The 144,179-nt window shown below is 39.8% G+C and overlaps 2 protein-coding genes and 1 pseudogene across 4 annotated transcripts; 1 reads left to right on the forward strand and 2 right to left on the reverse strand.

The window, feature by feature from the left end:
• The first annotated feature begins 20,861 nt into the window (after nucleotides 1–20,861).
• On the forward strand, nucleotides 20,862–104,393 carry EEIG2 (EEIG family member 2). 2 transcript variants are annotated; one of them, XM_059135802.1, is made up of 11 exons: nucleotides 20,862–21,185; nucleotides 56,950–57,070; nucleotides 67,506–67,535; nucleotides 72,801–72,917; nucleotides 77,181–77,227; nucleotides 87,860–87,963; nucleotides 92,135–92,230; nucleotides 92,373–92,562; nucleotides 92,659–92,786; nucleotides 93,566–93,635; nucleotides 100,587–104,393. In XM_059135802.1, the coding sequence occupies exons 1-11, from the start codon at nucleotides 21,046–21,048 to the stop codon at nucleotides 100,627–100,629; spliced, it is 1,086 nt and encodes a 361-aa protein (XP_058991785.1). In that variant the 5' UTR covers nucleotides 20,862–21,045; the 3' UTR covers nucleotides 100,630–104,393. The 2 variants fall into 2 exon arrangements, with proteins under 2 accessions (XP_058991785.1, XP_058991786.1); XM_059135803.1 differs by lacking the exon at nucleotides 72,801–72,917.
• On the reverse strand, nucleotides 64,694–65,694 carry LOC131809138 (glyceraldehyde-3-phosphate dehydrogenase-like; annotated as a pseudogene).
• Nucleotides 104,394–107,742: 3,349 nt separating the features above from the next.
• On the reverse strand, nucleotides 107,743–120,247 carry HENMT1 (HEN methyltransferase 1). Of its 2 annotated transcripts, none has more exons than XM_059137849.1 (7): nucleotides 119,927–120,247; nucleotides 117,529–117,657; nucleotides 115,536–115,648; nucleotides 114,774–114,908; nucleotides 112,538–112,717; nucleotides 111,703–111,877; nucleotides 107,743–110,847 (listed from the first exon to the last, which is right to left on the reverse strand). In XM_059137849.1, the coding sequence occupies exons 2-7, from the start codon at nucleotides 117,637–117,639 to the stop codon at nucleotides 110,413–110,415; spliced, it is 1,149 nt and encodes a 382-aa protein (XP_058993832.1). In that variant the 5' UTR covers nucleotides 117,640–117,657; nucleotides 119,927–120,247; the 3' UTR covers nucleotides 107,743–110,412. The 2 variants fall into 2 exon arrangements, with proteins under 2 accessions (XP_058993832.1, XP_058993831.1); XM_059137848.1 differs by having other exon boundaries at nucleotides 119,781–120,171.
• Nucleotides 120,248–144,179: the final 23,932 nt, after the last annotated feature.

Consider the following 144,179-nt stretch of genomic DNA (forward strand, 5'->3'; position numbering starts at 1 on the left):
TTTTGGGCCTCTGAATGATCACATGCAAGAAAGCCCACCTGCCTATCAGGGGCATTTGCATTGTACTATGACCCTGACAAGAAACAAATCTATTGTGTAAAGCCATTGCAGTTTGGAGGCTTATCTGGGTAACTGGCATTCCCATAATCAGTGATCCCTCCCATATACACTGAGCCATCCCACAGGAAGACAGATCTATATATACAATAGTAAGAAACTCCTAAAAGCTATCAAGAAGAGTCCCGTTCTTAAACACGAGCAACTCAAGATCTCAAATGAGAAACCAAGCAGCATAAAAGGAAGACGGAGATAAATAGTACATGCACTAATCTTAGGGAAAGAGTAGAGATTATTAAAAGAGAAAAATTAGCTTTAAATTTTTTTAATTAGCATTATCAGAGAAATTTGAAAAGATATTGCTTCCACAAAGTTCAAACAGGATGCTCCCACATCTCATCCTAAACTTCCCAACACATACCAAAATAAAAATCCAAAAGAAGACTTCTTAGAAGTTAAAATGTATAATTGCTGAAAATTTTAAAAATCAGTGGAAGAGTTACAAAAACAAAGTCTAGAACCACTCCTAAGACATAAAGCAAAAAATAAAATGAGAGAAAACTGAAGAGAAAAGATAAAACAAATCCCAAAGATGCAATACCCAGCAAATATAAGATCCAAAAGATAAAACAGAGAAGAAAAAAATAGTCTTTAAAACATATTTATGTTTATATATATTTATATATTATATATCAAATTGTTATTATTTTATTTTTTCCTAGAAGCAATGGGTGATTAATTCTCATACAGTAAATTAAAGGAGGTTTTCAGTCACTAAATGAATGAGTAATGTAAAGATTGTATACCAATATACTCAGAAAAATCTCAGTTAAGCTGAGCAGCTTGGATTTGGACCCAAATGGTAGAAAAAGATATACAAGTGGAAAAGTTACATAAATTCAGTTAATTCAAATATATGGTTTATTGGAAACCCTGATAGCATTTTCAAAGTGACTTACAGATTTTATTTTAATAAGACATAGTGGAGAGGAAATGGTTTAAAAAGATGTCATCAACATCTTATTTACTAAGCATTGCTCTTCATTTTAAAGGAAATGATACAATTTCAAATCAGAACTTCCTTCTTAAGAAGTGGTATGAGGACATGACATTGATTCAACATGCAATTTTCAGCAAAAATAAAATTTGCGCAACTCACTTGGAAACAACATGCCTGTGGAATTTATCATGTGAGTCAATGTAATTCTTCCCAGGTCACAAATGTTATAGTGAAGAACAAAACATAGTGAAAAATTAAATAAATCTGTCAAGTTTATAGTTACCTTGATTTTTTAAACATTCATAAATAAAATAAGACTTTCCAAACAAATTCATTCACTAATCATGATCACACTAGATTTCATTCTAATTAATCAAAAATGGTTAAACATTTGCATACCAAGAGTCTTTCACATAGTGAATTCTATTTTGTTAAGGAAAAAAAAAAGAAAACAAGTAGTCCTTAATTTTTTTTAGCTCTCCATAGTATATGTCATCTAAAATTAAAGTTTTCCATATATATGTGAAAACTTCCATAAAGTTTGACATATGTATATGTCATTCCTTAACTCTGGAGGAAGTGTATATATATATATATATATATACACACACATACACACACGTATATATATATTTATACACATACACAGGAAGATATGTACATATACAGGAGGATATATATATATATATATATATATATATATATATATATCTCCTATATACATATGCAGGAGGCTATAGATATTTTCCAGAGGACGTATACATATACTGAAGGATATATATATATATATATATATATCCTCCAGAGTTAAGGAATGACATAAGTATTCCTAGTAAAGGAGATAAATGAATGCCAAGCAAAATGAATAAAAAAATCATCTAGACATAACATCACAATTTTAAAACCAAATATTAAGAGATTTTTTTAGTTAAATTTTTTTAATTGTGGAAAAAACACATAACATGAGATCTACTTTTTTAACAAATATTTTTTAAAATATTTTATTTAGTTATTCAACAGAAAGAGACATAGTAAGAGAGGCAACACAAGCAAGGGGAGTGGGAGGGGGAGAAGCATACCCTTTGCTGAGCATGAGTCCGACATGGGGCTCGATCCCAGGACCCTGGGATCATAGCCTGAGCCGAAGGCAGGTGCTTAATGACTGAGCCACCCAGGTGCCCTTCTAGCAAATTTTTTTTTCTTAGCAAATTTTTAAATGTATAATAGACTATAGTCTTGTTAACTATAGGCACAATGTTGTTCAGCAGATCTCTAGAATTTATTCTCTAGAATTTATTCATCTTGCATAATTGGAACTTTATACCCAATACTCAATTCCCAACTTTTCCCTCCTTCCAGCTCTGGTAACCACCATTCTCCCTGCTTCTATGAATCTGACTACTTTAGATACCATGCAGTGTCTGACCTTCTGGCTTACTTTCATTAGCATAATGTCCTCAACATTCACCCATGTTAACACATGTGTCAGGATTTCCTTTTTTCTTATGGTTGAATAATGTTCCATTGTCCTTTTTTTGGTTTTGTTTTTTAAGTTTTTTTTTAATCCATTCATCCATCAGTGGACATTTAGGTTGTTTCCACTTCTTGGCTATTGTGGATGATGCTGCAGTGAAAATGAGAAGAGAAAATCTTTTAAAGCCTTTAGAGAAGAAGAGCAAAAAAGGCCACTTATTGAGGAACAACAGTAAACTAATATCAAACTGCTTGTCAATAATTATCGTACCAGAAGATAGTGGAACCAAACCTTCACAATTCTGAGGACAATAAAATGTTTGAATACAGAATTCTGTGCTCTTCTAAACTATGTCAACATGAAGGCATACTAAAAACATGTTCAGATTTACAAGTACTCAGAAATTTCATCTCCCATCTGCGTTTTCGGATGAAAATTTGTTGTTTTTCTAAAAATTATTTGTTTGTTTGTTTATTTCAGATAGAGAAACCAGGAGTGAAGCAAGTAAGCAAGAGAGCAGGAGTGGGGAGCAGCAAGGGGTAGAGGGAGAGAGAGAAGCAGGCTCTCCACTGAGCAGGAAGCCCAATAAAGAGCTCGATCCCAGGACCTCAGGATCATGACCTGAGCTGAAGCAGATGCTTAATTGACTGAGCCACCCAGGTGCCCCCCAAATTTGTCCAATATATTCTAGAGACATGGGGTGGAAACAAACAAAGAGAGAGGTATGGAATATAAAAAAGCTGAAACTAACCCGGGTGCCTAATGCAAAATAATTCCAGGGTAAGGCTGTGCATAGTGTTTACAATCTAAATCAGAAGAGGACTGATCAGTGGGCCTCAAATGGAATTTGAGTGCAATTTTCCTCAAGAAGAAAAATGAAATATAGCCTGTGCAAAAGATATAATGATTATGGAAATGGATAGTATCAGTAATATGATAAAGAAAATGTGTTGTTTTTTTTTTCAACAAGATACAAGAAAAGACAATTGGAAATTCCAGGCTACCCTGGAAATAATAAAAATCTTTTCAAACACTTCATTTATTTAATTGACAAAGCACAAGCAGAGGGAGCAGTAGAGGGAGAGGAAGAAGCAGGCTCCCCACTGAACAGGGAACCTAATGTGGTACTCAATCCCAGGACCCTGGGATCCCGAACTGAGCTGAAGGCAGACACTTAACTGACTGAGCCACCAGGCATCCCGAAAATTACTTTTTAAAAATTTATGATAGGAGCACCTGGCTGGCTCAGTCAGTTAAACATCTCACTCTTGATTTCAGCCCAGGTCATGATTTCAGGGTTGTGAGTCTGAGCTCTACATCCAGCTCTGTGCTGTATAACATGGAGTCTGCAGGGAACAACCTGCTTCTTCTCACTCTCAAGGGCCCTGGAGGACACAGAATCTTCTTCCGCAGTGCTGTTAAGAACTGGGAGGAAAGTTCTGATAATGAGGGGCTATGCTTATCTACAAAAGGTTCTACAAAACACAAAGCCTGGGATAAAAGTCCTTAGCCACTTACTCATTGGTTAGGTCTGGCATCTGATAGCAATGTTCTTCTAGCTGCTAGCGAGGCTGGAGAAGTTGATAAAGACACTATCAGCAAGACCTCAGGCAGAAGAGAAATTCTGGTTCTCAACACAGATCTTGTCACCACAGGGCAGAGAAGAACACAGTATCAGTTAATACCAAAGAACAAAAGTTTCCTTTATGCAATTTGGAATTGCACAGATACACTGTGGAGACAGTGTATCTCTAGGACTGGAAAGCCATTACCTTGCTTATAAAGATCAACTTACCTACAGCAAAGGTAAGGTGACAAATCATTAAAGTCACTTAAACCAGTAAGTGCTAAAATTTTATCTGTGCATTGGTGTGTGAGCTTTTGAAAAAAAAATCGAAAACTATATTGCATCCCCCATTGGATAAGTTTATTATGTAATTTATTGAGTTTATCAAACATAGAACAATTAAATTTTCGAGGACAGCTATCAAAGAGAACAATGCTAGTTTTAGAATTGTTAATATTATGCCATTTTTTCTGACAACATTTATTTTACAAAGATTGGTTGCCCGTTGAGGTCATTCTTGGTTCTTGGAAGAAAAACCATATTATCACACAATTACCTATCTGCCCTGCTCCATTTTCTAAAGTGATGGGGCAAGGGTCAGAAGGTGATTTTGTTTTAGAGCATTTTCAATTTCAGAAAAACTACTGTGGTGTCCAAATCTTTCAATGCTATTAAAATGCAAACTTTAAAAGCATCAGCAACCAGGAATCTTAATGAAGACTGTATGCAATGCTTGTCCTTTTCAATCTCAATAATCGCAATTCCATGCAAATGTTCAAGCTAGAAACCTGGGAGTAATTCTTGTCCTTTCCCTCTACCTTATTCTCCATATTCAATCATCCCCTACACATTCCTATTGACTATAATTTTAAAATATATCATGGGGCACCTGAGTGGCTCAGTTGGTCATGGATCTGCCTTCAGGGTCCTGGGATCAAGCTCAGAGTCGGGCTCCCTGCTCAGAGGGGAGTTTGTTCCTCCCTCTCCTTCTGCACCCCCCCCCCCAGCTTGTGCTTTCTTTCTCTCACTCTCTCTAATAAATAAATAAAATCCTTAAAAAAAAATAAAATATATCATAAACTTTCATGTCTCTAATATCTGTCATTTGGGCTGCTACAACAATAATTCTTAAAGTAAAAAAAAAAAAAAAAAATACATCATGATAGTTACTTCAGGTCAGGCAGTCCTCTAAACACTTAAATGTTTGTTCATTTATTCCTCTCAGCAACACCGTAAGGTGTTCAGGTACCTCAACACTTAAAGATGGGGAAAATGATGCACAGAGGAGTTCAGTGAATTGCCTGAAGTCACACAACTAAGGAGGTGGAGAAGCCAGAAATTACCTCCTAACTCACCCACTGCATTCACACCTGTCAGCCTATATAGTCTGATAGCCACGAAGCAGCTAGTGTGATTATTTAAAACAAGTAAACTTTACGCAGGACCAGAAACTCTCCTAAGGTGAGAACAGAAAACAGCTTTCTTCTTTTCTTCCCAAAAGCTTGATCAAATCAGCTCGGCAGAAAGGTTCTTTCCTAATGCCTAGGGAAATTCCCTTGACTATTCTGGTACGTTCAGTTAATCAAAATTCTTCTTATTAGTCACAACGTAGTCTCAGTTCAGTAATAAAAATGCCCAGTCTGGTGTCTGAGTTAAAAGTCTGAATTGGGTTGCCCTTTATGCTTCCTCCTACTACCCACCCAAACTTCTCCCGCTGGAGGCCTTTGCAAGCAAGGATCAGCAAACCTTCATTCTCTCCAACAACCTTTGGTCAGCCAGGGGTGGAGGGGACCTAGAAGGGAGAGATAAGAGGTAGGTCTTTGACAGGCACAATTGTAATCTAGCTCTGGTATACTCTGGCTGTGGCCGGTGTTTAAAGTTGACTCCTGCTCTCAGGGGTTGGTTTTATGAGCATCTTGGATATCCTGCTGTGAATTCCCCTGACTATAGCTTCCTTGAAGTAGGCAAAACCTATATCTGAACTGGACACTTATGCAGAAAGCTCAGTCTCAGCCTCACCTTCTGCCTCTGATGGGTCAACTGTAGCCTCTTTTGGTTAAGGTAGTCTGGTTTAGGCAGAAGGTCTCTTGGACATGATCCCGTTTTAAGTAACCCAACACATATTCCCACCAAGGATTTCATACCTTTAAGATGCCAATGAAGAGATTATAGTTACTTTCCAAACGCAGTTCTTTATTCTGATGCCATTAAACTGTTTTCTGTGTTCCACGGAATCATGGGCTACAAGTCAAACTCTCCTCTTGTCCACTTAAAGCCTTCCTCAGTAAGACTGAGGTGAAGTGAAACACTTGTCCCACTGATTTCCTATGAGTGTTGGGAAGACTCACAATGCACTGAAAAATTTTTCTGTGGGTAGCTTCTAAATCTCATCTAACTTCTCAGTCCCTTAAGTTTTATCCCCCTAAGACAGGCAGGGGAGTAAGACCCACAGAACTGGTTTTTAGCCCTTTCTCTGTAATTCTGCCATGAATGATCAGACTCCACACTTCACTTTGCAATGTGGAGGTCCTTGAAGGTCAGCAGAATCAGTTAGTCAGCAAGAGTCCTGGTTTAACATCCTGTTAGAAACACTAAAATATCATGTATTTCCATTGCTATTAAGATTAAATGCTAACTCTTTAATATGTTCTATGGTGTGCTGCATGCTCTTTCTTCTACCATTCTTTGTCTTCTCATTTCGCAGCTCTCAGTTTAAATCTTATCTCATTATTACAAAGGACTTTCCTGAAATTGCTCCCCACCTTGACTCCATTAATCTCACTCATACATCTTGTTTTATTTTATAACATTTTTTCACAAATTATATAATTGCATGTTTACTAGTTTCGTCGTATTGCTAGAGACTGCTTAACTATTTACCAAAGCATTCCCATTTTCCTCCTAGGTATACAACTGGACTACATTTCCCAGCCTCCCTTGCAGTTAGGAGCCACCCCGTGACTAAGTTCTAGCTAATGGCATATAGGCAGAAAATGGAAAATAGGCAGACCACTTCCATAAAGCCTTCCAAGTTTGACTCAATTACAGCTGTGGACCTCATTTAGGAAACCCTGGTATAAGGGGACTCTACCACTTACCGACTGTATAAACTTGAGAGTTGCATATCTCCATCTGTAGAACAAAAGAATAATATCTACCTTGGAATGGTGAGATTTGAACAAATGAGTACATGAAGGTGCTTAGACTAGAACAATGCCTACTACATAGTAAATGTTCAATGTGTGCTGATATCATTACTGTTATTATAGAATAGTAATACCAGCAAATATATGGAATAAGAGAAATACAGATTTGCACAGTTTAAATTGATATGTAGAAGAAACACTTTTCACTAATAAAGGAATTTAAAAATCATAACCAGTAAACATGTGTTAGGATTAACAAAGTAGGGCTTGGCTACAGGAGAGGTAAGAAATAGTGGATAAATTTAGAATTATAGTCTGAGAAACCTCTGCCAATTAAAGATCAATCAGAGCTTAAAGTAAAGGAATTCTGAAAATATAGCATAGAATCCGGATTTCACTAACAACAAAAGAATCAACTTATACACAACTTTTCAGGAACCATCTACAGTGTTAAGTCAAAGCACATCTGTATTCTTCAATACAAAATGTGACTCTAATCAACAAGGACAGATAGGATCCCTTTCTTCGTGCCCTTGCCTCTTCTGTACCACATAACCACAATATCCCCATTTTACTAATAGCTATCTGGGAGGCAGCAACCTCCCTCTTGCTCTAACCCCAGCTTATCACATTAGTACAAGGCCCCCACAAAGATTTCCACAAATGAACATGTGTGATTAACTAAAATACATGTTCAGAAATCAAGTCCGCACTTATTTTTTTTTATCATCACATTACTATTTTGCATTCTTTTGCTGATGGTAAAACCATCAGGATGAGATTATGCTACAATCTTCTTTGGCCAAACTGATTTGCCAAGCATGTAGCAGTGTTCTTGTTCCCACAAAGTGACCTCCCATCTTTTCTTAGCTAGGATTCTGAAGCATGCCAAACAGAGGAAATGATACTGGGTGTCTCGGAGTACCTTCAGTCTTGGCCTTCCTCTCCCTCAAACAATAACAAAAATAGCTTTTTATAAAGATAGCTCTTAAGATTCGAAGGAGAATTTAAGACGTGTGATGTTAAATATGGCATTAAAGGTATCAGAATAAATAGTAGGCCTTCTGCATAGTCCTACTATAATTCTTTTTACATTGAAAATTAAAAATCACAGATATGGAGGAAGGTCATGCTTAGAACATTTTGTGTTATAAATGGACTCACTTTAACAGATCATCCCTAACCACCTAGTTAGTAAGTACTCTAGTAAAACAATGATTAAACCCTAAAAAAAACAACAACACTTTTTTTTCTTAACCAATTCTACTGAAACCTGAATATTCTTTCTTAGAAAAATTATATATAAAAATTATGATCTCCAACTGGGAAATTATATTTGATTGCATTAGTCATAATAATGACAGTACCTGTCTCTGGGCTATTTATTTGAACTATATTAACCACAACAGATTTAATCTAGAAAGCCCCTGAGTTTAAGAATTTAAAGAACATGTAAGCTAAAAGCTTTAATCAAGCCCATCCATGGATGGGCATTTTCCTTGTTGTTGTTAAAGATAAAGATCTTTTGTGCTATTTTAAGTATCTCCTTTGTTAAAGATTTTGAATGCAGTAAAAAAAAATCTATATACCTCAGACACTTGGCTAACTAAGAAGGTCAGGTTAAGGTTACAAGAGGCATTTGTCCAATTTATCAGTCTGAGAACATAAATCTACTTAAATAATGAAGGAGACAACATTGAATATAAATAACCTGGACACTCATTATTATCACAGAGCAAAATTCAAGATGTCTCCTAGTGCAATTCCCATTTTCATCACTGGCTTCAGTTCAATCTTCAATTGAATATATATATTTCCAGAATATCATATAAATATATTTCTTCCTCACAAGAACATATTTGCTGTATCAATCTTAATCTGTTTCTCCTCCTGCATTACCTAAATTAGCTTGAAGTACCACCATCCTCTCGTCATAGAGACTTAAAATATTGGAGTCATTTTTTTTTATTTGCTCCCTTTATTCCATCATCATATGCAATAGGTTTCTGGAATCTACTGATTCTAGTTTTACAATAACCTCTCCTGAGTTCTCTCTCTCTAATGTCCCTGCTAATATCCCAATTTAGAGCCTATGGTCTCCCTGATATAGTAACTAGCTTTCTGACTGGCCCCTCTATTAGCCTCTCCGTAACCCAATGTATAATCTTAAATACTCCTGTCACGGCAATGTTCTTAACGAACGTCTCTGATTTTTCATTCTGTTGCTCAAACACTGCACAATCTACAAAATAAAGTCTAGACTACCCAGTCTAGCATTTAAAACCAGGTTCTGGCCACAATCTACGATTCCAGCCTGGTTTTCCTCTACTTCTTTTCACAGCTATTTTTTCCCTTTTTCCACTCTGACTCTTCTCCCTAACCTCATACTTTTCTGCCTGTCTGCCCTGACTCAAGACAGAAGGGGCCTTTCCTTCCTTCTCTGCATTGATAGAACCTACGCTTCCTTAAAGGCTCAAGGTCTAGCTCAATGCCACATCCTCCACAAAACATTCTCTTAATGTCTCATCTGGAACTAATTGCTTCCTCCCCTGAAGTACTCTGGTAGTTATGTAAATACCTCTTTCTCAGGTTTCTTCTGTTTTATTTTCCCTACCCGCAACTCCTTTAGAAGATTCAGCACTTGGGGGCACCGGAATGGCTCAGGCAGTCAGGCATCTGACTCTTGATTTTGGCTCTGGTTGTGATCTCAGTGTTGTCTGGTAGTGCCTTGCCTGGGGTTTGCACACAGTGGGGTGGGGATGGGGGCGTGTGTCTGCTTAAGATTCTCTCTCTCCCTCTGCCCCTCCCCCCACTCTCTCTCTCTCTTTCTCTCTCTAAAATAAATAAATAAATGTTAAAAGAAAAAGAAGATTGAACAATTACTGGCTTTTGTCCCCCTCTATTGAATAATTGCATACTAGTTAAATAAATAAATGGGTACAAATCCAATAAGAGACATTTAAATCAAGTAAAAGTTTTATATAAAGAAGACAATCTAATGGATAGAAAAATATTGGAGTTAATACTGTAGCTAGATAGCAATAAAAAGAGAAAAGAACATCGAAAAGGAATGAATATTTATATTTAGATAACAATACAAAATAATCTTTCTTTTTCTTCCAGATTTTATTTAAATTCAAGTTAGTTAACATATTATAGTATAGCATTAGTTTTGGGAGTAGAATTTAATGATTCTTTACTTACATATAACACCCACCCAGGGTTATATGTTACAGGCCACCAAGTGCCCTCCTTAATAGCCATTACCCATTTAACCCATCTCCCACCCACTTCCCTCTCCAGCAACACTGTTTATTCTCTGTAGTCAAGAGTTTTTTATGGTTCGCCTCCCTCTCTGTTTTTCCCTCATTTTATTTTTCCTTTACTTCCCCTATATTCATTTGTTTTGTTTCTTTAATTCCACATATGAGTGAAATCATATAGTATTTGTCTTTCTCTGATTTATTTCACTTGGCATAACATATTCTAGCTCCATTCACGTAGTTACAAATGGCAAAACTTCATTCTTTTTGTTGGCTAAGTAATATTCTACTATATATACCCCATCTTTATCCATTCATCAGTCAATGGACATTTGGGCTCTTTCCATAGTTTAGCTATTGTTGATAGTGCTTCTATGAACATTGGGCACATGAACCCTTCAAATCAATATTTTTGTATCTTTGGGATAAATACGCAGTAGGGCAATTCCTGGGTCATGGGGCAGCTCTATTTTTAATTTTTTGATGAACCCACATAATGTTTTCTGGAGTGGTTGTACCAGTTTGCATTCCCACCAATAGTATAAGAGGGTTCTCCTTTCTCCACATCTTCACCAACATCTATTGTTTCCTGTGTTGTTAATTTTAGCCATTCTGATGGGTATAAGGTGGTACCTCATTGTGATTTTGATTTGTATTTCCCTGATGATGAATGATGTTGAGGATTTTTTCATGTGTCTGTTCCCCATAAAATAATATCTTCAAAGGAATATCTCCTCATAGTATTTATTCTGACATATTCTATTGCAAAACTTATGAGTAGTTTTTCATGGACAAACATGCCTATGTCTTTCATTTTCACCTTTTTTATTAGGAATACTAATGAATGTTGCTGGTTTATCTCCAAGTAGTTGAAGTAACATCTGAAACACTATCAACTAAAAATATGACCTGAGAGGTGATTTGAGGTCACTGTTGATATGTTGTTAAATTCATTTTTTTCATACATATCTAGCAGAGTGCTTGTACAAAAGAAACACTCCTAAATAGTGAATGAATGAATCTACAAAATAAGAGTGCTGATAGTATTCATTAGCTACTATCTCTGAATGATAATGCTGTAGTTAGAAATCAAGCCAAGAATGAGCAGGACAGAAAATAGGTGCTCAGTAAATATTTGTTGAGTTTAATTCACATAATTTTAGAACTAGAGTGGATCTTAGAGTTGATTTACCTTCTGGTAATTACTTTCTCTTCTGTGCTTTTTGCCTATGTTTATTGAAGCACATGTATTAGCAAGTATTTATTTAGATTTTCTCTATGTTAACTCTTTGAATGCAAAGACATTGTGATGACTCTCATGTAGCCTGATGCTTGGCATGTTGTAGGTACTCAAATGTTTTGTGAGTGAGAGTAAGACTAGAATTCTGCTGTCCAGTATGGTAGCCATTACCATATGTAGCTATTTAAATTAATTAGAATGAAATGCAATTTAAAATTCAATTATTTAATCATACAAGCCACATATGAAGTATTCGATAGCCACATATGGCTAGTGACTACCATACTGAACAGAGCAGAGACTATTTCCATGTAGAAAGTTCAATTGGACAGTGCTGGTCTAGACTATTTCACTCATTTTGCAGAACAAAAGGAGCTCAGGGAAGGTGTCACCATTCAGAATCAAATCAGCAAAAGCAGAACTGGAATTAAAACCTGGAACTTCTTTTTTTTTAATTGAAAAAAAATTTTTTTAATAAACATATAATGTATTAGCCCCAAGGGTACAGGTCTGTGTAAAACCTGGAACTTCTAAATCAATTTCCATCATTGTTATATCATAACTGATTCATTTCAGAGCCCAAATTGAATGTTAGCCCTAACTTAGAGCTGGTGATATTATGGAAGGCATGATGGTCTTTGTCTTATGGTTGTCATAGAATATATTTTATTTTTCTATGGCAATTTATAAATTTACTTGTTTTTATAAACAGGAAAAATATAACAGATAAAAAAAAAGTGCTTAGAAGCTCTGTACCTCTGCTGTAAAAGTACAAAATAATGCTAATTTTAAAAATGTTTTCCAGGGGCACCTGGGTGGCTCAGTCCTTAAGCATCTGCCTTTGGCTCAGGTCATGATCCTGGAGTCCTGAGATGGAGTCCCGCATCAGGCTCCCTGCTCAGTGGTAAGTCTGCTTCTCCCTCTGACCCTCACCCACTTGCGTTGTCTCTCTCTCTCTCTCTCTCTCTCTCAAATAAATAAATAAAATATTTCAAATAGAAAATGTTTTCTAGATGACTAGCTAAACAAAATGTTATTGTATCCTGGCCTTCTACCAATTTACTTAGAAAATGCATAGAATAGGTTTTGATATGATGGTTGCTTTTTTAGTTTGGTTTCTTTAAAGCATTTCTCTTTGGTTTACTAAATTGAAAAAAATTTGGATCAAAATCAACAAATTAATATGGTTTGCTCAGATTTAGGATTCAAGTTTGGTTTGGTGTGAATTCTTAGATTTTCTCAGGTTTGTTTGTTGTTGTTTTTTGTTTTTGTTTTTGTTTTTGTTTTGAGAGCATCAGTAATTTCTGAAATGCTCTTAGAGATAGAGTCTTATTTTCTACAACTTCCATACTATATTTACTTTTGAAATTATTATTTACTATTGTCTGGAAAGAGAAATCTAGTTCTGCCTGATATGGATAATTATAAAGAGATGAAGAAGTAATCATTGCCATAGCTACCTTAATATTAGATTTTGAAGGAAACAAGAGAAGAAAGGACCAAATCAGGGTTTAAGGCATCCCCAAAAGCTATCCGTCTAGGGCATTTAGGCCATGACACTTGCTCAGCGAAAGAACCCATCTTAGTCCACTGTAGTTATGTCCCAACTGGAAAGAAGTTGACTAAATGTTGTGGTTTCAGATAGAAAAGTGTACAATTCAGTGTGTGTTTTTAAGAGCCACAAAGGTCATCTTCCATCTTTCTATAGAAATTTGAAAAAGGTAGAAAGAACGTGATGAAAGAAATCAAGTTTTAGAGTTAATAGAGGCACCTCAGAAAGTAATCTAACTACTTCTTTCTTTGAAAACCTTTCTTTCATTAGGGAAACCAGTATTTAAGACAACTACATATCAGTACTTAGGTATCAGTGATGTCCCTATTTAACTGCAGGACCGAAGAAGAGGGTGTGATTTTACTACCATACTTACTTTGATATGAAATTATAAAGCTTTTGCTTGACTAGGAATGGTATTCAAACTCTTATATCATTCTCTTATAATCATTCCTTAATAACCTCAGTTTGGTTTTGGGCAATAGAAAATTAAGGCAAGAATTTGATTTAACATTTTTAAAATATGTACTTTTTCTTAACAATGCAATATTACAGTATTTCCCTCAAATGAACAATGTATAAGGAAAAAAATGTTATGGACTCCCAAAGTTAATTTAAATTATTATAATTACAATGTTTCCTAAATCTATGTTAAACATAAAATTAGAAATCCTATAAACCAACATGAATTTATCAATTAAATATAACATAATTACCTAAACATATGTTTCAAGTTAGTGACAATAGTTGAATGTTCATTTATTCAGCAAACATTTATTTGAGGATCTACTCTGTTCTAGCCACAGAGTTATGTAATTCTAGCTAGCACAATAAGTACATCCCAAGTTTCAGTGGCTTTAAAAATTAAATGCTTAAGCAATAAGCCACTCACAGAATGACAGGTATTACATGATTCCATTCATATAAGGTTCCGAGAGTAGTCATATTCACAGAGACGGAAAATAGAATGGTGGTGTCCAGGGGCTGGGGGTAGGGGAAATCAAAAGTTATGATTTAATACATAAAAAGTGTTAGTTGGGATGATAAAAAAGTCCTATAGATGGATGATGGTGATGGTTGCACAACAATGTGAATATACTTTGTACACTTTGTGCACACTTATCAATGGTTAAATGGTTAAGTTCTATATTTATTTTACCATAATCTTTAAAAGTAATTTTTAAAAAATCATGCCCACAAAGTTAATGCTAATTTCTCAGTCACCACGCAGACCAATATTCTGGTTAGGGGTTTGGGAGAATGAATGAGGTGCTCTTTTATAAGCTGCTGACAGAAAGACCCAAGCTGGTGAAGGCTTTCTTGTCTTTAGCACCCGGCTTGTAAGGCCAAATTGACATCAACATCCAGACATTCAATGAGGAAAGAATGAAAGAATTACATGCATGAGGTTTTTATGGACCAGGCCTGGAAGTTACACACATTCAGTTGGCTGGAACTCAATCATGCCAAAGAGACTGGAAAATATAATCTGCATACTCAGGAAGAAGAGAAAACATGTTTGGTGATGACCTAGCACTCTACAACATAGTCCATCCATTTGGTCATCAAATATCTATTTCACCTGGGGCGCCTGGCTGGCTCAGTCAGAAGGGCATGAAAGTCTTTTTTTTTTTTTTTTTTTTTTTTTAATTTAATTGAGAGAGAGAGAGGTGGGAGGAGCAGAGGGTGAAGAGCAAGAAGACTCTACACTGAGCCTCAGGTCAGGACCTGAGCCAAAATCTAGAGTCGGATGCTTAACCGACCAAGCCATCCAGACACCCCAGAAGTGCATGAGACTCTAGATCTCAGAGTAATGAGTCTGACACACACACACACACACACACACACACACACACACACACACACATTTTCTCCTTCTTCTGAAATGGTATGCTCACTCTCTCTGCAAGGGAAATAACCTAATATCTGACTCAGTCACTTCATCAAGTTGAAAGTACAGGATCTCCAGGTAACTACACATGCTTCTCCATCAGATCTGGATACAACTCTGTATTATCTTGTGATCTGGTGATTCTCAAACAGGGGTGACTTTGTCCCCTAGGGAATATTAGGCAAGGTCTAGAGACATTTTTTATTGTCACAACTGGGAAGGAGAGGGCACCTAGGGGGTAGAGGCCAGGGATGCTGCTAAACATTGTACAATGCACAGGACGGCCTCCCACAACAAAAATTGTCTGGTTCAATGTGTCGGTAGTGCCAAGGGTGAGAAACTCACTGTGACCTATAACCTCATAAGAGATCTTCCCACCACACCTAATATATAATTATGGAACTAATGTATTGCAGCAAATACTTGCAGGGGGGAAGGAAGAGAAAAAGAAACATTGGCCCACTGCAAAGATGCAATTCTGTCTAGAGGCATCCTGAGGGCCCTGAACTGGCAGTGGGGGAGGGTCCCAAGCTAAACCTTGCTTCTACATTCTGCAATACTGTTCTCTGTGGTCACTGGCTCTACCCTCTGAAAGCTTTTCCTCTAATCCCATATGTGAAGTAGGTGTGGGGAAACATGAATTTGTTGTAAATAGTACAGCTTTTAATACAGGCAAATTGTTTCTTTAGCCATACGGTTCCTCAAGATCTGAAAGCTTTCTGATCTATTTGCATCCGATCAGTTCCCTAGGCCTGTAACACTAAAGTTCTTTCCTAGAGACAATTCTCAATCTTAATTTATTTCTTGCTATGCTTCTCCCTCTCTCAGAGGGCTAGCGACTTAAATGTGAAGTCTACACACTCAATCTAACCTTTGCCGCATGGCATGTTGCTCAAAAGCTCTTTCAATCCTTTCCTATTCTTTGAAGTATAGAGCAGTTTTTCCAATCCCTTGAGGCTCCAAGTTTTTGTACATTCTGTATTCCTTTTCATTTATGCTTGCATATCTGCTTATTATTGCATGAGCTCATCTCATTTTTCTAGTATCTTGCTAAATGTAGCCAGTAAATTTAACCTACTAACGTTTCACTTTCCAACCTCTTCTAGAGCTATGGGCTTTGTAGTCACCTTATTTGCCTTCTCAAATACTGCACGAAAATTTTTTACCAAATGTCTTGCCATGGGTTTCCATTTTCCAGCTCCTAATAATAGTTTTCTTGCTGTCTATTGCTTGCCTAATTTTGGATTTACATGACAACACCCTATTCTGTAACAATTTCTGTATTAAGGCAATGCTAGCTATTAAGGCAAACATACTTCAAAAAGTCACAGTAAAATTTGTTTCTTGCCCACAGTCACTTAGGGACCCAGGCTTCTAAAGGCTTTGTCATCTTCAACAAGTAACTTCAAAAGTTCCCCTTGACACTGAATTCCAACCAGCAGAGACCAGAAGAGGAAAAGGATCATGGGTAGGAGGTTTCTGTGAGCCAGGCCTGGAATTGGTGCCATTATTTCTTCTCACATTCCATGGGCCAATAGAATTTAAGTAAAAGTAGAGTTTGCATCTTTCAGGAGTGTTTTTGAAGGGAGGGAATATACCTCTCTTCCTTCCAGCTTCTTGCTGGCTGGAAATGAGAAATTGTGCTGAAGTCAAGCAGCCATCTTAGACCGCATGGTGAAAAGCATATGTTAAGGATGATGGAAAAACAGAGCTGAGATCCCTGAGAACCATGGAGCTCTCCTACTAGCTTTGGACTGTTTACCTCCTGATTTTGATTAAGAGAGAAATGAGCTTCTGACATATTTAAGACACTGTCTATTGAGTTTTATTTGTAGCTTAACCTAACTTTAACTTACATAATTATTCTCTAATTGTTTGGTACGGTTACTTTTTCTTTTGCCTACTCCTTTTAGTTGAAGACCTTTAATACTTGCTTCTCATAGCAGAAGAGACTACAAAACTACCAAACCTCTGACACAAGTAGTCTTAGCTCATGTCTACCATCTTTATTGTTTTACCTCAGAGGTAATACACTTAGGATTGATCCATAAATTCAGAACACTTCAAGCAGCATTTATTGAATACCCACTAATGCCAGGTACTGGGTGAGGTCATCCTCTATGGGCTGCATCTCCCAGGTCCCTTTGCCCTCTGGCTTCGGAACATGGGAGGTACCAGCAGGAGATCAGCAGGCAGAAAGTGAGAGAGGTCAGGATATTTATCCTCCCTCCTTTCAGCTCCCAACAGACTGTGTGGTCCTCACCCAGTCCTCAGTAGAGTCCTTTCATTTAACTTTCCTCATTTAAACACTTTGAGTATGATGTCTGTTTTTCGCTTGGGCTTTAATTCATACAAGTTATTTCATAATCAAACCATGGATCAAAAAGAGAGTACTAGACTCCCTTCCTCCAGCTGGAGCTCTTTATAAAATGCAAATCAGACCCCTTCACATTCCTCTGTGTTAAAACTTCAATGGTTGACTAATACATCCCTGTCACAACACCCCACTGTAAGTTGCAGCCAGACTGAACAACTTTCAGTTCCTCCTGCAACGTGGTCTCTCTTCTTTGAGTCTTTGCACATGAAGTACTTTCTTCCTGGAAACTGCTCCCTACCCCCAACTCTCATTATTCAGACATCAGTGCAAATGTCCATAACATTTTTTATTTTCCACAAACCTACTTATCCTAGTTAGAGGCTATTATGTGCTCCCAAGGCAGCCTCTATTCACCATCATATACAGATAGTACTCAGTGTTATATTGCACTGCCACTGCCTGCATATTTGTGTCCTCCATTAGACTGTGAAGATATTGAACAGGGACTGCAGCTCAGATCTCTAGGACCTATTAAGGTGCTTGGTACATAACAGGTTCTCAATAAATCTTAGATAGTACCTAAATGTTATTGAAAAAGCTTGAACCCTCCTCCGTTAGCCACTGCCCTGTCTCTTTTCATTCACTGACAAAAATCATAAAAGATAGTTTTTAGTGACCCACTCTTCATGACTACCTTCCATTTATTTCCCAGACCATTTTAATCTTACTTTGCCACCATTTTTTATAGGGACTTCTCTTGCCAATAATACCAAGGACCTCCTTGCTCTTCAATTTAATAGATTTTTTAAAAAGATTTTATTTATTTATTTGACAGACAGAGATCACAAGTAGGCAGAGAGGCAGGCAGAGAGAAAGAGGAGGAAGGAGGCTCCCTGCCGAGCAGAGAGCCTGTGCGGGGCTCGATGCGGGGCTCCACGGGGGCTAGATGCGGGCCTAGATGCGGGGCTAAATGCGGGGCTCGATCCCAGGACTCTGGGATCATGACCTGAGCCGAAGGCAGGGGCTTTAACCCACTGAGCCACCCAGGCGCCCCTAATAGATTCTTTTCAGTCCAAATCCTCTAGGAATGCTCTGCAGCACTTCTGGAAACTCCTTCTGTTGTCTGGGGATCATGGATCTGTCTCTCTCTCTCATTGATTTGTTTGCATATCTATGCTATTCATTTATAAGTCCCCATATGTCTTCTTCATTTCTATCTCTAGCCCCAAGCATAGTAGTATAGTACCTAGCACATAGTAGGTCTTAATGACTATGAATGTTAAATGATTAAAACTCTTGGTTTTCAGGTAATCGCTCTTCCTCCTCCCCTCCTCCCTTCCTTCTTTCTTCTTTCTTCTTCTTATTTTTTCCATCTCTCTTTCTTGATCTCTTCCATCTCTGATTGTTCTCAGGCCCCTCAGACTTCTCTTCTTCCATCTACCCATTAAATATTCTTCAGAATATTTTATTCACCTTTGGGGGCTTCAGCCTTCAGGAAATACTCTAATTTCCTCATGTTTTCAATTTCAACCTTTCACCTGAGCTAAGGCTGCCCTTCTCTCCCTGGATATCTCATAGGCAGTTCAAATAATGCTTCCATTTCCAACCTGCCCTCCTTCTGCTTCCCAAAGTCAGCCAATGGAATTAACATGCATCTCTATGTCCAAGTTACAAACCCCAAAGTTTCCTTAACTCTTCTAACTGCCTTTTGTCTCCTGTCCTCCTGGGCAGCCAGTTTTATCCACCACCAAATCCCCAGGCCCAACTCCTAAACCTGCCTCTGGGTCTTCTTTTTTTTTCTTGCACCTAGAACATCCCAGGCAAATCCTACACATTCTTTGAAATTCAGAACACAGGTTAATTTTGCCTAATTGCTTCCTCTTCTAAGTTCTAGATAAATTGCTTACTTATTCAGAACAAACACAACTTGATGTGAGATTTAGTTTTTAATGAATGATTTACATATGTCTCTCACTAGATGGTAAAATTCTTGAAGGCAGGTTTTTTTTTTTATTAAATTTATTTATTTAAAAAAATTTTTTTTTTATAAACATGTATTTTTATCCCCAGGGGTACAGGTCTGTGAATCACCAGGTTTACACACTTCACAGCACTCACCAAAGCACATACCCTCCCCAATGTCCATAACCCCACCCCCCCTTCTCCCAACCCCCCTCCCCCCAGCAACCCTCAGTTTGTTTTGTGAGATTAAGAGTCACTTATGGTTTGTCTCCCTCCCAATCCCATCTTGTTTCATTGATTTGAAGGCAGGTTTTTGTCTTCGTTTTTTTTGATCACCTTCGTCACTGGTGTAGCCAGTGACTGACATTCTAGGGGATTAAAAAGTATTTTTTATGAATGAAGGGATTAATAATTGAGTGAACTGGGAAGGAGAATCTCTGCAGTTACAGGCTTTCAGAGATTAGTGGCAATCTTGAGTTAAAAGGGCAATACTCAGTCTGAAAAAACTAACTTTATGTAACCAAGTGGGCAACATATATTGTAACAACATACGCAAGCCTATGGAAGGAAGGTAATTGCTCTGCATCTTAGAGAGACTTTATTTTCAGGCTTTTCAGTTCTCCGTTATGGACAGCCCTATTTTAAAAGGTAAGGTATCGTTTTTTACCTCTCCTGTACTCTTTTATCCCAGGGGACAGGAATTAAAATATAAATAAGAGAAAATGCCTAAAGCAGTGCAGTGCCTGACCACCTGGAAGACCCTCAACACATTTTAATCCCTTTCCTTTTAACTACCTCGTCCTCATTTTATATTAGAAGCCTTGTGAATTTAGAGTATCTAAACCATATTTTAGTTTAAGATTTCAATTTGACGAAAACAACGTCGTGGAGATTCTGATTAGCCCTATTAACCCATGACTCTCAAACCCAAGAGGAAAAAAAAAAAATCTCGAGGGGGAGGGGAAACAGGAGGCGGAGCAAAAACTGAAACCAGGCCGAGAGGAAGCTGTAGAAGGAAGCTCCTTTTTGGTTGGGTTTGTCTTTTTTTAACCCCAGAGAGGCGTGACGCTCTAACTGCCGTCGTGGGTCAGTTTCCCGGCGAAGCGCCCGCCCGCCCCGAATTTCCTCGCCCGCCCTCTCGCTTCCGCCCCGCGGTGCGCTGCTGGGCGCCGCCACTGGGGGCGCCTTGGGCCCCGTGGCTCTGAGGCGGCGGCGGCGGCAGCGGCGGTCTTCCAGTCTTCGCCTTTCCCAGCTCTCAGACGGGCGGCGGCGGCGACCAGCTGCACACCGAAAGGGCACCCACAGCCCAGGCGAGCTGCAGCACGACCGCTCCCCGCGGGCGGGCAGGGTCCGCGCCGCCGCGCTCCGGCCAGGGCTGCCGCGAGAGGCGGCGGCGGCGGCCCCTGCCCCGGCTCCGGCCGGCCCGCGGCGCCCTCCGGCCGCGCCCCCGCGCGCAGCTCGCGGCCCCGGCCATGGGGCTGCGCGGGCTCGGGGCTCCGGTGAGCTGAGGCGGCGGCGCCGGCCCGCGCGCCCCTTGGGGCCGCCCCCGCATCCCGCTCGCCGGCGTCTGGCGCTCATGATGATGAAGAAGAAGAAGTTTAAGTTTAAGGTGGACTTCGAGCTGGAAGAGCTCTCCTCGGTGCCCTTCGTCAATGGGGTCCTCTTCTGCAAGATGCGGCTGCTGGACGGCGGCAGCTTCACCGCAGAGTCCCCCAGGTAACGCGCCCTCCGCGCCCCGCGAGCCGCTGCGCCCGCCCCGCAGGGGTTTCTTCGATGGGCAGCTTGTTCCTTGGCCCATTTGCTCTCTTCTCTTTCTCTAGAGCTTCTCTTTCTCTAGAGACCGGTCTGAAATCAGGAGTTCATTGATCTGCACAAAGTGCTTCGCAAATGGGTCCATCTCGGCTGGGCTTGGCTCCTGGTCTCCTGATTCCAGATGGTTCCTGGTATCTGCGCTTCCCTCCTCAGTGCTCTAGGAATGGGAGCCACGGCCAGAAGGGAGAGGATACTTCTGGTTTCTCTTAAGACATCTTCATATTTGCGAAATGTAAAATGGGACTCGAATTGTTGTTAAAAACAAAACCAAAAAGAACCCAAACTGCTTGAGTTTCAAGAGCCCTGGCCCTGGACAGAAACATGTGCTTAGCCTAACTCCTTTTCTCTTGGTGCTTACTCGGGGTCTCAGAAGCCCAGGATGCAACCACGGTAGGCCCGATCAGGCTTGACTTGAGTCAAGTGTTCCCTGGCGGAGGAGACACCAGTTTGTGCCTCATAGGAGCGCTGCGTCTCCAGTTACGCGCTAACACTCACTGAATTACCAGTCTTGAGGTTGCCACTAGTGGCTCTCAGTGTGAAGGACTTAGAACCAGAAGGAGAGCCCAGACCTGCCCTCATTTTGAAATGAGGCCCTGGGCACTCTCCGGGAGAGTCATTGGCAGGTTACAGAATGAAGCCAAGGGTGATAGTGTTCCTTGAGTCACTTAAGGTCTGTTTGGCAGGTTGACAGATTTACCCTTAAGTTAGTTTTCCTTAAGAAAATAGGAGATTTATGGAATTTTTTAAAAAATGAATTTTAAAGTTCCTGAGATCAAGGGAAGAGATGGACAGTTAATGCTTATTTTGCCTAAATTTACGACTCATAGACTTTATTTTTATCCTAGAAATATTCTTTCTTTTTACCTGTCATCCCTATTAGTGTAAACCCAGAAGGTCAATGGGTTGTGAAATTGGGGTCAGAAAATTGTCTGCGGTGGCAACGCTGAAGCCTATAGATGCCAGAAAATGTAAATGGCTAGTTAGCCAAAGCAAAGGATATATAAAGCGTTATCAACTCTCAGAATTAAAAAAACAGTTACCCGAGGATACTTTTTAAGATTAAACTGTGCTGCCAAATCTTTTGTGGTTATCCAGCTAATTAATTGCACTACAATCATAACACAGCGGTGAGAGAGACCAGTGTAACTTAAAATGGTACAGCAAATATTGTACCAGCTTCTCAAGTGTGGAAAAGCCAAAACCAATTCTTGAATGTCCTGTGGGTGCAAATGACTGTCTTACCCTGGGTCTTACCCTTTTCTTTCCGGGTCCCACCTGGCCACTTCGGGCTGTTAGACCAGCTCTTTTGGGTCAGTGGTGACACCTGGTGGTCAGGGTACTCTCTCGCTTACCTCTTTCTCCCTCAGATTATTGATTTGGCTTGCTACTCACAAATCAAGTTATTCCAGTATTGCACACAGCCATTTATTAAGCAAATACGTGTAGGTTGGGTCCTTTAAGTATATTATCTTATTTCATGCTGATAGCTAACCTGTAAGGTAGGGATTCCCATTTCGTGGATGAATAAACTGAGACTCAGAAGGCTCAACTTAACCAAGGCCTGCAGATCTGGTAAGTAAAATGTCAGAATCTTGATACAGGTCTGCCTGATTTCAAACAGATTGATGCCAGATGAAGGAGAAAATTATGTGTTGTGCTGAATAAGGAGATTCCTAATAGTTTTAATAAGCAAAGGGTGTAATTTGATTTCTAATTTGCAGGAGTTGGAAAAAACAGAGTTTTCTGGGTTCAATTTACCCCTTTCTCTTCCAACAAAAATGTGGTCTTAATAAAAATCAGTAAGGTTAAGAATAATGCTCTATATAGCCAAACAAACAAAAATCCCTACAGTTTGGAAGGAAATGACTCATAATAAAGAATCTGTGCCTTGTTAGTTAGAGGTAATTGGTGTAAATAAAGCTAAGAGCAAGGATTTAGAATGAGGCCAATCTGAACCTGAATCCCAACTCCGTGATAAACTTGGGTGGGTTGCTCAGCCTCTAAATTTCCATCTATATAATAAAAACCATCACTGGCATATAGGGTTGCTTTGAGGAATTTTAGGAAGATGATGTACTGAAAACAGCTCTCACAGTGCACTAGCACCCAGTCAACATTTTTTAAAAAGATCTATTTGTCAGAGAGAGAGAGAGTTCACAAGAGTACACACAAGCAGGTTGAGTGTCAGGCAGAGGGAGAGGCAGGCTCAGTGCAAAGCAAGGAGCCCAGTGTGGGACTTGATGCGATGACCCTGGGACCATGACCTGAGTTGAAAGCAGACACTTAACCGACTGAGTCATCCAGGTGCCTACATCTAATCAACATTTGAAGAGAAGACAAAGAGCTTGCCCAAGAGGGTTTGCTTCCTTTAAGATATTGATACTTAATTCCTTTATTCTGACAACTATAAGAGTGTTGGTTTGAAAAATATCTCATTTTTACAAGAAAAAAAAATTGAAACACCTAAGGATGTGAATTATTTTTAAATTGCATAACTTAATTCTTGGATGCCAGTCTAGGCATTGCATCTCTGATTAAATGCTAGATTTTAATTAAAAAAAAAAAAAAAGGGGGCACCCAGGGGGCTCAGTCGGTTTTGTCCCATTCTTGATTTCTGCTCAAGTCATGATCTCAGTGTCCTGAGATCAAGCCCCGATCTGTCTCCATGCTCACTGTAGATTCTTCTTGTCCTCGCACTTTGCTCTTCCCTCTCTAAAATAAATAAATTAATTAAATCTTAAATCTTTACGATAAAAAAACTTATTGCCAACCCACCCCCCAAAAAACACTTTATATGCCTCTTATAACTCCCTTAAAAATATGAAATTAACTACATAGAAAAGGGTTAACATAGCAGGCCCAAGACTACTTTTCTTAGAAAGACCTGCTTACAGTGTGTTTGCTGGCATCTGAGAACCAGTTCCCTACACTGATGTAAAACTTTTTTGAGTGTCTCCCTGTGCCTCGACTACAAACAATGTGAATTTTGGTCTCTGCAGGGGGAGAGTGTCTGTACGACCAGCCCCCCAAATAACCTTCCTTTGGTAGACAATATGTGTTCCTGTAATTCGATGCTGGAGAAACTGAGTTCTGGGTGACTCTATTAGGAGAGGACTCTTAGAAGCTCCTACTTGGATTCCCATGACTTTGGTCCATGGACCTTTTAGGAGGCTTTACTGATTCTGCTTTGTATCATTTCACTATCATAAATCTTAGCCATGGGGCTCCTGGCTGGCTAAGTTGGTGGAGCATGCAACTCTTGATCTCGGGGTTGTGAGTTTGAGCCCCATGTAGAGATTATTAAAAAAAAAAAAAATCTTAGACACGAATACGACTATATGCCAAGTCCCATGAGTCTTCCTAATGGACCCCTCAACCTGGGGATGGTCTTGGGGATCACTGATACATGAATGTATGTAAAATAATAATTCATTTTTTAGAAAAAAGGCTTAGAGGTACATTGTAAATTATAGGTATATTTGACTTTATACAGAAACTAAAGAGGCAGATCATTCATTGTTCAGCACATGTTAAATGAACATTTACCAGGTTTCAAGCTGTGTGGCAGGGATTCTGAGAAGCATAACAAATATAAAGGCCCCATAAGGGAATTAGCTCTACTTAATGAAATTAGATCATAGATATATAATTACTTGACAGTAGGAGATAATATGATTTAGTGCCTAATCAATGGGTCAGTTTGTGAGTGGTGTTGAAATTCTACAGGTAAAGAATTTGTTTGCAGCTGTAATGGTTATGGAAAACCACAGTAGCTTTTCAGCTGAGCAGGCTGGGAGGATGAATTTGCATTAACAGGGAAGTGAGGGTGAGAGGTCAGCTTGAACGGGTCATCAGTAGGAGCTGGTGATAGAGCAGCCTGATTGCAGAGAGAGTTCACATTGAACAGAAGGAGAAGATAAGGACTTTGAATACCATTATAGTTTGCTTTCCACTGCTCATAGGATAAAAGTCCTTTTGAGAGTCTTGCACAAAGTTGTCTTATGATTAAAGTAGCTGATTGATTTTTGTCAGATTCAAGAGTGGATAGACTAGGTGGGGAGACAAATAAGGAGTCTGTTAAAATAACCCAGGCAGGGGCTAATACGAACCTGAGTTTGGAGGTTTTTCATCTAAGTGTCTGATAAAATAATAACGCTATGACAAATGCCTTGACGCCATGCCAGAGTAAGGAAGTCAAGAAGAGTCTTTGTTTTTTTTTCTGTCTTGTTGAGGTGTATCACAGTATACGTGAGGCTTATTTGTTGATAATAAATTGTGGAGAGGATAGAGGAGGTAGGTTGTGCGTTGGACACAGTACATTGAGGTGACAGTGAGCCTAATTAGCAGTTGGAGACATAGTTATTGTGGGTTTCTTAGATTCTGGTCTATTGTAAGTAAGCCTGCTTACTGAACTTTTCATCTAGAATTTCCTTAACTGTTTTGCCTTTTTAAAGATTAGCAGTGAAAATTAATTTTTAGAATTTTAGAAGTTTCTGCTGGAAAAGTGTGTTTAGTGAACAGGTTAGAAAAAATACACAAAGACTAGAAAGTGTTTATTTGTCATAAATGTTATTAAAATTGTCAGGTTTTGCATACCATAGTTAATAAAACATTCAGATAATACATTATATGATAATAGTAATCTAATCAACTGAAACCAAATTGTTGCCTAATAATTTTTGAAACTTTCAAAAAGATAGAAAATGACACTATTTAAGTCTTTTAAGTGCATGCTTCCTTTGTAAAAGCATTTAAATCTCTTGAGGTGTGTTAAGACTGTCAGAACAGGTTTCATTTCTGTCTGCTTTAGTAACAGAATAAGGAAGAAAAGTTTCCTGTATTTTTAGGATTCCCAAGTTGGCCTTATTTTGTTCATCTTTTTTTGTACTCATAGCTAAATACTTTCCAAAGTTTCACATGAGCTGGTGGCAAAAAACCATGTGAATTCAGGGAGCGTCCAGGAAGCTAATGAGCACATCTGTGTATTAGATCTTTTACTTTGTAAACAAGCTGAAGAGATTTCTTCTCTTTGGCCAGAATATGTCTTCATGTTTTCAAGATTTTAGTTCATGCACATTTTGTTCTATTATTTTGCACATCCAGTTCTCTGAACACCATTCGTTGAAGAGTGTCCTTTTCCCACTTCATATGTCCTTATCCCATTTTCTTGCCTCCTTTGTCCTATATTAATTGAGCATACATACAAGGGTTTACTTCTGGGCTCTCTATTCTTTTTCACTGATGTATGAGTGTGTTTTTGTGTCCATGTCATAGTGTTTGGATTACCATAGCTTTTTGGATAGTTTGAAATCAGGTGGTATGATACTTTTGGCTTTGTTCTTTTTCAATATTATTGTTTTGGCTATTTGGGGTCTTCTGTGATTCCATACAAATTTTAGGATTATTTGTTTCAGTTCTGTGACAGAGGTCTTTGGAAGTTTAATAGGGATTGCACTGAATAGTAGATTGCTTTCGATAGTAGAGACATTTAAACAATATTAATTCTTCCAGTCCATGAGCCCAGAATTCTTTCCATTTTTTAAATGTCATCTTCAATTTCTTTTATCAGTGTCTTATATTTTTCAGTGTATAGGTCTCTCACCTTCTTGGTTACATTTAATCCTAGGCATTTTATTCTTTTTATACAATTATAAATGCGATTTTTTTCCTGATTTCTCTTTCTGCTACTTAATTATTGGCGTATAGAAATGCAACCGATTTGGGGCCATCTATGTGGCTCAATTAAGCGTCTGCCTTTGGCTTAGGTCGTGATCCCGTGGTCCTGGGATGGAGCCCCACATGGGGCTCCCTGCTCAGTGGGGAGTCTGCTTCTCCCTCTCCCTCTCTGCTCCCCCTGCTTGTGTTCAGTCTCTCTTTCACTCATTCTCTCTTAAAACAAAACAAAACAAAAAACCTTATATAAAAATCTGTTGCATTTTTTTTTTAAATTAATTTTGCATCCTGCAGTTTTACTGAATTCATTTACTAGTTCTAACAGTTTTTTGGTAGTCTTTAGGTTTTCTATTTATAGTATCATGTTGTCTTTAAATAGTGACAGTTTCCCTTCATTTTCAAATCGTTTGTCTTTTATTTCTTTCTTTCTTTTTTTTGCCTAATTACTGTGGTGAGGCCTTCCAATGCTGTCAAGGCTGTGTTGAATAAAAATGAGGATGGTGGGCATCATTGTCTTGTTCCTTAGATGAAAAGCTTTTAGATTTTCACTGGTGATGGGTACCTGTGTAGCTAAGTAGATTGTTGGACTCATGATTTCAGCCCAATTCATGATCTCAGGGTCATGAGATTGAGCAACACATCAGGCTCTGCATTAGGCATGGAGCCTGCTTGAGATTCTCTCTCTACCTCTCCTGCTGCCCCTCCTACCCTAAAAAAATTAGATTTTTTCACTGTTGAGTATGTTATTAGCTATGCTTTTGTCATTTATGGCCTTTTATTATGTTGAGGTACATTCCCTTTATAGTCAGTTTGTTGAGAGTTTTTATCTTAAGTAGATGCGGAATTTTATCAAATGCTTTTTCTGCTTCTATTGAGCTCATTACATGTTTTCTATCTTTCATTTTGTTGATGTGGTATATTATGTTGATTGATTTGCAGATGTTGAAACATCCTTGAATCCCTGAAATAAACCCCATATGATCTTAGTATATGATCTTTTTAATATATTGTTGAACTCGGTTTGCTAATATTTTGTGAGCATTTTTGCACCTGTGTTCACCAGGGCTATTGGCCTGTAATTCTCTCTTTCTCATTCTCTCTCTTTTTTTTTTTTAATGATGTCATAGTCTCAGTTTGATATCAGGGTAATGCTGGCCTCATAAAATTAGTTTAGAAGCTTTCCCTTTCCAGTTTTGTTTTGTTTTGTTTTGTTCTTGAAGAGTTTGAGAAAGACAGGTATTAATCTTTGAATTTTTAGTGGAATTTACCAGTGAAGCCATCTGGTCCTGGACTCTTGTTTATTGGGAGGTTTTGATTATTGATTCAGTTTCCTTACTAGTAATCAGTCTGTTCAGTTTCTATTTCCTCATGATTTAGGCTTGGAAGATTGTAAATTTCCAGAAGTTTATCCATTTCTTCTGTCTTTACAATTTGTTGGCATATAATTGTTCATAGTATCCTATTATGATCCTTTCTGTTTTGGTGATATAAGTTGTAACTTCTCCCCTTTAATTTTTTTTTTTTTTTTTTTTTTTTTAGAGGGATGTTGAGGAGGGGCAGAGGAAGGGGAAAGAGAGAATCTTTTTTTTAATTAATTAATTAATTAATTTTTATTTTTTATAGACATATATTTTTATCCCCAGGGCTACAGGTCTGTGAATCGCCAGGTTTACACACTTCACAGCACTCACCTTAGCACATACCCTCCCCATTGTCCATAACTCCACCGCCCTTCTCCCAACTCCCCTCCCCCCAGCAACACTCAGTTTGTTTTGTGAGATTGAGTCACTTATGATTTGTCTCCCTCCCAATCCCATGTTGTTTCATTTATTCTTCTACCCCCTTAACCCCCCATGTTGCATCTCCACTTCCTCATATCAGTGAGATCATATGATAGTTGTCTTTCTCCAATTGACTTATTTCACTAAACATAATACCCTCTAGTCCTATCCACATTGTCGCAAATGGAAGATTTCATTTCTTTTGATGGCTGCATAGTATTCCATTGTGTTTATATACCACCTCTTCTCTATACATTCATCTGTTGATGGACATCTATGTTCTTTCCATAGTTTGGCTGTTGTAGACATTGCTGCTATAAACATTCGAGTGCATGTGCTCCTTCGGATCACTATGTTTGTATCTTTAGGGTAAATACCCAGTAGTGCAATTGCTGGGTCATAGGGCAGTTCTATTTTCAACATTTTGAGGAATCTCCATGCTGTTTTCCAGAGTGGTTGCACCAGCTTGCATTCCTACCAACAGTGTAGGAGGGTTCCTCTTTCTCCGCATCCTCGCCAGCATCTGTCATTTCCTGACTTGTTAATTTTAGCCATTCTTACTGGTGTGAGGTGATATCTCATTGTGGTTTTGATTTGTATTTCCCTGATGCTGAGTGATATGGAGCACTTTTTCATGTGTCTGTTGGCTATCTGGATGTCTTCTTTGCAGAAATGTCTGTTTATGTCTTCTGCCCATTTCTTGATTGGATTATTTGTTCTTTGGGTGTTGAGTTTGCTAAGTTCTTTATAGATTTTGGACACTAGCACTTTATCTGCTATGTTGTTTGCAAATATCTTCTCCCATTCTGTCAGTTGTCTTTTGGTTTTGTTACCTGTTTCCTTTGCTGTGCAAAAGCTTTTGATCTTGATGAAATCCCAATAGTTCATTTTTGTCCTTGCTTCCTTTGCCTTTGGCGATGTTCCTAGGAAGATGTTGCTGTGGCTGAGGTCGAAGAGGTTGCTGCCTGTGTTCTCCTCAAGGATTTTGATGGATTCCTTTCTCACATTGAGGTCCTTCATCCATTTTGAGTCTATTTTTGTGTGTGGTGTAAGGAAATGGTCCAATTTCATTTTTCTGCATGTGTCTGTCCAATTTATCCAACACCATTTATTGAAGAGGCTGTCTTTTTTGCATTGGACATTCTTTCCTGCTTTGTCAAAGATTAGTTGACCATAGAGTTGAGGGTCTGTTTCTGGGCTCTCTATTCTGTTCCATTGATCTATGTGTCTGTTATTGTGCCAGTACCATATTGTCTTGATGATGACAGCTTTGTAATAGAGCTTGAAGTCTCAAATTGTGATGCCACCAACTTTGGCTTTCTTCTTCAATATTTTTTTGGCTCTTCGAGGTCTTTTCTGGTTGCATATAAATTTTAGGATTTGGTCCATTTCTTTGAAGAAAATGGATGGTACTTTGATAGGAATTGCATTAAATGTGTAGATTGCTTTAGGTAGCATAGACATTTTCACAATATTTATTCTTCCAATCCAGGAGCATGGAGCATTTTTCCATTTCTTTGTGTCTTCCTCAATTTCTTTCATGAGTACTTTATAGTTTTCTGAGTATAGATTCTTAGCCTCTTAGGTTAGGTTTATTCCTAGGTATCTTGTGGTTTTGGGTACAATTGAAATGGGATTGACTCCTTAATTTCTCTTTCTTCTGTCTTGTTGTTGGTGTAGAGAAATGCAACTGATTTCAGTGCATTGATTTTATATCCTGAAACTTTACTGAATTCCTGTACAAATTCTAGCAGTTTTGGAGTGGAGCCTTTTGGGTTTTCCACATAGGGTATCATATCATCTACGAAGAGTGATAGTTTGATGCCTTTAATTTCTTTTTGTTGTCTGATTGCTGAGGCTAGGACTTCTAGTACTATGTTGAATAACAGTGGTGATAATGGACATCCCTGCCATGTTCCTGACCTTAGCAGAAAAACTTTCAGTTTTTCTCCATTGAGAATGATATTTGTGGTGGGTTTTTCATAGATGGCTTTGATAGTATTGAGGTATGTGCCCTATTCCTGCACTTTGAAGAGTTTTGATCAGAAAGGGATGCTGTACTTTGTCAAATGCCTTTTCAGCATCTATTGAGAGTATCATATGGTTCTTGTTCTTTCTTTTATTAATGTGTGTATCCCATTGATTGATTTGCAGATGTTGAACCAAGCTTGCAGCCCTGGAATAAATCCCGCTTGGTTGTGGTGAATAATCCTTTTAATGTACTGTTGAATCCTATTGGCTAGGATTTTGTTGAGAATTTTCACATCTGTGTTCATCAAGGATATTGGTCTGTAGTTCTCTTTTTTGATGGGATCCTTGTCTGGTTTTGGGTCAAGGTGATGCTGGTCTCATAAAAGGAGTTTGGAAGTTTTCCTTCCATTTCTATTTTTTGGAACAGTTTCAGGAGAATAGGAATTAGTTCTTCTTTAAATTTTTGGTAGAATTCCCCCGGGAAGCCATCTGGCCCTGGGCTTTTGTTTGTTTGGAGATTTTTGATGACTGTTTCAATCTTCTTACTGGTTATGGGTCTGTTCAGGTTTTCTATTTCTTCCGGGTTCAGATGTGGTAGTTTATATGTCTCTAGGAATGCATCCATTTCTTCCAGATTGTCAAATTGTTGGCATAGAGTTGCTCATAGTATGTTCTTATAATTGTCTGTATTTCTTTGTTAGTTGTGATCTCTTCTCTTTCATTCATGATTTTATTTATTTGGGTCCTTTCTCTTTTCTTTTTGACAAGTCTGGCCAGGGGTTTATCAATCATAATACCTCTTTCAAAGAACCAGCTCCTAGTTTCATTGATTTGTTCTATTGTTTTTTTGGTTTCTATTTCATTGATTTCTGCTCTGATCTTCATGCTTTCTCTTCTCCTGCAGTGTTTAAGGTTTCTTTCTTGTTCTTTCTCCAGCTCCTTTAGGTTTAGGGTTAGGTTGTGTACTTGAGACCTTTCTTATTTCTTGAGAAAGGCTTGTACTGCTATATATTTTCCTCTCAGGACTGCCTTTGTTGTGTCCCACAGATTTTGAACTGTTGTGTTTTCATTATCATTTGTTTCCATGAACTTTTTCAATTCTTCTTTAATTTCCCGGTTGACCCATTCATTCTTTAGAAGGATGCTGTTTAGTCTCCATGTATTTGGGTTCTTTCCAAACTTCCTCTTGTGGTTGAGTTCTAGCTTCAGAGCATTGTGGTCTGAAAATATGCAGGGAATGATGCCAGTCTTTTGATATCGGTTGAGTCCTGATTTAGGACTGAGGATGTGGTCTATTCTGGAGAATGTTCCATGTGCACTAGCCAAGAATGTGTATTCTGTTGCTTTGGGATGAAATGTTCTGAATATATCTGTGATGTCCATCTGGTCCAGTGTGTCGTTTAAGGCCTTTATTTCCTTGCTGATCTTTTGCTTGGATGATCTGTGCATTTCAGTGAGGGGAGTGTTAAAGTCCCCTACTATTATTGTATTATTGTTGATGTGTTTCTTTGATTTTGTCATTAATTGGTTTATATAGTTGGCTGCTCCCACGTTGGGGGCATAGATATTTAAAATTGTTAGATCTTCTTGTTGGACAGACCCTTTGAGTATGATATAGTGTCCTTCCTCATCTCTTATTATAGTCTTTGGCTTAAAATCTAATTGATCTGATATAAGGATTGCCACCCCTTCCCTCTTCTGATTACCATTAGCATGGTAAATTTTTTTCCACCCCCTCACTTTAAATCTGGAGGTGTCTTAGGGTCTAAAATGAGTTTCTTGTAGGCAACATATAGATGGGTTTTGTTTTTCTATCCATTCTGATACCCTGTGTCTTTTGATTGGGGCATTTAGCCCATTCACATTCAGGGTAACTATTGAGAGATATGAATTTTGTGCCATTGTATTGCCTGTAAGGTGACTGTTAACTGTATATTGTCTCTGTTCCTTTCTGATCTACTACTTTTAGGCTCTCGGAAAGAGAGAATCTTTTTTTTTTTTTTTTTTAAAGATTTTATTTATTTATTTGATGCACAGAGAGAGAAATCACAAGTAGTCAGAGAGGCAGGCAGATGGAGAGGGGGAAGCAGGCTTTCCGAGGAGCAGAGAGCCCGATGCTTTTTACTAACTATATAACTTTCAATGCCTCTTTGTATTTGTTTCCTCAGATACAAAATGAAAGTAATAACAGCAATAATGTAGTAATAGTACCTTCCTAGTATGGGTATTTTGAAGGATATAAAGGCTTAGAAAAGTTTCTGACACATGGGAAAAGTATACAAAAATCTTAGCTACCATAATTACAATAGTGTATTATGTGAATAGATGACCCCGTTTCTGGTCAGGGTATAAAGAAGTTTGTGACTCCTACTCAATGGTGGAAAGCTGAAAGCTTTCTCTCTAAGATCAGGAACAAGACAAGCGGAATGCTTAACTATTGAGCCACGCTGGCACCCATGTCACACCACTGTTAGAAATGAGAAAGTTGATCCATAGAAAACAACATAATTTGTTCAAGGTCACCAATCAGTTAAATTAAAGATATTTGGAAGACGGTTCCATAAAAGAAGAATAGGTTTATGCTGGGTACATCAAAGGACGGAACCTTAGATCAGTGGGGACATGTTAAAGAAAGCATGTCTCTATCCGATAAAATATTAGAAAAGTAATCTCTAATATTTAGAAGAGTACAGTAGTGAATATGCTATCTTGGTACCCTGTTCATTTGTAAGGGACGTTGTCCTTCATTAGAGGGATTGATGACCTAGATGATTCTCATGACCCTTTCTGACTCCAGGGTTCTATGATTAGGCTTTCCGTTGTATTTCCTAATATCGCTCTTCCTAAATCACCCATTTTAGCCCAGACTGGTCAGCTTATAGTAGCCAAATGTTGGTATGTTTCTGTCTCCTTTGTACTCTCTCCTTTTCTCACCTCTTCGCACCATTCTTGTCATTTATTCAAATTCCTACCATTTGTTGGCTTTATGCCCAAACTTGTCTCAACCTACAATCCACCCACTGCTTTCCTGCCATGTGTACTACACATAGTATTTCCATAATAAATGTCTGTTATCTGATGAATGAATGAAATCCTTCCTCACTGTCTCACTCTGATTTTACCTTTCACTCAATTTTATAGTTCTTGTTTTTACCCCCCAGTCATTTTACCCAAATTTGTTCTTTTAATTGCCTTCATAAAGAATTTCCATGCAGTGTAAACTTATGGTAGTAAAAATAAATTCAAGAAAAGGTAGAAAGAAGTATTTAATTGTTTTTTGGGGTGGGGGGTAGGCAGGGGAAGTGTCATGGAAGAAAATTCCTTAGCAAAGCTTTGAAAAAAGTCTAGCTGGAGAAGGAAATGAAATGATAGAAGAAATAGTACATACACACAGTGGCAAGGCACAGCGGCATGGTATGTGCCAGGAGCACTGTGAATCCAGGTTTGCCCCGCTATCCAGGCATAGAGCATTCCTATGAAATCTTTCCTAAGGCAACGGCATAAGGTAGAGAGTACCATCCCCCTTTCCAAAAGTTCACATTCTGCCACTTCACGTTTAGGAAAGATCCACTTTATTTAATGGTAACAGCTTTTTATGTGAAAGCAAAAATCCTCTTCAGATTTCTTTCCGTTAGCAGGCACTAGTGTAGGTCTCTCCTAAATATGAAGAGACAAGACACAAACTTTCAGAGTGAGGCATAGTATTAACAGTATTTTCTACCCTTATTTTCTGGTTCTGCTTTCTACAGTTTTGATTACCAGAGATCAAGTGCAGTAAGGAAGATCCTCCTTCTAACATGTAGTCAGAAGGTGAGCATTAGCCTCAGGCTGTGGCACAATGCCTGTGTCATTTGACTAACTCAGCACAGACATTTCGTCATCTCACATCATCACAAAAAGGGAGAGTACAGTATGGTATTTTAGGAGAGAGACCACATCTGTTTCCTTGTTAGTTATCTTTGCCAGTTTCTTACTGTGCCTACTTTATAAATTAAACCTTATCATAAATATGCATAGGAAAAAACATAGTACAAATAGGATTCTGTGCTATCGAGTTTTAGGCATCCACTGGGAGTCTTGGAATATATCCCCCTGATGGGGGGGGCACTACTATAATCGTGTATTATGCGGACACATTAAAAGAGAGAGAGAGAACGGTCTCTACAAGGAGTCTGGACTTTAATACTCTAGGGTCTACGGAGCCAAAAGCAGAGGAGTGACTTGTACAAAATTAGTAGGTTGGCTTAAGGCTGGAATTTAAGAGAATTCTTATCTGACAACCTTAACTTTCTCAGTAGCAACCAAAAAGGGGGAGAATAAGGAACAGGGGGATCATGATAAAAAATCAGAAAAGCTTCTGTAAGTGATGGGAGAGAAAGCTGACCAAAGACAAATCCAAAAGGCCTAACTAGAACTTAAAACGTGAATTTTAGAGGCACCTGGGCAGCTCAGGCAGTTAAGCATCCCAACTCTTGATTTCGGCTCAGGTCATGATCTCAGGGTCATGAGATCAAGCCTCATGTTGGGCTCCACACTGATCATGGAGCCTGCTTGGGATGCTCTGTCTCTCCCTCTGCCCCATCCCCCATGATTGCTCTCTCTCCCTCTCTAAAGAAACCATGAATTTTAGTGATGGCAGTGTGTGTGTTCATGCATTCTTCTCCAGCAGTGCTCATAGGATTGAGATAGGAAAAAAGTGAACAGAAGGTTTGATCCAGGTTTGTAGGTATGTGAAAAGGCCAAGGAGGCAAGTCGAGTGTTGGTGAGAAAGGAATTTTAAGCAGTTGCTCATGGGGTCCATACTTCATAAGGAAAGAAGCCAGGCCAGGAAGATAAATCAGGAAAACAAAATGGTTAGATGATACAGGTCTTAGTGGTTGTAAAGAAAAGTACGTGTGAAAGGAATGAGGATGTGACGGAGTTGCTGGAGTCAGAGATGTGCTCAGAGAGCAGGATATTGAAGCTTTGAGGATCCGTCCTTCAGTTTTGAGTCAGGAGGGTTGGCAAGGTACAGTGTTTACTAAAGTGGTGGGTGTGAAGACAGGCATAGGGCAAAGAACTCTGGGTGTAGGGTGTTAGGTCATTTGCATGGTGTTAAAATAGCCAGTAATGACTGCAAGTGTTGGGGCCAAAAGAGATCAAAAAAGCAGTATTTCATTGGGACATTAACTAGGAGAGGAAGAAATTAGTCTTACATTATGGCCTGATGTTACATGCCTCAGGTTTGGAAGTAGAAGAGTTACAGCTTACAAATAACATTGTGGGGTTAGGAATATGCTAATGCTGCCTTCTGTGGAAGATGGGGGTGGAAAATAAACATCACCTACTCTCAAAGACTTCAGCACAGTGTTCTCATGAGATAGTTGATTTCAGTTAAGCAGTGAGTGGAGTGCTGTTACATGAAGAGGTTGAGACTGTAAGAGTGTACTTAACTTTCTGGGATCAAGGTTTCAGGTGACACGTCAGATGAGTTGGGAAGGAGAACAGCAACAGGAGAATGAATCACAGCAAGGAAAAATAGAATAATAGGGAAGAGCCTGCTGGGGATTCAGAAGGGCTAGGCAAGGACCTGCATCTTAAGTCTTCTCCTGTGTATTACAGGGATGAGAGGTATGCATAGAACTGAATAGCCTGAAGATTTCTAATATGGACATGAAATAATTTAGTGCTCTAAGGCCCAGGTTATACGAGACAGTTGTTCCAGCTGTCTCTACTACTTCTAGGCATGCATGAACAAGGTCATGTGTGTCTTGCCTTCCACTTCCTCAAAAGCCTTCTCCTTGATCATCTGTGTCTCTGTTTCACAGCCCCTACCTACAGATTTGATCTTTACCTTCCCTAATCTTGTCACCCTGTTTCAGAGGATAACTGTTCTTCCTTCTGTTTAGTGCCAACCCACTCCCCTGTATCGCTGACCCCACCTCCACCTAACTTCCCTCTGTCTCTCTTTCTATACAGTTCTGACCCAAACTTCATGAAAAAATAATCTGCATTTGCTGCTTCTTGAGCATTCCTTCTTCCTGCCTCAACCCTATACTCTGATACCTACCCCGCCAATCAGTGGAAACCGTCCTTGCTGACCTCATCAGCCACCCCTAATTGCCATATCTGGTCAATATTTTCTCATTCTCATGTTTGTGCTCTATTTAAAGTTACCTGGCAAGTACCAATTTCTTGAAACTTGACTACTTTTTTTTTTTTTTTTAAGATTTTATTTATTTGACAGAAATCACAAGTAGACGGAGAGGCAGGCAGAGAGAGAGAGGGAAGCAGGCTCCCCGCTGAGCAGAGAGCCTGATGCGGAACTCAATCCCAGGACCCTGAGATCATGACCTGAGCCGAAGGCAGCGGCTTAACCCACTGAGCCACCCAGGCACCCCGAAACTTGACTACTTTTGTTTCCATGAATTTTCGTCTCCATTTTAACCTCCCACTTCTGATTCCTCTGAGGTCACTTCTGTTTACCTTCTTTTCTTCTCTTCTTCTTCCTTCTTCTTCTTTCATATTTCTTCTTCTTCTTAACTGACTTTATTTTTTGAGCAGTATTATGTTCCCAGCAAAATTGAGGGGGAAGTACAGAGAGTTCCCATGTACCCCCTGTCCCACACATGCACATCTCCCCCATTGTCCACATCTCCCAGCAGAAGGTATGTTTGTTTGATGGACCTACATTGACACATCATTATCACCCAGAGTCCGTGGTTTTCATTCAGGTTCACTCTTGGTGTTCTATAGCCCATGGGCTTTGACAAATGTGTTCTGACGTGTATTCACCTTTGCAGTGTACAGAATAGTTTCAGTGCCCTCAAAATCTTCTTTGTCATTTATTCATTCCTCCTTTTCCCTAAACCTAGACTCCATTCATGAGCCTTTTCTAGAGTTTCATATAATTGGAATCATACAGCAAGTAACCTTATTCAGATTGGCTTCTTTCACTCAGTAATAGGCGTTTAAGGTTCTTCCATGTCTTCATAGCTCGATAGCTCATTTCTTTTTATCACCAAATAATAATTTGGTAGTCTGAGTGTACTACAAATAATCTGTTCACCTACCATTCATTGTATATGTATGTGTATATATACATGTGTATATGTGTGTATACATTTATATATATTTATTTTTATATATTGTATATTTATTTATATGATTTATAAATTTGTGTATATTAATTTATATATATGTGTATGTATAAAATTCCATTTATGAGAGTTACTTAGGGTAGTCATATTCATAGAGACAGAAAGTAGAATGATGGCTGCTAGGACCTTGGGGGAAGAAGGAATGGGGAATTATTTAATGTGTATTGAGTTTCACTTTTACAAGAGGAAAAGAGGTCTTAGAGATTTGATACAGCATGAATGTGTTTAAGACTACTGAACTGCACACGTAAAAATGGTTAAGATAGTAAATTTTATGTTATATGTATTTACCACAAGTTTTGTTTTTAGGTTTTTTTTTTTTTTTTTTTTTTTAAGATGTGTTTCTTGGACAGACAGAGATCACAAGCAGGCAGCGAGAGAAGGAGGGGGAAACAGGCTCCCTTCTGAGCAGAGAGCCAGATGCGGGGCTTGATCCCAGGACCTTGAGATCATGACCTGAGAAGCAGAGGCTTTAGCCCACTGAGCCACCCAGGTGCCCCTCTTTTTTTTTTTTTTTTTTTAGAGAGAGAGAGCCGGCACACTTGGGGGAGGGGCAGAGGGAGAAGGAGAGAGAGAATCTCAAGCAGACTCCACACTATGTGTGGAGCCTGACATAGGGCTTGATCCCACAACCCTGAGATCATGACCTGAACCAAAACCAAGAGTTGGATGCTTAACTGATTGAACCATCCACATGCCCTTTACCACAATTTTTAGATGAAAAAGTATTTCAGTCCCCCCATTTTTATTTGATCAAGCCAATTACTTACATATTAGTATATTTGAGTAAAGTCGATTAGTATTAAGAAGAATGTTTTCTTCTTTTTAAACTTAATGGTACAGGAACATTTTTGCCATGAATTTTCTGCAATAGCATTGATGGATCCATTCAGTTATTCTGCAACTATATGATTTCTTAAATTTAAGACATATAGGTTTATGTTGTAATTAATTTTTACCTAACAATTTTAGGCAATTCCCTCTTTTTCTCACTTGTATTTGTGCTTTTTAAAGCGATTTTTGCTTGTACTATAAGTCTTGAGATATATCTTATTTGTTCATAACAAATAGAATTTATTGATAATATCATGTCAAATTTATCCTTTATTAAGTGTATTACCTTAATAAATTTGTTCTTTTTTATAAAGATTTTAAAAAATTTATTCTTTTGATAGAGAGACACAGACAGCATGAGAGAGAGGGAGAGCATGCATGCAAGCAGGAACAGGAGGAAGAGGAAGGAGAGAGGGAGAAGCAGCCTTCTCACCGAGCAAGAAGCCTGATGTGGGGCTCGATCCCAGGACCCTGGGATCATGACCTGAGCTGAAGGCAGACGCTTAGTGGACTGAGCCACCCAGGCACCACAGTAAATTTGTTCTATGAAAGTTCTGTATAAGACATTTACTTTCATCTTTTGCATGAGCCCTTTTCATTATCTCAAAGCATATATCCTTCATAACCATTGATGAATATATTATAATAAAATAATATATATTAACATATAATTGTTACTGTAAACATAGGTATAAAATACAATTTTTAATCATCAGAAAGTCTGTAGTTTAGTGAGAGATACTGACACATATATTGTTAAATGCAGTACAGAGCAGAGTGACAAAGTCTACAGTAAATGCACAAATCAAATTGTATGGCAGTTCAAAGAAGAAAGAGAGCATGTGATCTAAGCTTTGAAAGATTAGTACGAATGGAACAAATAATTCTAAAATTTATATGGAACCAGAAAAGACCTCGAATAGCCAAAGGGATATTGAAAAAGAAAGACAAAGTTGGTGGCATCACAATTCCGGACTTCAAGCTCTATTAAAAAGCTGTCATCATCAAGACAATATGGTACTGGCACAAAAACAGACACATAGATCAATGGAACAGAATAGAGAGCCCAGACCCTCAACTCTATGGTCAACTAATCTTCGACAAAGCAGGAAAGAATGTTCAATGCAAAAAAGACAGCCTCTTCAATAAATGGTGTTGGGAAAACATGCAGAAAAATGAAATTGGACCATTCATTTCCTTACACCACACACAAAAATAGACTCAAAGTGGATGAAGGACCTCAATGTGAAAAAGGAATCCATCAAAATCCTTGAGGAGAACACAGGCAGCAACCTCTTCGACCTCAGCCGCAGCAACATCTTCCTAGGAACATCGCCAAAGGCAAGGGAAGCAAGGGCAAAAATGAACTATTGGGATTTCATCAAGATCAAAAGCTTTTGCACAGCAAAGGAAACAGTTAACAAAATCAAAAGACAACTGACAGAATGGGAGAAGATATTTGTAAACGACATATCAGATAAAGGACTAGTGTCCAAAATCTATAAAGAACTTAGCAAACTCAACACCCAAAGAACAAATAATCCAATCAAGAAATGGGCAGAGGACATGAACAGACATTTCTGCAAAGAAGACATCCAGATGGCCAACAGACACATGAAAAAGTGCTCCATATCACTCGGCATCAGGGAAATACAAATCAAAATCACAATGAGATATCACCTCACACCAGTCAGAATGGCTAAAATCAACAAGTCAGGAAATGACAGATGCTGGCGAGGATGTGGAGAAAGGGGAACCCTCCTACACTGTTGGTGGGAATGCAAGCTGGTGCAACCACTCTGGAAAACAGTATGGAGGTTCCTCAAAATGTTGAAAATAGAACTGCCCTATGACCCAGCAATTGCACTACTGGGTATTTACCCTAAAGATACAAACGTAGTGATCCAAAGGGGCACGTGCACCCGAATGTTTATAGCAGCAATGTCCACAATAGCCAAACTATGGAAAGAACCTAAATGTCCGTCAACAGATGAATGGATCAAGAAGATGTGGTATATAAACACAATCGAATACTATTCAGCCATCAAAAGAAATGAAATCTTGCCATTTGCAACAACATGGATGGAACTAGAGCGTATCATGCTTAGCGAAATAAGTCAAGCAGAGAAAGACAACTATCATATGATCTCCCTGATATGAGGAAGTGGTGATGCAACATGGGGGCTTAAGTGGGTAGGAGAAGAATCAATGAAACAAGATGGGATTGGGAGGGAGACAAACCATAAGTGACTCTTTATCTCACTACACAAACTGAGGGTTGCTGGGGGGAAGGGGGTTGGGAGAAGGGGGGTGGGGTTATGGACATTGGAGAGGTTATGTGCTTTGGTGAGTGCTGTAAGTGTGTAAACCTGGCGATTCACAGACCTGTACCCCTGGGGATAAAAATATATGTTTATAAAAAATTAAAAATTTAAAAAAAAAAAAGTAGGAAAGAAAAAAAAGAAAGATTAGTACAACTTTTCCAGTAGGGGTAAAATGGGATAGGAGAATGTCAGACTTTTTGACTTGTGTTTATTATTAAAAACCATCTTAGGGATGCCTCGGTGGTTCAGTTGGTTAAGCATCTGCCTTCGGCTCAGGTAATGATTCCAGTGTCCTGGGATTGAGCCCCACATGGGACTTCTGGCTCAGCAGTGAGCCTGCTTCTTCCTCTGCTTCTGCCTGCCACTCTGCCTGGCTTTCTCTCTGACAAATAAATAAATTAATAAAATCTTTTAAAAAAATAGAAACAACTGTCTTAAAGAGCAGTACATTAATACTGAATCTTCATCAGGAAAGCATTTTCTAGTGTAGCCTTTTTGTAAAACAGACTGGCGATTCCTCACGTGTGAAAACAGAGTTCCATATAACTTGGCAGTTCCTCTTAATATACCTAATTGAAAATGAAAAAAAGTCAACATAGGGGCGCCTGGCTGGTTTGGTCAGTGGAACATGGGAATCTTGATCTTGGGGTTGTAAGTTCAAGCCCCACGCTGGGTGTGAAGATTACTTAAAAATAAAATCTTAAAAAAAAAAAAAAGAAAAAAATCAACACAAACTCTTATACATGACTTTACATAGCAACATTAATCATAATAGTCAAAAGTCAAAACAACTTCAATGTCTGTCAGCTGATCAAATGGGTAAATGTGGGACATCCATACAATAGAATATTTTTCAGCAATAAAAAATGATGTACTGATGATACATGCTACAACATGGATGAACCTTGAAAACATCATGGTCAGTGAAAGAAACCATCACAAAAAGCTATATATTATATGATTTCCTATTCTGGATATTTCATTTAAATTCAATCTATAGAGACAAAAAGTAAATTAGTAGTCACCCAGGCCTTAGGGGCTTGGGGGGAAAGAGGGAGTGACTGCTGATGAAGTTTCTTTTGAGGGGATGAAAAGGTTCTAAAACAAATTGTGGTGGTTTCACAATCTGAATACACTAAAAACCATTGAATTTTACATTTTAAATGGATGAAGCTTATAGTGTGGGAATTATGTCTCAATAAAGTTGTTTTTAAAAAGCATTTTATGGTGTACCTAGCCAGCTCAGTCCATAGAGCATGCAGCTCTTGATTCGGGGTCCTGAGTTCAGGTCCCATGTTGCGAGTGGAGCCTACTTAAATAATAAAAATAAAAATAAATAAATAATAATGGGGCACTTGGGTGGCTCAGTCAGTTAAGCATCTGGCTCTTGATTTCAGCTCAAGTCATAATCTCATGGATTGTGAGATTGAGCCCCATGTTGGGCTCTGTGCTGAGCATGGAGTCTGCTTTAGATTCTCTCCCTCTCCTCCACTGCTTATGCTTGAGCTCTATCCCTCTCTCTAAAATAATAATAATAATAATAATGATTAATAAGAAAGCATTTTCTGACAAAACTCTATTAAACCAATCTAAGTCCTTGGAAAGTTTTCTATACAGTTCATTCTTTCATTTAACAAATATTTGTGTGTCTACTATGTGCCAGGTACTGTTGCAGGCAGTTGAACTATTTCTATTACTTTTCACTTCAGTTTTTCATAAAATTATTTTTCTTGGTGATTATTCTCTTATTTGTATATTTTGCAATAAACATGAGTTAAAAACAAGTATAAAAATTATAATATCTTAATTTTTATTAGTCTGTTAGAGTATGTATAGTGGCTATTTTTTTTTATAGAGTCCACTTTTCAGGATCAGATTTTACATATTTGTACTATGTTGAGAGGGGCAGCTTGGTGCTTTAAGTCCTTCAGCATAGAACTCTTCCAGCTCAGGTTATGATCTCAGATCTCAGGGTTGTGAGATGGAGCCCTGAACTGGGCTCCATGCTAAGTGTAGTCTGCTTGGGATTCTTTCCATCTTCCTCTCCCTCTCCTTCAGCTCATGTGCAAGTTCTCTCTCTCTCTCTCTCTCTCTCAAATAAAACTGTGTTCAGAATTAATTTTGTGGCAATTTATATAGACAAAAGCAATTTTAATCATTTTAGCTAGTGAGTTATTTTAGCCACTTTTTATAAAAAGATTTATTTATTTGAGAGAGAGAGAGCATAAATGCATACCCAAGAGTGAGGGGAAGGGCAAAGGGAGAGAGTCTTCAGGCAAACCCCGCCCCGTCCCCACCCCCCCCACCCCCCCCACCCCCGCTCGGAGCCTTGATTTCAAGATCCATGAGACCATGACCTGAGCCAAAACCAAAGGTCAGCACTTAACGAACTGGGCCACCCAGGTGGCCCTTGAGCCACTTTTATGCTTATTATTGATACGAATAATATTTGTTATAGATTGGATAAAAAAAACTTTAGAATTTTTCTTTCTTAGCTAAACCAAGACGAAATTTTGAGCATTGCCCACCAGCTCTGTATTACAGTTTAGGGAGCAAAGATCTTTGGGGTCAAAATGTCATGCTTTGGGGTAGGGGAGAAACAGATTTAAGCAGGAGCACTGAACCATAAAAGTGGACAGTGTGGAGAACATGTCTAGGTAGTGAAGCAGAACAACATGTTTGGGGGCTGTAATGAAGGGCAAGACAGCATCTGGGATCAGATGGATGCTATTCTGCAAAGACCGAATTTATTCTGTATGCGGTATGACCTTGAACCCACCATACCCTTTTTTTCTGATCTTAAAATTAGTTCAAGGTAAATATAGAGAATTTATAGGAAAGTATATAAAATTACAAAGACAAAAATATTACCCATCAGAAATAATTACTGTTAAATTTTTATGAAATGTACCTTTCCAGTTTCTCCCCATTTGTTTTTTACACAGATGAAGAAAAATTACATACACAATATTTATTCTGCCTTTTTTTTTTACTATTATAAGCATCTTCCACATTATTAAACACTTTAGCATGTTATTTTAATAGTGGCAAATGTAGTATTCTTTCATGAATGAACTATAAATAACAATTCTTCTGTTTTGGATATTCTTTCATTTATTTATTTATTTATTTTTAGAGACAGAGATCACAAGTAGGCAGAGAGGCAGGCAGAGAGAGAGAGAGGAGGAAGCAGGCTACCTGCCGAGTAGAGAGCCTGATGTCGGGGCTCAATCCCAGGACCCTGGGATTATGACCTGAGCCGAGGGCAGAGGCTTAACCCACTGAGCCACCCAGGCACCCCTGTTTTGGATATTCTTATTACTTCCAATCTATCCCTTCTCTTGCCCATTCTGAGCCCTACCCACAAACATTTGAATGTGAGGTACAAGCAAGCTCTGTGATGATGTGTGGTAGGCAGCTGAAAGTATATGTCTGAAACTGAGCAAGATTGTCAGGATTGCATAATTAGATTTTTAAATAATCCATATGGACAAATAATAAAAACCAGAGATGACATATAGAATGAAATATAAAGGCTGGAGGATAGATCTTTGTAGCAAAGATCTATTAAGGAAAATGAGTCTAAAATTTTCAAGAAGAATGTGGTTATCACAGAAGCTACCTGAAGAAAAATCTTTAGAGGAGAGTGTTCAGCTCTGCCATAGTATGAGAGTCATAGGAGCAGAATCCAAGATTTAGGAAGTCAGGGAGTGAGCAAGTGGTGAAGCAGCAAAAGTATTGAGTGTAACTGTGCTTGTGGGAACTTTGTTAATGAAGAGGAGAAAAGTGAATTAGTTAAAAGGGGGAAACAGGAAAGAACAGTAGTTTTATGTATTTATTTTTAGAATGGAGACCCAAACATTCTAGGTTGGGGCAAAGAAACAGTGTAAGAGAAAATAGGGATAGAAATATTTAGAACAAATCCATGATTGAACACCTTTCTGTTATATAAAAAAAAAATTATTTTTTCCTTTCCTGAAACCTGTTTACTAGTTTCAGAAGAAATTCTCAGGCTTTCCCTAATCAAATGCTATTCCCAAACATTGTGGCTTAGAAACTAGCTTACACCCAAGTCTTACTTTATCTTAATGAAATGAGGAAGTAACCATAGTATTGATTTTGGACCTTACATGTTTGCTTCATTTCATTTTAGTGAGTCATCATTAGCATAGCATTGGAATAAACTCATTTAGTGACATTTTCTTTCTAGTTAAAATTCTATATATTTCCTTGTTTAAAGACTGCAGCTACATTTCAATAGCAATTTCTGGGAATTCTCTAGTGCTGGTGTCTAAACATAGAATTGTTAACTTTTTTTTTTTAAAAGATTGTTAACATTTTATCTTGTCTTGTTATCTTTTGAGGCCAGGTCAGGGTCCCAGAAGGTCTTGTTTTTGTTTTGTGTTTTGTTTTACAAACAGAAACACCCCTTGTTACACAGAGATGTATCAGCCTGGATGAAGGTCTCTGCATTTTGGTCATTTCATATGGGTAAGGAATAACTTTCAGAAGCTCAAATGACTGTGGAGTGTCCTAGAAACATCACTATTTTCTCTGCGTCCAAGGCAGAGACAATTTTAGAAATAACAGTCCCAGGAACATAGAAAAGATTGTTCATAGTCCCTGCAAAAGAAAATAATTGGATCTAAAATTTTGCTCACAGGCTAAATTAGTGAATTACTTTTTATAAGCAACCGTAAATGTCCTTTACAATTTCTATTAATGGATTTCTATTCATGAAAAAATCAACTCAGTCATTAAGTTACCAATGCTAAGCATTTGTAATTATAGACAACTGAGCCCTATAAGCGCTCTCATTATACTAACACAGTGTAAGCCTTCATGAAACAACTAGGAATTCAGTAATACCTGCTGTATTAGCTCTTGCCAGCTCCTCATTTGAGAAACAATGTATGAGTGCCAAGTAAACCAAAATGAATTTGAGAGTTATTTTTGCTAAGGTCACCCATATAAAACCAGCATCCAAAAAAAAAAAAAAAGCTGAGAAGCTATTTAAATATTCATTGCAGTTTTTCTAACTCACCTTCTCTGGTCCCCCTGGGGTTTCCTTCCATGTGAGGAATGGTATCAGACCTGTCAGGCAACACAGTATGATGCATAATCACGGAGATTACACTGACTGTGGTAACCGTCAGCAGGAGATACCCCGGGTTTCTGCCACTCAAGAAATCTCCCAGCCACAGGCTCAGTATTGTCCTTCTCTGTTCTACCCTGGACCGCATCCTTTTGCTGCCATCCAGATATTTCTCTTCCATCTCGTCCCCAGACCTCCCTTCAAAGTAGCATTCACCAGACTGTGTTGCCATGACTTATTTTAATTCACTTGTTTTGCATTAGTTTTTCCTCACTATTATTAACATTATTTTTAAGAATTACCAAGACAGCCAGAGTAGAGCCTTCACAGCACAGTTTTCCTGCTGTTTTGTTGCATTCCAGCTGTGTCACTAGCTCATTTCACTCCAGATTTCAAGAATATAAGCATTCTACATTCTTCTCCTCCTTATCTGTATCTCCAGATCAGTCCTAATGGGCATGCATGTTCTTTTGAATTCACTACTTAATATTACTGTAGCAAATAAACCTCCTCTAATACTCGTTTCCTTTCAATAATTATGCTTGTGAAAATACCCAAGGGGGAGTACTTCCGTAACACACAGCAAAACTTCACTTAAGTCCCATCTTTCTTGCTCTCAATATCTTTTATTTGTAAGGCAGCTCCTGACACATATAAAATGTCTCAGGAATTTATCAAAACAGGAGAATAATTTTACCCAGGGACTCAGGAATTGTATCATAGAAAAAGCTTTTGAGTGAAGTCTGGATTCACAACATTTTGTTCTTTACACAGTGCTATATATATGTAAAATCATAGTACTATAGATATATGATTTATATATGAATAATGTAAGTAATTATATTTTATATATGACTTATCTATATAACATACATATATATATATATATATATATATATATATAAATTAGATATCATTTGATTTTGGGGGTACCTGGGTGGCTCAGTCGGTTAAGTTTCAGCTCTTGATCTCAACTCAGGTCTGGATCTCAGGATTATGAGTTCAAGCCCCACACCGTGCTCCACGCTGGGTGTGAAGCCTACTTTAAAAAAAAAAAGAAAAGAAAAAAAAAGAAACTAGACTTGAGCCCAAGTCTTCTGAGCCTAAACTTTTTTCCCTCCCCAGTAGACTGTGTAGATTGGGTTGGATGGTAAGAAAAGAACAGAGCACATTTGGGAGGCACCACAAAGGAGAAAATATCCCGAAGGCAGTTGTGCAGTGCAGGGACATATAGCCCAGGTAGGAAATAGTAGGTAATTCAGTTTAGTAAAGAGTCAGTGAAAATAAATTGCAAGGAATCAAATTTGGGAAGTTAAGGGCAGGCCATGAGGGCTGAGGTTGCAGTTGAAGAATTGGCCATTTAATCTACAGACAAAATGGAACCATGCCATTTCTTGATGTGGAAAGTGGCTAATTGAATATGTGATGGAAGATCCAAGATGTTTACAGCTGTTATTTTTACACGTTTTTAGACTATGCAGAGAGAACAAAAAGTCCTTTTCTTCAAAAGCAAAGTATTTTTGAAAGAATAGGTAACTCAGTAACTTGGTTTCTTGCCCTTTTTTTGATTCTTAAGGTCTTTTGATTCATGTTTCTTATTCTTGCACAACGTTCTTGTCTTATTTAGAAAGGATACCTGTGTAGTAACTTTTTGCTTTGCTTTGCTTTGTTTTGTTGTTGTTTGGGTTTTTTTAGTCCTTGCGTGTCTGACAGAAATATTCTTTTTTCCTTCAAACACAATGGGTAGTTTGGACTAGGCATAGAATCCACAGTTCACATCTGCTTATTAGTTCTGTGAAGTTAATCCCTTTTCCCTTTAAGAGTTGTAGAGAACATATTTTCATTCCTATGTATATAACTTGATTTTAAGTACATGTGTTCATGAAAGATTTCACCTTATTGAAATAGGGAAGCTTTGTGTAATTTTCTTTTTTCCTCAATTAAAATTTTGACTTATTCAAGTACCCAAAAACATTCTACAGTGGAACTGTTATTATACGCTGCTTCTACTGTGCTGTGGCCGACACACACACAACCACACTGTTTGCAGAGGACTTGAAATGCCACTGATAGTTTAAAAAACTGTACACCTGGTGGAGAAGTGAGGAGGACAGTTTAATGCTTCATTTGGATCCAGAGGTGCATCAAATTAAACAACAGCTCCCATCAGCAAACACGTGTTTCATGATGATATCCAAGAAGAAATGGTTGGCAGTAGACCATTCAGAAACACTTCCCTTAAAAAGTTTCAGATCACAACCCTTGCAGAAAACACTGATGCCCAACACACTGATTCTTGGTCCAGAAAACATGGGTCTTCCCGGTTCCACATGGCCAGGGTCCCACTACAATCCCATTTGTGTGCTGTAACTGTGAGGCTCCTTTGGACCAAACGGAGCAGGTGGGTTCTGTACACCATCATTCATCTTGGATAGCAGTGTAAAAAAATGATCCAAATGACCATGACCAAGGCAACAGATGTCATAAACCCTTCTTTTGTGAGCTCCCATGTGCCACCGTATTCTTCCTCTCCTATCTGTAGGTGGTTGCTGCATTAGAGGTCCAGGACTCCTGCACTGATCAGCAGAATCCTGCTATTCCCAGGAAACCTCTCAATGGTTAACACTCCCCAAATGACACCTAGGACTACAGGGATGATCTGTTGGAACCAGCGGATTGTATCTAAAAATTCGTCCTTGTCCTCCCAGGCTGCATCGCTCTGCAGCACCTTGCTCCAGACAGACTTTGGGGGTCCTGTTGGCCAGCTGCTGCTGAGGCGGCTCCTTTTTTTTTTTTTTTTTTTAAGTTCTGTGTAATTTTTGTTAAATTTTCTGAAACTATCTTGTGTATTCTTAAATTTGTAGTATAAGATCTTTCCTTAGATTAGGAATGGGTTTTTCTCTGTTACTTCATTTTTTTTTTTAATGTTTCCTTCATCTTTACTGTCCTCTTGAGAAAGTAGGAAAGTAATGCTATTAGAATGTGTATATTTACAGCAAAATAAATTAATTTTCTTGGGTGATAAAATATTCTTGTTAGGGGCGCCTGGATGGCTCAGTGGGTTAAGCCTCTGCCTTCGGCTCAGGTCATGATCTCAGGGTCCTGGGATTGAGGGCCACATTGGGCTCTCTGCTCATCAGGGAGCCTGCTTCCCCTCCTCTCTCTGCCTGCCTCTCTGCCTCCTTGTGATTTCTCTCTCTGTGTATCAAATAAATAAATAAAATTTAAAAAAATATATTCTTGTCAAAAATACTTACTTTGATACATGAGGATCATGAAATTTTAGCATCTACTTAAACACTTGTTTCTAAATGAAGATGTTGAACTGTTAGGTTAAATGACTAGTTACAACTCACTTATCTAGTTCATAATAGAAAACATCTTGATTTTCTATCCTTTGCTCTTTCTGTATATCATCCTGCTTTTCTTTCACTGGCTGTTAAGCTGAGAAGTTATAAACAGAAAAACTGTGTTAACTGACAGTTGAACTGGGTGCTAGTTTTCCTTTTTTATATTATCCTAATGGTTTCTATTAAATGCTTATAAATGTGACCAAAAAGTATAGAAAAAATAATTTATGACTATATATATATGGGAACTTAAATACATGTCCCTTTTGGCAAACATAAATTCATATTTTACTCATAAAAATAACTGCTCAGTTATCATACTATAAATATTGGCATAATTTTGTATACTTTTAAAAATATGGCTTTTCCTGTTAGGACATCTGCTAAATCACTGAATCACAATCTTTCTTGCATGTGACTACCAATTTTTTTTTAAAATATATTCAGATTATGAACATTTAGGTATTCAAACATTTATTTGGAGACCTACTGTATGCCAAGTAGTAGTGTGTGTCTCTAAATGAAATGTCTCTAAATGAACCCAGGACAGTTCTAGGTTGGGGAGCCTGGATGGCTCAGTCAGTTGAGCATCTGACTGCTGGTTTTGACTCGGGTCATCATCTCAGGGTTATGGGATCAAACCCCACATCAGGCTCCATGCTCAGCAGGGAATCTGCTTGAGAGTCTCTCTTTCCCTCACCTTCTGCTCCTCCTGCCCACCTAGTTCCTGCTCTCTCTCAAATAAAATCTTAAAAAAAAAAAAAAAAAAAAAAAAGGAAAAGGAAAAATTCTGGGCAATGAACAGTGATCTGTGGACAAACTTGCCTGCATTAGAGCATGTTTTCTCTTCCCTTCCTCATGATGAAAGAGGATCCCCTTCTTCTATTGAGCCCCAACTGTTGTTCAGTTCACATCCCTTTCGACATTCTCAGAGATGGGTCCGCCCTGGTGCCATTATTGATACCCCCTCAAATCTTTGACTTTTTCTTTTTAATGGTTGTTTCCTATCAGTGCTAAAACATGCTTAAATCTCCTGCATGTTAGTTGAAATCTTCTTTCTACCCCATGTCCCTATCTGACTGCCACCTCCTTTTCTCCACTATACTACTACTATCTCTACCTCCTATAGTGATCTGCCTTCCACCCTCACCTTTGCATTGAAACTACACTTGCTGGTGTTCTCCCTGTTTTCTGTGACTTCATTTTTGCTGATTTTTCATCCTTATCTTACCTGCCCTCTTTGAAACAATTGATATTCTTGGGCAACGCCTTCTTAAAAATCCTTTCCTTGGTTTCAGTGACAGCAGGATCTCCTTTGCTTCTCCCTTTACCCTCTGGTCTCCTTTGCCTGCCCTTTTCTCCTCCCATACCTTACATATCCGTGTTCCCTAGAGTTCTAAACTCTGCCCTCTTACCTTCCTACTCTACCCACTCTCCCTGAATGGCCTTATCCATACCCATGATCTCAATAGCCATTAACATGCCAAGGACTTAACATTTGTACTTTTAGCTGTGTGCTCTTTTTGAATTCTAGGTCTATAAAACTGTCTACCTACTGGACATTTCTGATGAGGGACTCTCAGGCTCCTCAACCTCAAAATGTCCAAACTCTGGATCATTTCCTTCACAAACACTACCAGCAGAATGAAAGAATGAATGAATGAATGAATGAAAATCCCCTGTGTTCAGTTTTTTCCGCTGAATGTTAGTACTGTCCACCCAGTTACACAAGTCAAAAATTCCTCTAGAGTGCAAGAGATTCGTGAATGCTTAGTGTTGTAACTAAAAGTCACAGTTCTACAGATCTATTTTATCATTGGAGTCTTAAAATGTATATTTTTTTTGCTTCAGTTCCCAAAGGTTCATTTTCTCATGAATCTATATCACTTAGAAAATGGAAACCTCCTTTGATTGTTGAAGAAAATTCCCTACTTATAAATTTAATCATTATTTCTCTCTGGTGGACAAATGTAGGTAGACTTAGAACTACTTATATTCTTAATAATAGCAACTTCTAACATTTATTATTGAGATCCACTGTAAGCCAGACACTGTTCCAAACACTGTGTGTAATAATTTACTTAGTTTCCAAAAACTGCCTTGAGGTGTAGGTGCTATTACCACCCATTTCGTGGAGGAGGGGACAGAAATGCAGAGAGGTTAGGAATGTGCCCAGTATGACAGCTGACAAGTAGCAGAGGCAGGATTTGAACCCAAGCAGACTGGCTCTGGATATAAGCCCTAACCTTCATGCAATAATATTGTCTGGCAAAACAGCTTGCATTCCTTACAGCAGTTTTTGATCCCTGTTTCTAAAAAGTTTAAAATACTTGAAATTACCAAGGCATGGCATAATTTTAAATATATGTGTAGAGTATACATATGCAAGTTATTCTTAGAATATTAAAAATGCAGTTTGCTGGTGTAGTAACTAAGTTATAAAAAAATGGATCCATAATTTTCACTTTATATTAATTTTTAAAGACTTTTTAGACTTTTTTTTAATCTTGGAGGATAAACACTGGTCATAGCAACATTTATCTTCTTTTAAGTCCTTTGCTTATGTATTTTACAATCAGCAACTTTATCGTTTATCTTAGAAATACTTGACTTTCCACAGTATCAACACAAATCCTATTCTTTTGCTTTGTTTCTTGAAAGTGGTTAAGCAACCATATAAAACTCATAGGAAATTAATGACTCATATAACGGAAAACATTACTAAATGTGACTTTTGTCTCAGTTGCCAAGTAGTCTGAGTTTGTTTCCATGGTAACCCATCAGTATAACAAACTGTCACGAACTAGCTTTGCCACTTTTTTTGTTTGTTTTTGTAGTTTGGACAGCTTTCTGGCAGCTGTGTGTATGTGCATGTATATTTGCGTGCATGTGTACACATTAAATATTATCACAAAAAAATCTGAGTAATTGCCTTGGGCATGCAAAACTTTCTTTTTTAGAGAAATTGTTTAATATTCCAGGGCTATTACTCTCATGACATAAAATCAAAAAGATCCCCTAAATTATCATCTTTTTCTACTTGAATTCCTTTTAAGAAAGGACAGCTATTTTTAAGCTTGTAATTTTTTTTTTTTTTTTTTTTTTTTTAAGTGTGTAAACCTGGTGATTCACAGACCTGGGGATAAAAATATATGTTTATAAAAAATATATGTTATAAAAAATAAAAAATTAAAAAAAAAAAAAAAAAAGCTTGTAATTTTTTAAAAGTTGTTTCAAATATTGGTTCATTTGAAGTATATGTAATCATCGAAGCATCTGCCAGAGACAAGGCAGAGAAAATAGGAAAGTAGGACTGCATCCTGGGAGATGAGGCCTGAATGGAATGAGGGAGGAAGCCAATTTGGCCAGTTCTTGGCAACCCCTCCCCTGGGTGGCAGTACCCAAGGATACATTGAGGCATTCACGGGAACCAAGGCAGACATGACACGAGGCTTTCAACTGAACCTGAGTTGGGGAATGATTCTTAGAGCAGGTCATTTAATTCTTAAGTAAGAATTAAATGGGTGAAGGTAGAAAGTTGAAAGGGAGAGTAGATGGCATACAGAGGAAAGAAAACCTCGTGAACATACAAATGGGCATACAAATGAGAAATAGTGTGAAGTACATGGGGAATGAGAAGCAGTATGAGACAGACAGGGTCAAGAGACTAACCTAATCATAGCAATGTTAAGTAGGTTGGAGCTAATCTTCCAAGATATGGGGAAGTGGTGAATTATTTTATTATTAAAAAAAATTTTTTTTTTACTTACTGTAGAGAGAGAGTGAGGGGGAGAGCCAGAGGGAGAGAGACTCTCAGGCAGACTATGCACTGAACACAGAGTTGGACGCAGGGCTCAGTCCCACAATCCTGAGATCAGGACCTGAACTGAAACCAAGAGTCAGACACTTAACTGACTGAGCCACTCAGAACCCCCCTTCAGTGAAGAAGGATTTTAAACAGAGGAATGACGTGAAATTTGTTTCTTCGAAGGAGCTCTCCGGTAGCAATGAAAAAGGTTGATTTGAGTGAGGACCATTTAGGAGGCTGTTGCCGTATTTCAAGGAAGAGGACTGAATTGAAGGACTGAATGAGGGTAGCAGTGCTAGACACAGAAAAGGGGTTGATTTAGGAATGATTGTGAAATAACATAGGCAGGAGTCAGTAGTTGGGACTGTTTATTTGTGACTGATGCATGATATTTATTTATTCAGTCAACAACTATTTATCTACTGTTTACTGTGGTTGGCAGTGTATTATCCAGAGTGTTTTGCTTGGCTGTTATTTTTGCCTTCACCATTTCTGAGTTTGTCCTTCAGTAAGGATTCTTTGTTGTGTGATATCATGAGTTGATTAATGATCATGTACACTTTTCATTGCCTTAGTTCACCCCAACCTGATCTCTTGGCTCATTACTTTCTTACTTTCACATAAGAACCTGCTCCCAAGTCTTAGCATATATGTCAGTCTACTCCTTGGAAGACAGTATTCATGTGTCTGGATAGTGTCTTAATTCCTAGCAAGTGAATCTGAGCTTATTTGTGGCTTCGTTGGGTGGGGCTATACAGGTCATGAAAAATATGTACATTATATATAAAAATGTGCACAAAATATTTCATCCATAACATTTTATTTTTTAGCTTTATTGAAGTCTAATTAACAAATTAATTATATATGCTTAAGGTGTACAACTTGATGGGGCACCTGGTTGGCTCAGTCAGTTGGGCATCCAGCTCTTGATTTCAACTCAGGTCATGATCTTAGGGTCCTGGGATTAAGCCCCTTGTTGGGCTCTGACTCAGTGGGGAGCCTGCTTGGGATTTGCCCTCTCTCCCTCTGCCCCTCCCCCTAGTCATGTGTGCACTCTCACTCTCTTGCATTCTTTCTCTTAAATAAATAAATAAATAAATGTATTGTTTTTAATAAAATAACTAAATATTTAAATATTTATTGTTTTTATATTTATAAATATCTATATTTATATAAATATAAATGTGTATATTACTATAAACAATATTTATATTTAATAAATAAATATTTATAAATATTTATAATAAAATTAAAATTTATTGTTTTATACCTTTTTTAAAAAAAAATTTTCAGCATAACAGTACTCCTTGCTTTTGCACCATACCCAGTGCTCCATGCAATCTGTGCCCTCTCCAATACCCACCTCTCCCCCCAACCTCCCACACCCCTGATCATGTGGTTTTCATCTTTCTTTTACTGTGGTTTATCACACTGATTTGCATAGGATGATTCTTGTAATGTGTTATGAAATTCAGTTTACCAGTATTTTATTAAAAGTTTTTCATCTGTGTTCATCAGGGATATTAGCCTTTAATTTTCTTTTCTTGTGGTATTTTTGGCTTTGGTATCAGAGTTATGCTGGCCTCATAAAATAAATTTCAAAGTACTTTCTTCTATCTTTTGGAAGAGTTTAAGAAGGACCTTTTTACTGCATAATAGCAATTTACACACCATTATTACAATATTACATTATTCTATATTTGTTTAAATATTTACCTTTACTGGAGATATTTATACTTTGATATGCTTTCATTATGGGAACAGAGGGTTATGGAAGTGTATTTTTATTCCTTTAAGATTTAATGTCACATCTTTTTTTTTTTAAGATTTTATTTATTTATTTGACAGACAGCAATTACAAGTAGACAGAGAGGCAGGCAGAGAGAGGACGGGAAGCAGACTCCCTGCTGATTAGAGAGCCCAACGTGGGGCTCGATCCCAGGACCCTGGGATCATGATCTGAGCCGAAGGCAGAGGCTTTAACCCACCGAGCCACCCAGGCGCCCCTTAATGTCACATTTTTTATGAAAACATCTTCTTCATCTCTGTTCCAAGCTATAATTTCAGTTACCTGCTCTCATTTATGATGCTGTGCTAAGTTTTTGATCTCTTCCCAAGCCCACCAGACTTAATGTTGCCTTCCTCTACTCTCTAGCCAAACTAGATCAGTATTTCTGTAAATATGCCTTTCCTGTTTGTTTTAAAGATTTTTATTTATTTTAGAGAGAGACAGAGAATGTACACAAGTTGGGGGGGGGGTGCAAAGAGGGAAAGGGAGAGAAGCAGACTCCCTGCCAAGCATGGAGCCCAATTCAGGGCTCCATCTCATGACCTTGAGATCATGACCCAAGTTGAAACCAAGAGTCAGACGCTTAATTAACTGAGCCACCTAGATGCCCCAATCACTAAAGGTTTCTAATGAAAAAAAAAATGTCTGAAGTTACCACATTGAAACCTAGAATAAAATACATGCCCTCCTCTCCTCTTTGTGTCTATTTATATGTGTATAAGTAAACATGCATGTGCATACCACATATAAAAACATACTTGATTATGGTTTTTAAATGACTTTTCACTTTGTAATTCCTATTCTTGGATTTCTGTATGTTGATAGACAAATCCATAAAACCGGACTGATTGGTCCCAGTACAAATTCATTTTATTCACTGAGGCAGCTACCAGTTGCCTATCACATTCACCACATCAGTTATTCCTAACTGTCCTCAGCCTTTATCTAAATTTTCAACTCACTCATCGTCTCCTGTCATTCAATAGAAATAATGTCACCTTTTCCTTTCCTAAGAAAATAAAAAAATTATTCAACCTGGGATCTCTTGCCTTTACCTTTTGGTTTCTCCAGTTTTTTTCTCTATTTTCACCCTTTGCCTTTCTTTTCTAACTGTGTTGGAGGAATCATTGTCCTTCCGTTTGACGGCCAAGCCCTCTACACTTACACAAAACAGTAGCGGGAACAGCAGGTACAAAAGCCTAGAAACTTGAAAGAGCAGAGTTTGTGGGGAAAATACAAACTTTTCTTTGTGGACAAGTAAGCTTTTGAATTAAACGGTCCTGGTTTAATGCTAGTGCTGGGACTTACTGCCTAAATGACCTTGAGTTATCTTTTCTCCTTGGGCTTCATCTTTCTTATCTAGAAAGTGGATGCCAGCTACCTCCTAGGGTTGCTATGAGATTAAATACCATGGGGTAAGCAGACAGCAAGTGGTAGCTGCTGTAGCTGTTATGCCTGGAACAGGATTAAAACTATAGCAGTAGTTCATTTCAGAATAAGTATTTGTTTACATTTCTGTCTCTGATACTAACTGTAAACTACAAGTCCTATAAGGTTAGGAACACTATTGTTCTCGTCTTCGTATCTCACACACCTAGCACATAGTCAGCACACCAGAAATACATACGTATTATGTGCTAAATGAATGAGTAGTGAAGCTTCAATTTATATTGATGTAAATTGATAAGTAATTTCACTTTTTTAAAAAATTTAAGCTTCTGTGGATAATGAAAACCTTCTAGAGATTTTCATATCATATTGTTAGAAGTTTGTTTTCTTCATGTTTCCAAATACTAGCTTTTAGTCTGTCACTTTTGCATTGTAGACCTGAAAGAGTGTGTGTGCTTTTTTTTTAACCCGTCTTGAATAGTAATTAATTGTTTCTGTCCCCTCTCCCCATTCAGGGAAGTGGTACAAGCAAACTGTGTTCACTGGAGGAAGAAGTTCTCGTTTATGTGCAAAATGAGTGCAAGTGCCGCGACTGGCATCCTGGATCCTTGTATCTACAGAGTATCTGTGAGGAAGGTATAAAAATAGCCAATTACATCTCCCCTTTCAGAAACCATAATTAGTTCCATAGTCACTGACTCACTTTATTTAGCTCTATTTCATCATTAAAACTGTTACATGTAATTCCACCTCACACTTGCAGCAATAATATAAATTACTGTGACAAATAGGATTTAAGAAAACCTGAAGTCATAAAGTATTACTCAAGAAACTTATCTCACTATGAATACACAGTGAAGTATTGATCTGTTTGTATTATTTGGGGGGTTTCTATCTTTATCCTGCCATTCATTAAATTTCTCATTGTTAGGCATTATTTGAGGAACTTTACGTATATTATGTCCAAAAACAACCATGAAAATAGGTGTTATTTTTGTAATTTCGGGAAAACTCAAGTTCAGAAAGGTCATCATTTGCCCAAGTTCACATAGCTAGGAAATGGCAAAATGGGACTCAAACAAAAATCTTTCTAATTCCAAGGCCCTGTTTTGTTTTTTATATCATTTCCTTTCCACTTTAGGTTGAGGCATGTTCCTAGTAACCTACAAAGATGGTAATCTCAGGTGGATCAACTTAATATATATAGAAATATGTGATCCTACTTTTCTGGGGGTGAAAAAGAGGGAATCCATTTGTAACCACTACAGGTGAATGAAACTATTGGCTTTAAAATGTAACCTTTCTAACCTTAGAAGATTTTATTTATTTATTTAAGAGAGATAACACAAGCAGCGAAGGCAGGAGGCAGAGGGAGAGGGAGAAGAAGACTCCCCACTGAGCAGGGAGCCCAATGATGTGGGGCTCAATCCCAGGACCCCAGGACCATGACCTGAGGCAAAGGCAGACACTTAACTGACTAAACCACCCAGGTGCCACTACATTTTATATACATTTTTTAAATTACCAATATAATACATATACATGTTCAAAAATAAAGGGAAGAACTTAGAATGAAAAGCAGGAGTCCCTTGCCTTGTTCTTTTCCTTTCCAGTCTTACGTCCTTCTTTATCAGATAAAAAGTTGTATTTTTAATTTACTTTCTCTACTTTTTGAGTGAATTGATAGCACTGTGTTGTGTGTAGCTATATTTTGTTATATTGCTTAATCTACTCAGTTAAGATGTAAATACGTATATACATTTTATAGGTTTCAAGACTTTAATGAAAATAGACCTGTAAAGCAGTCTAAATTGGAGCAGCAATAACTGCATCAAGGGGACCCCTGGGTGGCTCAGTCAGTTAAGTGTCGGCCTTCAGCTCAGGTCATGGTCCTGGAATCGAGTCTCATATGGGGCTCCTTGCTCAGTGGGGAGCCTACTTCTCCCTCTAACTGCCACCGCCCCTGCTTGTGCTCTCTCTCCCTCTCTGACAAATAAAAAATGTTTAAAATCTTTTAAAAAAATAATAATAATTGCATCAAGGATTCCCTAAAGGAAGGATAATGCAGTGAAAGTGTGTATGTCATCATAATGACCTAGGTTTGAGTCCAGATATGCTGCCTATTAACTTGGAGTCCTTAGGCAGTTCTCTGACTTCCTCAAAATCAGTTTCTTCATTTAACCTAAGAGTATAATAATTGCTTTCTCTAAAAGTTATGAGGATTAACTGAGATAGAAATAAAGCATCCTACCTTCTCTTTCTGCGTTAATTGCTGCTGCAACTCATATTGAAAACTTTACTAAATGGAGTTCTCATAATTTTTGAAAGATGACCAGTCTTTTGAATTTTAATAAAAAGAAAGCATATGACCAGTTTAAAGTGTAACTGCTAATTAAAGACCCTCAGTCTATTACAAAAAACAAACAGCTAATTATTTTGTAATTTAAGGTAGGTGAAACAAACCAGTTCCTCAGATTGTGATGGTTTGGTGTATTTGTTAGGGCACATACAATAAGCTGCTGAAGTAGATACCCAAATATACAATGATGTAAACAGGACAGAAGTTTATGTCTTTCTTGGGTAATAGCCAAGGGATCCTGGGGTGGTAGAGCAGCTCTGCCATCTTCACCATATGGTGCCCATCTTTAGATCCAAGGGAATTACTCCAGTGTTGCTATCTTTCAACCAATGAGAAAATAGAAAAGGCCACATGACAATAAAAGTAAGAACCCATAAAGAAAAATTAGTAAACTCATCTATATGAACATTTTATGCATTGCAAGAAAAAGTTTTATATAGCAGAAAGTTTTATAAGCAAGTTTTATAAAAACTATAAAAGTTTTATAAAAACTATAAAAAGTTTTATAAGCAAAGCTATAAATTAAGGGAAAACATCTGCAAACCATGTCAGAGGACTAATTTCCTTGGGAGGGAAAGAGCTCCTTCAAATAAGAAGAAAAGATCAATAACCCTTTAGAAAAATAGGCAAGGATGAAATATATATTTCACAAAGTGGAAAATATAAATAGCTTTCAAACCTACAAAAAAAAATTACTCAGTCTCACTCATGTATGTTAAAACTACAAATAAGGCACCATTTTTTACCTATAAATTTAACAAAGATCAAAAAGTTTGATAAGGCACTCTGTTGCCTAGGACATAGGGAAGCAGTCCATCACCTGTCAACAAATATGTGAGCTCCTAAAAGTGCCAGATACTATTCTAGGCACTGAAAGGACAGTGGTGAACTGGAATGAGTTTCTGCCCCCAAGGACTCTGTTGTCTGGTTGAAGCTGGGGAAAAGAGTGATAGGAAAGACAGAGTAAGCATGTAACCAAATCAAATTGTTTTCAGATGGTCATTAAGTGTAGTATGTAAAATACAGTGAGATAATAGAGAATAACTCAGGGAGAGGAAGTCATTTTAGAAAATTAGGGGAGACTTCTCTGAAAGGTAACACTTGAAGAGGAGGCACCCATGTAAAGATCTAGGGACCATTCTTAAAGGAGTAGGACCTTGTATTAACTCATACAGTCAAGGTTCTCCAGAGAAACAGAATCAATAGAGTGGAGAGGTAGCTATATAGATATAGATTTATTATAAGGAATTGGTGTACACAGGCCAAGAACTCCCACCATCTGCCATCTGCAAGCTGGAGATGGCTGATGGTGTAATTCCAGTCTCAGTCCAAGGGCTGAAAACCAGGAAACTAATGGTGTAACTCCAAGTCAAAGCCTGAGTTAATTTAATTAGGAGTGCTGATGGTGTAAGTCCTAGTCTTAAAGTGGGAGAAAACTGATGTCCTAATTCAAACAGTCAGGTAAAGAGAGCAAATTTAACCTTCCTCAGCCTGTTTCTTCTGTTCAGACCCTCAGCAGATTGGATGATGCCCACCCACACTGAGGAAAGCAATCTGCTTTCCTCTTTCCTTGACTGATTAAAATGTTAATCTTATCCAGAAACACCCTTACAGACATAGCCAGAAATAGTGTTTAAGCATATATCTAGGCACCCCATGGCCCAGCAAGTTGGCACATGAAAGTAACTATCCCATACCTGAAAGTAAAAAGGCCCTGTATTAGTTTTCTAGAGCTGCTTTATCAAAGTACCCCAAACTGGGTAGCTTAAAACAGCACAGAGGTATTGTCTTCTAGTTCTGGAGGTCAAAAGTGAAAATCAAGGTGTCAGCAGGGCTATGCTGTAAAGGCTCCAGAAACTGTTCCATCCCTTTCTCCTAACTTCTGGTAGTTGAGGCATTCCTTGGCTTCTAGATGCTGCACTCCAGTTACATGGATGCCTTCTTCTTTTGTGTCTTCACATCGTTTTCCCCGTTTTCCCGCTGTGTGTGTCTGTGACTATGTTCAAAATCTCCTTTTTTTTTAAAAAAAAAAAAAAATAAGGGCACCTGTCATGTTGGATTAAGACCATATTCTAACTGGATTACCTATGTATATCCAAATAAGATCACATCCAAGGTACTGAGGATTAGGACTTCAACATATCTTGGCGGGGGGGTGGAGTGGGAGGAGAAATGCACAATGCAATCCATAACAGGCCCCAAGATTATAATAAACCTGGGGATTTATGTTTCTGAAATTAATGTACCAGGTTATTAAAGACCACCCGTCGTCCCTCTGAAAACAGCCCAGAAAAGTTAGACACAATATTAAAAACGCTGCTTGAAGGCATCAGAAGCTGCCAAGGCAGAAAGGACTTAAGAAGATTAGAATCATAGACAAGGGAAGGATAAAGAGATGAGCCTGACATTTGGTGTTGCTTTTCCCCCTCAAAGCATTTGCTAAGTTGCAAGCAATGGTTAAGAAGCTGAGCTGAAAGCAATGGCTGAGGAGAAGCTAGCTGAGATCCCAGCAATTTTACAAGACTAAAGGGACAAAAAGTGGAGTCCAGTACCCATCAGCAGGAAGGGCCTTTGTAAATACCCCAAACTTTTCACTGGGACTCCCTAAGAGTTTCAGCCTAGAAGGAGTGTAGTGGATGTAGGTCAGCCCTTACAAAGATTGAAACTTAGCTTATCAGCTTAATCCCTGCTTATATGAAGGTGAACTGCCCCTTTCAGAACTTGCCAGAAGCAAGTATGTATCTTCTCTGAAGGAAAATAACATTATTCGGAGCCTTAAATTAAGTTATCATGCACAAAAATTACCAAACATCCAAAAGACATGACGGCATGACCAAAAATCAAAAGGAAACTAGATAATGAAAACAGACTCATGGAAGATACAGGTTTTAGGAAGATCAGAGACAAACTTTTACAGTAACTATAATGAGTGAACAATATGGGGAATTTTATTGGAGAACTAGAAACTATAAAAAAAAAAACTGAATTTTAGAACCAAGAAGAAATAACTAAAATTTAAAATAAATAGACAATTTATTATTTATTAACAGCTGGCTTGGTTAGTAGAGCATGGGACTCTTAGTCTTGGGGTTGTGAGTTTGAGCCCCATGTTGGGTGTAGAGATTACTTTAAAAAAATTGTTTTTAATAATAAATAAAGCTAAATAGATAAAAATAAATCTCAACAGATGGCTTTAAGAGCAGGCTTACCAAAATTGAAGAGAAGTTTGGTAAACTGGAAAATAAGACAAAAGAAAATACCCAGACAAAATCACAGAAAGAGAGTAGAAAATACAAAAAAGAATGTAAGGCATGAGAAATAGTATAAAGGTCTAACATATATGTAATTGGAGCCTTTGAGGGAGTGGAAAGAGATTGTGGCTGAGAATGTTCTAAAAAGATGAAAAATATCAAGCCACTGATTGAAAAGTATTATAAACCCCACTTAGGTTAAACAACAAATCTGTCCTTTTTTTTTTTTTTAAAGATTTTATTTATTTACTTGACAGAAATCACAGGCAGGCAGAGAGAGAGGGAGAAGCAGGCTCCCTGGGAGCAGAGAGCCCAACGTGGGGCTCGATTCCAGGACCCTGGGATCATGACTTGAGCTGAAGGCTTTAACAGACTGAGCCACCCAGGCGCCCCAAATCTGTCATGTTTAAATGATGGAAGACCAATCGGGTTGGAAGATGGAAAAGATGGAGAGGGAAAGTTCTTGGTGATGAGGATAGAGGCACTAGATCATATAGGGCCCTATAGGACATGGTAAGGAGTTTGGATTTTATTCTAATTACAGTTGGAATCCATTTGAGGATTTTACTAAGGAGGGATATGATCTTCAAAAATCAGTTTTGATGCTGTGTAGAGGATGCATTGTAGATAGACCACATAGGTGGTGGGGATGGTTCAGGTGAATAATGCTTATATTGCCATGGAGTTATAACCAAAGAGACTGTATAATTTAGGATATATTTCTGGAGGAAGACCCCCACTAATGGATTGGATGTGGTAAATGAGGGGAAAAAATTGAAGATAAATCTTAGACCTTTGCCTGAGCATATAAGAAGATAATTATACTATTTATTGAAATGACAAGAGCTCAGAGTGAAATAATTTGGGGGACTGATAAGCAGAAATCAGCAGGCCTAATTTTGGCCATGTTACATTGGAAGTGTCTATGAGATACCAAGTAGGAATGTCCAGTAGTCATTTAAAGGTACCAGTTTGGCACTCAAGGGAGAAGTCAGACTAGAGACAGAGACATGAAAGTTACCAGCATACAGTTTTTATTTAAAGCTACAGATCTGGGATGCCTGGTTGGCTTGATCAGTTAAGTGTCCATCTCAGTTTCAGCTCAGGTCATGATCTCAGGGTTGCAAGATAGAGCCCAACATCAGGCTCCACACTGAGAATGGAGCCTGCTTGGGATTTTCTCTCCCTCTCATTCTCTCTCTCCCAAAACAAACAAAACAGTAACTACAGACTTGAATGGGGGAAAGTATAGACATAGACGATAACAAGCTCTGAACCAAATCCTGGATCATTCCAACACTCAGAGGTAGTATAAATTATAGTTAGCAGGAGATGAGCAAGAATTCATATGTATCACTTCTTATATCCTTTTGGTGAGTTCTTAGCACACTGCCATAGCACAACAGGAAGGTATAAAATGTTGTCATAATACCACATGATGTCACTTGTATGTGGAATTTAAAAAACAAAACAGATGAACATAGGGGAAGGAAAGGATAAATAAAATAAAATGAAAACAGGAGGCAAATCATAAGAGACTCTATAGGGAAAAAACAGGGTTGCTGAAGGGGAGGTAGGTGGGGGGATGGGGTAACTGGGCTTGGGTATTAAGAAGGGCATGTGATGTACTGAGCACTGGGTGTTGTATGCAACTGATGAAGCATTGAATTCTATCTCTGAAACTAATAATACACTATATGTTACTTAAATTGAATTTAAATTAAAAAAATTTTTAAATTATTGTCATTATTTTGGGGTGCCAGATGCCCATGTAAAAATACAGTTTTCTATTACTTCAGAGAGCAGGGGAATGGATGGTTGGAGTACAGCTAGCATTCTTTCTACAGAGGTTGAATACAGAAGTAGGTCCAGCAAATGAAAGTGAGAAGGAGCAGCCAGTGAGATGGGAGTAAAACCAAGTAATTGTGGCACAATGGAATGTTAGGGAAAAAAAATATCATGTAAGAAAGGAGGTGGAGTGGCCAAGTTTGTCAGATGTTCTTGGGGGGTTAAGTAAGATGGAGTAAGATGGGCTTTAACAAAAATGGACAACATTGGTAATCTTAAGAACCATTGCAGAAAGGAAAATGACGACAAAAACCTGTTAGAAATAGATTGAATAGAGATTGGGATACAGCAAATTGAGAAGTTTTTGAGCAGTTTAGCTGAAGAGGGAAGCAAAGAATTAGCTAGAAGAGACAAGGATCATCTGGAGAAAGTTTTGTTTTATTTAGTGAAGTGTGCTCTTAAGGGATATGACAATAACATAGTAAGAATAATTCAATAATTCATAATGGGGCAGATTTAGTGGCATGGCCACGCCAGAAATCAATGGGACAGGAAAGGGGAAGGGCAGCAAATATTCATAAGTAATTGAGTTTACCATAGATTGCTGCTCATCTTATTTCAATTCACCACTTTTTGGGGGGAGGGAGGCGCTGGGTACATGGTACATGGTACATATACATTGATGGTACATGACAAGGTAGGGTTCCCCAAGTCCCTCCCCTTCTTCATGGGGTCTGGGATGGAAACTGTTCAGAGGTCAGGAGATTCTCAATATGTTGGGGGATGAGTTAGGGCAAGAATTCCCAGCAGCTGAGGGCCTCTCTCTTTTTGTTCTGCTGAGACTGATGGTCCAGGGGGCTCTTACTCCTTGGAGGCCATGTGGATGATAAGGTCCACCACCTGGTTGCTATAGCCAAATTCATTGTCATACTAGAAACAAGCTAGACAAAGTGGTCTTGGAGAGCAATGCCAACATCAAAGGTGGAAGAATGGGTGTCACTTTTATAGTCACAGGAGACAACCTGGTACTCATTGTAGCCCAGGATGCCTTTGATGGGGCCCTCTGATGCTTGCTTTACCACTTCACCACCTTCTTGATGTCATCATATTTGGCAGCTTTCTCCAAGCAGTAGGTCAGATCCATGATTGATGTGTTGTAGGTGGAGACACAGAAGGCCATGCCAGTGAGCTTCTCATTCACTTCAGGGATGATCTTGCCTACAGCTTTGGCAGCACCAGTAGAAGCAGGGATGATGTTCTGGGCAGTCTCTCTCAATCATTATGTGGCAGCTTCCCAGAGGGTCCATCACAGTCTTCTGGGTGGCACTGATGGCATGGAGTCATGAATCATGAGTCCCTCCGTGATGCCAAAGTTGTCAAGAATGACTTTAGCCAGAAGGGCCAAGCAGTTGGTGGCGCAGAAGGCATTGCTGACAGTCTTGAGGGGGTTGCCATACTTCTCATGGTTCATGCCCATTACAAACATGGAAGCATCAACAGGAGGGGCAGAGATGATGACCCTTTTGGCCCCGCCCTTCAAGTGAGCTCCAGCCTTCCCCATGGTGGTGAAGACCCCAGTGGACTCATAACATACTCAGCACTAGCATCACCCCATTTGATGGTGACAAGGTATCACTCCTGGAAGATGGAGATAGGTTTTCCATGGATGACAAGTTTCCTGTTCTCATCCTTGATGGTACCATTGACTTTGCTGTGGGTAGAATCATACTGGAACATGTAGACCATGTGGTTGAGGTGAATGAAGGGTCATTGATGGTGACAGTATTTGCTTTGCCAGAGTTAAAAGCAGCTCTGGTGACCAGGTGCCCAGTAAAGCCAAATCCATTTATTATGTTCACCATTGTGTCTTAGGGACGTAGCTGGCACTGCACTGTAAGATGTAGCTGTCTGTAAAACAGGGAGGAGCAGAGATCTTAGATTCACTACTTTAAAGATGGAAATGGTATTCAAAAAAATGAACTCTTGCCATTTGCAACAACATGGATGTACCTAGAGGGTGTTGTGCTAAGTGAAATATCAGAGAAAGACAAATACTGTATGATTTCACTTCTATGTGGAATCTAAAAAAACAAAACAAACAAAAACCAGAAACAGAATCAGAAGTACAGAGAACACAGTGGTGGTTGCCAGAGGGGAGGAGGATGAGGGATGCTTGAAATAGGTGAAGGAGATTACGAGATACAAACTTCCAGTCATAAAATGGCTGTCACAGAGATGAAATGAAATAAGTCACAGAGATGAAAAGTACAGCATGGGGGAATACCATTACTAATTTTGTAATTGCATTGTATGGTGACAGATGGTGGCTATACTTACCATGATGCGCATTGCATAATATTTAGAATTGTCAAATCGCTGTGTTGTAACCTAAAACTGATTTTTTTAAAGTGAGTAGGGAGAGGAGATTCTGACCCTAATTGTAATGGCAAACACACATACAGGATATATTGTATGCTGGGCTTTGTTCTAAGTGTTTTATACTTAATTCTCTCAACTGTGCAGTGTCCTAAATCCAGAGATTTGGCAAATTATTGTATAGTTATATGTTTCAAATAAAATAAAATGTCAAGATGCCTATACATTTTTTTAATTATTTTTTACTTTTGCCTGTCTTGTTCACATTAGTTAAGAGGGAGTCTACTATACTAACATGGGTATGGTGTGTGTGTGTGACACACACACACACATATATTTATATTAACATGGACAATATCATATATAAGTAGAAGAAAGTAAGATGTAAAACAGTGTGTGTAGGGGTACCTGGGTGGTTCAATCAGTTAAACGTCTGCCTTCAGCTTAGGTCATGATCCCACAGTCCTGAAATAGAACACCAACATCTGGCTCTCTGCTCTGAAAGAAGCCTGCTTTCCCACTCCCCCTGCTTGTGTTCCCTCTCTTGCTGTCTCTTTCTCTGTCAAATAAATAAACAAAATCTTTAAAAGAAAAAAAAAAAATAACAGTGTGTGTAGTATGGTACATTTGAGTAAAAGGCATCTTTTGGTTTGTTCCTAAAAGTTGGTAACGGTAGTTGTCTGTGGGGTGGGAGTTTCAACTCTTTATAAAATCTTTCCACAGTTTCATTCACGTGCTTACTAATAAGTAAATAATTTAACCTTTCTTTGATGATTTGGGTTCTTACAGTGTATCTAGGGTACTCTTTGGCAATTTCTTCTTCAGAATAGATTAAAAATTAGCTTGTCTTCTTACCATTTCCCTTTTTCAGATTTAAGTTAAATTCTCAATTAAACTTCTGACAATTTGGGGAATAGGGGTAGGGTAGCCATCCAAATAGTTGAATTTAGGATCATTAGAAATTTACTGTCAATATTTATTAAGCATGTAAATATGTAAATATCTACTTCAGGATTATTTTATTTGTGTTTAATTTTAAATCTTTATTTTTTTAAGATTTTATTCATTTTATTTGTCAGAGAGAGAGAGAGAGAGCACAAACAGGGAAGCAGCAAGCAGGAGGAGAAGCAGGCTCCCCACTGAGCAGGGAGCCCGATGTGGGTGGGACTTGACGCTAGGACCCTGGGATCATGACCTGAGCCTAAGGCAGACACTTAATCAACTGAGCCACCCAGTTGTTCCTAATTTTAAATCTTTAATCATATGATATCCTTATAGTGTTTTTTATCTTTCACAGGAATTGAAAGGTGGAAAAGCTTATGCAAAGGTAAGTAGATGTTTTTTAACTCTTTTGGAACTTGTAATATTACTCACTGCTACTTATAAGCTTAAAAATTAAATGGTTTGCTCTTCTAATTGCTATTCAGGTTGGCTGTTTTTATTTGTTTGTTTATTTATTTATTTATTTTTTAAGATTTTTATTTATTTTAGAGAGTGCAAGTGGGGGAAAGAGCAGACTCCCCACCAAGCAGGGCTCCATCCCACAACCGAGAGATCATGACCTGAGATGAAATCGAGAGTCAGACGCTTAACAGACTGAGCCACCCAGGCACCCCAATTTGGCTGTTTTTAAATAAAGCAACTTGGAGATTGAACAGTTGGATCCAGCAATAAATTATAGGCACATTCTTCCTAAAAACTGGTTATAAGATGTTATTCTTACATTTCAGCTTCCCTACTAGAAGATCATCTCTGGTTTCCATTAAGTAATAGCATCTGTTAATACTGTCTCCCCTGGGAAGTGTTACTAATCCTGCCTCCCCTCACCACTCAGTGGAACAGGACCTCTCCTCTGTGTTCTCTTAGCAGTCTGTATGTAGTACACTACAATTCTTTATACTTCTACTAGCTATATGGAATTACTAATGATTTGTGTGCTCACCTTTTTGATGAATAGAAGGAATTAGTAATACTGCCAGAAACACACATACTCCTCTTTTATTTTCATCTCTGATGGTATCTCTGTCAATTCAGTCATCTGCACCAGGATAGCAGCTTAACCATCAACTCTTAAGTCCTTAAAACTATGTGGTTGTAGTGTCAGTTAGGATGTTCTTTGCTGCAAGTAACAGATCACCATCCTCACCTAGAGGGGTTTTGTTTTTTGTTTTTTGTTTTTTGTTTTTAATCTCACAGAGCAAGTAGATATGAAACAGAGCTGCAGATGTGAGCTAGAGCTGCTCCAGGAGTAGTTAATCCACTCACTAAAGGACATCATCAAGAACCCATGTTACTTTTCTCTTTTCATTCTTCCATTCACTGTGTCATGGTTTTATCCTTGCCCAGCTCGTCTCATGATCACCAGGTGGCTTGAGTTTTAGTCCACACATTCACATATGACAAAATCCAGCTGAGTGAGAAAATCTCTGAGTGAAAAAATTTTTCCTAGTTGGCCCTCAGAAGATTTCCCCATAACTTTCATTGGCCACAGCTGATGATATGGCCACTCCTAAACCAGGCATGGGTGGTAGGAATGAATTGCCATGACTAGTTTAGACTCATCAGTTTGACAATGAGCTAAAGGTTGGGCTACTTTCCTTTTGCACATGGATGAGCTAAGGGTGGACACTTGAATAAAATCAGGGCTCTGCTAACAAGGAATATAAGAACATTGGATGATGGTGGGGAGGCAAAAAACAGCGTCTGCTGCAGTTGACAAATCCTGATTTCTCCTTTCTTATTTAAAAACCATCCCTTCTCTCCATTCACAAGGCAGGTGCCTTAGGTTATGCCTTCATTATTTCGTACTTAAAACCTGCACTGGCCTCTTACCTTTTATTCTCTGCCTCTGATGTCTCCCTCTATCCGTCCTCTATATTATTGCCATAGGATCATTCTGAAATTCAGACATGATCATTCCCCCACTTTTAGTCCTTCAGCAGCTATCTATTGTCTGTTAAGGAAAATGAGATGAAAGTCTTTAGCTAGCATTTAGACCATCTCGGACATCATCTGTACATGCTCACACTCAGACTCACTTAATTCTTACGCTTCAGACTTACTGCCCTCAGAAACCTCCTGGAATGTACTCTGCTATTTTATGCTCTTTGCCTTGTGACTTGATATTTCCTCTGCCATGCATATGCTTCCCCCTTCCCTTGTCCTGTCAACGTATACAGCATTAAGTCATCCTTTCCCTGAGAAATTTTCTTTTCCTTTCTGTCTTGTAACTTCTTCCATTCCAGCCCTTAAACTTTTTTTTTTTTTTTTTTTTTTTCATAAGAATGTGTTTTCTGGGGCACCTGGGTGGCTCAGTGAGTTAAAGTCTCTGCCTTCGGCTCAGGTCATGCTCTCAGGGTCCTGGGATCGAGCCCTGCATCGGGCTCTCTGCTCAGCCAGGAGCCTGCTTCCTCCCACTCTCTCTGCCTACTTGTGATCTCTGTGTCAAATAAATAAATAAAATCTTAAAAAAAAAAAAAAATGTGTTTTTTTCTATCTTCCCTCATTTAACTGTGAGCTCTTTGACACTAGGAATGATTTATATATTCCCAATGCCTAATGTTACCTAAAATGTAGATGCTCAGAATTATTTGCCAATAAAGTAATATCTACCGCAGAAGTAACTAGTATCTAAGTATATGTGCCATTTTAAGGAGACCGTTATTTCAGTGAAGCCAAAGAGAAAATCATAAGGAAATATGGACTCCTTGGTGCCTCACTAGTCCTTGCCTGTCCTGTTCTCACTGTTTTTGCAGTGTCCAGAACAGGGCCTGGCACATAAAAGGTGCTCAGTAAGTAAATATTGACCTTCAGCTTGAAACATCACAGTCTTCATTGGTAACCTACAGCCTAAAACATCACATTGCTACACATTTTTTATGCTTTCTTAATGGTGACTGACCACATTCTTTTTTTTTTTATTCTTGGTGACATAGTAATACCAGCTTTCTAATAGTGAGTGCTAAGCCAATAGTCTGCTTTTTGTTCAACAAATATGTATTAACTGCCAGCATATGGAAAAACTGTTCTCGGCACAAAACAGACCCAAATCCCTGCCTTTGTGGAGCTTATAGTCTTATGGAAGGTTGGAGGGGACAGACAGTAAACAAAATAAATATGAAATGTGTATGTATGTGATATGCTGACAGCTACTAAGGAGAAGAAGAAGACAGGTGAAGGGTAAAGGTGGATAGCTACAGGGGAGGGGAGAGAGGGAGGGAGGAGTCAGGGCAATAAGAAGGCTCCTTAGGTGGTATTTGAGCATAGACCTGAATGGAGTGAGGAGGAAAGCTACAGGAAGATCTAAGGATGTGTCAGGCAAAAGAACAGTAAGTGTTAAAGGCCTTGAGGCAGTCTAGGCATTTTCAAGAAGAAGGACATTGTGGCCAGGAGAGTAAATAAGGAAGAGGGCGGGGACATGAAGCTGACAAGGTGGTGGCCAAGGATGAAGGGACCGGAGACAGGCAATGTAGACAACTCTCTCCAGGAGTTGTTTGTTTTTGTTTTTGTTTTTTTTTTATGAAAGCAGAAAGATAGTCCAACAGACTGGAGAGAGACAGGGGATGAGGTTTTCTTTTGTTCATTAAGATGGTAAAAACTCCAGCATGCTTGTGTGCTAACGGAGTGGTTCAGTAGAGAAGGGAAACTTGAGAGCACAGAAGAGAGGGAGGAATTCCTGCAGCAGTGCACTTGAGTAGGCAGGAGGAGAGTGGTTGGCTCCAGGTTGGAGCACAGCTGGGTCAGTTACTACAGCACATGGGTATAGCTGCAGAAAGGTGAGGGGATGTGGTTGGCAATAAGAACTTCTGGAAGTTAAGCGCTCTTTTGATTGCCTTTAGCTTCTGGGTGAATTAGGAAGCAAGGCATCAGCACAGAGTTTGAGTGGAAAGGAGTTGCTGGAGATTTCAAGGGAAAGAGTAATATATGAAATACGGCCTTCAGATGATGTGTAATCAAATAGCCCCATGAATCTTCACATGTTCATTGGTATATGGCTTTACCTTGGACACATCCAGGCTTTTCTGCTGATCTCTTAGACCCCTAAAAGGCAGTAAGGTGAGAGGAGCTGTGTGAAAATTAGTTAGATGTCACCTGTGGCCTGATGTGTTCTGACTTACTATTGCATTTAGGAATCATGGCCTTTAAACTGGTCTGTAAGTTCTTATTTTTCATTCTTTTTGTACCAGTTAAAAGTTACTAAAACAATGCTCTAGCCTGTAGTTAAAATCTTCATCTTGAATGCCTTCTCATGTGCCCAATATGTATCTTAAAATCTTAAAGCAGGCAGCTTAAAATTTTTATTAGGTATTCAGGGATATGTGCTTAATTGCAAATTCAAAACATTTTTTTGTTTTTCAATAAAAGACTCCATATGCACTGCACATAGTTGTATAGAATAGAACAGACTTAGTTTTTAAAAAATGGGACCTATTTCTTGTACCACTTGGAAATAAGAAATAGGGGTTGAACAACATCAGAGGACAGACCGTGGGTGATCTTTGATAGCTGTAGAAAATGGGAATTGAGGTGCGCCTGGGTGGCTCAGTGGGTTAAAGCCTCTGCCTTCAGCTCAGGTCATGATCCCAGGGTCCTAGGATCGAGCCCCACATCGGGCTCTCTGGTTGGTGGAGAGCCTGCTTCCCTTCCTCTCTCTGCCTGCCTCTCTGCCTGCTTGTGATCTCTGCCTGTCAAATAAATAAATACAGTCTTTAAAAAAAAAAAAAGAAAGAAAGAAAGAAAATGGGGATTGAACCTGAGTAGTAATGAGAGGAAGGAAGAGGATTTTTTTTAATTTATTTTTTATTTTCAGCATAACAGTATTCATTATTTTTGCACCACACCCAGTGCACCATGCAATCCGTGCCCTCTATAATACCCACTACCTGGTACCCCAAGGGAGGGGATTGATCTAAACGTTTGGAGAGCAGCATAGAGGGTTGTTGTAGGGCACAGTTTTGGGGAAGGGGAAAAGGTTTCATAAGAAGGGATTTAGCTTAAGTTGATCAGCAAAGCAAATGCTGTGGAATGTGGTGAAGGAGTAGGGGCTTATACTGAAGAAAACTTAAATCACTCTATTTCTTGCATGGAAAGTACAAATTTAATAACCTGCAACTGTTTGTAGTCACCAGTGGTTAACTGGGCATGGAGCCAAAGGCAGAATAGGGAGAAGAAAGTCTGATCAGTTTTCTTTATGAATATGCAAATGATCATGATTGGTCTGCTACTATTTCCCACAGTGTGGGGTGAGTACCACTGCTACTTGCAATGATTTTAATTGTTTGATAAACATTATTTCTACTTCAACAGCTACGTATTTCAATGTGTACAGAAAAAAATATATTTAGCACATCAAATATGTGATTTGAGATCAAATTGCCTAAGACAAGATTAGAATACTTAACACATTTTTACAAAAGAAGCAAGGCAATCTAAAGACACACATTAAGCAAATAATAAAGCAGATACTGCCAAAACTGCAAATGACTGATTTTGAGAAAACTTGTCTAGAACATGGGTTGAATGTTTATTTTAAGGAGAATATGATAGAAGCCTAGTAGATATTCTATTAATATAATTCCCTTTCTTTTCATAGCTGGGCTTTGCAGATCTAAACCTGGCAGAGTTTGCTGGATCAGGAAATACCACTCGTCGCTGTTTACTGGAAGGCTATGATACCAAAAATACAAGACAGGATAATTCCATTCTTAAAGTAAGCACATTTTGAGATTTACATGTCAACAAATGAGAATCTCTGCCTTTAAATAAGCATAGGAATATACAGTCAAGGGCACCATGGGATCAGCATGAGATCATAAGCTGACCACACCACTGAAGTACTCACCGTCTAAGGGAAAAGCTTCCCAAATCATAGAAGCAACGAAAGTAACAAATGTTCACCTTCATGATCCAAGGTATTTCTGGAGCTGTGAACGTTCAGGGAGTAGTACATACAACTGCTACAGCGTAAGGGCTCATAGAGAGTAAGGAGCATGAGGAGGGAAGACCTTAAAAATGTTTGTCACTTCCTAAGCATCTGTGGTGGGTGCAGAGAAGTCACTGGGCTTTCCTATAACTAGTAAAGTAACAGGTGAAACTCACTTTAGGCATCTGCCCTCTTGTTTCTAAGTACCATCAGCAGCCTCCTATTCTAGTGGCCACAGAGGAAACATACATTTGAGAGAGTTGATGAGGGTATTAAATGAAACCAGTTGAGAAAATGTTTGTAAAGCACCTTGTACCTAGTAAGACTCACTGGACAAACTTTTTGCTCTATTTTAGTTAGGTTACCCCATAATGGTAAGTTATCTAACATTAAAAAAGGAAAATTATTCAGAATAAAAACTGGATGGTCAGAAGTTAGTGGAGCAAAGAATTCCCAACACCTACACTTTTCAAACTTCATTTTCAGTAAATACACAAAAAATTTCAGAGCAGTTGCATATACCTATACGACATAAACAGTGATGCATAGGGTAGATTACAGATGAAGAATAACTTAACTCAGGTTAAGTGTCTCACTAAAGTCATTGGTGGCAGAGCAGAGACCAGATGCGTATCTTCTGCTGTGTAGAATCAGTGGTCTTTTCATGTTACCATGCTGTCTAAGCACCAGACTCAGAAGGAACAGACTGCACTGTTCAGTCTTAGACTCATCCCAAAACAAGCCACTAAATTCAGTTTCTTCATATTTGCTGTATAAGAATATTTATAATCCTTCTCTGAATTTTAGTGTCTTCGTTGGAAATTGAAATAAGTCACTAATTTCAGACTCTCCCATCCTAACCCCATTCCTTAGGGGCAGCTCCTGGCTCCCCATTGATCCTTTCACACTATCTCTCCTACTTGGTCCTATAAAGAACTTGTTTTTTTTTTTTTTTTTTTTTTTTTTGAGTGTAAGAACGTGCATGCGCAAGTTGGGGTAGGCGCAGAGAGAGAGAGAGAGAGAGAGAGAATGACTCTCAAGCAGACCCCACACTGAGCGGAGAGCCCGATGTGGGGCTCGGTCTCACAATCCTGAGATCAACACCTGAGCTAAATCCAAGAGTCAGACACTCAACTGACTGAGCACCCAGGCACCACGTAACTTACTCTTCTATAAATCACACCATTTAACTCTCACTCTCTCCCTGCCTGAGCTCTGTCATCTCCTGGCCACCTAGTTAACTTCTCTCTCCTGCTCATTGATGACTTAGCTCTTGGCTCACAAATTCTCTTTCCATCCCTTCTGTCGTCATATTTTGGTGGCTTCACCATCTGGTGGGTGATCTGTCCTTGTGGACTGTCTTCTCTACGCATTCTCTCCCTCAAGCTAATCTTTTTTGTACAAGAGGCCTCTCTGTTCCTTAAACTACCCTTCTCCAGCATCCTTTTCTTTTTCTTCTTCTCAGTTCCTCCCCCCATGGCCAAACTCTAGACTTTTTTATCTCTAGAAACCTCACCACTGGTATTCCCCTCTGCTACTTCTGTCTCCTTACATTTCCAGTCCTCTTGGTCTACTGCTCACTTAGCTGTCCTTCACCTTACTCTTCTCCCACTGCCTACCAGCCTCCACTTCCCTCCACTTCCCTCTTTATCCAGCTTAGATTCCAGAATCCGTGATTCTCTTATGCTTAAAAACACTTCTTGTGAGGCACCTGGGTGGCTCAGTCACTTAAGCCATCTGCCCTCAGCTCAGGTCATGATCCCAGGCTCCTGGGATCAAGCCCCATGTCAGGCTCCCTGCTCAGTGGGGAACCTACTTCTCCCTCTCCCTCTGCTGCTCCCCTTGCTTGTGCTCTCTCTCTCTCAAATAAAAAAAAATACTTCTTACTCCTTTGCCCATCTCCCTCATTGCTCTCTCCCAGCAAACCCCCAACCCCAGTTAAACTCAACTTCAACTGTCCTCTCTGGGCCTGCATCCTAATTGCTGAATGTTACTGGAGAATATCACACAACCATCCAGCCGCTGTTCCTATAGTCTTGCTCCCTGCCATCAAGCAACTCTCTTTCCTTTGTAAGTGTCCTTTCCCAGTTACCAAATAATCTATTTTGTACCTTCTTTCTTCTCAGATCTCTGCACACCACCCTTATTCTCAGCTAGTGGTCCTACTTTATCCTTTATGGAGAAAACAAGTCATTAGATTCAAATTCCTTCATCTTCCTGTTGCAGAATTTACAATTCTTCCTGTCTTTCTAGCCCTGTTATGCCTTCTGCCCCCATGACAATGAAGGAAATGTCCCTCTCTCTGTCCAAAGTCACTCCTTCCTCTTAAGTGCTAGAGTCCAAAGCTTGCCTGATCAAGAGCTTTGCAGCTTGGACTATCCCTTTTCCTAACCATCTCTTTCTCCAGTGAATTATGCTCATTAACATATGAAGAAACAGCTCTCATATCTACTGTATTTAAAACAAACACCTCCTCCAACCATGTCCCACTCTTTCTGTTCTCCTTCCCCACGCAGTGTCTTACAAGCTGCATGTGCCATCTCCATCCCTTCTGAGACATTCAGGATACTCAAGAGTGCTGTGTTTACGTAGTTAGAAACCAGACTGTGGAGTTCTATGAAAGTGGAGGGGATAAGGATGCCCACACAGCTGGCTCAGGTCCCACATTTAATAAGTGTAGTGCTCAGAAAAAGAACAGTAGTAGAGGGGGGCGCCTGGGTGGCTCGGTGGGTTGGGCCGCTGCCTTCGGCTCAGGTCATGATCTCGGGGTCCTGGGATCGAGCCCCACATTGGGTTCTCTGCTCAGCGGGGAGCCTGTTTCCCCCTCTCTCTCTGCCTGCCTCTCTGCCTACTTGTGATCTGTCTATCGAATAGGTGAAGTCTTTTAAAAAAAAAAAAAAAAAAAAAAGAACAGTAGTAGAGGTACAGAGGTGAAAAAATAAGAAAGAAATGAGGTTCTATTAGGATATATGGCAGCCACTAGGTAGAAAATATGCACATAAATAAATATTCTCTTCTTCATAAAGACCATGAGTTTTCAGTATTATGCAGTCCTAGTTTGAGATTTCACATCTGCCCTTTATTAGCTACCTGATAGTGAAAATACCACTTTGTCTTCTGAGCTTAGAGGGAAAGTATGAAAAATAAAAAATAAAAAAAAGGAAAGTATGAGTCTCTCATTGGAGTTTTGAACAGTAAATGAAATCATGCAGTGTACAACACTTAGCTTATGCCTGACACACAATTCTCAAATCACAATTGCTGTTAACATTGTTGTTATTCCTGCTATTACCATTATTTTTCCTGCAAGAACAAAACAAGATCCTACGGCCGAGTCTTAAGAGACCATCAGCAAGTAGAGAAAAGTAACATTTCAGAAAGCATTAACAAAACTTTAAATTCTGTTCTTTTTTTTTTTTTTAAGATTTTTAAATTTATTTGACAGGGAGAGACACAGTGAGAGAGGGAACACAAGCAGGAGGAGTGGGAGATAGAGAGGGAGAAGCAGGCTTCCTGCTGAGCAGGGAGCCTGATGCAGGGCTTGATCTCAGGAGTCTGGGATCATGAACTGAGCTGAAGGCAGACACTTAACTGACTGAGCCCACTTAACCCAGATGCCCCTAAATTCTGTTCTAAAGATAGAGCAAAGGCCAGAAGCATTCTTCTCTCACAAGCCCCCACAAGCTCCCCTTGAAGCATCAACATGGCAGGTTGGAGGGAAACATTTGAGACACCGAAGCGCCATAGGAATCTAGGAGACCAGGGCGACCAGGGCACCCCTGCGGGGCATCACATTGTGGCACTTGCTCTCCCTTTCCATCTTTCCAGCACCAATTTTTGCCATTACCAGGTTTCAAATGTTGGAAAATGGTCTGTATAAACAAGCAGCAATTTAATGCTGGATGTAACTCAATTCTGCAATTGCTTTATCAAATAATCTCTAAGTAGGAAATACTGGCCTAGGTTCTGTGGGGGAGGTGTGGGTTAGCATAACATGGCTTCTTCTCTCAAGGGGACTTTTGTAATCGTATTTCTTTTTCTAATACCCAGGTTTTGATCAGTATGCAGCTGATGTCTGGTGACCCGTGTTTTAAAACGTAAGTTGATTCTCAGTAAATGAATTATTTATCTGAAAGTATAATAGTGACTTTTTTTTGTTTAAATTTTTACATTCATATATTGTATTGTTTACCCAGAAAGGGACCATTCTTTTCCTAGGAGGCTGCCTGACCTACATAGAAATTACTATTAACCCTTTATCAAATGAGCTCCTCACACTCTAAATTTATTTAGGCTGTAGATCTTTCATCATCTTCAAGTTTTGGGTGAAACTATACAAATTAAGTTTTTTTTTTTTTTTTTTTTTTTTTTTAAAGATTTTATTTATTTATTTGACAGAGAGAAATCACAAGTAGGTAGAGAGGCAGGCAGAGAGAGAGAGGAGGAAGCAGGCTCCCTGCCGAGCAGAGAGCCCGATGCGGGACTCGATCCCAGGACCCTGAGATCATGACCTGAGCCGAAGGCAGCGGCTTAACCACTGAGCCACCCAGGCGCCCCAAATTAAGTTTTTTAATTTGATCTCTATGGACTTAGTCATGTCTTCAATAAATACTTGTTAAATGCCTTACCATGTGCTAGGCCCTATTCTAGACACAAGAGAAACAGCAATGGGAAAAAAAAAAGTCCCTGATATATTGGAGCATATATTCTTAAGAGGAAAACAGTAAGCTAAGAAATAAATGTATAATACAAAGATGGGAAGAGTGCTTTGGAGAAAAATAATGCGGAGTAGGAGGGCATGTGGGGAGAAAGTGTGCTGTTTTATAGAGAGAGTAGTCAAAAAAGAAAGTCTTCCCTGGAAGAGATGGTATTTGAGCAGAGACCTGAAGGGGGGTGGGGGAAGCACACCATGCAGATATTTGGGGAAAGAGCATTTGAAGTAGAGGAAACAGGGACAAAGGCCTCATGGAGAAGTGTGTGTGGTATGTCCAACAGACTGCTGGGAGACCAGTATGTCTAGAACAGAGAATGGGGAGAAGGGGGATAAGAAATGGGGTCAGATGATAAAGAGTCTCCTTGGCTGCTTATAACCTGAGATAAAAAACTACTGGAGGGTTTAGAGTAGGGGACTAAAGTTATCTGACTTATGGCTGCTAGGTAGAGAATAGACAATTTGTGGGAACAATGATGGGAGCAAGGTCAGAAATCAGTAGATGAGGTAGGAGGCTGTTCCAGTAGTCCAAGGTTTAGGGCCAGAGTAACTCATTTATTGAAATGAAAAGCCTCTGAGAGGCAAGGTTGGAGGTTGGGAGCTTAGGTGTTGGACATGTTACACTGGAGATCCTTATTTAACATCCAGCCAGGCACCTCAAGTAGGCAGTTGAAGTGGAGTCTTTTGGGTTTTCCACATATAGTATCATATCATCTGCAAAGAGTGATAATTTGACTTCTTCTTTGCCGATTTGGATGCCTTTAATTTCCTTTTGTTGTCTGATTGCTGAGGCTAGGGCCTCTAGTACTATGTTGAATAGCAGTGGTGATAATGGACATCCCTGTCGTGTTCCTGACCTTAGCGGAAAAGCTTTCAGTTTTTCTCCATTGAGAATTATATTTGCAGTGGGTTTTTCATAGATGGCTTTGATGATATTGAGGTATGTGCCCTCTATCCCTACACTTTGAAGAGTTTTGATCAGGAAGGGATGCTGTAATTTGTCAAATGCTTTTTCAGCATCTATTGAGAGTATCATATGGTTCTTGTTCTTTCTTTTATTGATGTGTTGTATCACATTGACTGATTTGCGAATGTTAAACCAACCTTGCAGCCCTGGAATAAATCCCACTTGGTCGTGGTGAATAATCCTTTTAATGTACTGTTGAATCCTATTGGCTAGTATTTTGGTGAGAATTTTTGCATCTGTGTTCATCAAGGATATCGGTCTATAGCTCTCTTTTTTGATGGGATCCTTGTCTGGTTTTGGGATCAAGGTGATGCTGGCCTCATAAAATGAGTTTGGAAGTTTTCCTTCCATTTCTATTTTTTGGAACAGTTTCAGGAGAATAGGAATTAGTTCTTCTTTAAATTTTTGGTAGAATTCCCCTGGGAAGCTGTCTGGCCCTGGGCTTTTGTTTGTTTGGAGATTTTTAATGACTGTTTCAGTCTTCTTACTGGTTATGGGTCTGTTCAGGCTTTCTATTTCTTCCTGGTTCAGTTGTGGTAGTTTATATATTTCTAGGAATGCATCCATTTCTTCCAGATTGTCCAATTTGTTGGCGTAGAGTTGCTCATAGTATGTTCTTATAATAGTTTGTATTTCTTTGGTTTTAGTTGTGATCTCTCCTCTTTCATTCATTTTATTTACTTGGGTCCTTTCTCTTTTCTTTTTGATAAGTTGGGCCAAGGGTTTATCAATTTTATTAATTCTTTCAAAGAACCAGCTCCTAGTTTCGTTGATTTGTTCTGTTGTTTTTTTTGGTTTCTATTTCATTGATTTCTGCTCTGATCTTTATGATTTCTCTTCTCCTGCTGGGCTTAGGGTTTCTTTTTTGTTCTTTCTCCAGCTCCTTTAGGTGTAGGGTTATGTTGTGTACCTGAGACCTTTCTTGTTTCTTGAGAAAGGCTTGTACTGCTATATATTTTCCTCTCAGGACTGCCTTTGTTGTGTCCCACAGATTTTGAACCGTTGTGTTTTCATTATCATTTGTTTCCATGATTTTTTTCAATTCTTCTTTAATTTCCCGGTTGACCCATTCATTCTTTAGAAGGATGCTGTTTAGTCTCCATGTATTTGGGTTCTTTCCAAACTTCCTTTTGTGGTTGAGTTCTAGCTTTAGAGCATTGTGGTCTGAAAATATGCAGGGAATGATCCCAATCTTTTGATACTGATTGAGTCCTGATTTAGGACCGAGGATGTGATCTATTCTGGAGAATGTTCCATGTGCACTAGAGAAGAATGTGTATTCTGTTGCTTTGGGATGAAATGTTCTGAATATATCTGTGATGTCCATCTGGTCCAGTGTGTCGTTTAAGGCCTTTATTTCCTTGCTGATCTTTTGCTTGGATGATCTGTCCATTTCAGTGAGGGGAGTGTTAAAGTCCCCTACTATTACTGTATTATTGTTGATGTGTTTCTTTGATTTAGTTATTAATTGGTTTGTATAGTTGGCTGCTCCCACGTTGGGGGCATAGATATTTAAAATTGTTAGATCTTGGGACGCCGGGGTGGCTCAGTGGGTTAAAGCCTCTGCCTTCGGCTCAGGTCACGATCCCAGGGTCCTGGGATCGAGCCCCGCATCGGGCTCTCTGCTCAGCAGGGAGCCTGCTTCCTCCTCTCTCTCTGCCTGCCTCTCTACCTCCTTGTGATTTCTGTCTATCAAATAAATAAATAAATCTTTAAAAAAAAAATTGTTAGATCTTCTTGTTGGACAGACCCTTTGAGTATGATATAGTGTCCTTCCTAATCTCTTATTATAGTCTTTGGCTTAAAATCTAATTGATCTGATGTAAGAATTGCCACTCCTGCTTTCTTCTGATGTCCATTAGCATGGTAAATTCTTTCCCACCCCCTCACTTTAAATCTGGAGGTGTCTTCGGGCTTAAAATGAGTTTCCTGGAGGCAACATATAGATGGGTTTTGTTTTTTTTATCCATTCTGATACCCTGTGTCTTTTGACAGGGGCATTTAGCCCATTAACATTCAGGGTAACTATTGAGAGATATGAATTTAGTGCCATTGTATTGCCTGTAAGGTGACTGTTACTGTATATGGTCTCTGTTCCTTTCTGATCTACCACTTGTAGGCTCTCTCTTTGATTAGAGGACCCCTTTCAATATTTCCTGTAGAGCTGGTTTGGTGTTTGCAAATTCTTTCAGTTTTTGTTTGTCCTGGAAGCTTTTAATCTCTCCTTCTATTTTCAATGATAGCCTAGCTGGATATAGTATTCTTGGCTGCATGTTTTTCTCGTTTAGTGCTCTGAAAATATCATGCCAGCTCTTTCTGGCCTGCCAGGTCTCTGTGGATAAGTCAGCTGCCAATCTAATATTTTTACCATTGTATGTTACAGACTTCTTTTCCCGGGCTGCTTTCAGGATTTTCTCTTTGTCATTAAGACTTGTGAATTTTACTATTAGGCGACGGGGTGTGGGCCTATTCTTATTGATTTTGAGGGGCGTTCTCTGAACCTCCTGAATTTTGATGCTCGTTCCCTTTGCCATATTGGGGAAATTCTCCCCAATAATTCTCTCCAGTATACCTTCTGCTCCCCTCTCTCTTTCTTCTTCTTCTGAAATCCCAATTATTCTAATGTTGTTTCATCTTATGGTGTCACTTATCTCTCGAATTCTCCCCTCGTGGTCCAGTAGCTGTTTGTCCCTCTTTTGCTCAGCTTTTTTATTCTCTGTCATTTGGTCTTGTATATCACTAATTCTTTCTTCTGCCTCATTTATCCTAGCAGTGAGAGCCTCCATTTTTGATTGCACCTCATTAATAGCTTTTTTTATTTCAACTTGGTTAGATTTTAGTTCTTTTATTTCTCCAGAAAGGGCTTTTATATCTCCCGAGAGGGTTTCTCTAATATCTTCCATGCCTTTTTCAAGCCTAGCTAGAACCTTGAGAATTGTCATTCTGAACTCTAGATCTGACATATTACCAATGACTGTATTGATTAGGTCCCTAGCCTTCGGTACTGCCTCTTGTTCTTTTTTTTGTGGTGAATTTTTCTGTCTTGTCATTTTGCCCAGATAAGCTTATATGAAGGAGCAAGTAAAATACTAAAAGGGTGGCAACAACCCCAGGAAAATATGCTTTAACCAAATCAGAAGAGATCCCAAATCGTGAGGGGGGAGAAAGGGGATAAAAAGAGGTTCAAAAAGGAAGAAAGAAAAAAAAGAGAAAAAAAAAAAGAAAAGAAAAGAATTTAAAAAAAAGAAAACAAATAAAGAAAAATATAAGAAAGAAAAAATATATATATTAGATAAACTAGTTAAAAAACGTTAAAAAAGAAAAGGGTAAAAATTTTAAAAAAATTACCTGAAGGCAAGAAAAAAGAACAAAGAAAAAAAAGAAAAAGAAAAAAATTAAATTAACTGCAAGACTAAAAAAAAATCACAGGGAGAAAGCCATGAGTTCCGTGCTTTGCTTTCTCCTCCTCTGGAATTCTGCTGCTCTCCTTGGTATTGAAAGCATACTCCTTGGTAGGTGAACTTGGTCTCGGCTGGATTTCTTGTTGATCTTCTGGGGGAGGGGCCTGGTGTAGTGATTCTCAAGTGTCTTTGCCCCAGGCGGAATTGCACCGCCCTTACCAGGGGCCGGGCTGATTAATCCGCTCAGGTTTGCTTTCAGGAGCTTTTGTTCCCTGAGTGCTTTCCGTAGAGTTCCAGAGGACGGGAATACAAATGGCGGCCTCCTGGTCTCCGGCCCGGAGGAGCCGAGAACCCGGGGCCCCACTCCTCAGTGCGCCCTCAGAGAATAGCGCCCAGTTACTCCCGTCTGCCTGACCTCCGGCCGCGCTCCGAGCTCACCGAGCCTGCGACCGGTTCAAGGTAACACCGAGCTGCGAGCTTACTGTCGCCTCTGTCTCTGTAGCCGGTTTCCCGTTCCAATACCCGCAAGCTCTGCGACACTCAGACACCCCCGATCCTTCTGTGACCCTGCGGGACCTGAGGCCACGCAGAACCCGCGTGGGCTTCGCCCTGGTTTAGCCTCTGGAGCGATGTCCCTCAGCGGAACAGACTTTTAAAAGTCCTGATTTTGTGCTCCGTTGCTCCGCCACTTGCTGGGAGTCAGCCCCTCCCCCTGGGGTCTATCTTCCCGTCGCTTTGGATTCACTTCTCCGCCAGTCCTACCTTTCAGAAAGTGGTTGTTTTTCTGTTTCCAGAATTGCTGTTCTTCTTCTCTTCAATCTGTTTATGATTTGAAGGTGTTTGCAATCTTTAGATAAGCTATCTAGCTAATCTCCAGCTAGCTGATGTAGTCTCAGCCTGCTACTTCTCCGCCATCTTGACTCCTCCTCTCAAGTAGGCAGTTGAATATGGCACTACAGAGTCGGTGGGGAAGCCCAGGCTGGAGATACACATTTGGAAATCATGACATCATCAGCACATACATAGTAGTTAAAGCCATGAGATTTGATTAAATGGCCCAGATGGAGTGAGTATAAATAAAGAAAAAGAACACAGACTGAGGGGTGGGCTACCCCAGTGTTTTGGAGATTAGGGAGACGGGGAAGAACCAGCAAAGGAACAACTGTGAGAGAGGAGGAAGGAACCAAAGGAGAGGACTGGCCTGAAAACCAAGTGAAGGAGGAGTTTCAAAATGGAGAGATTAATCAGCTCTGTCCCACACCATGGATGTGGATCACAGAAGATGAGGACTGAGAATTGACCTTTGGATCTGCAGTACAGAGACCGTTGGTGCCTTCAACAAGCACTTCAGTAGAATCCTATGAGCCTACAGCCTTATTGGAGTGAGTTAAAGAAGGTTTGGGAAGAGAGAAATTGGAGAAAATATAAACAATTCTTATGAGGAATTTTGCTGCAAAAAAAAAAAAGGAACAGAAAATGGGATTACAAATAAAGTGAGGATTCAGGGTCAAGGGCAGGTCTTTGGGGTGTTTTAAGATGGAAGATGGTTCAGGATATTTGTGTACTGATAGGAATGGTTCAATAGAGAAGGCGAGATATGGTACAGAAGAGAAAAAGGACAGTTGCTAGACAGTGTCCTTGTACTGTCAAGAGGAATGAAGGTAGAGGATAGGCTTCAGGTGCAGGTATATGAAAAGTGGAAGCGAATAGAACTTATTTTCAAATTGTTCCTGATTTCTTAGTGAAATAGGAAACAAGATGATTACTGAGGAGTGGGGATGGGAAAGATGGAGGTGGGGGTTTTAGGAAAGATGTGTGGAAGTCCTCAGAGTGTAGGAGAGTGAACAGAATGGGAAAAGGCAGTAGGATTGCTCATTAGCAGTCCAGAAGACAAAAAAAAAGTTAATTATATATTATTTGAATATCTGAGAAAAATATATTTAGAAGAAGAAACCTGAATTATTTCCCTGTGTATCAACTTCATGTTTTTAATAGTAACGTCCAGGAGCTCGTGAGTGGCTCAGTCAATTGAGTGTCTGACTCCTGATTTCATCTCAGGTCATGATCTCAGGCAGGTGAGATCGAGCCTTTATCAGGCTTTGCATTCAGGGGAGAGTCTGCTTGAGATTATCTCTCTTCTTCTCCCTCTGGCCCTCCCACCACACTCTCTCTCAATCTAAATTAAAAAAATTTTTTTTTCAATAGTGATGTCTGTATAGTTTCCTATTTACAGTGTTTTATAAAGATGAAAATACATATTTTTGTCCAAATCAGTTATTGATTAAACTATGCACTTTACTGTAACTTATCCTTCCTGTATTGTCCTCTCTCAAACCTTAATTTCCTGGCTTATTTCTTATTCTGCTCTCTTAGGACTAAACAATTTTTGCTATGCTGTATTTGGCTTCTTAGGTAACAGTGTTTTTCTAGTGGAGTCAGCTTAGGGTGAAATGAGAAAATGAGCAGCAAAAGTAAGTAAAAGAAAAGTAATTCATCATTCCTTCTCATGAACTTATAAATATTCCCTTTCTGGCCCTTTCTCTAGCATTTTATCTATTTGTGCAACTGAAATACTAAAGAGCTAAAAAATAGATCATCCTATATTCTGTTTTATCTCCAGGAATGTAAATCTGACGATCTAGAGTTTCTGTTTATAGAAAAAGATGTTCGTAACTCATTAGAATAAACAGACCTTACCTAATCCCAAGATACATAAAAGTATTTCTCAGGAAAATGAAACCCCCAATATTTATTTTCTCTTTTCTCTAAGTATCTGAAATTGTGCATGTGTCAGTGGAAAAAGGACACCTCTAACACATCCATGCACTTGTACATGCTGAGTGTGGACTGAATAGGAAAGTGTTTAAATGATGTAAAAAGTAAATTATTTTTATTAGGTTGTATTTTAGTATATATTAGAAATATAAAATCACAGTGCTTTAGAGCTGAAAATAATGTTGGAAGTTGACTAGTCCAGTGATTTTTTTTTTTTTTCCAGAATATTTAGCCACAAAGTCCTTCTGCTCAAATGTATGATGAATCCCAGTATATAGCATTTTTCTATTGTGGGTCAAAAAGATAAAATACCTCACTACCCCTGAAGTCTCTAAGGGAGCTTCACAGTTTTAAACGTGTTATATAATCCAAGTTCTCATCTTAGAGGTGAGAAAACTAAGGCACGAAGCAATTGAGTGACACGACTATTTGTCTGTAAAACCTAGATGTAAGTGACTAACTGCTGGGGAGGTTCATTCCACTATTTTCTCTGCTTTTGTCTGTCTTTAAATTTTTCATGGTAAAAAGTTTTTAAAAACCTAGTAGAGAAATTAACAAGAATACAGCAAATCTTTAACATTCTTAGCTTTAAATTCTAGCTTTGATATTTTATGAGCAGAGGATCTGTAATATGGCTTATATTATTTTTCTGAAAGACAAATTTCATACCGTGAGCCTATATTTATGCATAAGACAGCTGATAAGTCAGGCTCATCACTGTCTGCCCTAAACTCTCTTTTGTAGTCTCTGCAACTTATCAAATATCCACCAGCTCTAGTAAAAGTATGAAACTGGCTGAAAAGAAAGCAAACCACTAGTGCTAATAAAGACAAAGGATATTTTGGGAGAGAAATTCTATGCTTCACTGGCACCTGACAACTTAGTGGGGGAGCAGATCTAGGGATGATGTAATCCTCTTGAGTAGCTGGGGCTCTGGAACATTCACATTCTGGAAGGAAGGAAATTACTATTTGTCAAAATGATTTAATGACTATTATTATCTCCCAGTTTAATTCTTGAAACAACTCTGTGATGCTTTTTCCATATTTTTAAAGTGAGGACCTTGAGGCTCAGAGGTCAAGGAACTAATTTGTCCAAGGTCCCAAGAGTCACTCGTTTATTCAGTACATGTGCATTGATTGTCTACCATGTACTAACATTTACCAAACTAAATTAAGACCAGCCCCTGCTCTGAAGGATTCACTGTTTATTTGGGAGGTGGACACAGGACATATGGTGCTCTCAAGGCATAGAGGAGAGACGATCCCTAACTACTTTTTCTTAAAAACCAGGACAGTTGGGGTGCCTGGGTGGCTCAGTCATTTAGGCTCAGGTCATGATCCCAGGGTCCTGGGAGTGAGCCCTGCATTGGGCTCCTAGTTCAGCAAGGAGCCTTCTTCTCCCTGTCCCACTTCCCCTGCTTGTGTTTCCTCTCTCTCTGTTTCTCTTCTCTCTGTCAAATAAATAAATAAAATCTTAAAAAAAAAAAAAAGCCAGGAAAGTCTTCACTGAGGTCAGGTGAACACTGAGCTAATTTTTAGGGGATGAATAGGAAATTATGAAGCAGAGGAGATGGGTAAAGATGCTCTAGGAAAAGAAAATGGCTTGCACAAGTTTATGGTGCTGTTACAGGGCAGGAATTAAGTAGGTAACATTGTCATTTTAGGTTATTTTTCATATGCTGTAAACATTACTGTGAAATTAAAATCTCATCTCTTTCATTCTGTAATTGAGCTATATTACACAATTTCTGATAAAGGGGTACAAAACCATTTTCAGAACAAAAAGGGGTAACAGAATAAAAACTGACACAAATTAAACAGTCAGTGATTATTTATTCAACATTGACTGAGTTGTCTAGGGAGACTTAGGAGAGCTGCCAGGGCCTGGCTAAGATTTTATATTTGCCTTAATATCATTTATTTCCCATGGTTAATGAATTTTATACATAGTGCTTATTTGCCCCAGTATTTGAGCAGTAAATGAAGAAAAGGCTTGGGGCTCTTCAAGGTGCTTAAGACTGCAGAACAAGGGGTGCCATACTGAAGGTATTGTGGCCCTGAAGTCAGGCTGGACTGGAAATGGCAGAGATGAGAGAGGGCGAGAAAGGGAAGAGGCTACAGGCTGAGCCCCTTGAAAGCTGGAGAATGGGTCTAAGAGGTGGAGGGATGGAGACATGTTCACAGGCACACTTCAGAAGGACCCCAGTGACCAAAGCATGGATAGAGGGAGGCTGACCTGTGCGGAGACTCTCGTGGTCATAATGTATAAAGAAGACCAAACTGAAGTAATTAGTGGAGGCTGACAAGAGATGATAAATAGGAGAAATATGAGAGAGTGTGTGTGATTTGGAAATTGATTGGCTGTGGAGAAATGCGAGTGGGAGGACCCAGAGGCAGCATCTAGGATTCTGGTTTTGGTTACTTCATGGACCATGATGGCATTCGGAGTAGGGGAATACAAGAAGAAAGCAGATTTGGGAAAAGAAGATCCCAACCTCAGATGCAGAGGTGCTCGATGCGCCACAGGTCCCCATGTTGTCTCAGAGTTGACACCTGAAGCATCATGCACTGATGGTGCTGGGGACACGTGGACAGAGCGCCTCTCTTTCCCGGACTCAGTGAAGGCAGTGCCCTTTCTGGTCTCACATTCTCTGTTGATTAAAAATCCTTTTTATCCCCCCATGAATCTTTTTCCAGTTTTGAGGAAGCTCATCCAGTATTTGTTGATTTTTATTACGCTCACACTCAACGAGGTAGCATTATGCAGGCACCTTACTAAGGCTGATTTTGACTCCACAGCCAATCATTACCACTAGCAAGTTTTCTGATTCACCCATCAATCAAGTTCTGATCCTTAGGAATATTTTTTATAGGCCTCCTTCTACGTCTATGTCTATACCAATTGCTGGTGAATCTGAATCTCTGGAAGAAGACAGAAAAGGTGGAGAGACTCTCAAAATCCATCTTGGAATAGCAGGTATGGGTGTGTGGCGTACTGGTTTTTTCATTTGTGCTACTTGACATCCTGAAAGATTCCCTAAGTCCCACGTCCCACCCAGAATTAAAATTCTGTGGGTAGGGGCACCTGGGTGGCCCAGTGGGTTAAGCCTCTGCCTTTGGCTCAGGTCGTGCTTTCAGTGTCCTGGGATTGATCCCTGCATCGGGCTCTCTGCTCCGTGGGGAGTTCCCCACCCCCTCTTCATGCCTCTCTGCCTACTTGCGATTTCTCTGTCAAATAAATAAATAAAATCTTTAAAACAAACAAACAAACACAAAAAAATTCTATGGGTAGATAGCTTGAAATGGGCCAGTAATTATCAGCAGAGTTTTAATTATGGAGTTTTGGGTTAAGCCAATGCTTCATTTGTCTAAAACTTTAGAAACTGACAGATTAAGAGTTAAACGTTGCAGTGACACCCACTCCCAGCCCCCCAACCCCCCCCCCCCCCATGTACTTCTGCTCCCTGCAGGTGCAACCTGGAACCCTGGGAGTTTGCTCATTCCACGTGCCCAGCAATCTGCTAGCCACCTGTCAGGTGTTGCTTCTCCTCCCTGGATCGCTTTCCTCTGTCAATGGTTCCCAAACAGGAGTGTACATTAGAATCACCTGGTGGGCTTGTTAAACCTGCTGCCAGAGGTTTTGACCAGGGCTGCAGGCTAAAAATTGCGTTACTGCCTTCCCCATGCTTCTCCAGGCAGACTCCCAGCTGTCCTCAGAATTTGCTCCAGGAGTGAAAAGCAAGGTGGGGAAAAGGTTAAGCTGGTGGAAGAAAAAAGGATTTAAGAGATTCCTTTCTTCTCTTCCTTTTGAGCCAGGTTATTATTTGAAAGAATGCAAAGAAAGGTGTAGTGATGAGATTAACATTTTCACCACCTTCGTAGATATGCAAAGAGAAGGTTTCTGATCTCCTGATTTAGGATCAGTGAATCCTTTGCATACTTTTTTTTTTTTTTAAGATTTTATTTGTTTATTTGACAGAGATCACAAGTAGGCAGAGAGAGAGGAGGAGGCAGGCTCCCCGCTGAGCCGAGAGCCCGATGTGGGGCTCCATCCCAATACCCTGGGATCATGACCCGAGCTAAAGGCAGAGGCTTTAACCCACTGAGCCACCCAGGCGCCCCTCCTTTGCATACTTTTAACCTTTCTATTAGCTCCTTCTCTTCAGGATTTAAACTGAATTCTTTATTTTAAAAAGAAAAAAAAATACCCTCACTGGCCCTACATCCTTTGTCTACTGCTCTTCTTTGTGCAACTGCCCCTCCTCTGCTTTCTGCTCTTTTCCTTCCCTCTTTCACACCTTTTAGAGCCAAATTTCTAGAAAGAATATACTGTGTACATTTATTCCTAAATACATGTGCCACCTGGCTTCTGTCTTCCACCCTGTCCTGATGATGACTCTAGTAACATGACTGTCTATTCCTGTGGGCATTGTTTCTACTCTCACATGACTTGGCCATTACTCTTTCTTGAAGTCTTCTTTTCCCTTGGTTCCCACCTCCCTGACCTTTCCTTCTCCGGCTTCTTGGAGGCCTTTTCATCTTCTTCCACCTTCCTCTTCCCACCGTCCCTGGGCAATACCCTCTACACCCGGGGATTTAGCTGTCATTCATGTAAATGTGATCATGTAAATATGAAGTGAACACTTCAGTTTACAAATCTGTTTTGCGTCCAGACCTCCCCACTAAGCTCCAGGTACACATTTCTGGGAAGGTCCACTTTCCATGTTCCCTGTTCTACTGAAATCCATCTGTTCGCTAGACTCCAAGTTCTTCCAAATCAGGTCTTGTCTTTGTATCTCCAGCATAAGGCCAGGGGCACGAGAGCAGTCCACTGCGCGGTGACCAGGCGTCCTCAGGCACCTCAGGCTCCCCACACCTGGCACGAGTCTTCCCAGCTCTTCCTCCTGCATATTCTGTCTCACTTACCCGTGCACACTCATGTACTTGGCAATCAAGCCCTGCTAACCACCCCTCACTCTCAGCTGGGTGATTGTGAAAGCCTTCACTCCTCCACGCCCTGTCCATCCTGTGGCAGGGATGTAGATTTGGTCACATCACACCTGTGTTTAGAGCCATCGAATTATTTCCTTCTTTAAACGCATAGAAAGTCCCTCACTACCAGGCATCTGTTCATCTCTCTTTTCCCTTCAGTCATATCTGCCCAACTACCCAGTGTTCTGACTGTACCAAACAGTCTGTTCTCTGCACATGAGGCATGCTTTTTCCCCCCAAGTCTTGCCAAGGAGTTTCTATATGAGATTAAAGATCTTGAGTTAGCTTCCTCTATGAGGTCTTGCCCCAACTACCTGATGTACTTGTCCTGTGAAGCTCTTAACAATGCTTTCTCAGTTCTTGCCACATTGTGTTGTAACCACTTATCCCTCTAAACTCTGAGCATTTGGGGCGCCTGGGTGGCTCAGTCAGTTAAGTGTCTGCCTTTGGCTCAGGTCATGATTTCAGGGTCCTGGGATCAAGTCCTGCATCAGGCTCCCTGCCTGCTTTTCTCTCTCCCCACCTCCTGCACATTCTCTTTCTCTCAAATAAATGGATAAAATTGTTTCTTAAATCTTTATAAAGAATAAATGAATGGGGGCACGTGGGTGGCTCAGATGGTTAAGCGTCTGCCTTCGGCTCAGGTCATGATCCCAGGGTCCTGGGATTGAGGCCCACATCAGGGTCCCTACTCAGCGGAGAGCCTGCTTCGCCCTCTCCCTCTGCTGCTCCCCCTGCTTGTGCTCTCTCACCACCTCTATCAAATAAATAAATAAAATCTTTTAAAAAATGAATAAATAAACTCTGAGCATTTATTTTTTTATCCCCTATATCTTATATACTACTGGGCACCTGACTTGGTAAGAGTTTAATAATTACTGAATGAATACATTTTTTTAATTTTTTATTTTTTAAAGATTTTTATTTATTTATTTGATAGAGAGAGATCACAAGTAGACAGAGAGGCAGGCAGAGAGAGAGGGGGAAGCAGGCTCCCTGCCGAGCAGAGAGCCCGATGTGGGGCTCGATCCCAGGACCCTGAGATCATGACCTGAGCTGAAGGCAGAGGCTTAAACCACTGAGCCACCCAGGCGCCCCCCGAATGAATACATTTTGAAAACCAGTAAATGGATGAATTAGAATCTGAGACAGCCCTCGCTGTAAAAGTTTAGTCCTGTATCATTCCTGATTCATGAACCAACACTTCGGGTTTCGATCTTGCTAGAGTTCACTTTTGTGTTTAGGACCACTGTAGAGTAGGCCCAGGGATGTTGATTTGGATTCTTCTCTTATGGCCTGTCCAGAATTGAGAAACCTTTGCAGAAGGGCCAGGTCGCTCCAGGAGCTTCCTTGGTGGGCAGCATTTCTTAATCTGGCTGCATCCATTACCATTTATAGAACTGCTGTGTAATTGCTGTATTACTTGGTTGGTTTCCTTTTGCCTCTAAGTGAAAAACAGTTCTAGTTTCCAAATATTTCACACTAATGAAAATGGCCACAGTTTTGCATTCTGAGGAGTTTCCTTCTGGAAGTACATAATTGGCATCTGGAACATGCATATTATCAGGAACTGCTAGAAATGACAGTTGGTTTTTTGGTTTGGGTTTTTTTTGTACATTTACTTTGAAACTGAATACTATAATTAATTCCTGAGAACTTTTATTCTCACTGCTGCATTCCATGCTGTGTTGATTTAAACCACAGACATTTGCCCAAATTACAGCCTAGCACTAGCAACACTAACATTAAAATAACAGAGTGCTCTTTAGTTTACTGCTGTGATGGATTTTTTGAGAGCAAGATTTCCTCAAAAAGCACACAAAAACCTGACTATTTTGTAAGTATAAGAATACATCCAACTCATTTTTATTAGGTAAATATTGAACATAAAAGCCAAAATGGTTTAAGATAGAATGCTGTTAAATCTTATGGGAAAAAAAACAAGCTGTATTTCTTCAATAAACTCAGGTATTTACATTTTTTTAATTTCTTGCAACAGAGTTGACATTGTACCAGTTTTTAAAAGGGTCTCTTTCACTTTGTAACTAATTTTTTTGTTAATGAACTTGGCAGTTTATAAAATCTGCAGATGAGAATACAAATTGACCATTGATTTGTTGGCAGTCTTAGTAACATCGTGTTATGACATATTGCAGATCTTTCAGCAAAGAGTGCCTCTGTTCCAGATGAACTTGGTGCCTGTGGACATTCTAGAACATCAAGCTATGCAAGCCAACAGTCAAAAGTATCAGGTAGAGCCTAACATGAGGCTGAATTCCCTTAGACATTTATTGCTCTAAGGGATTACTTGGAATTATTGGGGTATGGGAGAAGAATGCCTGATTGCAGTGTATTTGATATTCATATTTTATCCAGAGTGCTTTTCTCTGACAGGGTATAGCTCCTGCCACTCCCGGTCATCCAGTTTCTCGGAGCTCTGCCACAGGAGAAACACCTCAGTGGGAAGCACGTCAACAGGCATTGAAAGCATTCTAGAGCCCTGTGATGAAATTGAGCCAAAAACAGCCGAACCAAACCTTGATCTACCCGGCAAAGAAGATACGGCTGCAGACCTGCTTACAAGGTATGCTTTCAGTTTGTGTTTAAATGGAGAGAAAAAACAACTTTATTTTCATAACATAAGAAGAAGGAGGAGACATTTTTTTTAAAATTTTTCTAGATGCCCAGTGAAGCAAGATTCTGTAGAATCTCAACTGAAGCGAGTTGATGACACCAGAGTGGATGCAGATGATATTGTGGAGAAAATACTTCAGAGTCAAGACTTCAGCCTAGATTCCAGTGCGGAAGGTGGGTGGATAACATTAAATGTGCATAGATGTCTGCAACCCAGGTTTTTGTGGTCCATGTGCCCAAAAGGAAAGGGACCCTACATCACACTGTTGCATGCTGGTAAAGTAAATTTCATTGCCCATGAAAATCTGAAGATAACTTTGTAGCTCATGTATTTCCAGGAATGGATATTAAATTGGGAAAAGAATGAACTTTAGTTTAAAAACACTAATTTTAAAGAAAGGTTTTATTGTGTATGCCTCAACGTCCACCATATTTACAAACCTTATGACAGATGTCTCACCTGTTTTGACATAACTGGACACAGGTACTTCACATCACTGTGTAATTTGGAGAGTTGGGTGGTGATCTTGAGATGAGAGTCAATAAGAGAATCTTTTATTCCTTCCTCAGCATGTTCACTGAGGCTGAAAATTTACATGCCATCAGTTTGAAAGGTGTAATTGTTCATGCTGGTGTGAATAGAGAGCAGTTAACAATGGACTTAGTTTCACCGTATAACTGCTTGTAAAGAGAAATAATTAAACTTACTTGTAGAAATTTATAGGAAGAGATGTCTTCTTTACTCAGTTTTAAAGAAAAATAGCTTTAGGGAAGTTGATGAGAAATAACTCCAAGGATATCTTCTAGATTGCCTATTTGAAAACATGCATTTAGCTAAGTTTTTTATTTCTTTAATAAAATTGAAATGTAAAATATGAATTGAGTACAAGAGGAATATTGTTTGACAATAATCTGCTAAGTGTCCCTAACAAATACTTAAATGTGAATTGCAGAAGAAGGCCTGAGGTTATTTGTGGGACCTGGGGGAAGCACTACCTTTGGCAGCCATCATCTTCCAAATAGGTATGTAGTCTGCCTTTTTCTTTTAAATGTTCTTGAGTGGAAAATGAAGGGTACAAAGTTTGTCTGAGACTGAGGCTAGAAAACACATACAGTGTTTCCATGTGAAGAATTACACCTCTGTGTTTTCCTTATCTTGAGTTTGAAATTATAAGTTTGTTGATTTTCTTAAATGTGTTTTTAGAATGTATTAGTAGAGGACCAGAAGAACATAGGGCAAGATGCAATGAAAAGGGATGTTTAGGAACCTCTGAATGGCTCAGTTGTTAAGTGTCTTCCTTCAGCTCAGGTCATGATCCCAGGGTTCTGAGATCAAGTCCTGTTTTGGGCTCTCTGCTCAGCAGGGAGTCTGTTTCTGCCTCTCCCACTGCTTGTGTGCATTGTGTGCTCTCTCTCAAATAAATAAATAAAATCTCGGGGCACCTGGGTGCCTCAGTGGGTTAAGCCTCTGCCTTCAGCTCAGGTCATGATCTCAGGGTCCTGGGATCGAGCCCCACATCAGGCTCTCAGCTCGGCGGGAAGCCTGCTTCCACCTCTCTCTGCCTGCTTGTGATCTCTCTCTCTCTCTGTTAAATGAATAAATAATTTTTTTTTTTTTAAAAAGGATGTTTAGGTAAGAGGTCTTAGGGCATGGGTGGGTAGCTCAGTTGGTTAAGCATCTGCCTGCCTTCAGCTCAAGTCATGATCTCAGAGACCTGGAATAGAGACCTATATCAGGCTCCCTACTCAGTGGGGAGTCTGCTGCTCCCTCTGCTTGTGCACTTGCTCTCTCTTGCTCTCTCTGACAAATCAGTCCTTTGGGGGGGAAAAAAAAAAAAAGGAGAGTTCTTAATCTGATATTTTAGAAAGAGCAAAGCAGAATTACATTCCAGTCAGTGATCTTCTCTATCGTGAGCTACGTGGTCACTCAGCAGCATACACTTGGTATTAATCTTTTTTGTACTCCCCTCTTCTCCACTGTACCAGAGTCAACATACATTCTAAAAACAGTTGTGAAAGACCAAACATCACTTTGGGAGTTAATCAGATTCAAATGAAGAAAAGGTACCTGCCAGACTTCCGATTCTGATACCTAGCCCTGCAGCAAATAGTTGTGAGCACCAGTGCTCAGAACACTTGAGGAACTCTGATCTCTGCCCTGATGTGCAGCCCGGTACTCTATATTTCTATATAATATCTATGGAGAGTTCCAGAATAAGTCATCATTGGGTTAGGGAGCCCCCTTGGTCAGAGACAGTTGTTTTATTCTCTAATGCTCAAAACCTGAAGGAATGTCTCATTTGTTCCACCAGTACTTGTCTTTTTCAGTACCTCCTACGTGTCCAGCATCTTGCAGGGTCCAAAAGATATGAAGGATACAGTAAATACCTATAATCAGATATGATAGTTAGGTAAGAAGGAGACTATGAGGGAATAGTTCATTTGAACTGGGGTTTTTAGAGGATGTAAGCACAATTTATAGTTTTCATTCCCTCTCGCTGACTTACTATTCATTAAATTTAGTAACTACTTATTAGGCCAAGTCATGGGTAAGGATGCAAAGGCAGAAAGACCCAGCTCACCCTCAGCTAGCTTATGTTCTGAGCACATGGGGCTGGCAAATTACAGCCTATGAGAGCCAAGTTGGTCCACTGCCTGTTTTTGCAGAAATAGTTTTATTGGAATACAGTGACACTTATTATGTATTATCTATGGCTGCTTTGATGCTCCAGTAGCAGAACTGAGTAGTATGGAGAGATCACAATGGCCCTCGAAGCCTAAAATATTTATTATCTGACTCTTTCTAGCAGGTGAGATAGACAAACTAAAATTTATAGCAGTATAATAAGTACTATAATAGAGAGAAGTAGAGGAAACAGAGAGAACAGAGATGGGACCGCACTCACACAGAGAAAACTTCCTAGAAAGTTGACACTTTCTAGAGAGTCTTGGGGAGAATTAAAAGTAAGAATTAAAAAATAAATGGGGGGTAAACAGGTGGATATGAGGAAGACAAATTTTTCTGGTAGTAGGTTCAAATAGAAGGAACTAATAGGCATAATAATCACAATATCTAATTACATAACAATAAATATGTAATAATTATCAATGTCACTTATGGAGCATTTATTTGTTTTATGCCAGGCACATATATATGTTTCATTCAGTTCTTACATTATCTCTTTTACTACTCACAAAGTACTATTATTAGTTTTTAAAAAGAGAAAACAAAGAGGTTAAGTTAAAGGAATTTTCCCAAAGCCTTAAAACTAATAATAGATAAAACCAAGATTCAGACTCCTGTCTCTTTGAGTCCAGACACATTCATGGTAGCTCACTGTATTCCTCACGGGCTTGTGACTAATGTAACCTACTCAGGGACTTGCCAGGGAACAGGTACTTCGGAGGAGGGGGCATGTGAAGGGAGCTGTGGAACATGGGGCTGGCAATAATCTCAAAGCCAGGTTGTAAATGGCCTCTGCCATCATCACAAAGAGTTTATTATCCTTTTTTTATCATGTGTACAGTTTGATCATTCTTTGCAGAAAAGTGATCTCTCAGATGGGCATTTTAGAAAACTAGCCATAATTTGTCATGGGAGAGGTGGTGGGGAAGGGAGACTGGAGCAAGGAGACACTAGTAGCAAAGAACAGGTCGAAAAATAACATTTATGAGGACAGTGATAAGTACTGTAGAGAAACACGTGTTTTTGAGTTAAAGAGTTTGGGTTCATATCCTAGCCAGACCACTTTTGGGGCCTCAGTAAATCTTTGAACTTCAATGGAATTTTAGTTACCCCTGTTGAAAAGTGGGGATAATCATGAGATTGATTTAAAGAGTAAATGACATAATATACTCAGTAAGCTCTAGCAATTATTAATTTAGGTAGAAGAATAGCAAATAATACAACTCCAACCAAAAGGAACCAAAATAATAAATGCCCAGATAGATCTCTTCTCTCATTTCTGACTGCTCAGGGTCCCAGTCAGACTTCCACCCCTATCTGCTTTACTGATGTTATTAACCTCTGCAAGGCTTATTTTCCTCACCTGAAAAATGGGAGTGATAAATATTACCTAACTCACAGGATTTTGCTGAGGATTCAATTAGATAACTTATGTAAAGTATTTAACACAGTGTGTAACACATGGACAGTTCTCAGTATATGCTAGTTGTGTATGTTATTGTTATTCAGAGGAAAGAAAAACAATTTCTATGAGAGATAATCTAGGACCTAGGCTATAAAGGCATTCATAATTCTGGGTCCCACCCCCTTTCCAAATTAATGTTAGTAGAATCATCACCCAGTGCCTGAAAGCCTAAGATGATAATTAGGGGTTGAAATAGACAATTAATATCACATGCCACAGAAAGACTGAGGAATGTTGGAGACAGTGTATTACGGTGAAAAGAGAATGGGCCATGCAGTCAGACATAGGTTTCATTCCTGGTTTAGCTGTCATGACCCAGCTTGGCTATAATCCTGACAAATTACATCTCTTACTTGCCACCAAAAAGACATATCGTTGGGGTTAATGACACAGGGTCTGGAGTTGGGTTTCCTGGGTTTAGTCCCAAGCTCCACCGAGGATCAGCCATGCATATTCAGTAAGTTACCCCACTTCTCCCTGCCTCACCTGTCTCCTCACCTACAAAATAGTGCCAGTAACAGAACCTACCTCATAAGAGTTATAAGGCTAAATGAAGTGAGGTAAAACATGTAAATGACTAAAAAAAAATCTGGCATGCAGTAAACACTCAAGTACTATTATGCACAATTAAAGTTCTCTCTTGCAGAGTTGCTGGGAGATGCCCAGCACAATACTTGTATAGGTAGGCTGTCCATCACTAGCTGGTGTGTATCAGAGCAATGAATGTGCTGGCATTCAGTCTGTTCTGAGAGAGAAACTGGCAGCACAAGATGGAACTAGAATCATTTACTCAAGTCACTGAAGAGGTATGAGAACCATGCATACTTGTTAGGAAAGTGAGCCCTTGAGAATGAAGAGAACAGAGCAATAAACAATAGAGACTTGGGGAGGAATGTCCCCAGTACTACCTTGAAGCCTGTGGATGCAGCCTGACCAGCTCAGGGATACCTACAGACATTGCAGGGTTGCATCTCCTTGCTTGCCTCTGAGACATTTAGTTGCTGAGGAAAAGTCTGCTTTCAGTTGGTTCTGTTCCTCGATGTGATTTATCTTTCATCTCTGGCCATTTTTAAGATTTTTATCACTGGTTCTTAGCAGTTTGGTTATGATGCCCCTTGGTGCGTTTCTCTTGTGTTTATTCTGCTTGGGGTTCATTGAGCTTATGCATCTGTGGTTTACAGTTTTCCTCAAGCTTGGAAGTCTCCAGCCATTATTTTTACCTGCCCCTCCTTCTGTTATCCTCACCTACAGATTCTAGCCCCCAGCCTCCCTGAGCTCTGACCCCTGACCCCTGCTCTCAGAAAGACCACCTGCTTGTGTTTGGGTTCTCCCTGCACTGCATGCTGGAAGGACTCTGAAGTGAAACCGCTTTGGGCTTTCTTCACTGAGTTCCATTCTCTTAGGAACAGTCCTGTACTGCCTGTTGTCCAGTGTGTGAAACTATTGTTTTACATGTGCTGTAAAAAATTTTCTAGTTATTTAAATCAGGAGGGGAAAGTCTGATTCCTGTTACTCCATCATTTCCAGAATACAACCAGTACTGAAAGCCAGTGTGCAGGGGCGGCACTCAGCAAGGTCCCTTCAAATTCTGAATTTCTTTAGCTGTGAATGAGTGTTCACTGGTGTTCCATTGAGAATGTTCCTGTTTCTTCTGCAGAATGAATCCTTAAGAACAAGACCTCTGAGCAGTCAACTGGAAAGTCCAATTCAGTCCACAGTGGGCTGGTAACCAGTACTTCTCCCCCATTGTTTAGAATTTCCTCTTAAAATTCCATATGGGAAGAGACCAGTCATGGTGGTTGCTTCTGGTCTTACTGATCTCAGGCATACTCAGAGTGAAATGGTCAGGTAGTATAGTTCCTGGCATCATGACGCAGGAGATGGGTACTGGTGATAACTTTAAGCAATAATACCGTCCCCTCCATGGAGCAGCACCTCTTCAGCTCCCCTCCTGTTTACTCAGGAGGGCTCAAAGATCCTCACCTAAAAATAAACCGAGCTGCCATCAAAAAGACCCTGCTTTTATGGGCTTGTAGAAAAACCTTTATCCTCCCAGATGAAGAAAGAATAGAAGGAGCATGTGTGTTCATTCCATTATAACACAGGGCCAAGATACTAGGTGTATCAGCAATAAAAAACGTTCTGTTGATGAGGCCATTATTTCATTTAAATACTTGTTTTAGTCACAAAGCTTGCAAGTTTTAAGTTTTTAGCATTCTCCACATTTCATTCATAGAGGTCAGTCAGTACCTGGAAGATCAGGGCAAAGGCTAAGCTGCTATAGCAAAGATAACCAGAAATACAATGGCCAGGTGATGAGACTGCTTGGCCTCAAAAAGTGATTCAGGGACCCAAGGCCCCTCCGTTTTGCCCTTCATCATCATCCCTACCTGTTGTCAAACCAGTCCAGAGCAAGCAATTTCTCTTTATGAGACAGAAGTTGACACACCCCCACTCATGTTCCATGGAGGGAGGAACTGAGTGTCATGCCAGTACCTGTCAAGGAGGTTTAGGAGATGTGGCCTCTAGCTGAGATGTCTATACAGCCTGTAGCTAGAACCATGAAGAAGTAAAGGATAGATTTAGGGGGACAACAAGCAGTATGCCAAGCCAAGGTAATGAAGAAATAAACCCCTCTTCCAGATCACTTCATTTTAGGGGCACCTGGGTGGCTCAGTCGGCTGAACATCCTACTTTTGATTTTGTCTTGGGTTATGATCTCAAAGTTGTGGACTCAAACCTCTGAGCTCAAGAGGAAGTCTGCTTCTTTGTCTCTCTTTCTCTCCCCACCCTTTTCCCTCTGCCCCTCCCCCTGCTCTCCTGCACTCTAATAAATAAATAAATAATTCTTTTTAAAAAAATCATTTCACTCTAAATCCGTATTACACTGGTACAGTCTACGTCACTGACCACATAGAAAGACATCAGCATGGGGCACCTGGAGGACTCATTAGCTTAAGTGTCTGCCTTCAGCTCAGGTCATGATGTCAGGATCCTGGGATCAAGGCCCACATTGGGCTCCCTGCTCAGTGGGAAGTCTGTGTCTCCCTCTGCCTCTGCCTCTCCCCCTGCTTGCGCTTGCTTTCTCTCAAATAAATGAAATCTTTATAAAAAAAAAAAAAAGAAAGAAAAAGAAAAAAAGGCGGGGGGAGGAAAATAAAAACATTAGCATGTTAACTAAAAGAATTCTTGCATTTTCTAGAAAAGTACATTAAGACACCACACACACTAGAAACATTCACCTGTTAACTGCAAGGCCTGGGTAAATTGCCAGTCAGTATATACTTTTGGATGAGACTGATTTTTATATATATATATTATATAGGTGTGTGTGTGTGTGTGTAAACATTTTTTAAGAGATTTCTTGGCACAGGTTAAGATTTAGGAACAATAGGGACACCTGTGTGGCTCAATGGGTTAGGCCTCGGCCTTTGGCTTGGGTCATGATCTCAGGGTTCTGGGATCGAGTTCCGCATCGGGCTCTCTGCTCAGCAGGGAGCCTGCTTCCTCCTCTCTCTCTGCTTGCTTCTCTGCCTACTTGTGATCTCTGTCAAATAAATAAATGAAATCTTAAAAAAAAAAAAGATTTAGGAACAATACTAGATTACCACAGGAATAAGCGTGACTAGACCATTCCAATGTACTGATGATAAACATTTACAATTTCAAGTACTCTCTAACTGATCTCTTTGAACTGTGTGGAAATAAAATCTAGTAGAAAATGCCTAGTGCACTGTCTTTATGAGGGCAAGGCTCACTAGAACAGTTTTAAGCATCATAACTCAAGACCTTGAAGTGGTTTTTTTCTCCCCTCCTGTCGTAGAGTCGGGTCTGGAGCTTATGAGCAAGTCGTGATCAAACGCTAGCAGTCAAACTCCTGAACTGGAGCTTCCCTGGGGCTCTGAGAAATGGGCAGTCAAGCTGTTGCGGCACCTCATTCAAGCATGTTCCTCTGTTAAGATGAAAGCCATCACCAATTTCTTCTTGGAAAGCGCCCACTACCATCCTGTCCCACCCACCGAAAAAGAACATCAGAACTGGAGCACCCACGGGCTGGGCCACGTGTCGCTAGTGGCACACGGCTTCTGCAGTCACTGCACAGGATAATGAAAAGAAGCCTGATTTTCCTTTCAGAACAGCCAGGTGGGGAAAGCAGCGCTATACACCCAAGTATAGTTCTGTATGACGTATAAAACCTGCAGTAGAGGTGTTCAACAGGTTTGGGCTCTAATTATATCATTTTAATGTTCCAGGAGGTAATAAGTGAATCATCTGAATCCTATAAATTCTGTCAAAATAGTTATAATCTCTTAAGGAAATCTTCCATGTTCTATCCTACCTACAGTATTGTACTGCTTATTAACTCTTCTTGATTGAGTCATTGATATAAAGTTTGGGTGTTCGTGCTTGGGGGAAAATGTTATACTACAACTTAAACGTGTAGAGTGCTTAATTCTCACTGTATCCGTCACAAATGGAGTAAGTGTGTTTAAGTCTGAGATATGTGAATGAGTGTAATGCCATTATTATGCAACACGTATTGTTACTAGTTAATGTTAGATGAGCTGCAGAACTATAGTTGAGATTCAAGGTAAGTTTCATATTTAATAGGTTAGGCTCCCATAAGGCACCTTAAGAGCTGTTCTAACTGAATACTATCTGCTGGTTTCAGGAGTCAGAATTCAGGACAGGAGGAAAATTGTAGCATGGTCAGAAACAGTAGCCTTTTCTGTGTTAAGTTCAGACTTCTATCTGAAACTGAAAATTATCCCAAGGAGGTGGCAGATAAAACCGGGGACAGCTGCTTGACATTACTGACATGGACTCGTGGTTTCCTATTTTAAACTCCCCGCAGTGGGATACTACTTTTTTTTTCTTTACTGTAACAGTAGTTGTTTTGAGACAGTGGGATATGACATAATTCAATATAGCTTTAAAAGTAAGAATATCTGCTCTGGATGCAGTTTAACAAGCTCAGCAGACAGATCATCTTTTTATCAGATGGGAAGTTTTTCTGGTCTTAAATAACAAGTTTTAATGTTCTTGGAGTCACTCAGTCACTGAAGAAAAATGCAGATTCTCTAGAACCACTAATTCCCAGTCCTTCCTTTCAAAACTGTGTCCAGAAAAAAACACGACACCTTAGAATAACTTTGGCCTAGGTGAACCATTTTTGTGTTGGCAATGTAAAGGGAAAATATATTAAGAAAATTATTTCAATGTCCAAACGTAGAGCTTTGGAAAATTTTGAGTAGTTCCTGTTAGGGTTTTAGGTTTTTTAACATTTCAAGGATTAGGTATTCTACATTAATCCGGTTCTAATACAAACAGATGTTTTTTAAAAGGTGAAACCCCATGTTGGAATCTTTTGAATGTTGAGAGAGAGCTTGAGTCATTAGTAATACTTTTGTTATTTTGGCAGGAAGAAAATTGACCTGACCATTTTAGTCTAACCAAGGAAACCGTTGGCTTAAGTGGTAAAGACTTGCTTGTTCTCTGTGATTAACAAATGAGCTGATCCATCCATATATATTATTGGGGGGAACTCAAAGTTTTTAATAGAGATATGAAACTAGTGTTTACAGATATTTATGACATGTTTTAAGAACATATTTTTCTATTTTAAAAATATTACTTCTAGGCTATATTTTTTATTGGCACTTATGCAAATGATTTTTGCCATTTTGAAAATGATAAAAACTATTGACTGTAAGTGAGGTTCAGTGAGGACAGTCTTCAATATGTAAAAGGTCCTGTAATTCAGACATTGCTCATCTTATCCTTGCCTGCCCTCGGCCTGATACCTTTATACAAGACTGGCTCTCAGTATTTAAAACGATATAGAATTATTTTTTAAAAATAAAATGTGGAGATCTTGAAAAGCATAAAAATCTTGCCTCTGTAATTTTAGCAGCCACCAGATACATCTTGATTTATGTAGTAGGAAATAATTTTAATAGAAACATTGATGAGGGAAAAGTCAGCACAAGTGTGGATTCATTTTTTGTGTGGCATTGGTGGGCATACTTTGCAATCACATTTATTTGCAGCACTCTGGAAATATTTGTTAAAGTTTGCTTAAATATCTGCCTTACTTCTCCATTTTTTTCTTAGAGCATGTACTGTGGAGCTATATTTGAACAATGTAGCTATTTTTAAAAATTGCTTTTTAAATACCAAGTGCACTTTTGGTTCCATTTGGAGTTGAGAAAATTTTGGATTTGAAAAATTAGATCTTAATATTGGTCTTTAAATATTAATTTCAAATTTCAGATCACCCAGTCTTGGAGAATTTGCAAATCTATAACATTGTTTTTGTCTAATCCTATCCTAGAGAAGGATTAATGGTATATTAAAGCTATTTATTTGTGGTCAGATAAGGAAGCCTCAAATATTCTGTTTGGGGGAAATACAGAGGCCGGTCAGAAGCCCACTTCCTGTGGCTGGAGCTGGTAACTGAGACCAGAGGATGTCAGGGGTAGCATGGGCAAAGCAGCCTTGGGCCATCAGTTTGCATTTTGATGGTTGTCTCCCCTTTGTGGGGTGGAAGGCTTCCATATTCAGCAACTGTAGTGGATTAGTACTTACCTGAGAAAGTCTTGACGAAGAATCCCAAGGTCCACCACTTAGCCCATTTGTTACTAAAAGGAAAACAAATCTTCAGCTAACCTCCAACCAAAGCATAAGACATCCAGAAGTGAGTTTAGTAATTTTAGACTGAGATTGCCACGTCAACTAGACCACTTTGCAAACTCAAGTTAACAGTATTAAGTATTTAAGTACTCTGAAGTGTCAGGCTACGTTAAGACTTTAATAATGCTTAAAAGGCTTATATGATGGGGTTGCATTTTATTTTAACAGGTCTAACTGGGACTCTTCAGAAATTATACTCAGTCATTTCTCTTAATGGTACGTCATGTGAATATATTCAAGTACTGTAATTGAAATTATTAATGCCCGTGTCTGTGTTGGCTTAGGTACTATGCATAACTTTAATAGCTGAGATGTTTAAAAATATAAAGTCTAAAAATATAAAGGATGAAGTAAGTTTAAAGACTACTCTGGAAATTAAGGCCTTATTACCTTATATACGTGATCTTTCCTAAGAGAATATATACACAGTGTATTTTAAATAGTGATGTGAGTGGTATGTAGCTACTCCTTATATGACAAGCTGGCAAATTTTTATTATTTACGACAATGTAGTCTGCATTTACAAATGTTTACGTTCGTCATATATATATATATATATATAACAAAATTCTCTGATATTCATTGACCAAATCCCTTGCAGAGGAATACTTAGGATATTTTGTTTGATTGTTTTTTGGAAATACATCTTATTTTGGAAGTTGATACAACTTGTGGGTAATCATGTAAATGTTTATGAAAAAAAATTGTTATGGAAGTGATTCCATTAGTATTGTTCTAATACTTGGAAAATGACCTTCATATTTATATATTTGTTTTACTGTACAATTATAAATCCCATAAATTTTTTTTACAAAAAAATTTATTGTATTTGTAATAATGTAAAAGTGAATCTTATACCTGTTCAATAAAAATCATCTTAAACTTTATAATGTGAAAAAAAAAAAAGGCAGACATTAAACTTTATAATGTGTATACTTTAAAATGTCAGTTTAAGGTTCTGTCAGAAATCGGTCAGATTCTCTCCAAGGTAAGAAAAGAGAAGTGAAAGGATCCCTGTAACTTCTTCCTCACAGTTTCCCCTCATTACTGGATGGTGTAACACAGTCTTAAATCTTCCAGTGAAAGACCCTTCTTTTGAACTCTGAGTTTCACCCTCCAGTGGTGGGGGGAACATGGGTTCTAGTCAGACAGACCTGAGTCTGAATTCAGGCTCCCTTCTGAACCTGTTTCTAATTGAGGATGGAGATACTACTAACTCTTCTGGGTTAAGTGCAAGCACCCGTGAACTATTAGGAATATAGCATGGTAAGCACTCCTCTGTCGAGCCAGAATTTGCCTTTGTGCAGCATTTGCATACATAATACCTTCGTTCTAGTGTTAGTCACAGAGAAGATGGTCAACAAATATGCCACTATTAGAGGGTAAGATCCTCGTGTAACTGATGCTCAGTGCCACCGCTGTCCAGGCTCTTCCTTCCTTTGACTGGGTCCTCACAGAGGAACAACAGTGCTGGCACATTCCTTCCGCTAGTAACTACAATTACAATAGCAATATAAAGAAACATGGTTCAGTATGGGTTTGAGCCCACACCTCTCTGCAAATTGTCACAGCTTTCCTGGACAGTGCAGATAATGAAAGATGGTGTGCACTAAGCAGAAAGACCCTGTAGGATGGGGATACTGTTGTGCCAGATCACAGCAGAAGCCAGTAGGGCCCTCAGATCTACCGTTCTGCTCCCTTCCCCACATCTCAAGCATGGAGTTCCCAGGCTCAGCCTTGTGACTTACCCTTCCTCAACACCCAGTGTTTTCTCTCCCACCCTCCCTCTCCTACTTCCCTCACCACGTTTTGCTCCTTCATTCCTGTACCTATATATCACATACCTGGTGTATGGACAAATCTTTCTTTACATCTGTATGATAAGAAATATTTGGTGGACTTAATTAATCCATCCCACATTACAAAGTGTACCAAGAATTTAGGAAGCAAAACAGAAAAGGCTTACATTTGAACATTCCCTGAGTCCATGACATCTATTCCATATGGCCCACGTGACAAGGAAACGTCAGAGCTTTTCCTGCCTGAACTTAGACCCCATTCCTATGCACTTGATTTCTCCTTAACCATTGCCCTTAACCTGACTTCAGCACTAGATCTTTAAACCATTTAGAGATTGCCAAGTATAATTGTACAAAGCTTCAAGTTATTTTGCCACTTATTTGTACTGGGGAGTTCTCGGCGTGCAATTCCCTGTAAGTGGGGAAAGTGTGCCACCTCGTGGTATTTAACTTCAAGTAATTTGGTTCGACTTTCTCCCAAGTGACCCTTCTTTCCCAGTAATCTATGGAATGAAGACGAAGGAAAAATACTTTACTTTTTTTCATTACTAATTCTTTTACGTAAACTCTCTGCCGACCATGGGGCTCAAGCTTATAACCCCCAGAGCAAGAGTCCAACGCTCCAACGACTGTTCCTGCCAGGTACCCCTCTTCAATACTAATTTTACATAATTACGTAATTTGAAATACTTGGAAAAAAAGATTTTGAAGCATCAGACTTTCACCCTACTTAAGTAAACTGTTTTTCCTTTAATGTGGAATTAATAAGATTGTCAGCTCCCTTCTGCGTGGATTCCTGCTAGAAAGGACTGGGTGGTCAGCGTAATAAATGGCTTCCAGAGGGAGGAGGTTAGACAAAGATAGCAGCGGAGTAACAGGGCCTTTTCAGCAAACACAAAGAATCTGACTGGGTCAAGGCTAAGGTACAGGAGTAGAGAGCAATGTGATGTTTCAGGGAAAGACCATAAAATGCTCAGAGCTTAATTTGACTAATTCCAGCAGGAGTCACAGGAGGATGAAAAGGAGTAGAGATGAATGGCAGCAGTGCAGGTGAAGGAGAGTCCACCTACACGTGACCAGCACTTAAAGGGCCCGACAGGTAAATGGACAGAGTGTTGATGGGTGATTTCCAAATGATCTGTATAAAAAGCACGGCATGCTGTGGTCTTCAAAAACTAATTGCAAAAGAGGTGAAACGTTTACTGTACCTATTTATGAACTCTGGCTCCTCTAGCTTGTTTTGCTAGACTTTGGGAAAACCTGTAGTTTTTCCCTATTTCGGGATATTCCCAAAGATGGGCATCTTATACTGGGAGAAAGTATGTTAGCCATAGTGAACGCTCTGCATCCTTGAAGGTACGGCTCAAGATTCTAGCTTGCATGATGCTCCTCCCCGACCTCCTGTCAGCAGCTGAACCCACAAGACTCTGTGTAACTATTTCATTAACATTCAGTGCAGTGAAGTTCCTTGGAGCAATGACATCTTAAGTGTTTTGAGGCCTTTGTTTACAAAGTCTGTGGTCCATTCCAAGGGTTTTCCTAGAAAAAGAAACAATCCACCCCCTAAAAAATGCACTGGTTCTCACAAAACTGGAATCTACTTGTAGTTCCAGTTATTGTGAACCAAAGAACTTTTGGTGTCTCCAAGGAGTGCGATGGGGTAGGGTACAGACAGTTAGGGACACTTGTGTTGTCCTTAGCAGTCTGGACTTTTTTTTTTTTAGCATAACAAGAAACAATTGATTAAACATTTTAATTTTTTTAAAGATTCTACTTGAGAGTGCATAAACAAGGGGTAAGGGCAGAGGGAGAGGGAGAAGAAGCAGGCTCTCTGCTGAGCAGGGAGCCCAATCCGGGGCTTGATTCCAGCACCCTGAGATCATGACCTGAGCTGAAGGCAGATGCTTAACCAACTGAGCTACCCAGGTGCTCCAAGAAAAGTGATCATTAAAATGAATACAATCGATGAAAATGAATTTATAAAATATACTGCTAGTGATAAAGGAAGCTCATCAAAAAAATTGTCGGTCATGTATGTAAAATAGTATCAGAAAATAAATTATAGTCCACTGGAATTCTATGAGGAATGGTGGGTAGGGCTGTTCTCTTCAAGAAAGTATTGAATGAGGGGCAGGGAGTTTCACGAAGATGGTGTTGGGGGCAGGTCTAAGGAAAAAGCATAATAAAGATTATAAAGCTTACTTTAAGGTCTATGTAGTTCTGCATTATCTTCATTTTTACAGTATTACTTCAACAGTTTTTGAAGATTATATAAGTGAGTTTACAGTTTTTAATTGGCAGGGCTGTTCTTTTGGGTTCTGGAGGGAGACTAGAGGTAAGGTAGAAACCACCTTCCTCATGAAGATTTCAAGCCCCTTAATAAGTTTTAGCCAGAGCTTTCAACTTCTTTCTTATTCTGCTTCCTGTTGCTCACCGGTCTCTGAAACCAAAGGCTTCTCAAACCAGTATTTAGCACTGTTTATTTAACAGAAAATTTGTTTTACCTAACATACATAACAAGGGACACATACACAGGCAGGAGTTCCTCTATAGGAAAGCAAAGGGAAGCTTCTTAAGGACTTTTAAACATCTCCCCCAGAAAGGGCAGCCTACATGGAGGAAAAGAATGTATTGATAACAAAGCAGGATTCAAAATTTTAAAATTCCCTCATGTCCCCTTTCACAGGAAGCTGCTGGAAAATAGAGTAAGGATGAAGGGGAGGTAGCCATCCAACACTGCCCCCTGGGGGATAGTTTTACTTGAGCCGGGAATGCACTGGGAGGTGAAGTAAAAGGGAGAGCAGCTAACAGTCTGAACAGTGACTGGGGCCCCTGGGTGGCTGAGTGTGTGAATTGGCTGCCTTTAGCTCAAGTCATGATCCCACAGTCCTGGGATTGATCAAGCTCCAGGTCAGACTCCCTGCTCAGTGAGGAGCCTGCTTCTCCCTCTCCTCTCCCCCCTTTACTTTCATTATCTCTGAATAATTTTAAAATTTGAGATACTGAGAACATAAGCTGGGGCGGGGGTGGTGTGCAGAGAGCAAGAGCCCGATGCAGGACTCCATTCCAAGACCCTGGGATCATGACCTGAGCCAACGGCAGACGTTTAACTGAGACGTTTAACCATTGAGCCACACAGGTGCCCCTCAAAAAGAGTGGCTGGAGAGAACTAGTCTATTTCAGCAGGTCCCTCCACTGAGATACCTGAAATCTGCGTAGAACTTTACACTTTTTGTATATAAAGCAACGATACTCTTAAGTAGCAACGCTACTTTGTAAAGATTTCATCAGAGACAGATGTCAGCATAAGCACGGGGAGAGGCAGGCAAAGCAGGCTCCCCACTGAGCAAGGAGACTGATGGCTGACTAGATGGATCCCAGGAACCTAAACCATGACCTGAGCTGAAGGCAGACACTTAACCAACAGCCACCCAGGCGCCCCTAGAGTTGCCACTTTTCTTAATCAGGTATTGGATGGTTTAGTCTCAGCCTTGAAGGACTGCTCTTCACTTTCTAGACCTGCAACATGCCTTGCTATGAGGACTGGCTGCCTGGGTAAGGACATGCCCATATCTAACATTTCTCTAATATTAACACGGCAACCTTATAGGGAACATTCCTCTGGGCCAGGTGGTCTCAGTGCTGTAACTCTATGCAGTTACTGTCCCCAGGATGCACACAAGTGAGTTAAAACTTCCCCTAATAAACCCAACTTTGGGTTTACAACAATATGAAAGAAAGTCTAATTGCTTTTGTCCCTTTAAAATGATCTACATTTCCATGCTGCTAAAGAGTTAATAAGTGTACATAGCTTTTTAAAACTGCCAACTATGGACAAAACAGCTGCCTTTAGTCTGTATGTTAGTGGAACACACATCCACTTTCTCTCTGGTCACTTTTCCACCTCAATTTCTAGAGCTCAGTAGTTGGCTCTCTACAAGAACACCTGACACCAGGTTTTAGACATTGATGAATCTTTCCATACCTGCATCAAAATGAGAAGGTGAGGACAACAGGACAAAGTGCTGGCCTAAGCTTGAAACCTAGGTTCTAACATATGAAAAGGAAGCCATATGTGTTAGAAGTCATGCAGAGGCCTAGACAGACCGACAGGGCCTTTTGTTAGGGGAGGGGGCATGGAGTATACCAAGAGTGCGTCCTCAGGTCCTATGTATTCAAGAGGGAAAAATAAGTCTAGAAAGGTGGGGGGTGCAGGGACTATGAAGAGCTGATTAACAAGCGGTTGTGTGATCAGATTCTATTCTTAAGTCCCTTCTTTCCCTGCCCTTCCCCCTCAAATCCACTTTCTACTTATCAACACTTCAAAGAATCAAGCTGAGAACTATGGCCTCAGGAGGCCTTTCCTAGGCACCCACACTCCACAACCAGCTGGCCCCTGGTTAATGAGGATATGCCACTCGCGGCAGACTGGGAAGTGGCCAAAGGTCCTATACTCCGGGTTCCTTCCCAGAGAACATTAGACATGAACTGAGAGCACATACCAGCCCAGAACAAGAAACTACAGCTCCCAGCTTTCCTGAGTGGTAAGGTGATCCTTCTATCTGCTCGGACAAGGAGCAAAAGAGTGGTATAGAACCAGCCTTACCAGAAAGCCAGCTCATGGCCGGTCCCTTTCTTTGCTCTCTCTTTGGAATAGGACTTGGAATATTCAAGTGGTAACAAAAAGTCCTCCCTGAGATAGTCACAACAGGAAGGCAGATGAATAGGTCCTTTTGGTGGCAGAGCCTGGTCAGCTAACCTCTATACTCAGGTCTGTGATTTAAACCAGTTTTCCCCCCAGTGTGAAGCTCTAACTCTCCACTGCTCTGACCACCCTGGTTCTATGCAGTAAACTACCAGGGAGGAGGCTGCTCTTCAAACACTTCCTGTATGATGTTTTAGGCAAGTATTTTATAGTACAGGTTAGAACTTAGCCCAAAAGAAGTATACAGAATCCTATGAATTTAAAACTACTTATTCCCTGGGGAAAGGTTTTATTTGATAATCCAATTTGCTTAAAAAAAATTTTTTTTTTAAAGTCCTATTCAACATGGGTCTAACAAACATGAACAAGCACGTTATGGGCCCCCCACCGCCCTACAAAAAGCCTATGAAAAAACACACGGTTAGAGAGAATTGCAGACTAGGCTGCCTCACTTAGGACTCCAGCGCAGGGCTGACTAAATGCTCATCGAAGAGGCGCTGTGTGCGGTAGTCAACCAACTCCACCTGCACCGCGGTCTGATCTCCGTTCAGCCGCAGCCCCTCCGCGAGCACCGTGCGCAGCTTCTCCGTGCTGCCCGCCACCAAGCGGTTCACCTTCGGGTAAGCGAGGAGTCTTTCCAGCGGCACGTAGAACTTCTCTCCCACACTGTACGGCTTGGGGGACTGCTCTATTTCGGCCCTTTGAGCTTCTGTTAACCCGTGCTGCGGGGTGCAGCTGCCGAGCGGTACCACCCGGCCGCCCTCCTTTCTCCTTGGACCCCGGAGAAACCGGCTTTTCATCAAGTCGATGGCTTTCACCGCCTCAATACTCAGAGTAAACCGGAAGTATTTGCTTTGCTGTAAACTCGGGTATGAGGTGGTATAAACCTGAAGGAAAAATTACCAAGAGGTTTCATTTCCTTAGGAACTTGTTAACCACATTATGAGCTGGGTATTAACTACACACATGTATCGAATCCTACTAGCCACGCATGCCACGATATCATGGGAATCAAACCAGAGGTACAGACATTAACATCTGAGCTGCTTTAAAAATTCTAATGATGGGGTTGCCTGGGTGGCTCAGTGGGTTGAAGCCTCTGCCTTCCACTTGGGTCGTGATCCTGGAGTCCTTGGATCGAGCCCCACATCAGGCTCTCTGCTCAGCAGGGAGCCTGCCTCCCCTTCTCTCTCTGCCTGCCTCTCTGCCTACTTGTGATCTCTGTCTGCCAAATAAATTAAAAGAAAAAAAAAATTCTAATGATCGAAGTCTCCCAAAGCCAGCTTTCCACCAACTCACACCAACGCAATGTTCCTTTTGATATTAGAGGGAAATGGGTAAAAAGATTCTTAGGAGGGCAATGTGCTTATTCTTCAACATATCTCCTGAAACCAAAAGGGCCTGAGAAGGTTGGAGGTTTAGGTGTTATACTCAGTTCCTGGGCCATGCCGTGGAGGAGTGCTGCTGATCCTAATGGATTACTGGGGGGCCGGGGGTGGGGTTGCTGGAATATTAGCTTGAAAACTTTCCAGGACTGCTGCTCTTTTCCCTGTAATGTGCTTTGAGACATGGCAAGAGGCCGGACCGTCTCTAGGGCGAAGTAGACTAACCCTGAAGGCAGTTGTGGGCATGAAGGATTCTAAGCACATTTACATTTATCTCTACAGTGGGGACCCTTACAAAGTTCACATCCTAATCCATGTGCTTCTTACCCTGGCCGTTACCTCCCAAAGAAAACTCACAACTTCATAAACGTGTTCCTCTGGCTCTGAAATGCTCAATTCAGTTGGCTGTGTGCTGTTTTTCTGGAAGACTCCAATTTGGGTACAGTATCCAACATGCTCAGCTCCTGCTGGTGGATCCCCCACACCAGAAAACTCTACAGAGTAATTGTAGAGCTTTGCCACATCCAAAGCCCTGAAATTAAAAGAAATGCATTTCTGAAAGGTATGGTTAGATTAAAAATCACCAGTAGATAGAAAAATACAATGAGCTAAAATACTTCCCAAGTTGCAAATTATTACAGCAACACATAATGCCACTGGGTTTTCTTACTTCTGAGGAGACTTTGGGGTCCTAAGTCTATTTCCACGTAATCTCAAAAATATGGAGAGAGGGAGAGTTAAGGAGCAGGGTGTAGGCATGAAAAAGGAGACTAAATGGCTACAATCCCAACTCAAATTTGGGTTTGCAGTCATGCCAGAGACGTGACCATCTGTCCATCTGTCAAGACCCTGGCAGGGAACACTTGGGCAGGGCATGGGGGCTCACCCTCACTGCCCTACAACCCCCTCCCTATCTCCACACCAATACTCCTACTCCTCGTGCCTTCGTTATCAGAAGTCACCTGGTACCCCAGACTTTGTGTGGCCGCCTGAGACCTACGAAATCAAAAACTTCCATTTATTTTGCCCAAATATCATGGTCCTTTTTATATGTCAAGCTGAATTTTGGGAAATTTTATTAGGATAATAAAACTTTCATAATGTGTGCATCAAGACTGACTTTATAGCATTTTAAACTCCTGTGGGGTAAACTCCCCCCCACACACAAAATTCATAACATTTATGAACTCACCACATCTGAAACTGCTTTCTGTTCCACTCAAATCTGTGATCTGGATCTCTAAAGGTTGATGCTGGAAACAGGGGATTGAATTCAGAGTTTGGTGTGCTGATGACAACCATACCTGGAGAAAAGTACCCAAACACGACCTCAGGAAACTTGGCCAGATCTTCAGAATCTAAGTGTTCTATCCTGAAATGGTCAATGGGAAAAACAATGCGATTATTTTCCTAGCTGATTTAGCAAAAGCAATTTCTATCTCTAGAAATCCTTTATCCCATTTGAATTTATGTAACAGTATTTATTGGACTTGAAACCAACTATTCCTATATCCTCACCCTGCCCTTGGACCACGTCGCCCTCTCTTTCGGGGGTCTGGACCTCACTGTCAGTAACCAGAAGTATGAGCATTAAGTGTTAGCTCCCCAGGAGGCCTGCAGTGCTGGGAGACCAGAATAAATGCCTCACAAAAGCTGTGGGTTTCAGCATCAGATCCCAGCAGATTCTCACCCGCACCCAAGGACCAGATCAACTGTCCCAGTACAGGCAGCCACTAGGGAGCCATTTCTATCCTGATATTGTATGTTAATCTAACCCACTTCTATCTTTGCCTTAAAGAGGAACAGGAGAGGCAATTTGACACTGAGTGTATGCCTGAAAAATCTTAAGTTTCCAAAGACAACAAACTGATGTGATTTTTAGGGCAAATGTGCCCATATATCTCCCCATAACCACTCGGCAGGATGGTGATGGGAAGGAAACAACCATTCAGACCAGTAAGAGAAGACACATAGGTAAAGGACTCAAACTCAAGTCTTCAGTTTAGCTTCTTTGCAATATCAATGCAAATACTACACATCAAAATGTGTAGTTAGAGCTACAATGCACTTAGTGAAATTTATTGCTTTAAATTCACACATTAGAAGACAAAAAAAAAAAAGTCAGTGCATAAAAGTGTAAAGACAATGGAAAAAATAGAGCAAAACTCTGAACCAGAAAATCATATGACCCAATAATCCCACTCCCGGGTGAATTGAAAACTTGTGTTCATGCAAAACCTGTTCTGTGAATGGTATCTCATCTCCATACTGGAAACCCAATACCCTTAAGTGCTTGAAAAGGTGGTACATCACGAAAGGAATACTCAGAAATAAAGAAAAAACTGCCAAGAAATTAGATAAATCTCAAAAGGCATTCACTGGAAAAAAAAAAGTTTCAGAAAATTACATACTGTATGATTACTATAGTGTTTCTAAAATCTATGCTGCAAAATGGGTGAGTGCTTGCCAGGGGTGAGAAAAGGTGTGGCCACAAAAGGACAGCCTAAGTTGTTTGGGTAATGGAACTGTTCTGTGCCTTGACTCGTAAGTTACACTAAACTATATGTGTTAAAATCCACAGAAATATACCTGTGCTCAAATGTATTTTTAAAGACTTTTATTTGTCAGAGAAAGCACATGAGCACAAGCAGGGGGAGCTTCAGGCAGGGGGAGCTTCAGGCAGGGGGAGAAGCAGAGGGAGAAGAAGGCAGAGGGAGAAGCAGGCTACCCACCTAGCAAGCCTAGCAAGAAGTCCAAAGCGGGACTCAATCCCAAAACCCTGGGATTATGACCTGAGTTGAAAGCAGACGCTTAACTGAGCCACCCAGGTGTCCCCACTCAAAAATATTTTACTGTGTTTAAAAATTAAGTAAGGGAGCCTGCTCAGGGGACAGTCTGCTTCTTCCTCTCCCTCTGCCCCTCCCCCTGACTCATGCTTTCTTCCTAGCACTCTTGCACTCTTGATCTCAAAATCCTTTAAAAAATGAGGAGAACTTGAATAGGTGAACCTGAATAAAAGGTATTCCTGGTACTATTTTTGCAGCTCCTCCATCTGTAAATCTGAAACTAAAGCCAATCCTGTCAAGTAATCTGCTTTACAAATAAATTTGAAGATTACAATTTAAATCTTGTTAGGAGACCAAATTTACTGAGAATTCTGATTTCCCTTTTTTTTTTTTTTTTTTAGATTTTATTTATTTATTTGACAGAGAGAGAGATCACAAGTAGGCAGCAAGGCAGGCAGAGAAAGAGGAAGGGAAGCAGGCTCCCTGCCCAGCAGAGAGCCTGATGTAGGTAGGACTCGATCTCAGGACCCTGAGATCATGACCTGAGCTGAAGGCAGAGGCTTAACCCACTGAGCCACCTAGGCACCCAGAGAATTCTGATTTGTAGTAAACTTATACAGTAAGAATAGGTTTAATACTTACAATTCAATACATGTTATCAAATCAAATCCACACAAACGGGAGTCTTTTTGTACAGCAGAACCACGGTACAAGGTTATAGTCAAATCTAGTTCCCGAGGAATGATGTAACTCCCCACTCCTGGAGACAACCTACCCCTGTAAAAACAGAAGGGATATTAACACTGTAATCTTTCAGAATCTCACCAGCAGTAGAATTCTGATTATCTGATCCTCTGATCATTATCTACCGAAATGAATTTTCCAAGACTTGAGGTATTAAGAAGGAGGTCTTAGGGTTAACTTCCTCATAGATTACTGGCCAATGAGAACAAGACTGAATAGTGCTGATGCTCTCGCCATTTAATACTTTTGGTCTTCCAGCTCCCTGTGGATCAGTGATCAACTTTCTTTAGAAGAAAAAATGTCCTGAAAAAATCTGCTGTCAATATATATAGGAGACTGGGGAGCTGCTCAGGCTTAAATTGAAAGAGGTCTGGGACAATGTCAATCCTCTAATTGAGTTCTTTTGGTGTCCAGCATTAAGACTTTGCCATTTGAAAATTGAATCTACAATACTTTGTCTACTATAATTTCTTGACAGGCTTTACTTTCTACATTGGCAGAAAAAACTACTGTATCATTCATGATGTTATGGCACAGTCAATCGGTGACCTTGAGGCTCCTAGGGCCAATCTTTCAAAATAAGCTGTATAAAACTGACACTTCCTCATAGTGCCACTAGTTTTAGATTAATGCACCATACTTTCAGAAACTTGGTATTACCCTCCCCATTCAAAGGGTTTGGCAGCAATATCTACTCCAACAAGATACTGAACGCAGCGGTGGTATTTCAGCATCCATAGAAGTGTGGCGTCCCCGAAGCCCAAGTCTGCAATCTACAGATGAAACAGAGCATTGGAGACATTATTGCCAGAAGTTAAATAGGACCAAAAACTTTAGAGAGTAAGTGGCTATCAGAATTAACCATATAATTATGTCAAGATCTTTTTGGTAGAAAAAGGTACACAAAAAGGAAGTTAACCTGAAATGTTAAGAGATGAGTGGGCAGGGAATAAGCTGTGTTAGTGTTTGGACTGTAACGACTTCAGATGAGTACCAGGCACCCAGAACACCCCACATGGTAGGCAGTTACCCTATAAAACACAACTTTGAACGTCTGAGCAGCTTCTAACTTAAGTGCCTAATCTTGACCAATGTTTTAGGGATTTAGGTCCAGTGTTAACCTAATCCCCTTAATGAACATTTGTATGTATTCTTAAATGGACTTCTTAATTATGCACTAAAGTCTTCATTAATCACTAAGCACTATCACCTAAATTTCTGATTCCACCTTAGGAAATTAATACTTATAAAGTTTAAGGGCACCCAATCCCAAAAATATCCCAAATCAGCTTCTAGGGTAGCTGACTGGCTCTAATCCAGCCTTAAGGGGGCAGCTGCCTTCAGCCTTAAGTGGGTATTTTTGGATACTAAGACATGAAAGATACCATATTATCTTTTTTTTTTTTTTTTAAGATTTTTTTTTATTTATTTGTCAGAGAGAGAGCGCATGAACACAGGCAGACAGAATGGCAGGCAGAGGCAGAGGGAGAAGCAGACTCCCTGCCGAGCAAGGAGCCTGATGTGGGACTCGATCCCAGGACGCTGGGATCATGACCTGAGCTGAAGGCAGCTGCTCAACCAACTGAGCCACCCAGGCGTCCCAAGATACCATATTATCTTAAGATGCACAAAGTGTTAATTCTGGAACAGACTAAAGTTTACCTCAAAATTCATTCTATCAGAAAACCAATTATAGCATTTACTAAGCTGCTTCCAAAAAAATAAAAATTCCCTCCTGGAAAATGGGATTATAATTATACCTTAGTAATAGGCCCATTCAATATATATATTCAATCCAATTTTTCCTCAGATGTGTTTCATTTTTTACCTTTAATATTTTAGGTAAACCTCACAATTTACTACAATATTGCACTCTTAGCCATAAGCAGTTTCCTTTCTGAAGCTGGCACATTTATGGACAGTAGGAGAAGGGTTACATGGCATTAAAAAAAAGAAAAAAAAAAAAAACCTAGTCTAGGAGTGCCTGGGGGCTCCATTGTTTAAGAGTCTGTCTTCAGCTCAGGTGATGATCCCAAGGTCCTGGGACAGAACCCCACATTGGGTTCCCTGGTCAGCCAGGAGTCGTCTTCTCCCTTTGCCTCTCCCTTTAGGCTTGTGCTCTCTCATTCTCTAAAATCTTTTCTTAAAACCTAATCCAAAAGCAAACTACAGCCTTAGGAAGCTTTAAACTGCTGTTTACATAGTGCACTCAATTTCTTGTTAACCTAAATTTAGCTCAAGCTTCTCCTTCCCACAGACCCCTGAACTTTACCCTGCCCTCTCTGAAGATAGAAGTAACTGTATTTACAGGATAGACTTAGGTTAATACATTATACTATCCAATCATACCACCCTTTTGTCCCACTCCCCCACAAATCAGTTCTATTTACTCTAGAGAAAAACGTTTTTCCCCCCAACTACTGATGCATGCAGATCTTATGGTCAGTGTTCTCCTACTGCACTAATCCCTTTCCTTCCTTGCAATACATCTTCAGATGAGACCGGCGCATTCAGGGTGGTGGTATGGCAGTAGACTGCAACGCATCTTAAAATAGTCTCTGCTGACCTGCCAAATGCTTAAGTAGAATTTTCTTGTATTTTGACTATAAGTTGATAAGACAGGCTTCTAAGTGTTTGGAAAGAAAATACCTACCTTCTTGTGTCCATGTTGATTCACTAAGTTTTTAACAAAGTAGTATCTCTGTTCATACACTGGTGGTTTGAACTCAATCACTTTCTTGCTGAGAACTTCACAATGATCCATACTGTTGCTACTGTTGCCCTGAAGCAGAAGGGAGGTGTTCTAAATCATGCACAGCTTCAGAAATTAAGGAAAAACCAGCCTCATTTCCCAGTTACTTGGTACAATACATTGGCCTTTCAACCTGTCCAAAAATCACTCAGTGGTACTGCATTTCCTCCATGGTTCATCCAAGCCTCCAGTCTTATCTTTTATTAAGTGATAATATGGCTTTAAGCTTGAGGGCTTATTAGAGTCAGCTGGAGGGAAAACTAACACTTTTAACAATTCTAAGTCTCCTAGCCACAAGGGACCTTTAATGAACTGCCAAAGCCCGGAATATAGGTCGACTGGAGACAGACTTGTTGACCAAACTAAGGAAAGGCTCCTGTAAACGGTCTTCTCATTAGGCCTTGACCTAGACACCATCCTGTCTTGGGCCTGCTTAGGCCAGTTTCTTGCAAGAACCCTACCAAGTCAGCTTAGAGAATTCCCCACCCTTAATCTCACAGTCTGATCAAATTCCTTACCACCACCCCTTAATAATCAGATCCCCCAGAGATACCCTATCAAGAATCCTGTTAAATGCTGCTTAATACCCAAAACTCTGGTGGTCTCTTCCATGCACTCAGCCCCTCTGCGGATGCTGTAGCCATCTGCTGATGGCTACAAATCCCCGGCAGCTGAAAATGGGAGTTTTCACCATCTCTCCTCTATTGCAATGCTCTTGTTGCTGTAGTCCTGAATAAAGACTTTCAATTTAGTCTTACTAAGGCATTTTTCAAGTGTTCAGTAACCACATGTGGCATGTGGCTACCTATTGGACAGCACAGACTCCTAATGTTGTTCTCAGTGATTCTTTTTTCCTGGAAATTTCCTAGAAATGCAGACTCTTAGGCCTTACCCCACATCTCCTCAATCACCATCTTCAGTGAACAAGATCTTTGGTGGATCCAAAATCACATTATCACTTAAAGAGTATTTTTAAAGTAGATTTTGCTACTTAAAATAACTGATACTAGGGCACCTGGCTGGCTCAGTGGGTTGAGGCCTCTGCCTTTGGCTCGGGTCGTGATCCCAGGGTCCTGGGATCCAGCCCCGTATTGAGCTCTCTGCTCAGCGGGGAGCCTGCTTTCTCCTCTCTCTGCCTGCCTCTCTGCCTACTTGTGATCTCTGTCTGTCAAGTGAATAAATAAATTCTTTAAAATAAATAAATAAATAACTGATACCCTTTTCACTTCATGTACACCAAATGTGGAATTTTACCTTTTGTATATCCTTGTTCGATCTCATCCAACATCCCAAGAGATGCTAGGAGCTAAATTTGATGGGATTTTACTTTTAACTACCTCACAATCCATCTCAGGGATACCTCTTGAGAGTCATACAAACAGGTTTAGGAGCAGCATTCACTGTTTGTTTATTTCAATTTTGTTAAAACAAGAAAACAATGTATCCTTCAAGCTCTATGAACCAGCCATGGCTCAGCTGTAAATACAAAACAGTAGTTTTGTAAAGGAGCCCGAGCACAAGAGGCGCCTAGATCAACCAGGGTCAGAGCAAGTTTTCTCCCCTCTTTACATGTTACCATTTAATTGACTGAATTTGCTTAATAAGTATGGCTTCAGACAAAACAAGCTCAGAAAGCCCAAGCCATCTTTCATCAGGACAAACGCAGCTAAATGCAGTAACAACTCTTCTTCCCTTTTCCCTGTTAGATTCGATACAATCTGAACAATCCTATGAATTAATGACTATTTCTTAAAAGCCCTCAAGTTTATTATCCGCTTCATCATCTTTTAATCAGGCTCCAGCATTTAAGTCACGACCCTGCGATCAAGAATCTCATGCTCTACCCCATGAGACCAGCAGGCACCTTCAAATTGCCTTCAATCACTTTCTCACACATAATCAACAAATGAAATTTCGGGGAGAAAAAAAAAAAAAATGCCCCAAGTAACTGAGAAGCTAAAAACACTTCCCAAACCCAATTCACTGATGGACTTGAATTTCAATTTGGGTTCTCAGCCTAAAATGTAAGCTACGTGTCAATTACCGACCTTTGAGTTACTAAGTCGTATCTCGCCCCACTCCCCCCAAGTGACGTAATGTCAGAGTCCTCGAGTCCTCCCAGAGCATGAATGCCTGGTCTCCGCACGTCTTACCTCCCAAGGGAAGCACCAGCGGGAAAGCAAAGCCCTGCGAACTCCCCCTGCCGGCCCGCAGCCGCCGCTGTATTTAACTTCAGGCCCCGCCCCTGCGCCCCGCCGGCGCCGCCTCGCAGCGCGACGCTCCCCGCCCGCAGCCGCACCTGAAGCGCCCACCCCTGCGCCGCCGCCTTTCCCGCCGCAGTCTTGGCCTGTGGCCCGAGGCGTCGCTCGCGGGCGGACGCCCAGTCCTGTGCCACCGGGCTCCGGGCTGCTAGGCGTCGGTTTTGCGTCTCTTTAACGGCCGCGGTGGCGCATGCCCCGAAGCCATTTTCGAGGAGCCCCTCTGAACCGCGGAGGAGACCGCTGTCCCCGCCGCGTCCCCCACCGGCGCGTGGCCGCGACCCGGCCCGGCCCGGCCCGCTGAGAGTCGAGACTGTTGGCCCGCGGCGGCGCCGCACCAGGCCTACCTGGCCTCCCCCAACACCCCCACCCCGACATCTTTCTTTATACTGAAGACGGTATTTAAAGTGGTGGCTTGGGCTTCCTCTGGAATTTACTCATTCTTCCCAAGTACGTTCCCAGTGAACGTGAGGTATACATGTTAATAAACAACGGCGCCCTCTTGTTAATAGGTCTTCTAATACAGGGGTCTCAGCCAAAAGCTCAGAAGGGTAGAGAGAAAATAATTTTTCCTCCTCTCGAGGATGATTCCATTTATATGAGGTACCTAAAGTAGTCAAATTGACCGAGACAAAGAAGAATGGTGGTTGCCAGGGAGGGGCTTGGGGTGGAGGGAAGGAATTGAGTGTTGACGGCTAAGGAGTGCAGAACTCGGTTTGGGGTGACGGAAGAGGGCCATAGATCGAAGGTGGTGATGGGTGCACGACAGTGTGGACGTACTTAATGCCACTGAACTACACACTTAAAATGGGAAGTTTTAGCACAAAATATAGACTTGTTGAATCAGTACCTTATACACACACCTGGAAAAAAAATTGTTATGTATATTTTACCACAATTTAAAAATAAAGAGATTTTTTAGGGGTTAATAAATGGGGGCACCTAAGTGTCTCAGTTCCTTAACCATCTCAATTCAGCTCAGGTCATGATTGAGCCCCTAGTTGGGCTCCCTGCTCAGCAAGGAGTCTGCTTCTCCCTCTCCCTCTGCCCTTCCCCTGCTCATGCTTGCTCACACTCTCTCTTTCGACTTAATAAAATCTTTTTTAAAAAGTTAATAAATCATCTGTGCAGAATTCCTGGATTTAGAGTTTTTGCCTTAAGCTGTTAGCTGGCTCATTTATGAACTTGAATTCTCATGTCCAGCTCCCTCTCCAAATGTGCCTATTTCATCATTTTCCTTGGTTTCCTACTCTTTCAGTGTGAAGATCATCCTTGACTCTATCTATTTCCACCCTTCTCAGATTTGGACAATCACCAAATCTCGACCTCTTCAAACTGTCATTTGCATCTATTCCTTCCAGTGGCTAGTACCCTTGCTTACCCTTTGTGGTCTTGTTTCCTCATCATGCCTAATCTTACCTTCTGCCCCTAGATTCTAAGTCCCACTGAGACCATGTGCTACACTTTCCAAATGAGTTTAAGTCAAATAGACCTGTCCCCACCCACCACACTTTCTTTTCTCTTTACTCTGCATTGTTTAAAGATTTTATTTATTTATTAGAGAAAGAGAGCATGGAGGGGCGGGGTGGTAGGACAAGAGAGAGAAGCAGACTTCCCATTGAGTAGGGAAGCCCAATATGGGACTTGATTCCAGGACCCTGGGATTACGATCTGAGCCAAAGGCAGAGCCAGATGCCAAAGGCAGTGTCACCCAGGCACCCCTACCTGCATTATTTTTGCCTTAGCATTTACTGTCATTTGACAACCTACATATTTGCTCATTTGCTTATTGTCTATCTCCTTCCCCTAAAATATTAGCTATAAGGGACTCAGTTTTGTTAGCTATTATAGCTCCAGAGTCCAGAACACTGCTTGCCTGGTGTATTGCAGGCCCTCACTAAATTTTTCTTGGATAAGTTAAAGAATTATTATATTGGATGCCTTTTGTCTGTTGCTATTTATTATTGTAAAATGAAATCTTGGACTTTGGCCAACTAAGAGGAGGTCTCTAGTTGGATTCATGCACATTTATAACAAGGATTTCCATGATAATTTCTAAACAAATTTGTGTGTGTGTGCTTTTATGTATATGACAGAGAAAAAGATAAACACATGTAACAGGTTATGTTCTCAACTTTCTACATGATTATACTGATTTTCTTTATAGTAAAATCAATATTGACTTGATTATTACTCTCGAACCTTTGGAGATTTACTTACCCTCTCCGAGTGTCAGTTTTTTCAGTTGCAAAGTGAGAAATAAGATTACCTATTCAAGGGATGCCTGGGTGACTCAGGTGGTAGAGCATGGTGTCTGTCTTCAGCTCAGGTCATGATCCCAGGGTCCTGGGATCAAGCCTGGCATCAGGCTCCCTGCTCAGTGGAGAGTCTGCTTCTCCCCCTCTCTTTGCCCCTACCCCTTGCTTGTGCTCTCTCTCAAATAAATAAACAAAATGTTAAAAGAGAGAGAGAGAGAGAGAGATTACTCATTCAAGGGAACCCTGGTTGGCTCAGTTGGTGGAGCATGTGACTCTGCATTGTTCTTAGGGCTGTAAGTTTGAGCTGCATACTGTGTGTAGAGGTTACTTAAAATCTTAAAAAAAAAAAAAAAAGATTACCCACTCAATAACTGTGTACAGTGTACCTATTATGGACCAAGTACTGGTTTGAGAGATAAAGACAGATAAAAATCCTTCTGGTGGCTTTTTCAGTCCAGGAGTTGTAGATGTGTAACGGGTGCAGGGCTGTGAGAGCTCCTGGCTCTAAGGGTCGTAAACAAATCAGGTTCAGCTGCTGGCCACTGCCCGAATCCAGAGGCAGAGAGACAAGTGGCAGTAAAACAAGAAAGGAATTTATTTTAGTGAGGTCAATACAAGGAAGACAGTGGACTAACTTCTCAAAGTCTGTCTCCAAAGTGCTGAAAATATGTCAACATTTATTTAAGGAAAATGTGGGATAGAAACTACCTCTCAACTACTTGAGAGGTAGTTTCAGCACCCACCAACGGATGCTTTGCACACAGGATCTTTTGCCTGAGTTAAGAGGTGAGCTGGAAAGGGAGAACTAAATTAGAAAGTACAGACAGATCAAAAAAATGGGGACAGTTGAGGTCCTCTTTCACATGTTTGCCATAAAATAGGTCACTGAAAGTTATCCTGAATGCTACATTGAGCCTGACGCTCAAATAGGATGAAATAATTAGGGGTCTTGGGGGAAGATTATTGTATTTTACATGTAAAAGGAATGTATAAACAGTTTGTGGCCAGAAGGATAATTATGACAGTTTAAGGTGTGCTAAGATCCACAGGCAGTAGTTTCTGTCCACAGGTCCTGTCCCAGTGCTTGAATAAAACCACCTCTTTTGCACCCGCTTATAGATAGGAGAGCAAATGGGGTATAATTTATACTCCAGAGTTCCTCTGAGGTGTCAGGCTATTATCCACAGGACTTGACCTGAAATTGCACTATGGCCTGTTTTCCTCCCAGTCCTGCTTCCCCTTTTCCTTACTAGCTTCTCCTGGGAAGATCACTTGCACCTAAATCTTCATATCTCATAATCTGCCTGGGGGAACCGGACCTGGCTGGGTCTGTTTTGTTTTGCTTTTACGATTTTACTTAATTATTTTCCAGAGAGAATGAGAGAGAGGGCAGGCAGAGAAAGAAGCGGGGTCCCCACTGAGCAAGGAGCACAATGGAACACCCTGGGACCATGACCTGAGCAGAAGGCAGATGCTTAACTGAATGAGCCACCCAGGCATCCCCCTCAGGCTGTTTTGTGGAGAATTAACTGGACGCCAGGAAGAGTGGAAGAGGCTGCTCACTTAGAAGGCCATTTTGGTAAATCAGAAGAGGTATGAAAGTGGCCTGGATTTTGTGATAGCAGTGGAGGTACAGTGATGTGCACAGAGTCCAGACAAATTTCGTAAAGATACAGCTGACTGTAAGTGGAAAAAAGGAGGACTCAGGACTATTTCCCAGCCTTGTGCACGTTACATGTGGTGGTGGCACCAGGTGTGGCCTCGACCTGCGGAATGACATAGGTAAGCTCCTGGGCCTGTACATGCTGCAGAAACACTCGGCTGGCAACTGCATCATCGCATCCAACCAGATGAATCTGGGTCAGGTTGGCAAGGTGACGGGCAGATCAACGGACAATTTAAAATCTGTGCTATCTGCAGAGCCATTCTCTGGATTGTTGAGTTGGATAACTTATCTGGCCAAGGCTGACAGCACCAGCTCAAAGAACTTCTGAATAGGGAGGGTCGCAGATGCAGAATATTTGGTACAAATAAATTGTGGCAGCCCCCCCAAATTTACCAGTTTCCTGGTATGATCAATTGGGAGGATAGAGGTACCATTACTAGATGCAAAAGACTGTGGAGGAAGAAGATTGGAAAGGACTGAAAATCAAGCATTCAGTCTGAGCTATGCCAACTTTGAGATGCCTAAAAGGCATCAAGTAGAGATTAGAAAGTTAAATGGGTAAAAGTGCAAGGTGACATCTCACTTCTTAGCTAGTTGAAATCAACTTTTTAAAAAAATATATTTATTTATTTATTTATTTGACAGACGGAGATCACAAGTAGGCAGAGAGGCAGGCAGGGGGTGAGGGGAAGCAGGCTCCCTGCTGAGCAGATAACCTGATGCGGGACCCCAGGATCATGACCTGAGCTGAAGGCAGAGGCGTTAACCCACGAGCCACCCAGGCGCCCCTAAAATCAACTTTTTAAAAAAAAGTTTTTAATTTTAAGTAATCCCTACACTTAACATGGGGCTCAAACTCTCAACCCCACAATCCAAAGCCAACCAGGCACCCCTAAAATTAAAACTTGATAAGCATATCCTAGGAAACTAAAATTTGAGCCATTAGTTTTTCTAGCAAACCATTCATCTCAGGAACATTTCTGAGTATATGTACATTGCCCACAGCCATATGTGCCCTGTGGCCACAGGACATGATGAACTTATTCAAAGCTTTCCTAGAGGGATCCTGATTTTGCATAGTCCTTTTCAACTAGCACCATAGTAAATTTTTTTTTAATTTCTTCTTTATTTTCAGCATAACATAATTCATTACTTTTGCACCACACCCAGTGCTCCATGCAATCTGTACCCTCTATAATACCACCACCTGGTACCCCGACCTCCCAGCCCCCTCCCCTTCAAAACCCTCAGATTCTTTTTCAGAGTCCATAGTCTCTCATGGTTCACCTCGTCTTCCAATTTCCCCCAACTCCCTTCTCCTCTCTTTTTCCCCATGTCCTGCATGCTATTTGTTATGCTCTACAAATAAGTGAAACCATATGATAATTGACTCTCTCTGCTTGACTTATTTCACTCAGCAGAATCTCTTCCAGTCCCTTCCATGTTGCTACAAAAGTTGGGTATTTGTTCTTTCTGATGGAGGCATAATACTCCATAGTGTATATGGACCACATCTTCCTTATCCATTCGTCCATTGAAGGGCATCTTGGTTCTTTCCACAGTTTGGCGACCGTGGCCATTGCTGTTATAAACATTGGGGTACAGATGGCCCTTCTTTTCATGACATCTGTATCTTTGGGTTAAATACCCAGGAGTGCAATGGCAGGGTCATAGGGAAGTTCTATTTTTAATTTCTTGAGGAATCTCCACACTGTTCTCCAAAGAGGCTGCACCAACTTGCATTCCCAACAACAGTGGAAGAGGGTTCCCCTTTCTCCACATCCCCTCCAACACATGTTGTTTCCTGTCTTGCTAATTTTGGCCATTCTAACTGGTGTAAGGTGATATCTCAATGTGGTTTTAATTTGAATCTCCCTGATGGCTAGTGATGATGAACATTTTTTCATGTGTCTGATAGCCATTTGTATGTCTTCATTGGAGAAGTGTCTGTCCATATCTTCTGCCCATTTTTGATATGATTTTCGTGTTTTGTGTGTGTTGAGTTTGAGGAGTTCATTATAGATCCTGGATATCACCCTTTTGTCTGTACTGTCATTTGCAAATATCTTCTCCTATTTTGTGGGTTGCCTCTTTGTTTTCTTGACTGTTTCCTTTGCTGTGCAGAAGCTTTTGATTTTGATGAAGTCCTAAAAGTTCATCTTTGCTTTTGTTTCCTTTGCCTTTGGAGACCTGTCTTGAAAGAATTTTCTGTGGCTGATATCGAAGAGATACCTGCCTATGTTCTCCTCTAGGATTCTGATGGATTCCTGTCTCACATTTAGGATTTTTTATCCGTTTTGTTTATCTTTGTGTACAGTGTAAGAGAATGGTCGAGTTTCATTCTTCTACATATAGCTGCCCAGTTTTCCCAGCACCATTTATTGAAGAGACTGTCTTTTTTCCACTGTATATTTTTTCCTATTTTGTGGAAGAGTATTTGACCATAGAGTTGAGGGTTCATATCTGGGCTCTCTACTCTGTTGCACTTGTCTGTGTCTGTTTTTATGCCAGTACCATGCTGTCTTGATGATCTCAGCTTTGTAGTAAAGCTTGAAATCAGGTAATGTGATGACCCCCATGTTATTTTTGTTTTTCAACATTTCCTTAGTGATTTGGGATCTCTTCTGATTCCATACAAATTTTAGAATTATTTACTCCAGCTCTTTGAAGAATACCGGTGGAATTTTAATCGGAATAGCATTAAAGTATAGATATATGTTTATAAAAAATAAAAAATTATATTAAAAAAAAGTATAGATTGCTCTAGGCAGTATAGACATTTTAACAATGTTTATTTTTCTGATCCAAGAGCATGGAATGGTCTTCCATCTTTTTGTGTCTTCTTCAATTTCTTTCATGAGTGTTCTGTAGTTCCTCGAGTACAGATCCTTTACCTCTTTGGTTAGGTTTATTCCCAGGTATATTATGGTTCTTGGTGCTATAGTAAATGGAATCGATTCTCTAATTTCCCTTTCCGTGTTTTCATTGTTAGAGTATAAGAAAGCCACTGATTTCTGTACATTGACTTTGTATCCTGCCACGTTGCTGATTGTTGTATGAGTTCTAGTAGTTTGGTGGTAGAGTCTTTTGGGTTTTCCATATAAAGAATCATGTCGTCTGCAAAGAGAGAGAGTATGACTTCTTCATTACCAATTTGGATATCTTTTATTTCCCTTTGTTGTCTGATTGCTGTTGCTAGAACTACTAATACTATGTTGAACAAGAGTGGTGAGAGTGGGCATCCTTGTCGTGTTCCTGAACTCAACGAGAAGGCTGCAAGCTTTGAGGATGATATTTGCTGTGGGTCTTTCATAGATAGATTTTATGAAGTTCAGGAATGTTCCCTCTATCCCTATACTTTGAAGTGTTTTAATTAGGAACGGATGCTGGATTTTGTCAAATGCTTTTTCTGCATCAATTGAGAGGACCATGTGGTTCTTCTCTCTTCTCTTATTAATTTGTTCTATCACATTGATTGATTTGCAAATGTTGACCCATCCCTGTAACCCAGGGATGAATCCCACCTGGTCATGGTGGATAATCTTTTTAATGTGCTGTTGGATTCTGTTTGCTAGGATCTTGAAAATCTTAGCATCCATACTCATCAGTGATATTGGTCTGAAATTCTCCTTTTTCGTAGGGTCTTTACCTGGTTTGGGGATCAGGGTAATGCTGGCTTCATAGAAAGAGTCAGGAAGTTTTCCTTCTGCCTCAATTTTTTGAAACAGCTTCAGGAGAATAGGTGTTATTTCCTCTTTGAAAGTTTGGTAGAATTCCCCAGGGAATCCATCAGGTCTTGGGCTCTTGTTTTTTGGGAGATTTTTGATCACTGCTTCAATCTCGTTATCAGATATCGGTCTATTCAGGTTGTTGATTTCTTCCTGCTTCAATTTTGGGAGTTTATAGTTTTCCAGGAATGGATCCATTTCATCTAGGTTGCTTAGCTTATTGGCATATAACTGTTGATAATAACTTCTGATGATTGTTTCTACTTCCTTGGTGTTCATTGTGATCTCTCCCTTTTCTTTCATAATTTTATGTATTTGAGCTTTCTCTCTTTTCTTTTGGATTAGTGTCACCAATGGTTTATCAATCTTATTGATTCTTTCAAAAAACCAGCTTCTAGTTTCATTGATACGTTCTACTGTATCTCTGGTTTCTACCTCATCGATCTCAGCTCTAATCTTGATGATTTCCCTTCTTATGTGTGGAGTTGATTTGATTTGTTGTTGATTCTCCAGTTCTTTAAGGTGTAGAGACAGCTGCTGTCTTCTGGATTTTTCAGTTTTTTTGAGGGAGGCTTGGATGGCTATGCATTTCCCCCTTAGGACCGCCTTTGCTGTATCCCATAGGTTTTGGACAGAAGTGTCTTCATTCTCATTGGTTTCCATGAATTGTTTCAGTTCTTCTTTGATCTCCTGGTTGATCCAAGCATTCTTAAGCAAGGTGGTCTTTAGCTTCCAGGTGTTTGAGTTCCTTCTGAAATTTTCCTTGTGATTGAGCTCCAGTTTCAAAGCACTGTGATCTGAGAATGTGCAGGGAATAATCTCAGTCTTTTGGTATCGGTTGAGTCCTGATTTGTGACCCAGTATGTGGTCTATTCTGGAGAAAGTTCCATGTGCACTTGAGAAGCATGAGTATTCTGTTGTTTTAGGGTAGAATGTTCTGTATATATCTATGAGGTCCATCTGGTCCAATGTGTCATTCAATGCTCTTGTTTCTTTATTGATTTTCTGCTTCGATGATCTGTCTATTTCTGAAAGAGGCATGTTATGATCTCCTACTATTAATGTATTCATATCAATATGACTCTTTATCTTGATTAACAGTTTTCTTATGCAATAGACTGCTCCCATATTGGGGGCATAGATATTTACAACTGTTAGATCATCTTGGTGGATAGTCCATTTAAGATGATGTAGTGTCCTTCTGTATCTCTGACTACAGTCTTTAGTTTAAAATCTAATTTGTCTGATATGAGAATCACTACCCCAGCCTTCTTTTGAGGCCCATTGGCATGAAAGATGCTTCTCCATCCCTTCACTTTCAGTCTGGGTGTATCTTTAGGTTCAAAATGGGTCTCTTGTAGACAACATATGGATGGGTCCTGTCATTTTATCCAATCTGCAACCCTGTGCCATTTTATGGGTGCATTTAGGCCATTCACATTGAGAGTGATTATTGATAGACACGTTTTTATTGACATTGTGTTACCTTTGAAGTCTTTCTTTCTGTAGATTGTCTCTATATTTCTGTTCAATGCTATTCTTGGTATTTTTCCTCTTTTATATAACCCCCTTAATATTTCCTGCAGTGTCGGCTTGGTGGTTGCATAGTCTTTTTAGCCTTGCCAGTCTTGGAAACTCTTTATCTCTCCATCCATTTTGAATGTCAGTCTTGCTGGATAAAGTATTCTTGGCTGCATGTTCTTCTCATTCAGTACCCTGAATATACCAGTTCTCTGTGGACAGGTCTGACGTTATTCTGATGGGCTTTCTTCTGAATGTAAAGATCTTCTTTGTTCTAGCTGCTTTCAAGAGGTTCTGCCTACAATTATAATTCTTCATTCTTAGTATTAGGTGTCTCAAGGACTTTTAAGAATCTATAATCTTGGGGGGAAACCTTTTGGCCTCTAGTACATGAACGCTGGTTCCATTCACGAGATTCAGAAAATTTTCATGAAGAACTTGTTCCACTATATCTTTTAGACTTCTTTCTTTCTCCTCCCCTTCAGTGATTCCAATAATTCTGACATTGGAACGTTCCATGGCATCATTTATTTCCCTGATTCTGTTTTCGTGGCTTCTAAGCTGTTTGTTCCAGGCTTCCTCCTGATCCTTTCTCTCTGTTTGTCCTCCAGATCACTAATTCTGTCTTCTGTCTCAGTTACTCCAGCACTGAGAGAATTCAGATTAGATTGGAATTCATTGAGAGCATTGTTAAGCTCATCCCTGGTAGCTTTGAGCTCTTCCCTCATATTGAAAACATGATCTCTGGTTATTTTCAGTTCGGCCCTAATCAATTCCGTTTGGTCACCCATGCTTTCTCCAACCTAGTTATTGCTTGGATAATTGTTAGCCTGAAAGCTCTTTCCAACATATTGTCTATGTTGATAGCCATTAGCTCTGTTGCAGAAGGTCCATCCTCTGTATTTTTCTTCTGCAGGCATTCCTCCTCCTAGTCATTTTGGTGAGAGATGGCTGAACGTGTGTAGCTGGATGTATCAACTGAGTGCAGTCAAGGTGCACCCTGGAACACTTCTGAGCAATCATTTCCCACCCAAATGAGAGGAAAAAGAAAAGGAAAAGAAAAAAAAGAAAAAAGAAAAGAAAAAAAAGAGAGGAAGAGAGACAGGAACGGAAGGTGAGATAAAAGAGAAGAAAAAAGAAAAAAAAAGAGAAAAAAGAAAAGAAAAAAAAAGAGAGAGGGAGAGAGACAGGAACGGAAGGTGAGATAAAAGAGAAGTTTCAGCCCAAATGGGCCCCAAGGTAAGATTTATGAAGTATACAAACAGACACAGACAAACAAAAAGACTGATAAAAGTATATGACAAGAGAAAAAAATATATATATGCAAATAAAGGAAGAACCTCATCAAAAAGAACCCCAAATGTAAGATTTATATACTATCAGGACAAACACAAAAACACAGAAACACTGGTGGAAGAAAAAGATGGAAGAGTGGTTGTAAATTCTCAGTGTGGGTGAGGAAGGTTGTTTTGATTCTTCCTGGATGTATCTTGATGTCTTTGTTAAAGGACTCAACTTTCCTAAGATAAAGGGGGATTAAAAATTGGTTTACCTATAGGGGTGGCATTGATTGGAGAAAGGGGATTACCTTGAAGTTTAACTCCATATGAATATTAGAAAATAAAAATTAAAAAAAGGAATAGACTAAACTAAACTAAAATTTATTAAAAAAATGTAAAAAATAGAAATGCAAAAGGAAAACACAGGTGTATGTATCAAAAAGTTCCGATTAGAAGGTTATTATGGAATTTGATGTATTGGACATCTCACTGTGATGGTAAATAGGTTAAAAATTATCTATATAATAATTATCTATATAAGAAAAATGAGCCAGAATAGTGGGATAGAATTAATAATAAAAATTGTCCTATGACATAGTGGTGGTTGTTCTCTTGTCGTCTTTTTTTTTTTTTCCTTTCCTGGTTGGTTTTCTGGGGGAGGGGCCTGCCACGTGGGTTTTCAGTCAATGATGTTCTCTGAGTTAAGTCCTCCTGCCCCCCTCAAGGGCATGGGCTCTGAGGAAACTGGTTTATTCAGGCTTTTGTTCTCTGGAGGTTTTTATATTTGTTCACTTTTGTTTTTCAATCTCGCCTTGACCGCTTTTGATGGTTTTTGTAGGTTTAGAGGAAAGCAAACTGCACCCTGACCTCCCTCTCAGAGATAAGCCTCAGTCTGACTGCAGAGCCCAAATAAATCCCCCCTTGGCCACTGGCAGAGCAGGTTCCCAGTCGCGGTCCCCGGGGACTCGGGATTTTTTGCTTGTACCCAAAACCATGGCAGCGGCAGCTGTCTGGGCAGCTCCAGACTGCCAGAGAAGTTCCAAGCAGTGATCACACACTGAGATTTTCCCGCTGGCCTGGGCTGGGAGTCCCTGGTCTTTCCAGTCCGAGAGCACCCCACTGGCGCCTGTGTGCACCTCTCTCAGGGGAGGGCGTGGGGCACAACCCGGACTCTGATGGCGAGGCAGGGCACTCCTGTGGGGACTGCAAAAAGGCTGTGCTTCTTTTGGCTGGTGAGGCTCCCAGCCCCTCATGGGAGCCAGGCACTCTCAGGAGAGCTGGTGGTTCAGGGACCTAGACCTGGTTTCTCTGCTGTACTCTCTCTGGCTCTGCACCAGGGGTGGCTGTCCTGGGTCTGGGGACTTAAGCTCCTGACCCTAACACCCCAATTCCTGCAATTCCCCCCCCCCCCCCGGTTATCCTTTGCTCTTTTTGAGTGCTTTCTACCAGACTCCCGAGTTAATGCTGGTCCCCAGGCACAGGGCACTCTAGTATTGGGATATTACTTTCCAGCGGGTCACCTCTGGTGGCTCCCTCCCCCTTTTGTTTATCCTCCGATATCAGTCGACTTTCCCACTCCGCTTTACCTGCCCACTGGTGTCTTCTGCTCCAGTAGAGATCCAGACGTGTATAATTCTGATCTCAGGCTGATTTCGTGGGTGATCGGAGTTCTTTGGAAGGTAATCAGCTCACTTTAGGGTACAGGTTGAAAGGGCGCCTCCTCCTACTTCCCCGCCATCTTGTCTCCTAGCCATAGTAAAATTTCCATGTCAGCTTGGCTGGGTCATAGTGCCCAGCAATTTGGTTAAACATTATTCTGGGTGTTTCTATGAAGGTGCTTTTTCATCTGAGATTAACGTTTAAATTGGTAGACTTGGAGTAAGGCAGATGACCCTTTTTAATGTGGGTGGGCTTACTCCAATCTGTTGAAGGTTTTGAGAGAATACAGACTAATTTCCTAGCAAGGAGGAATTCTGCCAGCTAACTGCCTTTGGACTCTAAATGCAACTTTACCCTCTGTCTCCACCTGCTGGCCGACCCTGAAGATTTTGGACCTCCCTCCCTCCCCAGTCACATAAGCAAATTCCTTAAAATAAATCTATATACATACATACATATGTACACACACACACACACACACACACACACATTTGGTTCTGTTTCTCTGGAAAACCTTTCCTGATACAGCTTTTGATTTCTTTCCTATGACAACTCTCTTGGGATTTAAAAAAAAAAAAAAAAAAAAAAGACAACTGACTCCATTCCTCTCTTCTTATGCCATTTCACTAACCCCACACATCAGTGGATGATAATATCTCTGTGTTGGTCAATGATTTCTGCATAATAAACCACCCCAAATTCTACAGTTTAGAACAATTGTGGAACAAATGTAGTCATTTATGATTCCTCATGGGTGTGTAGATCAGCAGATCTAGGCTGGACTCTGCTCTTCTCTGTGGCAGCTGGCAAGTATTTGATTTTGAATACATGTGAACTATCATGACTATTTATTTATTTATTTTTAAGACTTTATCTATTTGAGAGACAGAGAGTGATAGAGAGAGTACAAGTTGGAGGAGGCACATAGGGAGAGAGAAGCAGGCTCCCTGCTGAGAAGAGAGCCTGATGTGGGACTCGATCCTATGACCCTGGGATCATGACCTGAGCCAAAGGCAGAGGCTTAACCAACCGAGACACCCAGGTGCCCCATGACCATTTAAAATGTAATGTGCCCAGAAGAAAACCAGGAAAAAGGTTGTCTCCCTCGTTATAAAAAGGGTTTTGTATGCTTTTTATTATTTTCTTTTTGGAATACTTATTCTCTCCTGTAATTCATTCTTCAAGATCCAGGTCAAGTGTCATGTGTCCTGAGAAATCTAATCTCTAGGCAGAGACTCTTTCCTCTGGGCTCTTGTGGCACATCATTCATAGTTATATCACTATTATTTATTACATCCAATGTAATTGAATGTGTATGATTTACCTAGGTTGTGAATTCCTTGAGGGTGAGGACTAGAGAATTTTAACCTTATGCCCCAGCTATGGTGCCTGAAATCCAGAAGGTGCCTCATAAAGTTATTTGAACAAACAAACTTCCTCTAGCACTCAAATTCTTATTCTAATCTTGATTTTCCTCAAGGAGCTTTTATATTTGTCAGGGTCACACAGTTTAGTGTCTATTCATTCTGTGATATTTCATAAAGGGACAGAGAAAAGCTATGTTCAGTAAATGTTTACTGATGACTCACTCTGATAAATGTCACCCTACTTAACAGTGTTGGGCACATTGTCAGTCTTCAAGAAATGATTGTTGGAAGAGGCAACCCACAGAATGGGAGAAGATATTTGCAAATGACAGCACAGACAAAAGGTTGATATCCAGGATCTATAAAGAACTCCTCAAACTCAACACACACAAAACAGACAATCATATTAAAAAATGGGCAGAAGATATGAACAGACACTTCTCCCATGAAGACATTCAAATGGCTATCAGACACATGAAAAAATGTTTATTATCACTAGCCATCAGGGAGATTCAAATTAAAACCACATTGAGATATCACCTTACACCAGTTAGAATGGCCAAAATTAGCAAGACAGGAAACAACATGTGTTGGAGAGGATGTGGAGAAAGGGGAACCCTCTTACACTGTTGTTGGGAATGCAAATTGGTGCAGCCTCTTTGGAGAACAGTGTGGAGATTCCTCAAGAAATTAAAAATGGAGCTTCCCTATGACCCTGCAATTGCACTCCTGGGTATTTAACCCAAACATACAGATGTAGTGAAAAGAAGGGCCATCTGTACCCCAATGTTTATAACAGCAATGGCCACGGTCGCCAAACTGTGGAAAGAACCAAGATGCCCTTCAACGGATGAATGGATAAGGAAAGTGTGGTCCATATACACTATGGAGTATTATGCCTCCATCAGAAAGGATGAATACCCAACTTTTGTAGCAACATGGAAGGGACTGGAAGAGATTCTGCTGAGTGAAATAAGTCAAGCAGAGAGAGTCAATTATCATATGGTTTCACTTATTTGTGGAGCATAACAAATAGCATGGAGGACAAGGAGAGATGTAAAGGAGGAGGGAGTTGAGGGAAATTGGAAGACGAGGTGAACCATGAGAGACTATGGACTCTGAAAAACAATCTGAGGGTTTTGAAGGGGCGGGGGGTGGAAGGTTAGGGGAACCAGGTGGTGAGTATTGGAGAGGGCACAAATTGCATGGAGCACTGGGTGTGGTGCAAAAACAATGAATACTGTTATGCTGAAAAGAAATAAAAAATCAAAAAATTAAAAAAAAAGAAATGAGGGGCACCTGGGTGGCTCAGTGGGTTAAGCCACTGCCTTTGGCTCAGGCCATGATCTCAGGGTTCTGGGATCAAGTCCCGCATCTGGCTCTCTGCTCAGCGGGGAGCCTGCTTCCCTCTCTCTCTGCCTGCCTCTCTGTCTACTTGTGATCTCTCTCTGTCAAATAAATAAATAAAATCTTAAAAAAAAAATAAATGATTGTTGGTTGGGTCATTAAATCACTGAAAGTTGTTTCCCCCCTACCCTTTTCCTATTGAGTACAAAAGCCACCAAAAAGGAAAATTTGTAGAAAAATTACAGAGGATTTAAATCTGTCTTCATTAGATCTTTAGCTTTTCAGTCCCTCCTAACATCAGACAGTACATGGCTCCTGATTAGATCATACTACTTGTTACATGTCTTCTCATGATATTAAAAAAAAAAAAAGTTAATGGATATAAACAGAGTATAAAATGCTGCCAAAGCAGTACTGTCAGAAACCATTACTCTTTAGCTATCTACATACTCCAGAGTAAGGAAAACACTGAACAGGAAAGAATTGTGCCTGCACAATCATCTAATCTACCTAACCAAGACAAGCTGCATTATAAGGGCAACTAGGGCACCTGGCTGGCTCAGTCTGTAGAGTATGGAACTCTTGGTCTTTGGATCAATGAGTGTAGAGATTACTTTAAAAGGGGTGGGTGGCGAGCTAAAATTATTCAGCACTCTACTCACCACTCAAGAAAATAAGGTATGTGGCAGCTCTTTCTGCCCATGGGTCCTACCTGTGATTTAAAAAAAACAAAAACAAAAACAAAAACAAAAAAACCCCACCTGTTTGCACAAGGAAGGAAAGAAAGAAAGAAAAGAAAGGAAGGAAGGAAGGAAGGAAGAAATAAGATATGCATTGCTATTCATTTTCTTTCATGTTACTCTTGTGTTGAATATGGCTTTTAAACAAATGTGTGTTGATAACCAGTGTTACATAAAGCACTACCTAGTGCCTTAAAAGGATGGGAGCAATATCTTCTTTCAACTGCACATTCCCAGGGTACTTGGTAAATACTCAAAAAAAAATGTCTATAGGATAAAGGAATTCAGGGTCTCTGCATTTGCAGGATGTTATCTTCTTGGTGAAACATTCCCTGGTATCTTTTGATGTTACTGAACAGTTTCTCCCTAATGTTTCTATTGACCCTGGTTGGAGAAAAAGATATAAATCATAGTGGATGAAATAAGTACTGTGAGAGAGAGAGGTAAAAAAACCTGTGGGAGCACAAATGAGAGGATAATTTATTCTGCTTTAGATATGAGTAGGTCATAGATATCTACAGAGAAGAGGTGGCTTCTCAGCTGGGCTGTGTAGGGCGAATGGGAAAAAGAGAGTTCTAAGGAAAGGAAATAAATTAATTCAAGTCACAAACAAATGAATAAGAATGCCTTTTAATAAAAGGATTTCTCCAAAGTGCATTGCACTGAATGTTTGAAGATTGCTTATAGTATGAAGATAGTTTTTAAAGCCACATAAATAATATGGAGCCATTATGAAGAAAAAGCTTAATGTAATATGTGCTAGCAGAGGCTAGATAAGTTAGAGGGGGAAAATCTCATTCAATTATCCAGTTCCCCTCACTTCATCAGACAGCCAAGGTCCTGAGAGGACCTAGCATGTGTTACATGGCCATTTTTAAAAAATAAATTTTGTTTTTAACTGTTTGATAAAGGCTGCCCTCTTTTTCCCCTCTAACATTCATTTCTCATATTTCCACTTGGGCCAGGTGGCACGGGAGGAATCTGTCACTAAGAAGTTGGTTTTGGGGTACATGTAATGTGTTGTTCATCAGGCACTTCCATACATAGGGTCAAATACAATTCTCACATTATTAAGACCATAATTCCCATACAAGGAGTGAGCATGGGACAAAGTTTTATTTAACTCATCAATGAGGGAACCAACAGAATGGCAGAGCTGCTTAAGAAAGGATCTGAATAACTGGAGTGTATATTGTAAGCAGGGAAAGAGAATGAAATTAGATTGCTAAGCTATGTACAAAACTGAATAATATCATACCAGTCAATAAAAACATAACCTTTGGTGTATCCTTGCTATCAAGCAGGAAAGAATAAATTATCCCTCCTTCCAGTTAACCTATAACCTTTCAGGGCTACAGACTGTTTGGGGCTTCTCACTTGCAGATAGTGTAGATAGTAATGTGGAGAAAGATACAATACCCAAGAAAGTCAGATGTCTGTGAGCCAAGTTATACTCTGGCATGATATTAAAAATATCACACAATCATCAATCTCCAAGTGTTGATTTATTATTATTATTGTTCTTGTTGTTATTGTTACTATTATTATTATTATTATTTTTCTAGTAGTGGGGTTATTGCTGGCTGTCTTCCTGTGAGAATGGCCACGGAACTGTTTGACATCCTGAAAGGTGCTGGCCCAGCGAGCCAATCCAAACATGAATGTGCCAGCTCTATAGTTATGTGGGAAGTAAAAAGAGAAGAAAAAATATTTGAAATATGGGATTCCAAGAGTCTGGAAAATTCTTCCAGTGAACAGATGTGTAAAATTATAATGTATCTATAATTTTTTTAAAAAGTATTTTTTCTTAATGAAGGCCCCTATATTGTTTAAGCTGCATTGTGTAAACCACAAACCTGGATCTGCCCTGCCAGGATCAGATGTAGAGGAACTGCTTACACAACCTCACAGTGACTCTGATCCCATTCTCCCAATATAGTGTGACAGGAACTCAGGCACATGGGAGTCCTCACACTCAACAGGAGAGGAAATTTGGTCAACTTTGGTCAAATCTCCACTCCTGGTTCAATCACAGGTAAGGGGTAGGCAGATGGTCAAGCTCACTGGGAATGTAGGGCTGCCTCTGTGGGCTTAGGAGATAAGGGCTTCTTAGAGAGAATGGCAGAAGAGGATAGGACAGATGTATTGGAGATACTCAAGTTTCCTTATCTGTAGAATGAAGATCAAAAAGATCTATCTGACCTACTCCAAAATGACTTTTAATACTAGTAAGAAATTAGAAAAAAAATAAGAAGTTAGGGAGCTCTTCTAGATTAACAGATTAAAAAGGACATATTAACAAAACATAAGAAATAGGGGCTCCTGGGTGGCTCAGTGGGTTAAGCCTCTGCCTTCAGCTCAGGTCATGATCCCAGGGTCCCGGGATCGAGCCCCGCGTCGGTTTCTCTGCTCAGCGAGGAGCCTGCTTCCTCCTTCTCTCTCTGCCTACTTGTGATCTCTGTCAAATAAATAAATAAAAATCTTAAAAAAAAGAAATAATTATTGATTAAAAAATTAATGGGATATGTTCTGATTTTCATTGAATATGCTCTACAAAATTTAAGAAGAAAACTGTCGTAGTGTCTTCAGCTTATTGTGAAATTATATTTATACATATTCATGAATATAAATACTTACATGAATGCCAACACAAAATATGTGTGCATGTGTGTAGGCAGACAGAAAGGAAGAAGAAACAAATAGAGCAAAATAATGATTATTTATCTATGTGTGGGTTGTGGTGTTCATTGTGTTATTCATTCATGTTACCTGTCCGATTGCAAATTTGTATAAGAAGTAGTTCAAAAAAACAAAGTGTACTCAGATCTATTTCTTTGAAGCACTTAGACTACGGGTTGCTAAAATGTTATGTAATTCAATACAACTCAGTTTGACTTACTAGTTTTATGTAAAGCATTTCAATAGGTGAAAGGTGCTACTCAATTTGAGAAGCTAAACAATTGCTTACAACATAGATTATGGTGCTAAAACAAATGAAAAGTCCTTCAGAAATGCTTCTTTTGGAAATTATCTCTATTTTCATATAGTTTTTTTGAGATATCTGTTTACCATATATTCCATTCGAGGATTCTAATTCTGGGAAAACCTGTATAGAGAGAATAATGAAGACTTTTCCTGTAAGACCATCTGATAACTTAAGGCTTAAGAAATATCACTACCAGAAACATTTTAGGACAGGGAGAGAAGTATCCATATTTAAAATTTACATTCAGTATCTCCCCTATTATTTAGATAATACACTGTTAATAGTCTCAAGTTCCCAGAACATGATCACAAGTTGATGGAAACAAAAAAAGTGGGAAGAAGCTAGGAATCCCTGGGATTACAAATGATAACTATACATCCATTGACAATAGTGAGATTCTGGCATGAATAACAGAAAATAAAAAGTACGTAACTAAATGAACATCAGTTTAAGGTATATATTATATATTATAATATGTAATATATATAGTAACATATAATATCAGTTGAAGGTCATATATTATATATTTAAAAGGCTCCCAAGAATACATTTACTTAATAAGCAGCAAAAAAATATAATGAATGATGAAAATACATACTCTGATGGATGAACATTAAGGACAGGACAATGGAGAAGCCAGTGTGTTTTAGAAATCATTTTAAAAAAATAGTACCTGTCACGAGGTATAGCCTGTGAAATTATAATTAAATCAAATAAATCTAGGAAGAGTGAAAGAACAGAGAAACATCCAAATAAGTTAATTTCTCTATTATCCTTAAATATTTTATGGATTTAATTCCATATCATTGTACTAAGGGAATGGTATGAGATAACTTTTTATTTACTTTTAACTTTATTCCTAGATTGCTTATATTACCAGGAACTATGCCAAACTGCCTTTGTGTTTGCATAACACCTGAAGCTAGAAAATGCCAGAATGTTCATTTTTTTGACTCCTTGACAAAAATCACTTAACTCTTTCCTATTTTAAAAAACACTCCAGGGACACCTGATGGCTCAGTGGATTAAAGCTTCTGCTTTCTGCTCAGGTCTTGATCCCAGGGTCCTGGAATCGAGCCCTGCATTGGGCTCTCTGCTTGGTGGGGAGCTGGCTTCCCTTCCTCTCTTTCTTCCTGCCTCTATGCCTGCTTGTGATCGCTGTCTGTCAAATAAATAAATAAAATACTTAAAAAAAAAAAAGACTCAGACACTGAAAAGCTGACTTAAAAAAACAAAACACTACATAAAGATGATTGTACCATATGCATCTAGTACTTAATATTTACATCAGGAATATTCACCTTTATTTCTAGTTAAATAAGTAAGTTTTAAAACTTGTGTCTCCTGCCATCACCTGTGTAGTCTCTCTCATTTCTCCTTATATAGAAAATTAAGTAAAAACATCCAAAACTTGGACAACTAAGATTTCAAGGTAACCTATTAGTCAACACATCCAGAACATCATGAGAGGAGAAATTCAACTAGCTAATGTATACTGAAATATGTTTTCCTCAAATCATGAAAGAAATACAAATTAATATATCTTCTTGTATTTTTGCTAATAAAAGTAAAAATATTTGAAAGGGAACCGTTTATTTTGACATGGATATAGTGAAATAGTGCTTTCTATAATTAGGTAAAGAATGCAATGCAACATTTCTAGAGAGTGATATGTAAAATGGGTACTCATTCATTGAGAAAGTAATTTTAGTTCTAGAAGACTGGTCTAAGACAAATTGATTAAGACTATTATCTACTTCCTTTTTTTTACAAATGAAAGTTGAATCCAGGATTATTTATGGAAGTAAAGTATAGAAATTGGGAAAAGTCCAGAAATAAGGAGCTGGATATATTTTGGCAGTGAGAATTAATCAATGAATTCAGTAGTTTAAGTATATAAAATCATAAAAAATCAGATGTGTTTCAAGATGCTAACAATGAAATATCTAAAACAGCAGGAAAACATTACCATTTAGAACAGCATCAAACACAATAAAATGCTTATGAATAAATTTTATTAAGGAGGTGAAAAATCTGTACCCATTAAACTATAAGACTCTGATGAGAGAAATAAAAAAAAACACAAACAAATGGAAATTCTATATTCAAGGATCAGAATAATTAGCATTATTAAAATATCCAAACCACACAGAAACTGTAAAGAGAGACAAAGAAGGGCATTATTGAATAATAAAGGGGAAAATTCAACAAGAAGATATAACAATTGTAAATATTTATGCACCCCACATGGGAGCATCCAGATATATAAAACAATAATCAACATACAGGAACTAACTGATAATAACAATAATAGTAGGGGACTTTAACATCTCACTTACATTGATAGATAATTCATCTAAACAGAAAATAAACAAGTAAACAATGCCTTTGAATGACACAGTGGACCAAGTGGACTTAACAGATATATTCAGGATATTCCATCAGGAACAGCAGAATTGGGGCACCTGGGTGGGTTAGGCCTCTGCCTTCAGCTCAGATCGTGGTCTCTGGGTCCTGGAATCAAGCCCCACATCGGGCTATCTGATTGGTGGGGAGTCTGCTGCCTGCCCCACCCCTACCCCCACCTGCCTCTGTTTACTTGTGATCTCTGTCTGTCAAATAAAAAAAAAAAAAATAGAAACAGCAGAATCCACATCTTTTCAAGTACACATGGAATGTTCTCCACAATAGATCACATATTATACCACAAGACAAATCTTAAAAAATTCAAAAAGATCAAAGTCATACCATACATCTTTTCTGACCACAACATAACGACATTAAAAAACTAGAAATCAACCACAAGAAAAAAAAATCTGGAAAGACTACAAATACATGTTGGTTAAAAATCATGTTATTAAACAATGAATGGGCCAACCAAAAACTTAAAAAAAAACATTACATGAAAACAAATGAAAAGGAGAACACAGTGGTCCAGAATCTTAGGATGCAGCAAAAGTAATTCTAACACAGAAGTTTATAGCAATACAAGCCAACCTGAAGAAGAAGAAGAAGAAGAAGAAGAAGAAGAAGAAGAAGAAGAAGAAGAAGAAGAAATAGAAAGAGAAGGAGAAGAAGAAGAAGAGTCTCAAACAACCTGATCTTACACCTAAAGGAGGTTGAAAAAGAATAATAAACAGAGCCCAAAGCCAGAAGAAGAAAGAAATTAATTAAGATTAGAGCACAAATAAATGATACAGAAATAAAAACAACAAAAGATCAGATCAATAAAACTAGGAGCTTGTTCTTTGAAAAAATTAATAAAATTGATAAAACTTCAGCTAGACTTATCCAAAGGAAAAGAGAAAATACTTATTAATACTATTCTAGTTGGGGACTTCAACATTGCACTCATATCAAGGGACAGCCAAACAGAAAAATCAGCAAGGAAACAATGACTTTGAATGACACATTGGACCAGATGGATTTGAAAGATAAATTCAGAATATTCCATCCTAAAACAGAATACACATTCTTTTCAGGTGCACATGGAAAATTCTCCAGAATAAATCACATATTAGGCCACAAAACATTCTTGACAATTTCAACAACAAAAAAATCAAATCATGCATCTTTTCTGACCACAACACTATAAAACTAGATACCAACTACAAAAAAAAAAAAAAAAAAAAAAAAAATCTGGAAAGACTACAAATACATGTAGGTTAAATAACATGCTACTAAACAAAGAATGGTTCAACCAAAAAGTCAAAGAAGACATTAAAAAATTACATGAAGCTGGCGGGGAAGTAAGAGGAGGCGCCGTTTCAACCTGCACCCTAAAGTGAGTTGATTACCTAACAAAGAACTCCGATCACCCATGAAATCAGCCTGAGATTAGAATTATACATGTCTGGATCTCTACGGGGGCAGAAGATGCCTGTGGGGAGGTGAAGCAGAGTGGGAATGGCGGATTGATATTGGAAGATAAACAAATGGAGGAGGGAGCCACCAGAAGCAACCCATTGGAAAGTAATACCCCAATACGAGAGTGCCCTGCAACTGGGGACCAGCATTAACTTCGAGTCTGGTTCAAAGTACTCAAAAAGAGCAAAGGATTGTGGCAGGAAATTGTGGGAATCGGGGCAGTTAGGGACAGGGGCTTAAGTCCCCAGACCCAGGACAGCTGCTCCTGGCACTGAGCCAGAGAGTGCAGCGAAGAAACCAGGTCTTGGTCCCAAAGCCGCCAGCCTGCCTGAGAGCAACTGGGTGGCAGCTTCCGTGAGGGGCAGGGAGCCTCACCATCTGGCAGAACAGCAGCCTTTTGCACTCTCTGCACGTGTGCCATGCTACCAGAGTCTGAGTTGTGCCCCTCACCTCTCCCTGAGAGAGGTGCAGGCAGGGTCCAGCTGGCGATCTCTCAGACCTGGAGAGTCTGAGCACTCCTAGAGCCCGGGCCAGTGGGAAAATCTCAGTGCGCTATAGCGGCTTGGAACCTCTCTGGCAGTCCAGAGCTGCCCAGACAGTGGCGGCTATCATGGTTTTGGGTACAAGCAGGAGTTCCTGTGTCCCCAGAGATGGTGACTGGGAACATGTTCTGCCAGTGGCCAAGGGGAATTTATGTGCTCTGGAGCGCCCAGAGGAGAATAGACTGAGGGGTCTGCCTGAGAGGGAGGTCTGGGGGCAGTTTGCTTTCCTCTAAACCTCCAAAAACCATCAAAAGCTGCCAAGGCAGGAGAAAACAAAAGAACAAACAAAAAAACTTCCCGAGAACAAAAGCCTGAAAAACCAGTTTCCTCAGAGCCCACACCCTTGATGGGGGCAGGAAGACTTAACTCAGGAAACACTGCCTGAAAAACCTTGAGGCAGGCCCCTCTCCCAGAAAGCCAACCAGAAAAAAAAAAAAAAAAAGACAAGAGAACAACCACCACTACTTCATAGATACAACTTCTATTTTTAATTCGTTCCCACTATTCTGGTTCATTTTTTTAATAGATAATTCTTTAACCTATTTACCATCACAGTGAGATGTCCAGTACATCAAATTCCATAATAACTATTTAACCTGAACTTTTTGATAAATACACCTATGTTTTTCTTTTGCTTTCCTGTTTTTTAATTTTTAAAATTTTATTTTATTTTATTTTAGTTTTTTTTTTATTTTTATTTTTAAATATTCATATAGAGTTAAACTTCAAGGTAATCCCCTTTCCCCAATCAATGCTACCCCTATAGGTATGATGAGGGAGCAGGAGGCTGGCTGAGGACAAAGCAAAAGCTGGCGCCTTGCACCCCCTCTTCACCCTTTCCCCTCCATAAGTGTAGCATCCCTCAGGCAGCCCTGACTGCCATGAACAATAAGCAAATAGTTAACTTGCAGAGCTCACAATCCTGCTAGACAGGAGTCTCCCTTGGCTTACAAATGTTCTAAATCTCACTAACAAAGACGATTGATAGCAGGATTGTGACACCCCACCAAAAAGTCTCCCAAAGATCTTAATGTTAATGGCTGGTCTAAAGACAACATTGATCCAGCAGCAAGGGCAAGGCCTCCAGCAGGCCTGGAACATCCTGGCACCTTGTAGGCCCTCTTTAGCATATGAAAACTCCACTGACACCTCCCTTCCCCTCACCTTCCCCCAACAGCAGGGTACAGAACCTGCCATCCCTCACAACCCGGGGCAGCAGCTCTTCCTGCCCACGGGTCCTGTCCCCATGCTTTAATAAACCACCATTTTGCACCAAAGATGTTTCAAGAATTCTTTCTTGGTCATCGGCTCCGGACCTCAGCCCACCAAACCT

The sequence above is a fragment of the Mustela lutreola genome, chromosome 10, assembly GCF_030435805.1.
Source record: "Mustela lutreola isolate mMusLut2 chromosome 10, mMusLut2.pri, whole genome shotgun sequence".
In the NCBI taxonomy this organism is placed as follows: domain Eukaryota; kingdom Metazoa; phylum Chordata; class Mammalia; order Carnivora; family Mustelidae; genus Mustela; species Mustela lutreola.

What these genes read in the sequence shown, in the direction of transcription:
- EEIG2 (XM_059135802.1), top strand. Translation starts at nt 21,046, where the DNA reads ATGATGATGAAGAAGAAGAAGTTTAAGTTTAAGGTGGACTTCGAGCTG. An exon ending in ACAGAGTATCTGTGAGGAAG is followed by an intron (nt 57,071 to 67,505) that starts GTATAAAAATAG and finishes TATCTTTCACAG; the next exon opens with GAATTGAAAGGTGGAAAAGC. An exon ending in GCTGCAGACCTGCTTACAAG is followed by an intron (nt 92,563 to 92,658) that starts GTATGCTTTCAG and finishes AAATTTTTCTAG; the next exon opens with ATGCCCAGTGAAGCAAGATT.
- HENMT1 (XM_059137849.1), bottom strand. Translation starts at nt 117,639, where the DNA reads ATGGATCATTGTGAAGTTCTCAGCAAGAAAGTGATTGAGTTCAAACCA. An exon ending in ATCAACATGGACACAAGAAG is followed by an intron (nt 115,649 to 117,528) that starts GTAGGTATTTTC and finishes TTTCATCTGTAG; the next exon opens with ATTGCAGACTTGGGCTTCGG. An exon ending in AAACCCTTTGAATGGGGAGG is followed by an intron (nt 114,909 to 115,535) that starts GTAATACCAAGT and finishes CTGTTTTTACAG; the next exon opens with GGGTAGGTTGTCTCCAGGAG.